The sequence below is a fragment of the Saccopteryx leptura genome, chromosome 1 (assembly GCF_036850995.1).
Source record: "Saccopteryx leptura isolate mSacLep1 chromosome 1, mSacLep1_pri_phased_curated, whole genome shotgun sequence".
Classification (NCBI taxonomy): Eukaryota; Metazoa; Chordata; class Mammalia; order Chiroptera; family Emballonuridae; genus Saccopteryx; species Saccopteryx leptura.
The window spans coordinates 238,941,732-239,085,910 of NC_089503.1; the positions used below are offsets into that span (position 1 = coordinate 238,941,732).

The following is a 144,179-nucleotide window of genomic DNA, read 5'->3' on the forward strand; positions in this document are numbered from 1 at the left end:
CTGAAGGCCCGGGGAACACAGCAGTGAGCAATATGGCTGGCTATCTCCAACACCTGGAGGGTTCTCCCAAATTCTGAAACAAAGGTAACTTGTTCAACAGACAATTTTTAGGGCTACTCTATGTCAAGTTAGGTGCCAACTTCTAGTTTTTCTATTGTGGCAAAATACACATAACAAAATTTGCCTTAATCATTGTTAAGTGTAAAGTTCAGTGGCATTAAACCCCTGGAAACCCCCATTCTACTTTCGGTCTCTATGAATTTGACCACTATAAGTGGAATCCTATAGCATTTGTTCTTTTGTGTCTGACTTATTTCACTTTAGCACAACGTCCTGAAAGTTCATCCATGTTGTAGCATGTCAGAATTTTCTTTCTTTTTAAGGCTGAATAATATTCCATTGTGTGTATATACCACATTTTGTTTTTCTGTTCATTTGTTCATGGGCATTTGGGTTGTTTCCAGCTTTTGGCTGTTGTGAACAATGCTGCTATAAGCATGGGTGTACAACCAACTTTAATTTTACTTTGATGGTGTAGGCATGTGTCATTTCTAGGAGTACAAGGGGAGGGGGTGCCATCCCTGAATCACACCAGCCATGTTAGGATGCCACACGTCAAAGATCTGTCAGTTGTGTTATTCTTTGGCTGCGGCTTTATTCCAGTGGATCAGAGAAACAGGAAATAGGTGAGAAACTCTAAGGCAGATCCTGAACTCATTTGTAGCAGAGTGTGCAAGTTCAGAGGAGGGCTGACCTAAGAAAAGGAACGTAAAGGGCAGACTTCACAGTGGAAGGTGTCAGCTGGTACTGAGTGCTTCTCTGTGCTCAGGCACTGTGCTGGGCACTACACAATCCAAAGGTCACCACCATTCCAGGATAACTGGAGAGGAGGTATTATCCTCCATTTGCAGAAGAGGAGACCAATGTTCATAGTGGTCCTGTGGAATCCAAAGAAGTATACAGGGTGATGCCAGGAGTAAGTAACCCAGAGGGAAGCATTTTGGGAAAGAAGGCCTCAGAGCACATCCCTTAACCACCATATGCACCAGGTGCCTTGGGCACATGTGTGGGTGCTGGGTTCCTGGACTGGGCCCTCCTATGCTGGGACGCTGCATTTCTCAGCCAGGGCCTTCTGCTCCCCAGGCCTGTGGCTCCTGGCAGAGGGAGAGGTGCTTCCTGGCTCATCCTGCAGATGCTGTCGTGTCCATCTTGGTGTTTACACCATTGTCTTTGAGATGAGAGCCGTGAGCCGCCAATATGGCCCTCCATCAGAGGGAGCTAGGAGAGATCAAGGATGCCTGACCAGCTGCTGGCCCCAGACTGACCCCATGACCCCAGAATTATCACAGGAGACAGTACTGTGGTGGGCCCAGGACCACCAACAATGCAGCAAAGACAAGGGCAGGGATAGAGCAAAGAGGAAACTAGGGGAGGATCCCTCGGGCCCCTGGACAAGCCCTGGCGCTTCACAGGTGTCTAATAGATGACTGCTGCTCGCATGACAGCAATCCAAACACTGGCTGACATCCCCGTGCACTTTACAAACATGTCCCCACTGACTCTACAATGGCCCTGAGGCAGTATCCTTATTGTCCAGATTCTGTAGCAGAAGAGACTGAGGCCCACAGAGAAGAGAGAGTAAACACCTTGCCTGGGCCGCTCCCCACCTGAGCTGTGACGGCACAAGGACTGTAATCCAGGTGCACTGGCCTCTAGAGCCGCCCAGAACCCTGGCCTTACCCTTCTGCTCTGGCCTGAACCCCAGGTAAATCACGCCAAGTGTCCGGGACTGGGCATCCTGGTGGGACGTGGGAAGTGGGAGAAAGGGAGGAGAGGGCTGAGGGTTTAGTGCTGGTGGGTGGGTCGCCCACCACCGGCTCCACCCAGCTCCACTCCCAGGGAAACACTGCCCTCAGTGTTCATGAGCATTAGGGCTCCTCCAGCGAAGAGGGAAGGAACTTGTCCAAGAACACATGTCAGCTCCCCTGGGTCCAGTGGTGGTGGTGGCAGTTTCTCGTGAGTCCAGCCGTTGCTCCAGGAAGGGATGATCACAGCTGCAGTTAGATTCCAGGGGCAGACCATAGAAGCCTTGAGCTGGACAGAGGTTATTTCTCCCAGCACCATATCTACACTCATTATTATTATTTTATTGATTTTACAGAAAGAGGAGGTGGGAGAGTAATAAGTATCAACTCAAAGTTGCTTCAGTTTAATTGTTCATTGCTTGCTTGTCGCTTGTCATATGTGCCTTGGCTGGGCAAGCCCAGGGTTTCGAATCAGCAACCTCAGTGTTCCAGGTCGATGCTTATCCACCACAGGCCAGGCTCATTATTTATTTTATTTTATTTTCTAGGTATTTCCAAATTCTATTAAAAATATGAAATGCTACCAATTCATTTTTTTTTGTTTTTAACTGCAAATTATTGCTAATATTTAACAAAGATGGCAGTTTCATATAGTTAAACCTCATACTTGAGGGCATCACACTGACCCAGTAGAATATTCTGGAAAGCCCCTGTTGGGACTCTGAAATCTTACTTCATCCGAGTCCTTTCTCACCCAGCTGACTTGTTGGCCCAGTGTCCAGAGCCAGTCGGGTTGTGAGTAGCTGTCTCCAGTCTTGTGAATCTCTCCCTACTGTGGAATAGTTGAAATGGACGTCTATAGCCACGTGACTTTAAGCAATTCACCCGATTTTCCTGGGCCTCAGTTTCTCTTTCTGTGCCTTCTGACGGGGTTTTTATATCACTAAACACAGTGACACGGGTGAAGTGTTTTACTCCGTACCAGGGAGCATTCATCAGGGCTCACTAGCTGGGTGTTGGTGAATCTAAGTCACGAAGAACCATGCTCAGCTAGAAAGCGTCCCCAGAAAGATATAAGTCCAGAGCAGACACCTGGGCATGCGCCTCCCCCCCCCCCAGCTCTGCTGCGGGAGGACACTCTGCAGGTGCCTAGAGCGATGCTTGGCCACCACCTGTGTCCACTTCAGCCTCACTCCCTCCATCCCCTTTGCTGGCTTCATCCTTTCTACCAGCTCACCTGGGTGCTGTTTTGTCAGAAGCCACACAAACACACTCGAGGCTGCTGGAGGGGGGTCTGCTTGAGGAGACTGCTGCCCTGTGCTCAAGTCATCCTCCTGTAGAACACCCCTTGACCCAGCCACCCCTCCCTCAAACCCACCCCTTATGACATGCCCACACCATAACCCACCAACCCCCACCACACCCCTCCCCTTCCCTGACATACCCACACCCACGGAGCACGCACCCACAACACACCCATCCCTCCGTGACACCCCACACTCCCAGAGCCCACTCTTCCCCATGACATACCCACCACTCTGGTTTTTTCCTGGATCCCTAGGAGGGGTCCTAGGAAACTTCACCTTGGCTAGTCAGGAGTAACGATAAAGTTGGAAGGACCATGAAAGATCATCTAACCTTTCCACTAGATTTTACAGATGAAGAAACTGAAGCCCAGAGATCGGCACAGGTGATGATAGCATAGTCCCTGACACTCAGTTACTTGATACCCAAGGGTGTGATGTACATCAACACCACCTTCGCTTTCACAGGAAACTTTATTATACCTATTTTACAGATGAGAAAAGTGAGGCTGGGAAGTGGCATGGCTGAGGTTCAGGGAAACCTGCCAGGTTAATGATCCTGTGAAGTGCTCTTTCCACCCTACCTACTCCTGGAAAAAGCCAGGAGACACAATTAGTGGAGTTCAAGTTTAATGACATTTGTATGAGCCACTCCAATGTAGAGAGTCCCTCACCCCCTGCCAAGAATAAGGGTCTCCCCTAGAGTGAGGGGCACTTGGGGGAGACCCAGGTCTAGAGCTGACAGGGTCCGCTGGGACCCCCTGCTTTTGGGGCAGAAGTTCTCGCTAACTTCTGGGTCTAAGTCCACGGTTTTGCTGGTGACCTTGGTCACTCAGTATCTTTGAGTTCTCCAAGACATGGCTTGCCCTCAAGTCCAGCCCGGCTGTTTCTTATTTTGACTATGGACGGATATTTCAGGACAATAAGCCAAATGCAGAAACATGGTTCTGGAGAGTTCAAGGAGAATATTTTTTTTAATGTCATGATACCTCAAAGCAAACCACTCAGGAGGGGGCTGGGCTGACAGGAGAATATGATTCATGGAGTAGGACCCGCTGTGTCTGCCAGCTTAGATATGTCTCGTTTGATCCTTAGCAGAACCTGTAAAGTAGGTATTATGATCACCACGTCACAGGCTGAGAACTGGGGTCCCCACAGTTCTTTGTGGGGAGAAGAGGATGGAAAAGAGAATGCCTTTTAGTCACTGGGTGCCAAGTGCAGCACTCAGGCTCCTTAATACAAGGTCTCCCTCACCTTGGGGGCCAGCGATTTTATCCTCACGTACAGGTGAAAAAAATAAACCAAGATTAAATAAATTTTTCAAATGACATTTCTACTCTCTCTCCCAATGAGGTATTTGTACAGCACTGTTACTGGGCTTGTAATATTCCAGGGTTGGATTTGCCCGCTGCTTGCCTCTGAGATGCTGAAGGCACTTTGCCTCCAGCCTGTCTTTGTCTGTGTTTAACCAGCATCTGAACACATTAGTTTTCCTGCCGGTTGCATAACACCATGACCACTGTGTGCCATAGTGAGGTTCTTGAGATGGAACGTCATGTTCTCTAAGTTTCCAGAATGATTATAACGTACAGCCCGGATTGCAGCCACTGACCATGGGCAGAGACGGCGTTCAACTCCATAAACTCTGTGTTAATCTTGGTTTTAGTCTTCCGATCTATAAAATTGGTAAAATGATACCTTTGCGACAGGAAAATTTGAAGAATTTAATGTAATGGCAGATATAAAATTGCTTAGCATATTGTTTGGCATGTAGCAAATAGTGAATCAGTTGCAGGCACTGTAGTTACTTATCGTATACCTGTTATCATTACTAGTGGTCATTATTTGGTAATTGAACAGATAAATTACTTGTTAAGATATAAGAGGTTTGGGGTCATATAAAAAATTCTACTACTTGATTTTAGTACTAGTTCCACTATGAATGTGCCAGCAAATATGATGTTATTCCCAAAACTTCTCTTCCCTGGGCCCTTCACCTTGTTCCCAGATTGACTAACAGATCCAATACAAATGGCGGCCAGGACTGACTCCAAGCTACAGGCACCCCCCACACCAGTTCTCGGTTGTCCTGCAGCCCTTTCCCCAGGTGGCACCTCTTGAGAATCAAGAGGGCAGGGCCATCAATGGTGTGCCCGTAGGCGCAACAACCACAACAGACCATCTCTGGGCGCTTCCCCACTGTGAAGTGGGTGTCCCAGTACCTACCTGTTAGGATGGGGTACAGATTCAGAAGAAAAACAACACGCCCACTGCCTAGCACAGTGGCTGGCATGTAGTAGGCATACATTCGCTTCTAGCTGCCATTCCTGTTATTACAGGAAAGTGGGTCACCTGAAGAATGTCACAGGGATACAGGGATGTCACAGTGGTGGAGGGAGGAGATGCTGGTGGTCAGAAGTTATCCCCCCACCTCCACCTCATTACCATGCTGGCCTGGGCTGAAGGGAGGGGCTTGGTCTCTTTCAACCAGCACCCTCCACTGCTTGTGATCTGAGGTCTCAGACCTCCCACCGGCCTCCCTCAGTGCAGGAATGATAAGCCGTGATGGCACATTAAAGGCGTGGTGCAGGGCCCTGCCTCCCTGTGCTCGGGGACCACTGATAACCTGATGGGGGGCGCTATCGGGAGAGGAAATGGGCTGGTACTGGGGGGGGGGCGTAAGTGAGGTCCAGAGTCAGGAGGCTGCTTAGAGCCCCAGAGCGGGACCCAACCCTGGGGGTCATGTCATCCATTCTCTGCCACCAGGCACAATTGCACCAAGCAATCCATCACTGACCACTGTCTGGCTTTCTTCCCCCTCCAAATGCATTAATGCATTCTCATTCTAAAAGACTTGAGCAATGAAAAAGGATGGAATAGAACGTGAGTGCCTCCCTTATCCGTCTTTGTCCCATTAACACCCGCCACCCATAAGAGGTCACTCAAAGCTCTCTTGGGTGGGTATCATTCAGTTCCCTTTGCTTTACATTTACATACAGATAAATGTGTTTGCATGATAAATATAAAATTGTGTGCATGTATGTAAAATCATGCCATATGTGTTTTTCTGCACCTACGCCCCCAATTGATATGTCTTGGGCATGTTTCCATATCTGTACCCATAGAAGTGCCCCATTCATTTTAATGACAGAAAAGGAGTTCATAAAATAAATGGACCATGATTTACTTATATCTTTCTTATTGTTGCACCTGGAAGTTCCCAATGCTTGCGGTTTGCTATGACAAGCATGTTGCTGTGAAGGGTATTGATCATTTTATCTTTGAGAACAAAGGCATGCTTTAGTGTAGATAACCTTCTAGGGGTGCAATAGCTTCGTGCTGAACCTATGCATCCCAGTCCTGAATGATCCTGCCAGAAATGTTCCCCCCAAAAGTCTTTTTCAAATGACACTCCTACCAATACTTGGTCACAGTGACATTCTCCTGCGTCACCAATATTATTTTATATCAGCAGTCTTGCCATTTCACCATTCTGATGGCGAAAAGTATTGCATTATGATTTAATTTGCATTTTTTCCCCTTGACTGCTGTGGTTGGGCATTTTTCCTGTGTTTATCAGCCTGTTGTAGTTCTCTTTCTGTGTGGTGCCCGCACCTCATCATTAGTCCGTTTGACTTTGGGTTGTTTAGAAACAGGAAAGACTCAAGTTTTCTTTGCAGTATTCCTATGTTCCACAGAGATTGCAGGTGCTTTCTCCGTGTCTGACATTTACTTTTAATTTATTCACGTGTCCTTTTGTGCAAGAACAGCAGCTTTCCCATCCTAAGCTTCTGGATATTTTCCCACTGAAGTCCTGTAAAAATACGAACAATTACTCTTTTGCCGAATGCCAGGCCTTCTTCAGGGGACCAGAGCGGCACCGTCTTGCCCACTGCAGGCCGGGCCTCTGGCTCACCGATGCCCTTGAGAGCGAGGACTCGGGCTCAGGAAGTTGGCTGACTTGCAGAAGGCCACTCCGCTGAGCAGGACTGGAGCCCCCAGAACCTCAATCACGGTGATCTTTTCTTCCCGGTCTCCGCCCCTATTTCTGATGTGATTCAAACTGTCCTCACCTAAGCCCTGACAGAGCACGTGTCGTAGTCTGGCTGACTCTATTACCACGTACGGGATGAAGGCAGAGAGCAAACTGGCAAGTTGTCCCCATTTATTCATGTATTTGACAAATATCCATGGAGCACATCCTATGGTCCGTGCCCTGTGCCAGGGGCTGGAGACCCAGAGGGAAAAAGACACAGCCCAGCTCCACAGAAGGGACAGTCTGGCTAAACCATTCCTCATTTCACTTTATCACTTGCTCATTGTCTTCATAAACACCTGTGCCTCACCTGGGGTTCAGGAGTCACGGCACATTTTACTTAAATCTCAGATGTGCAAGGGGGATGGGGCGGGCTTCTTGTTTCACGTTAGAGGCTAAAATGCGTAAGATGATGTCACCAGACATCACACGGGAGCCTCAGAAGGAAGAAAGAAACAGCACAATCAAGGAATAATGCCAACAACAAAAGCTTGCCCAGTTCTGTGATTGCCTCCTCCCAGTGTCCTGGTCTGGTTAGCTATGTGTGCAGGCATGTTTGCCCATGCACGCCCATGTGCACACTCTCGTGCATGTGCCCCACCCCTCTTGTCCAGCCTCCAGAACAGGGTGTGTTCTACTCGCTCTCCATAGAGCAGAGGGCACTCAGCCCAGCCCCTGCCTGTGCGAGGCCAGGTCCTGGTGGTTCATGGGAAAAGGCCATTCAGTCCAGAGCAATGAGCAGGAGGCTAATTTTAACCAAGAGCTGCAGGATGACCTTGGCACAGAAGGAAAGGCTCCAAAGGAGACACCCACAGATGGTGCCCTCGCCTTTCCAGAGACATAAGGACGAGATTAGGGAACCTTCTTGCCCTCCTCTTCCTCCCAGGCGATGCTGTCAGCTCCCGGACAGCAGTCCCTCTTCACCTCATCAGTTCTCAGTAATCTGCCTTCAGCCCCCTGGGACTGGCTCCCATCAGCTCCTGTCAGCCTCTGCTGCCCAGGGAGCTGGAGGCCCAGGGGCCAGGCTGCTGACTGGAAATGGAGGCCGACGGGATGTGGGATGGGGTGGGCAGGTCGGGTTCCCACCCTCACTCCGAGGTGACCCAGGGCAGATGCTGTCTGGCCTGGGCCTTGAGAATGGGAGGGAACGTGTGTATGGACATCCTACGGCAAGCATGACCCTACACCCAAAGCGTTATGTATACATCATCTTGGTTCATCTCTGGAGTCCCTTTGAGAAAGATGTGCTGCGTCCATTTTGAAGATGATAAAACTGAGGCTCAGAAAGGTTCAATAATTCGCCAGGGACTTATTCCACAGCCAGTAAGAGGCAAAGCCAAGAGATGAAGTGAATGCTGCCTGATCCCTCCAAAGGGATCCTCCAAGGCCTGACCCACACCTGGCAAGAAAGGGCTAAAGGGGCATGGCAGAGCCTCCCTGCTGGCTTCTGGGCCAGCTCCAGCTCTGCCTCCAGCTCCCACAAAGCCTAAGCTCCCACTCCCAGGACTCCTGGTGGAGGAGGCTCTGCACAGAGGCCAATCTGGGCTCGCGGCCCAGCTGCGTGCACATGGCAGATGACCTCACCTCCAAAAGCCTCAGTTTTCTCATCTACAAAAGGGGACGAGAAACAGAATCCACTTCTGAGTTGTCACGCAGGCTACTTGAGGTCATGGCCATGAAGCACAAAATAAGGCAGGTGGCCTTGCTGCCAGCACCCTCAGTTCTGAGCACAGGAGATGGACATCACGCTCCCATGAGGAGGGCACACCGAAGGGCTCTTTGGGAGTAACTTCTTCTCTTACTCATCGCTGTATCCCTTCAAGGCCAAGCGAGGAACTGGAAGGCCACAGAGCCCCCACAGGTGCCAGTTGGACATTTTCCATGTGTGCCCACCATTCTGCACACAGATTTTAACATTTCTCCACTATCTCCAAGTATACCCTGATGGCTATTTTCAGGCCTTCAGCTGACGTCAGGCAGAGTGCTTACTCTGTGACTCATCAGCAGAGTTCGCGGCCTCACTCACGGGAGCGCTGGCCACTGGGTCTGTCCAGGGACTGCAGTTTCTGTCTGAAGGGTGAGCGTCCACTAAGTCTAGTGACCCTATCGAAACTATATGCTTCTCCTCTTTGCTTCTTTGCCACAGGCATGACAAACCTACCTGCCATCCTCTCGGCATGGTTTGTCCAAGCTTATTAACAGGATCGCCCCACAAGGGCCATTCACCAGGCCGTGAGTGGGTGTGTCTGGCCTGCTCCTCACTTCTCTAGAGCACTTTTAACCTCAGGACCATTTTCTGGGTCCCTTAAGTGTTGGTCGTGGAGCCAGGAGCCCAGGATTTGTGTCCTGGCTCCTCCACTCTCTAGGGATGTGATGCTGAGTGACACTGTTTACAGAAGGCAGAGACGTGAAGGCTGCAGCACAGCTGAGGCGCTGCTGTGTGGAGCAACCCAGATGACACAAAACAAGGGACACCCCTTGGTAAACTGCTGAGTGCTGTGGGCACAGGGCACACAAAGCTCTATCCTCTGATCCATTCAGTGCGGAGTGGTTCTGGCATGGTTAAAGAATGGTGTGTGTGTGTGGGGGGGGAGTTTCCAGGGAACTGATTTATCTGATCTGAAGAGTTCTCGAGTATAAGGGTTTCTCTTTTTAGAAAATCCTGGAGTGAATTAACACCTGCCCACCAGGAAACTACGGTGCGCTGGGGTGGACAGAGAACTTGGCCAGGTGCCTGGAGGGCTGGGCCCTGGTGTGCGGCCCCTGGTGTGTGGGTGTGGGTTCTTATCTAGGTCTCAGTCTCCCATTCGTGAGATGGAAAGGGGAGCGAGAACGTTGGACTAGGTGACTGATTTCCAAAACAATTTTAAAGCCACACTCTGTTCAAACAGCCCTCGTAAGGCAGCTGAATATGTGAAACAGATGCAAAAAAGTCTGCTGAAGGAGGGCAGGTGGGGCCTTTCCCTTCCCGCCCCCACCTTACTGTGAGCTTCTTGCTCCTGAGACCCCACCACAGACCACCAAGGAGCACAGTTTGAAACATCTAGACCAGAATCTTCCTGGAAGAATGGTTAAGAGTGGTGAGTCCTCACACCACCCTTTACCAGCTGTGTGGCCTTGGCTAGTTACTTAACCTGTGCCCCAGTTTCCTCATCTGCAAGGATAAGGATCATGGTACCTACCTCTCTGGGTTGTCATTGGCCTTTATACTCAGTAAATTCTGGCTGATCATGAAAGTCCTGTTCAACTTTCTAAGATTCTATACACAGTGTCAAGGTTGGCATTTTCTTTAATCCAGAAGACTGTATGAGCTCGGCTTGGCCATGAGATGAGCCGACAAGCCTGTGTCAGCAGCCCAGGGGTCTGTTGCTTTCCCTGATCTGCCCATGCATCATGGTGGCTACTGCCTTCTGCTCTCTCCTCGTCACCTTTGCACCCGAGTGTCCAGAACTGAACATAGTCTTTCCCGTGATAACTGGAAGGCCACAGGTCAAGCAAATCTTGGTGACCACTTTGAAGTAGAGGTTCAAGCACATGCTCACCAGGACACAGACCTGCCTGGAGATGTCTGGGGAGAGCCTTGGGCAAGTTCCCAGGTACCAGGGGGCAGCAGGGACAGACTCACCCAGCATGGGGACTGAAAGTCACTTTCCCCAGAACAGAGTCCTGTCCCTCTGTCCCCAGTCAGCTGGGGCCTCTCAGCCAGGCCCATGAAGCCCTCCTGGCCCCCAGTGACCAGCAAGAAACAGCAGAACATCTGAGGCATGCGCGTGAAAAGGCTCATCCTGAGCACACACAGGAAAAACCCCCGAGAATTCAGAATCACCTGAAGCCATTCCAAAGAGGGCTGAATCCTGTGGAAACCAAAGTCAAAGAAATTTGGGTTCTTGCTATTAAAACGATGTTCACCTCACATCCCTTAGGATGTCTACTGTAAACAAAACTAGAACAGAAGATATCAAGTGTTGGTGAGGAAGTGGAGGAATCGAAAACCTGACCACCGCTGACAGGAATGTAAAATGGAGCAGCTGCTGTGGAAGACAATATGGAGGCTCCTCAGAAAGTTAAAGCTAGAACTGCTATATGATCCAGCAGTGGGTCTCAGATATTTTTATGCCTGTGTTCATAGCAGCATTATTCACAATAGCCGAAAGGTGGAAACAACCCAAGTGTCCTTCAACAGGTGAGTGGAGAAAATAAATGTAATTATATACACTGGAATATTACTCAGCCTTAAAAAGGAAGGAAATTCTGACACGTGCTACAACATGGATAAAAACTGAAGGTGTTATGTTGAGAGAAATAAGTGAGCCACAAAAGGACAAATTCTATATGATTCCACTTATATAAGGTATCAAGAATAGTCAAATTTAGAGACAGAAAGAAGAATGGTGGTTGGCAGGGACTGGGGTAGGGGAGAATGGGAGTTGTTTACTGAGGACAGAGTTTCAGTTTGGGAGAAGTTCTGGAGATGGGTGGTGGACAGGGTTGCACAATAATGTGAATGTCCTTAACATGACTAAACAGTATACTTAAAAAATGCCTAGGATGGTAAATTTTATGCTACGTGTATTTTAATTTTTAAAAATGACAACATAAAGGCTGCGGAAATTTGGGTATTGCTTTTGAAGTACCCAAAGGAATATGTGGTGGAACTTTTTCTACAAAAATCATTAAAGACTTTTTTACCTTTCATGTAAATCTGGGTTTTCATTTGTGAGTTTGCTTAAAGCTGGTCCACTGGTATTTTGGCTTAGCTTTGGATCATCCTGATCTGTAGATGAGAAGTTTATTCACACCAAATATTCTTGTTTTTGACACTAGTCAGTTAGTCACAAGAATACACTGACACCTATAATATGCCTAACACTGGACAGGTAGTGGAAGCTATGAAGGAAGATATATGGATAAGAAACACACTGCTCACAAAAATTAGGGGATATTTTATCGCTTCATAGTCATTTTGAAATATCCCCTAATTTTTGTGAGCAGTATAATATGAAAATATAATAGATATAAAAATAGAAAATACAAAAGAAGAAATAATTATTAACTTTATTTCTATTTGTTGTGGGCTGAATTGTGCCCCCCCCCCAATGCTTTCATTAAAGTCCTACCTCCCAGTACCTCAGGATGTGACTGGGGATAAAGTCTAAGGTGTGATTACATTAAGTGAGGTCATTGGATGGGTCCTAATCCAATATGATTGGTGTGCTTATAAGAAGACGGGATTCCGGCAAAGACACACACAGAGGGACGCCCATGGAGAACACAGTGGGAGAAGTGGGCCTCTGAAAGGCAAGGAGGGAAGAAGACCCTGCCGACATCTCGGTTTCGAACTTCCAGCCTCCAGAACTATGAGGAAATGCATGTCTCTTGTGGAAGCCCCTAGTCTGTGGCATTTGTTATGGCGTCCTAATTACCATTCCATTTTCAAAGTACTCTTTAAATCCTTAAAACAACCTTGTAAAGGAGTCGATGTTCTCCCTGTTTATAGTTGAGACAATGGAGGCTCAGAGGACTTGAGTTGCTTATCCAAGGTCACACAGCCAAACAGTGCCAGGCAAACCCAGGTCTTTGATTTCAAACCCCACGCATTTATTTCCCAGTCTGCCCTAAGGGTGCAAGGAATGTAAGAGTGAATAAAGAAAATTCACAGCAACAGGTAGAGAATATGTCACAGAGGAGGGGGGAACCAGTGAAGGGTGTTGAAGGTTGTGGATGAAGGTCTTGGAAGGGCTTTCTTTAGGGAGCTGTATATATTATAGTGAAATAATAAGAGGTGATTTTTCTGAGTGTCTACCATAAGACAGACACTGTGATAAATGCCTCACACATACTATTTCATCTAAACCTCAGAATGAGCCTACAATATATGTCATTAGTATGTCCATTTTACAGATGAAGAAAATGAGACCCAGAGAAGTCAAGCAAAGTGCCCACGGTCATACATCCTGGAAGAGAAAGTGCTTGAATTGGAAGCCAGGTCCATCTGACCCTGAAGAGTTTGCTGTTCTTCATTTTACAATAAATGGGAGTGGGTAAGTGTGCGGTGACTCTGGGAGAAAACACAATCTCCATCACAGGCCAGAAGGCATCTGGGGCCCAAGGCTGCGGCCCATGTCTCAGAAGAGCTCTGGGTGAGTTGGCAGTAATCGAATGCTCCATGTGTCTCAGGCCTTCGGGCCCTTTTCAGTATCTTCACACGTGCTGGTTATGGTTGGGAGAATACAGTCTCCACAGCCATGAATAGCTTCCCCTCCTCCTACTTGTAAGACAAGTTGTCAGAGCAGGAAATGGTGCCTTTTTTTTTTCCCATTCATGTTCTCTCTGTGTCTCTGTTTCTTTCTGTTTTCTCTCCATCTCTGTCTCTTTCTTTGTCTTTATCTCTGTCTTTCTGTCCTTGTCTCACTTTGTCATACTGTCTCTATATTTCCACACTTTCTTTTTTTCTCTGGCTGAAAATCAGAAGGTTTCTTGTCTTTCATAAAATCACTTGTACATCTAACAAAAACCACCAGGATATCGGCTCTGTTCTGACCACCGCTAAGGCAAGGGCGCCTCTTAGTGGAAAAAAGTCTCACTGGTTCTGCATGCTCCAACATCACCTTCCCTAGGAAACCACCTGGGGAGCAGCAGGAGATGGAGAAGATGTGTCTGCCTTATTGGACAACTTGTCACTGAGAACGTGACAGATTTCTTTTGTGGTTTCTGCAGGTTGTCACTTGTATATTAGAACTGGAAAAGCCACAAGCATGAGCTGGTTTTGCAATCCCAGGAGTCAGACTGGCCCCTGGTCACTGGCAGCCGGCTCCACTAGGAAGGGTACTTCCAAACCCCACACAACTAACCCAATGGTTCCCAATCCTGAATGAACATTATTAGCCAGCAGGGTCATTTAAAATGTGCTGATGGCCGGACAGGGAGAGCAACTATTTCTGAGGTGAGAGCGCCACCTGCTGGCCCTGCTCAAAGGCAATGACAGTTGGCTCCGCGCAGTTGTCCTGGGGCTGGGAAACCCACTGTCATCCGCGAGTCCCTAGCCGCGCCACTCATGCATCCATACGTCATGGTTACAATGACAAGGCTTGTCACCAGTAACGACACGAAAAAGGCCAGATCTCGTGACTTTATTACGGAAACGTCCCGAAGCGCTGGAGTCTACGTCAGGGCTTCCCTTACAGAGCCGACGCTGGTGGACGCTTTTTCCGAGCGGATGTCTGGGAGAACCCAGTTCCGCCTCTGGGTTGGGCACAGGGAGCCTCAGGTAGGAGGGGGTCCTCAGGTGGGAGCACGACCCTCCCGGTCACCTGCGCCAGCACAGGGGAGACTTACATGATTACAAGCACTTAAGAGTGTACCAAACATGTACTATCCGCCAGACACTATCCTTACACCTTACCGCGGCTAACTAGTGTAGTCCTCATGAGGAATATACGAGGTAGGTACTATAACAGAGGAGGAAGCGGAGACACCGAGAGGCTTAGTAACTTGCCCAACGACACACAGAGAAGGATGGGGCTGTGGTTGGATCCAGCTTGGAGGCATGCTGTGGACCACCCTCCAAGCCACCTCTAGTTTCCTCTGAGAACGGGGCGTATAGCCCCTCCCTGCCGCTGCAGCCTGCGTGGGGCTGGAGTAAGAGCCGCGAGGCGAACACGCCGGGTCGGTGCTGCGGTCAGGCCACAGGGGGGCGCCATCCCGGCGGCGTGATGCAGGGATTGCGGAGCCGGGCTATGGCTGCAGCTCGTACTGCCGCTCGGTGGCCGTGTTGAAGTCCTCGAGCACCGACTGCAGGAACTCGAAGGTGGGCCTCTCTTCGGGCCGGCTCCGCCAGCACTGGGCGATGACGCCGCGGTACAGCTCCGGCGGGCACGAGTCCGGGCGCGGCATGCGGTAGCCGCGCTCCAGGCTGCGGATGACCTCCGGGTTGCTCATTCCTGGAGGCAGAAGGGACGCAGAGCGCGGCTGGAGGGCGGCAGGGGCCGGGGAGGCACAGACCACTGCCTCCTCCCCCTCAGGTCACCTGGCTGCCCCTCTGGGGCCACCTTTAAACATCCCTTTATTTACTGTTCATTGCCTGGAGAACCTCTGGAAAAGAGGCTGTAGATTTTCGCCTCAGTGCGGGCAGTGCCCCCGTGGAAGGGACCCTATCTGGCTTGTCTGTGATTACCTGGCACACAGTCAAAATCCATCACTCGCTGGACAGGTGCTCCATGAAAACGGCCCACCCGCTAACTAAGGAGAGAGTGCTCAGCTGCCCAAGCCCTTCTGACACGGGGCTGGGGTTTTACAAGCAGGACTGGATATGCTCAAGGCGGAAAGTCAAGGAAGGGACCCTCTATCCTCAACCGAGAACAAACCAATTGGGAGTAAATCAGTTCAGACCCTGACTTTTACTTAATATCAAGTTTGGTGGCTGATTGATCCCACACTGGAAGAAGGGGTCACTGCTCTGTTGACAAGAGCACTATGGATGAAGGGGGCAGTACCCCTGCCTTCAGACTGGTGTGCTGGGTTTCTGTCCCACCATGGGGACTCCATTCTGACACATACTTGGGCAGCCCCAGGCACAAGGGTGAGACATCTGCCATCACAGCCATCCCAGGACAGCCCGGAACCCACAGGTCACTGCAGGACGACCAAGCCTACCTGGGTAGGGTACCCGCCCGTAAGTGACGATTTCCATCAGGAGGATGCCAAATGACCACACGTCTGCTTTGATGGTGAACACTCCGAAGTGGATGGCCTCTGGGGCAGTCCACTTGATGGGGAACTTGGCCCCTGTGGGAAGAGCCGTGAGCAGCTTTGCGAGGCCATGACCGGCTGGCCCTGTGTCCGCTGCCACGCCCCGCTCTTCCTGCTCCCTTCGCCCCACAACCCTTCACGAGGCTTGGCTTGGCCTACATGACAGACTCAACCAGGGAGCCTCTGAGACCCACTAGGACACATGACCAGGCATGTGCAGACACGGGGCCACAGCACAAAAGGACAGTATGGACACAAATATCATCCCCCTCGCCCTCTGGGTCCTTGCCTAGTGGGCTTCACCGGGCAGCCACCATGTGTTCCCATCTGGACAGTGGTGGCCCTTTCCACCCGTTTCCCATTTTTTTTTTTCTGAAGCTGGAAACGGGGAGAGACAGTCAGACAGACTCCCGCATGCGCCCCACCGGGATCCACCCGGCACGCCCACCAGGGGGCGACGCTCTGCCCCTCTGGCGTCGCTCTGTTGCGACCAGAGCCACTCTAGCGCCTGGGGCAGAGGCCAAGGAGCCATCCCCAGCACCCGGGCCATCCCTGCTCCAATGGAGCCTCTCTGCGGGAGGGGAAGAGAGAGATAGAGAGGAAGGAGAGGGGGAGGGGTGGAGAAGCAGATGGGTGCCTCTCCTGTGTGCCCTGGCCGGGAATCGAACCCGGGACTTCTGCACGCCAGGCCGACGCTCTACCACTGAGCCAACCAGCCAGGGCCCCTTTCCACCTGTTAATAACAGGAACTCATGACTTGGGCAAGTTACTTTAACTTGTCCCTGCCTCAGTTAGTCCTTTGCTGCAAAAGGGGAATGATGACACGTGACTTCCGTACCCCTGAGGGTCACAGTGAGGAGGGAGTTCAAATCCCACTGCCGCACAGAGCCCTGCGGAGGGCCGCGGTCTGGGCATTCACAGCGGACTGTGCCTGCCTTTCTCGGGCTCCCCGCCAGCCTGCAGGTCCCTCAGAGAAGGAGCCATATTGATCTTTCTCCTGCATCCACTGATTAATATGCTCAGCTAATACAGCTTGCTAGCTTGCTTAATAAATGTATGTGACCACTTCAATTCTTTGTGTAAAGAGGATTTTTACTTGAGTTACACTAACAGAGCAAAACCAGAGGGCTCTGTGGAAACCTAATTCAGGTGTGTTTTGCTGCTCATGCTTCAGAGCAGTGTTTCCTAAATTGTGCCCTTTGAAACCCTAGTTCTGTGGGAAGTTAATAGACAATAAGTGGGCTCAAATTAGGTTGGGGGACACCAGGTGAAGCAAACGACACTGTTTCTTTGCTACAGGCCTTCTCAGTGCCTATAATATGCTGCTGTGCATTGGAAATCACCAAGAGGGCTCTGGACGGACTTTGCAGCATCCCCAACCCCTCATCACACAGCCATTCCTCAGAAGGCTACGGGAATGCCGATCTATCTGGGGTAAGGCCAGAATTGTGGGAACCACACATTCTCTGATCTCTTCACACAGGGCTCTGCCACATAGTGATGAGAAGTCCAAGGGGTTTGGGGAGTTGGGGAAGGTAAGGCCCAAGGTCTCCCTTCAGTTGGCAGCCTCTGCTCACCTTCTTGGGCAGTGTATTCATTGTCAATAATCCGGGCCAAGCCAAAGTCGCCGATTTTGCAGCCCAAGGTCTCAGACACCAGGATGTTGGCTGCTCTGAGGTCGCGGTGAATTGAATTCATTTTCTCGATATATGCCATTCCTTCGGCAATCTGAGGGAACATGCCACACAGGGGAGGGCTGCTGGGACCTCCATGCAAGGGCCGAGCCCATCCAGCATCCCCTACACAGCCCCTATTGCGGGGGAAGGAAGACCCTGCCCACCCTCACCACCGGCCTCCTGTAGAAGCATTCTCCATCCTCCACCCTCTCACAGCCTGGAAAGGGAAGGAGTGCTTGGGTGTTTGTTTGTTTGTTTGTTTGTGGGTGTTTCTGGAGAAGGAGCAGGTTCTTAGATGGCTTCAACAACTCCTCGGCTGAATAAGCTAGAAACCTCCGTCCCCTAAAAGCCCAGAAAGGCAGAGATGCTGTCACCAGAGCTCGGGACTCCCTGTACCCGTCACCCACCTCTCCTCTCCTTCCGAGTGTCTGCACGGGAGGAAGGCAGCAGAACGAAGGCAGGAGAAGGGGGGGCGGAGGAAGAAGGGGCAGGAGTGGGAGGAGAGGGTGGGGGAAGGAAGGGATTTCATTTTCTTGGCCAGTTGGAAGCACTGTTTTTGGAGCCGGGTACCCTGGCTTGGAACCGTTGAGCCCTGGCATATTGTTTAAGCACCCTAAAATGTCACTGAACTGGATGGAACATGAGGAAAGGGGTCTCCAAGGCAAGGCACAGAATCACGGTGGGCATTAAATGAGACACGTGGCCAAAACCTAACCCAGCACTACTCCACGGTGGGCCCTCAGGGACGAGGGGCAGAGTCCCAATGGAACCGAGGCAGGATAAGAGGAGGAGACCCCATGTCTGCCCCTATCACCAGTGCTGGGTCGGGAATAGCTGTCTGTGCTACTCATGTGTTCTTTAGCCAAGGAAACTCCCTCAGGTGTCATTCTCTGCAACCCCGCTGATATGTGAAGAAACTGAGGCAGAGAGCAGAAAGCCAGTTTACCTTCTCAGAACTGTGACGGCAAGAAGCCAACGCTGAGATTGATCCCACCTGTCATTCTGCTTTTTATTTGTATGGGTTTACCCATGAATCAATTCCTCCCTCCCTCCCTCCCTCCCTCCCTCCCTCCCTCCCTCCCTCCCTTCCTTCCTTCCTTCCTTCCTTCCTTCCTTCCTTCCTTCCTTCCTTCCTTCCTTCCTTCCTTCCTTCCTTCCTTCCTTCCCTAAATTATTTCATCAACACACATTTACTGGTATGGTACTATGGGATGCTTACTATAAAGCTAAGTACCAAATATCTTACAGATGAACAGCATGTAGCAGTACTCATCCCATTAAAAAATATGTCTTGAGCAGTGCTAGAAATACAAAAAAAAAAAAAAGTTGAGTAGGACCCAGATCTGCTTTTAAGGAGAAGGATTTACTTACTGTGCACGATGCTAATGAGAACCTACGAGCTAAAGGGTCCCTAGCACTTTTCTATCCAGGAAAAATTTACTAGAAACAACATTTGACTTGAATCATGAACACTGAATAGGATTCTTCCAAGTGAGAAGAGAGTCAAGGGCATTCTGGGAAAAGAGGACAGCCGGGCAAAGGCTCATGGGACATTGGGGAGCTGCTGTGTGGCTGCAGGGTAGGACACCTGGGGCCGTGGTTGGAGGGGAGCTCTGCATTTTATCTATAGAGCAGGAAAAGGACCGCCCAGAATGACGTTGTGTGGGAGTGGGAGTGTGTGTGTGCATGTGCATATGCACGCGTGGCGAGGCACTGACCTGACCAGAACATGGTCCAGAAGCTGATCACCTGGGAGGTTCTGAATTTGGGTTTCTTAAGCCTGAGCATCTTGACCACACCTAGGTATAAACTGAGGTGGCTTTGCACATTCTTTGCCCCTGAGTGACCCAAGATTCACTGAGAGGTTAAATACGAGATGGGAGATTGAGAGAAGGAAAGGGAGGTAAGGGGTTCACAGGTTTATCACTCTTCTGTGGTTTCAAACCAGTGACCAGTGCTCACTTTCCGAGACTGTCTCAGCAGCAGCATCCAACCAGTCTGTGGCAAAGGGTGCGCTGACATCAGTTCCTGCATCGATACTAACAGCAGATAAGGCCAGCAGAGGTGGGAGGGGTGGAGGGGGTGAGGGCAGATTTCCTTTCTGTAGCGGATGTGTGTGTGTTTACACATCTCACTGATTGACCACAGAGATTTTCTGCTGAGAGTTCCAGTTTTAACAGACACACACACTTGGGGCCACCAGGTGAGTTTTCCTGCCAGTGAAAGCCCTCAGCTAAAATCTCCAGGGAGGAAAGATCCCTCCTGTCCATATCCCCACCTGCTACAGAAAGCATGTGTGGGCACCATCTGAGGAAGAGATGAGGTCACCACAAAACACTTTCCTACCATGATACATAGAATTCATGCCAACTCTCTGAGTTTTCCACTTCGCCTTCCTTATTGATAGAACCCACCGCATCACCTCATGGCTGTCCAGAATAAAAACTACATTTCCCAAGGTCCCTTGAAGCTAGGTGTGGCCAGGGCACTCTGGCCAGGACCATGCAAGTAGTGGATGACTGCAGGGACATGTCCCTAGAGCAAGGACGGTGGGCTTTCACCCTCCCCCCACTTTACTTCTTCCTGCTGACTGAGAAAAGAACAAGATGGGAAAGCGTGAGCATCCATTCAAGATGACAGGCTAAGACACCCAGTGGGTGAAGAAACCTGGGTCCTTGTGACTTTCACCTACTACTCCACACCGCCCACCTTTAGATGTTTACACATTTAAACCATTATTCCTTTGGGTTTTCTGTCCTTCTCAGCCCAGCCTAAATCAGAGAGATACAACCTCTATAAGTGCCCCCCCCCCCCCCCGCCCCGTAGCTCACAAACCTGGGCTGACATGTCAATCAGTCTTGGGAGGGACAGTCTGCTACCTTCATCTGTCTTCAAGAAATCCAGCAAGCATCCTAACGAAAGAGAAGTGGCAGCTGCACTTCTGTGAATGACCCCTCCCTGGCTCTGCCAGCCTCCTCCAGGTGTGGGCTGCTCACCACCGGGGTGGGAAGTAGGTGGCACTCTGTGAGATGTCGTGCCCACAGAGAAAAAATCCACCCGCAGCATCAGAGTGCCTTCTGCTTTACAGAATTTCAGCCTCAGTCCTCAGAGGACCCCAGGAGGCAGCTAACATGCTCCCAGCTACCCACAGGACATTAGGTTTCAGCCAGGTTCAGGGTCACAAGCCAGGGAGCTGGGAGCAGAATTTGCTGTTCCAATTCTAAGTTTAGTGCTCATTCCTGGCATGACATTTTTGCCCCCACACCCTTTGTTGTAGAGATTGTGTCTCTGAGCACAAGAATGGAGAGACCTGTCTGTCTCCTGGGGTTTGGTGCAGGGGACAAATGCAGCTCCTCCATGGCACCTAAAAGCTGGCAGGGACACTCACCTGAGGTGTGGCTAGGAGGTGAACGGGGGAGCCGTTGGGCCCCCAGGTCAGTGTAGTGCCACCTTCATGGCAACATTTAAGAAAGTGGATTAGCATGGCAGTGTGTGGTTGGTCAGCGTCACAGGACGGGTGAGAAGGTGATCAAAGATTGAGGCCCAAACCCAGGCCAGCTGTCTCATCAGAGCACGGCCACACTGTGGGCCTCTGAGGCCACCTCACCCAACCTCTATTTTCACTGTGGTAAATGTTCATCTGGATATAAAAGTTCCCATGGCTGGGAAGTGGTAGACCTGGGACTGGAACCCTCTCCGGATGCCCAGCCTACTGCTCTTTTGACTTTGCCATGCTCTGTCTTTCTGAGCAGGTGTCAAGCAGTGCTGGGTACAGAAGACATACTCTAAGTGCTCTTGAACTGAGGACACGGCTCTCCTGTCTTTTTCTCACCTTCCTCCCCTTCCCGCCCTCATGCATGTGGGACAACTTAGATAAATAGGACGTTGGCTAATCAATCTAGCCCATGGCTCAGTGATCCCAGCACAGTCCCCTGGCCAGACAAACCCACAGCAGCAGATGGGCCTCTGCCTTCTCAGCCCCTGAGTCTGTACCCTCCCAGCCTCTCCCTGCCTCTGTCTGAGGGACGCAGGCCCCCACAGGGCACCACCTCTGGCCATGAACTCCGTCACGATGTAAATGGGCTCCTTGGTGACTACAGCATAGAGACGAACCAGCCTTTCATGCTGGAGGGTTTTCATCAGGTTGGCCTCATCCAGGAAGGCCTCCGGAGACATGGTTCCCTCCTTCAAGGTCTTAACGGCCACCTTCACGTTGTTTTTGTAATAACCTGAGCCAGGAGAGAGGGGTTGGTAGGGGAGAGAATGAAGAAGCCATTCAGAAGACCCAGAGGTTGTGGGAGGTGATCCCTTAGCCCAAACCTACATAAGCTTCCAGGAGCCATCCCTATGCTGGGGTGGGCAATGGGGGAGTGAGGCTCGAGCCACCCCCTTAGGGAAAGGTCCTGGGTTCGAATGCACAGCTCCTGAGGGTGATGGATAGGCCAGCTTATTGCTCGATGCCAGACTGTCTCAGCCTGCCTCAGGCAGTTGAGGAACAGTGTTCTATGGGTATCATAGCCTCTGTCCCTTTTCCCTCACAAGACTTTCTGGGGAAGAAGGGTGCACCAGGCAAGTCCTGAACAGTCTGTTCTTTAGGTCACAAGGCAGGGGAGAAGCTCCCGCCACACCACACACTCACCCATCCAGACTTCGCCAAACTGCCCAGACCCGAGTTTCCTGACCAGCTTGAGAGACTGCCGGGGGATTTCCCATTCGTCCTGGGCCCAGGGGTTCTGAGGAGCCAGGCTCAAACAGGGTTGGGTCAACTTCCGGCATAAGCCATCCCCTTTCTCTGCAGTAGGGAAGAAGGGATGGGGTTACCAGAGCAGCCAGACTCACATCTCTCCCCGGAGAGCCGTAACTTTCCCAGCTGTGCCCCCACCTTCTTCACTAGCCCCACCCCACCCCAAGTGCACGTACGCTCATGTGCACACCACACACACACACACACACACACACACACACACAGTTCGCTCTTTGCAATTGTTTTGCATAAAGCAAGGTATGCTATCATTGACCTCTCTCTAAGACTGAAAACACTTGTTACTCTCCAAGTTGTTGAATGTGGATCCAGTAAAAGGGGTCAGGTACATAGACTTTGAATCACTATGTTGCCTGTTGTCAACTCTAAGAGAGTACCGATGATTCCCAGGCTCAAGATCTTAGCAACAGAGAGGTTCAGGGCTGCTCTGGCACAAGCCCCCCCCTTCCCCACCAGACACCCCTCTTACTGGAGTAGTGCTGCACCAAAGCCTGGAGAGTGGGGAAGGTGATTCGGGGGGAGATGTAATAGCCCCCTTCATCCAGGGAGCGGATCTTGTAATGTTTGACCACCTCCCCCTGGGGGGTCGCGTCCTTCACAGACAGGGAAAAGGCACCTGGGGAGTTGATAGAGACACACGTGTAAGAAGTAAGGTACAGAGAGGGAAGAATGGATTGGGATTTGGGCTTTATTTCAATGTCTTGGGGAAAAGTTTCCTGAATTCTGCTCTCCATTCTGACCACTTCCATCTAACTACCTTCTCCTCCTCTCAAACGCAACCCCCTGGAAGCCTTCCTGATCCGCTTCACCTGGCGCTGGTCTTGGTGTTCCTCCTCCCAGGGTCTCCCAAGCTCAGCCGGGGGACCACAGAGCCCTGCAGCAGGCAGGACATTTTCAGGAATCACGATGGCATTCAGAGGCTCTTTGCCATGGAATATTGGAGAAATGCAAAGCTGTTGGAGGGACTAAAAAGCTCACTTATTCATTCATTTCGGCAGAAAAGGCTGACTCTACTCCTGCCTGCAACACCAGACCTTGTCCTCAAGCACCCCTGTCCAGGGAGAAGAGCACACCAGCTATTTCCCAGGGGTTCTGCTCACAATGTTCACATGTCTGTGTGTTTTGTCTTTACGTTAATGTTTGCCTGCAGGTACGGGCTAGGGGATGCCAGAGATTAGGAGCAAGTTAAGGAGGCAAGAGCTTCCAGTTGAAAATTCCTTCCCATACACTTGATGTTTTCATAAAAGGCCACTGTCCAGATCTCTAGGTCCATGCACCCCTCTTACTTGGGAGATGAGAAAGCTGGGCCCCAAAGAGGAATGACACTTGCCCCAGGTCACTCTGCTAGTTAAACAGCAGGCTCGGGGGCCTGTGGGCCCTGCCCGAGGGCGCGCCTGCCGCAAGCAGTACCACCCGACCCCACCAGGTGTCAGGCTCAGACACCTCTTTTTCTGGGTGTGGACCCTAGATTTTTGCTCTACTGTTTGTCTTCAGGCATCTTTCCTTGCCTCTCAGACCATCACTCTATCGCAACCCCCTTCTCGACTCCCATCTCCCTTAACCATTGTGCCTCCCTTATCACCTATTTGGCAAAAAGATGCCGAGAGGCCATGCGCCCCCCCCCCCCCCCCCCCGGGGACTTGCCCTGGCCACAGCCCACACCACGGCAACAATCCCAGCTGCAGCCCGCTGCAGCCCGATGTTGCAAATCGTCTCCCCCACCTCGCGCTGGGTAGGTGCAACTCTGTCCCAGTATTTAAGGGACCGGAGAGTGGCTCTAGTGAGTTCATTCGTCCTTTCACCCCTGGAGTGAGGAAAAAGGAGTTTTTCTCCTCATTTCCTCTGCTGCATCTTGCATGCAGGGACTTGCGATAAACCAAGGAGACCTGCTGTCTTTCACACAGAGTCATTGCCCAAGCTCTTGATTTAAGGTCCCTCACTTACCCAGGCTCATCCAAGGGCCTGTCTCTGATATCTTTTTACAATTTGGTATTCTTCTTAAAGGGGACCTCAAAATCCTGTGAGGCCCAGGTTCAAAAAATCAGAACTCCCTGCTTCAAAATCTGGACACCCTCCCTGCCTTGCCTCTGGGCTGTGCTGGTCACGCAGGCTGCACTCCCAGAAACTGAGATTTCTTAACCCTGGAAGGACCATATGATTTTGGACTGGGAAATTAATTTATCCACACACGGATATCACTAAAATGAGGCATGAGAAGCTAAGGGATGTTCTGGAGGCCACAGGGGGCTAGAACCCACTCCCCCTGCTCCTGAGTTCCTTCCCTGCCTTGCAGCCACTGGTGTGGCTTCAGATGCAAGCAGAGGGGTCTTGCTTTGGAGTTCTGAGGAGCATGTGTGCATGTTTGTATAGGTGTGTCTCGGTGTATGTGTGGGGGCTGATGATGCCTGGGCAGTCCCACAGCCCCAGCTCTGTCTGGCCAGTGCCCGTCTTGGGCTGGCTTCTCACGGTAGGCAAGGACAAGAGGAGGTACCCCAGCCTTAGAGAACTCCTCCTTCCTCTAGGCTGAGGTCAGGAGTCCCTTTCCCTCCAGAGAGCACCTTAGCCATAGGCAATGATAAAAACATCATTTCCAGGGTGACATGACCTGATATCTGGGACTTGTTTCAAAGTAATGGGGATATACATGAAACAAGATTGGCTGAGTTGATCATGGTAGAAGCCAGGTGTTAGGTACAAGGGGTTCCATTTGTACTAGTCTCTCTACTTCTCTGTGTGTTTAAAATATTCCACACAAGAATATAACATAAATGTTTTACTCTTGGGCATAGCTGCTCTGCCATTAAGATGGAGTAGTGGCAGGAGTAGGTTTACAGTTGTGAGTATGTGAAACACAGTTTATTCTTGTATTATTATTTATTAATTGTTGTATTATTTTTATACGAATAATTGTACCCTACTTTTGCCCCACTCTGTGTGTGTGTGTGCGCGCACGCGCGTGTGCGCATGTGTGTACATGTGTAAAATTGAATGCATCCATTGGTGCGTTTCAGGAAATTCTGCACAGAGCACTCCAACTTATCAATGCAGCCCCCTCCTCAACCCTGGTCTTGACTTTTTGAGGGACAGTGAGGCGGAGAGCTTCCCTGAGCCTCACCATGTGTCAGAGCAGCTCTCTTTGTCCAGCTTTTGCTGCTCTGGTGTTTCCACTCACTGCAGATCTCAAGCCATGAATGGAGCTGAAGGACAAGCCAAGCCTCTGTCCGTTCCCACTGTGCCAGCCATAGGGAACCAAACCGCAGTCCAGCCACCCTCCTCCCCTCCCCTGAGGCTGCTGTCATCCCCTCTTCTCCAGTTAAAATTTGGCTCTAACACGTCCCTACATGCAGGGCCCTGATACACAAAGGCTTTCTACACACTGCTGGGGCTGCTGCCCTCCATATCCCAGGCAAAGTCAGCTGACACATCTTAGATCTGGTGAAGCTATTTGGGGCTCCTTTGATAGTTTGGGCTCTGACACTTGTTCACTGTTAGCCTTGAGTGAATCACTTTCTCCCTCAGAGACTCGTTTTCCTCATCTTTCAAATGGGGGTTTTGACTCAGTATCTCAAAAATAAACCACTAGCGTCAAACATGTACCAGGAATCATATAATAATAAGGTTCATAGCAGCATGTTCATAATAGTCCCAAACTAGAAACAATCCCGAGTCTACCAACATCAGAATAGCAAAATAACTTATGGAATATTCATATAATGAATTCTGTATAGCAATGAAAGTGAACAGACTATTGCCATACTCAACGACATGGTTGAATCTGTTATAGGCTGAACTGTGTGCCCCCCAATTCCTATGTCTAAGTCTTAACCCTCAGTATATCAGAATGTGATTATATTTGGACATGAGGCCTTCAAAGTGCTGATTACATTAAAGTGAGATCATTAGAGTGGACCTTAATCAAATATGACCGGTGTCCTTATAAATAGAAGAGATTAGGATATGGACACGCCCAGAGGGAAGACCATATGAAGACACAGGGAGAAGACGGCCATCTACCAGCCAAAGAGGGAGCCCTCAGCAGAAACCAGCCCTGCAGACACCTTCATCTCAAACCTTCAGCTTCCAAAACTGAGAGAAAATACATCTCTGATGTCACAGCCCTGTTTCTGATGCTTTGTTACAGCAGACATAGCAAATTCATATATAGACCAAGCTGTTCTAATGCCAGTGGACTTGGAGTTGTTTCTAGTTTGGGGCTATTATAAACATGCTGCCATGAACCTTATTATTATTGCTTCCCCATACACGTTTGACACTAGTCATCCATCCTTGAGATACTGAGTAAATATTCCCATTTGAAATATGAGGAAACTGAGTCTCTGAGGGAGGAAGTGACTCACTCAAGGTTAACAGTTAACAAACTCACGATGTTGAGTGAAAGAAACAAGAGACACAAAAATAAAAATGGTGTGATTCCATGTGCTTAAAGCTGAAACCCAGACAAAACGTCAGTGCAGTACTAAAACCATACAGCAGAGCAAGGAAGGATTTTCTTGAAAGTCAGGATAGCCATCACCTCTCTGGGGTGTAAGAAAGTTGAATCAGAAAGGGGCATAAGTGGAGGAGTGAGAGGGGCTCAGGACTTCTGGAAAGTTCTCTCCAGTACACATGTTTTTATTGACTCTCTGTAATTATGCATTTATTTATAACTTATGCAATTTTTATGTGTTCTATATTTTATAACAAAAAAGAACTTTAAGAAGGAAAGGGGAGGAAACTATGAAAGGATGAGAGACGGCCCCGTGGCCAGAGGGTGAACTCAGAAAGGTTTTGCTTAGTGAGTTCGGATCCCTAAGTCCCCTGGTTCTCCACAATCACCACCCCCTTCTTTTCTTTGCAGCCGCAGGTCATTCCACAAATGAATGCTACCTCCCAGGCTCCTGTAAGTGCCTGAGGTCACAGTCTCCAACTGAGATGATTTTTAAGGGCTCTTTCTGCTCCCAGGATTCCAGAATGTGTTCCTGGATTACCTGCCCGCTTCTGACCCCTCCAGCCTCAGTGCTCTTGCTGACCTGGAGACAACACAGACCAGCCTGGGGTGGGACCAGATCTTCTAATGCCCATCCTACCAGAGTCTGGGTGCGTTTCTAGCCTGGGTGATGAGAAAACTGTTTGTGGCTGCAGCCTCAACTTCCACTGCTGGGCTCTCGCTGGGCTGCCCAGGCAGGGTCTGAACTGGGACGGAGACCCGGGTTTGGAGGCTGCCAGGTTCTTCTGGTGGGCATCTCCCCTACCCGCTGCCCAGTGCACTGTGGCAGCCAGGCTTCAGGTGGGGGATGCCCGGAGCGGCACAGGGAGGGAAGGGCTGCCGTCCACACTCACCTTTGTTGGTTTCGCTCTCTCTGATAAGAAAGGAGCCCGCCTTATTGATTGGAGCCAGAAGCTGCCTCTCAGCATCTCTCCGGCTAATCGATCTACAGAACCACCTGGAAAAGGACAAAAGCAGGCAAGCCTCAGACAGTAAGTAGCCTTGCTCCTTGGAACAGTCTTATCCGAACCTCTCTCCTCAGCTGTGCCTCCCCCCCCCCCACCCGTCCCCCAGGAAATACAGTACGCATTCCTGTTCCCGAGTTAACCCTGAGCCCACACTCCTCCCAGCTTGCTCTACGAAACATCTCTCCGTGTCTGTACCCCTTTTCTTCCCACTTCTGGACTTACTGCTTTCTTGAAACAAAAACATTATACGGGCACCCTTTGTTAATTTTGCTCTAGGAAAAGGCTCCCGACCTGCTACTCCCGAGCACACTCTCCCCAGGGCAGGTCTCTGAAATAGACTCCCAGGGCACGCTCCCCTGAGCATGGACTGGTCAGTGCGGAAGTGCCCAGGAGTCCCAATGTGCTGGTCCAGGGAAGGGCACAGGACTGGGAGCGCGGGACAAGGAACCTTCCAAGGGCCACCATTGCTGCACGGGGACAAGTGAGGTCACTAACCCGGTCCCCGCACTTTGCTCATGAGTTTGACAGACTCCAAGCTCCTCCAAGGGCAGAACCACATCTTACTCATTTTCATATATATATATATATATATATATATATATATATATATATATATATATATTTTTTTTTTTTTTTTTTTTTTTTTGCATTTTTCTGAAGCTGGAAACAGGGAGAGACAGTCAGACAGACTCCCGCATGCGCCCGACAGGGATCCACCCGGCACGCCCACCATGGGGCGGCGCTCTGCCCACCAGGGGGCGATGCTCTGCCCATCCTGGGCTTCGCCATGTTGCGACCAGAGCCACTCTAGCGCCTGGGGCAGAGGCCACAGAGCCATCCCCAGCACCCGGGCCATCTTTGCTCCAATGGAGCCTTGGCTGCGGGAGGGGAAGAGAGAGACAGAGAGGAAGGCGCGGCGGAGGGGTGGAGAAGCAAATGGGCGCTTCTCCTATGTGCCCTGGCCGGGAATCAAACCCGGGTCCTCTGCACGCTAGGCCGACGCTCTACCGCTGAGCCAACCGGCCAGGGCCACATCTTACTCATTTTACAGCCTCCCTAATCTTTGGACAGAGCTGGGTCCCATTTGCTTAATGCTTATTGTCTGAGGGAATTAATGGCCAAGGCCCGTCACAGACCTTCTTGGTGCTCTTCGAAAGTGGGCTGTGAATATGCTGCTCCTCTCTAATCCGATTCTGAATGAGGCCACCATCCTGGGAGTCCCCCCCCCCCCCCATATCCAAGCCCGAGTCTTGCCCACTGGAGGCACTGGAGGAAGTGTTGCTGATCACAGCGCCTTCTTGTTAGCTTGGAAGGCCATGGGACATTGGGGACATTTCTGTCCAGGTAAGCCAGGAAAGGGACGATTCTCATATTATAGATGGGAAGAGTGAGGTGCTCACAGAGGAGCGACTCCTTCCTCATCACGCAGCAATTAAGACGTCGTCTGGGACAGGAGACAAGGCTTCCCCAAGAGTTCCAGCCCCCTAGCCCTTCCCTGCTCCCTCCGTGCCGGGTGCACACGGGCTCATTGCTCACCACTGCCGGGCTACACCCTGCTCAGCATCCCGCAGAGCAGATGCAGCAAGTGTGCCTCTGCTTTGAGGGGCCTTCCATCTGTCCACCTACTTTTCTACTTCCAGGGTTTCTACTCGGGCCACAAAGTTGCTGGGCACGTAGCCTTCTCTTCCCGTGATGAGAGACTTGGCCAACCACCAGTCTCCAGATCTAAGGGAAGAAGGAAAAATGAACATGAGATAGTGGCTCAGACGGGCTCTCTCTGGGCAGCTCATAGCCCTGTATGGCATGGTCTCATCCCTGCGAGGCCGATGATTCACAGAGGCAGACAGCCTGGCACACGACAGGGAACCAAGGCTAGTTACTCTGTGACTCGGGGACTGTCTGGGTTATTTCTAACTCACTGGTGCTCCTGGTCCAGGGGAGGCAAGGGGGGTGGTACAAGCTCCCAGGGACAGTTTGTCCAGACAGCCTGACCAACCCACCAGGACCCCGGTCTCATAGTGAGCAGCCTTCCTCTTGATTAATGGACTTCTTTACAATGCAGTGGGCGAGTTGGGACTTTACAGGAAAGACAAAAACAGGAGGATTGCTGATGAAAGGAGGAACGGGCCAGCCCATGGATGGTCAGACAGTCAGGGTTTTAGCTCAAGGTCATGGCAGAACTTCAAGAACAAAAGCGGGCCTTCAGGACTCCACAGGACAATCCAGGTGTCTGAGAGCAGACTCTGGAGGAGTTTCTGAGAGGGAACGGTGAACATAAACGGTAGCTGATTTTATAAGTACAGTCCTGTGCGAGGTCTCATCTGGCAAGGGAGACAGATATGGACACAACTGCCTCCAACACAGAGCTGTGATGGAGCAGCTGGGCAAGCACTGTGGGTGTCAGGAGGGCTGCATGGAGGGGGTGACATTAAAGGAGGGCTTTGAAGGAAGAGTAGGATTTTGACAGCAGACCAGAAGTCACCCCACCAGGAAGGCTTTGGGAAGGCAGGTGGAAGGAAGAGGGCGGGGTCAAGTTTAAGGAAGTGCTGGGTCACTGGGCTTGGGGCTGGGCAGTGGAGAAAATATCCTGGGGGCCACTGCAGGGAGTGTGGGGGGCGGAGGAGGTGGCGGGTGGACGGGAGTTCTGTGATAAGAAGCTGCAGGGACCTCTGACCACCAGACAGCATTTGGGAAACTTACTCTTTCAGGATCTGCAGCTTCTCCCCTTTCAGCAACTGCAGGTCACGGTCATTCACTGCCACATAGTCATACAGTGCCACCACGAAATGCTCTTCTAGAGGGAACAAGGAAGAGAGGGCTACGGCTCAGGCCCCCTGGGCGGATGCCAGGGACTGGTGTAAGCCTGTGCTACGAGCCATCGTCCAGTTACTAAGAGGGCCAGGAAAAGGCAAGGACAGAGGGGAGCTATGGTGAGCCTTATCACTCACTGATGCAGAAGAAATTTCTGTCTGGCAGACTGGCCTCCTGTCCTTGATGCTGGGAACAAGGACATACTGCCCCTCTGAGCCTAGCATGTCTTGCCTTCTGGACCCCACATGGAAACCCTTAGTCCGAGACAGGGCTATTGTGTAAGGGAATTGATAGCCCAGAGGTCTGGGGAGATCAGCTGCATGGAACTGATGGCCACAGACCCAGTTTGGAAACCAGTGTTGGCCGACCCCTTGTCTCCTGGAGGCATATGAGCTTTTCCTCTCTTCCGCCTCTTCACCTGTCCCTTCCAGCCTCTATTCCACAGGGAGCAGTGGTCTTGGGACATGGCAACTGTAGCTCAGATCTGTAGCCATGCCCAGGGCCTCATCATTGTGCTCCTGGCTGGCAGTTCCCCTACTGGCTGGTAGTCTCCAGGATGGAGGTGGGGCGAGGGTTCCGGAGCTTGGCATGGCCTCTTTCGAACGACACTGCTAGCAACGAGGGCTTCTCTGCACAGCTCTGGGTAGCCAAGACGCATCTGGAGAAGTTACCTGGAGACCACCTATCTTTCCTGGGAGGAGACGACTCAGCTTTGTCACTAATGCTTGGAATGACCTTGGACAAGTCACCTTCATTTGGTGGGAAGAGGGGTTGGAATAGGCGTTGGAGGCCCGTCAGGTTCTGCGATTCAAATTCTTGTACTAAAAGCAGTGAGTTTATTTCCTTCCCTTGGGCTTCTTTTCTGGAGCTGTGATGGCCCCTGATGCTAATTAATTGTGATCTCCAACAAGATAAGAGACACCAGGTGAAGTCACTAACTGGGTTTCAGGCCTTGCTCATGAGTTTGACAGGCTCTGAGCTCTTGCAGGGGGGCCACGCCTTACACAGCAACCCCAGTCCTTGGACAGAGCTGGGCTCTGGGTCCTGTTTGCTCAGTGCCTACTGTGTGAGTGATTAACCACCGAGCCCTGGCCTGTGAAGGCTGCCCCACTGCTGCTGTGTGGAAGTGACTTAGGAAGATGCTGGGTGTTCTGCTCTGTTGTCTGCTAATTCATAACGAGGCCACCATCCTGTGAGCCCCTCCTGGGATCTGAGCCCCCGACCCAGGAAGGACAAGGTCATTTGCTGTGTCACCTCCACAGTCGTGCAAGTGTGGTATGTATGGGTGGTTAGAAGGCCAGCAGGGGCCTTTGGAAAGTGGGCTGGGAAAGTGGGGAACAAGATGATCATTCTGCCCGGGCCGACCAAGGACTCAGGGGGAGAACACTGACCGTGGGTCCTCACCCTCTGAGGTTGGGAGTCAGGTCTCTAAAAGCCTGGGTTTAATGACACTGTTGTATTCACTGTAACTCGTCTTGTTGTGCTCACTTATACTTGGTAAACTTTTTAAAGAAATACTGACAGGGGCACTATAGGAACTGGCACAGGGCGCCTGGAGAGGCCCCCAAGGGCAGGTGAAGCTGGCTTTCCTCTCTGACCCTAGCGGGCCTGTGTCCCTTCCTCTCCGGGAAGCTGCTCCCAACTGGTCCCTCGTTCTGCCTGCAAGAAGCTGGGCCTGGGGAGGTGGCCTGTGGGGCCTCAGCTTGCAAAGCAGCCCCTTCTTACCTTGATCCGGGTGCGAGTGGGGAGGCACAGGGGCCAGATGCTTAAACACGACCTGAAGTGGAAATACAGGAATTAGTTCAATACCCCGGGGCGGGGTGGGGCCCGCTGGGTGGTGGCTGAGACTGCCGCGAGGAGGGCTCTGTTGGCACCAGAGTTCATGCAGGTAAATTCTACTCCCCAGGGACCAGGGCCATGTTGAACAACCCCTGGAACACTTGTTATGTGTGTCCTGACCATATACTCGTTCAGAGGAGAGGTATGCAGGGGAGCTCCAGCTTTGCAAGAGGCAGCTATGGAATGGGGGCGGGGAGGGAACACCCAATCACCTGGCTCAAAATGGTGAAGTTGCAAAAGGGTATTTGTTCTCAAGGAAAATTATTTTTTAAATGTATTTCCCTAAAACTCAATGAGTATATTCCTAGATATATACCTTCTAGAGAAACTTTTGCCTATGTGTACCAGGAAACATGTACAAGACTACTCCCAGCAGAAATACCTAACAATACATACATACTAATTACATAAAAATTATTAATGCATAGAACCCACCCTTATGACCAATGACCAAAGAATAGATAAGCTGGGGTGTGATCATGCAATGACATCCCACGGAGCTGTGGCGACCCATGAGCTGCAGCCCCTGCAGCCCCGTGGCTGAAGCTCGCGGTGAGAAGCATAGCTCTGAACCCAACTCTCAGAAGAACACATGCTGCTGGACTCATTCGATGTAAAGTTCACAATGTGCAAAATTTAAATAGCGTTTCGGAATATATGCATATGAGGTGACACAGAAAAGCAAAACTAAGGAATGCTAAGCACAGTCAGAATGGTGGGGCCTGGGGCCTGGGGCCTGGGGCCAGGGGCCAGGGGCCAGGGGGACAGACCGAGGGACAGCAGAGATCTTCAGTGGGACGAGCCGCTTTCTGCTTCTGAAGGTGAGAAGGGCTGCACTAGGTGTTCATCTTATTCTCCTTCGTTCAACCTGGCGTACGTGTTATAAATAATCTTTTTTTGTATTCCATATTTATAAATATTAAACCCAATTTTGAAGTAGCCTTTCATAAAATGGTGTGTATAGTATGGCTCTGTTGAAAATATAAACACATCACTAACACGTAGGAAAAGGGTCTGGAGGCAGGAGGTCTGCAACATTACTCCAGGTATCATTGGGTAGTGAGGTTATGAGAATTTACAGTATTTTTCCATAATTAATCTGTATTATGGGACTCTTTTAAAAGTTAAGAGCCTTCCAGGCTTTACTACTTACTAGCATATAACTTTGAAGAAATTACTTAACCTAACTTTGACTGAATAATTTATTCAATCAGAGAACTCAATAATTAATTTATAGCCCTTTGATTATTTATTCATTCAACAAACATTTTAGTGTTATGTAACAAGCCTTGCATTAAGTTGGGACACAGATGGGGTGCTGGTTTATCTAAGAAACGGGAGCAGCGCCTGACCAGGCGGTGGCGCATTGGATAGAGCATCAAACTGGGATGCAGAGGACCCGGGTTCGAGACCCTGAGGTCGCCAGCTTGAGTGCAGGCTCATCTGGTTTGAGGAAAAGCCCACCAGCTTGAACCCAAGGTCGCTGGCTCCAGCAAGGGGTTACTCGGTCTGCTGAAGGCCCGCGGTCAAGGCACATATGAGAAAGCAATCAAATGAACAACTAAGGTGTCGCAACGCACAACAAAAAACTAATGATTGATGCTTCTCATCTTTCTCCGTTCCTGTCTGTCTGTCCCTGTCTATCCCTCTCTCTGACTCACTCTCTGTCTCTGTAAAAAATAAATAAATAAATAAATAAATTAAAAAAAAAAAGAAAGAAATGGGAGCAGCAATCACCAGTCCCACTAAGACACAGTGGGAAGGGGGAGCAGGAGAGAGGAGCCCAGGTATGACTTCCAATTGCCACACACCAAACGGGGATAGGTGGCCAGGTCAGAGCAGGGGACACAAACAGTCATCTAAAAAGGCATCTTTAGAAACCTGTCATGTCAAGGGGTGCTAAGGGCTTTATAAAAAAAAAAAAAAGATTAGAATAGTGAGCTAGGCCCCATGAACACTCACTTGCATAAGGAAGCTTCTGGATAAGAGTGAAGGCAGCAGATGTTAATAAATGCCCCAGACTCCCCCTCCCCCTACTACATACACCTTTCCTCAAGCTGACCTCTTGGACTTCTCTTTCTCTTCAAGGCTGCCCTTGCCCAACAAAAACTAGCTAAGAATTACTGGGGGCTAACTATGCCCAGTCCTGTGCTGAAAGCAACCTTATAGCATTGCATATTTGTATCTACATGGTATATTGTTACATCCCTATCAGAAAAGCAATGTTAGTCTACTCATTTTACAGATGGGAAAATTGAGGCCAAGGAGAGTTCAGAAACCTGTTTTGGGCCTCGGCTGTGTGGTTCAGTGGATAAAGCTGTGTTTTGGGCCTCGGCTGTGTGGTTAGTTGTTATTTGCCTCCCCGGTACAGGGAGGTCATGGGCTCCATCCGGGTCAGGACACACACGAGAAGCGGTCAATGAGTACACAACTTAATGTAATAACTAAATGGAACAACGAGTTGATGACTCTCTCTCTCTCAAATCAATGGGGGATAAATGCTACTTTCAAGACACAGCTAACAGACTTAAACTCCAGCAATCTGGGTGTTAAACATTCTACAATACTGCCACCCTGATTTGAGCTGGGATGGCACTGGAGGGAGCCTGTTTGTGGGAGCGCTGAGTTATCACGAGAGGACTCTGGGGCTGGCTGGAGACAAGGAGCAGCCCCCAGGGAGTCACCCGCATCCTGTGCTCTTCTCCCTCCTGCCCCGCCCTCCCCAGCTGGGAACAAGGTCACTCACCAGGGGTGGCAGTGGTGGGGGCTCTCTGCTCTGGCTGCTGACCTTCGCGGGGCTCCATTGGCTCTTACCCTTCTCCTTGATTTGCTTTTTGCTGCTCACCACTCCCATCCTGCCAGAGAGCACACAGCGGATTGGCAAAGCGAGTAGGTCTTCAAAACTTTGTACGGAAGACCTCCCCCAAACTCCTTCTGGGTGGCCAATTAGAAAGGCGGGATGGAAGTGGAGGACAGTGAAGGTGAAAGTCAATCATGAGGTCAGAGGGGGTTGGGTGGGGTAAGCTTGCATCCACCTTTTTGTTCTCAGAGTAGGAAGAAGTGGCCCAGAGGGGAGAAATGACTGAATTTAGGACACAGTGGTCGTCTGGCTTGAGGAAACTTCCAGAAACTGCTGGGTGGACCCCAAACCTCTGAGGACAGAAGCCTTGACATCTCGAATGAGTCTGACCAATGGGTCTGGTAGTCTGGGTTTTAGTTGTTATTTGCCGCTGACTGCATCACCCTGGAAAGTCACATTTCCTCTTGCGACCCATGTTAAGACAGGTCTGAGGTTCTTCCTTACTCAGATATTCAGGTCAGATGTTATATATTTAGGGCACGCAGATAACACAGGCATCTGAGGCCAATTGTAGCTTCTCCAGTAATAGCAGAGGGTCTTCGTCAGAGGTGAGAGGAAGAAGGCCAAGATTTTTCTTGGGAAAAGAATCTCAGGACGATAGATATAAGAAAGACCCTAATTCGTGGCCACTATCGCCACCACCCTCATTCCAGGGGCTGCTATTGAGGGGGGCTTACTCTTGACCAGGAATGTCACAAGCTCTATCTTGTATCATCTTTTCAGCTCTCTAAAGTAAGTGTAAGTAGGTATTAATACGATCCTGGGACTGTGGGTTGAGGCATTAAAGAGCTGGTTTACAGCTCTTTACAACTAGCCAATACAGAACCAACTCTGGAGCCCTGGCTGACCCAAGAGCACCACCACACTCCACCTCACACCTGCATCCTGGGACACAAACATTTACAGAGGAAAGGACTTGAGTTCCTGCTCTCAAAGAATGACCGGCCCTGCTGTGTGGTCCTGGGTGGAGTCCTGATGCCTTTGGTTGTCTGCACAGTATTTCATCGATTCTGAGATGCACCATATTCAGTATCTCTGAAACTGGAATACTTTTTACAATTGATGATGGTTCATATTGTAATTAGGAACAAATTTTTTTCTTGTTTAGGGATACATTAAAATAAATGCTAGCTTTCCAAGTGATTGTGTCTCAGAATCAATGAAATACTGTAATGTTTCTTCTTTTTGTTTCCCAAAGAGTTGAAGGAACATGCCTCATATTATTTCTTTTCAAACTGAACTTGAAAAATGCAAAAACTATAATAATTTTGATATAGGACAGAGAGCCACAATAATGAATACTCCATAAGTATTGTTGGGTATGTTTTGCATACAGAGCATGTAATACTGCACATTTGTAAAAAAAATAATTCCTTCTGAAATAAAATACTTTCTGTATTTAAGTAGTTTCTTTGTGTGTGTTCAAATCAGCCTTAACATCAGATGAAATATAGTGCCAAAGTTACAGGTCAGCATTTTAGTGTTCAGAGATTTTTGGGTGTCAGAATTTTGGATAAAGGATTATCGATTTACATTGGGAATGGTTACTTAATTTTATTAGGTGCCTATTTAGTATCTATTCATATGAAAGTTTTTATTTAATTGTTGATGTAATAAATTATGCTGATAAATTTTCTGGTATCAAAACATCCTTGCATTTTGGAATAACAGCTGTTTGGTTACTGTACATTAGTCTTTTTGATACATGGATGGGCACTTTTTTGCAAATACTTGACTTCAAATGAGAATTTATATTTCCATGTGGGATTTGTCTATGAGGCATTAGCATAAGGTGATGCTGGCTTCATAACATTTACCAGGAAATCTTTCATCTTTTCTCCTTTTGTCTTGAATAGTTTAATAACATTGGGACTACCTGTTCTTTAAAACCTAGGTAGAATTTAGCCGATAAGTCATCTGTTCCTGGGCCCTTGAAATAATAAATCATTAAATACATTTCTAATTTCTTCTACAGAAATGTATCTGTTCAGAAACATCCCAGTTTTCTCTGTTCCCATTTTTTTCCTTTCTTGCACCATTTTAATAACTTATGTGATTTATAGGTCTTTGATTTCCTCCATATTTTTCAATGTGTTTCCATAAAGTTCTACATAGTATTGTCTTATCATTATTTTAACCTCTTTTGTTTCTTGATTATGACCTCTTTCTTGTTCCTAATATAAAGTAAATGTACTTTCAGTAAAAATTGCGGTGTTTAATTGGATAAAATTATCTGAAGATTTCTATGACTGAACAGTATTAACCAAACTTTAAAATTATGAAAAAGAAGACTGTAATCAAAACAGCATGAGATTGGAGCAGGAATAGACTGCTCACCAGTGGAGCACATATGGGAGCTGGAGAATGTGGCAGCTTAAGTCAATGGAGAACTGAAGGTTTGTTTTAATAAATGGTATTGGGGAAATGGTTATCTACTTAGAAAAAAATACAATTGGACCCCTCCTTATGCCATATTAAAAGATAAATTCCAGGAGTATTGAAGAAAAATGTAAAAAAGAAAAAAATTCAATTGGAAGAAAACTTAGGAAACAATTCATATGACCCAGAGTCTGGAGATAAGAATTGACAAAAACAGAATAGCAGAAGCTAAAAGTGGACAAAAGACACATAACAAAAAGCCAAATTCATAAATGTTAAAGGTATTACATCGTAAAAGAAACCATCATGAAGTCAGCAGATAAGCAACAGATTGGGGGAAAGATTTGCAAAGCAGACAGCCGATAAATGTCTATTTATAATATATGCAGAGCTCATGAACATTGACAAGAAATATGGGTCTAGCATACAATCCACTCAATAGAAAAATGCATGATTGTAAATAGGCAGTTCATCCAACACAAATCCAAATAGCTAAATAAACATGTAAAGAATGTTAAAATTACTTACTGGTTGGAAAATGCAGAGTAAGATAATAAAATATCACATTACATAAAAAACAATTGCTAAAACAGTGCTTGGCATGGTGCAAGAGCTTAATAAATATTTATTAAACAAACAAAATATGAAATATTACCAATCTTTTAGAAAACAATCTTTCAAGTTCTATTAAAATTAAGAATTATGCATACCTTTTGACATATAAACCTACTTTATGGGACTCTCGCAGAGGAATAAAGCACCATTACATGAGAATATATGAGATATCAAAATGTTAATTGCAGCTAAAATTGTAACAGAAAAACCGCCCCTCCCCAAAAAAAAACAAAAAAGCTTTGCAATTGCTCACTCATTGAGGAATTGTTGAATACATCTACACTCTAAAAGTCTGCGGAATATTATGCAACTATTTAAAAGGATGTGCTAGGTCTTTACCAATGAAGCTAAGAGGAGTTTTTACAACATGTTGTTACATGAGAAAGCAGGATGCAAAGAAGTCCATGCGGCCATCCCCTCGTTAGAATACTAAAGAACGAGACAAGCCCTGTAGAGCGTGCACATGGTTTTATATGACAGGAAGAGAGATCTGGGAAGAGGCACACCAGATTGTTTACTTTGGTTATTGGTGGGGGAAGCAGAGATAGAAAAGGGAGGTGGAAGCCCTCTCCTCCCCCGAAATAGGAAGTTTAAAAAATTGCATGTGGTGTGGGTGGGTTGGTGGGCATTAATGCAAAGCAGTGCTCCAGAAAGATATTTCCTAAGGTGAATATTGTTTATCTCAGGATTTCATATGACTTTTTATGACAGGACTTCATGTGACTTTTATGTTCTTTTTTATAATTTCACATATTCTTGGAATTATTTAATAGTAAGCATATATTATCAGTACAAGCAGAAATATAAAAATAGAAGGTGAATGACAGGCCCAGCAACAGAGGGGGTATAAGGCCTGGGGGCAGGGCCAGCCCCAGCCATTGACAATGGTCACTGAGCAGCCAGCCAGGGCAGCCTGAGTCTCCTGACTCAATGAAGGGTGAGTGTGCAACAGCTTCTAGAATTTTCCAACATGGACTCCTGTTTCTGGGCCTAACTAAATGAACAGCCCTCTTTGGTCAGTCATATTGCCACCAATTTTAAAATTCCTGCGCAAACATTTATGTCCACATAAACAACATAATTGAATATTTAAGTAACTTGACAGAGAGTAAAATGCCAATAATGATATCACCCACTACTTACAATTCTTTGTCTTTCAACTCCTTAGCAGTGAATACACATGTGATTTTTCCATGGGTTTTATAAATACATAGCTTCTCTACAAGTCCCTCCCCTCCAATGGTTCTGACAGGAGACTAGAGTCCCTCTGGAGGCCAGGTGACAACTAGAGCTGGGTCTGGTCTGTGCGCTGCCACCCCTCTGTGATATTTTACCCGTTTCAGGCTGGCTGGAGCCAGGAAATGTGGATGTCCAAGCAAAAGCCAAGTGCAACGCATTCAGGTGGCTTTACTGGACTGAAGACACTGGGCTCTCTTTCAGGAGTAAAGGGTGGATGGGGGAAAGGTATGAGTGTGTGTGTGCACATGTCTGTGTGTGAGAGTGCACACACGTGCACCTGTGTGTGTGTGCATGGCAGAGTAAGTATGTGCGTGTACCTATGTGTACTTATGTGTGTGTGTGTGTGTGTACATGCATGCATACGTGGTAAGGGGGTTAAAGAGATCAGGAAGATAGAGGGGACTCTTTCTGTGTTTTTGGATTGGATTAGATCTCCTATTTGGACTTTGACCAGAGCAGGGACGTCAATATTGGTCCCAGGGAAAACACTGAACACCTAAAACACAGCCTGACAGGGGATGTGGTGGAGACATGGACTAAAAATAGAGAAATTAAAAACCTTTGTTTCTAGTTGCCAACCATTTAACAGGTTGAAAAGCACTTGGCATTATTCATTTGATAGTCATTATTATTCAATGATAGCATTGATAGGTTGATTATCTCATTTTATAGCTGAAGATCCTGTCGAGGTAGCATGCTAGGACCCTCCCACCACGGTGGCAGAGCTAGGAGCTGGAGAGTGCTCTCTGCCCCAGGACTACCTTGAGCTTGTTGCCCAAAACAGGTACACGGGTAGCTTGGGCTGGGGCTCCATCCCCCTTGGCTCACAATTCAGGTTCAAGTTTACCCATGTACCTGAACTTTTCTATGGGGCTGCCACCGTCTTCCAAAGCCCTCCCCTCCAGAGGAGAAACCTTTGCTGGAGCGAGGAGATCAGAGGGTGAGTGTCACCCTGGAATTTCGTGTAAAGACTCAGACAGCCTTCTTCCTCCTCTCTAGTCTAGTGGGGGTGAGTAGCTAATCTAGGTAAACTGGACTCAAAAGCAAGCTACATACTGGCTGTGTGAACTTGGGCGAATCGCTTAATCTCTCTGAGTCTCAGTCTCCTTACCTATAAGATGGGGAGACATGGAACCATTCCTCATTTCAGACATAAAACCTTCCTGAAGAAAGCACACTCAAAGTAGAATGCTGAAGAGGCAAACAATGGACGTTCTTGTTTAGAGGGAAGAGAGCAGTTTTGTTTCTACAGAATTAAACCGTATTATGAAATTCTCAATTACACTTTCCCTGTCTGGCAAAGTTTCACAATCACTTTCAGCTTTTCACAGACATCTTTTAATTATGCATTTACCCATGATTATTGCATAATTCCAATGACTATTTGACTATTTGTGTAAAATTGGGGGAAAATGTACCAAAATATTAAAACAATTGTGCAAACCCTACTACCCAAATGAAAATGATTGTTCTGCCAAGATTGGCCATCTCCTGTAATGTTTGGGAATGTCCCCTCATCAGCTGATGTGCTCAAGTCCAAATTCAGCATGTGGAAAATGTTTTGAGATATTGACACATAACAAGCAAATATACAGGTTTTATGGAGGTCAAGGATCAACAGCCTATAATACAGAATTCATGTGGTTGTCATGCAAATCAAACATGGGGAAGTTGGGAAAGAGCAAGAGCTTAGAAAGCACTAAGTAGATACTCATGAGAGTGACCACAGGAATTTGGGTGACACTTTCCCTCTCCAGAGCTTGCTGGTGCTCTAAGGTGGCCCTGGGATTCATGGGGATTTCCTACCTTTCCTTTTGGGGTTATCTAAAATCCAATCCATAATCAAATTTCCCCAATTGTCTCAAAATAGCTTCTTACTGTTGCTTTGCCTTAGTTAGGATTCAAACAAGCTTTATACATGATATATGACTGTAAAGTCTTTATGTCTCTTTTATTGGAGTTGACCCCTCCCTACACACACACACACACACACACACACACACACACACACACACACACACACACACAGACTTTGATTTGTTTCATGGCATCGGTTTAGGAAAGCCAGGTTGGATTCTATATAATGTTCTGTATTCTATATATTTCTTCCTTGTGATAGCTTATAACGATTCCTCTATCTCCCTATTCCTAAACATACAGTTAACTTTATAAGCTCCATTAGATTTAGGTTCATCTTTTTCTTGTAGGAATGTCTTATGGCAGGACATGTGCTTCGTGTCATATATTATCAGAATGTTTCACGTGCTATCAGACAGTGATCACACTGTCTGGCTACATCACATGTTGGGCAAATAAGTTTGTAAAATATGATTTTTATGTTTGCTTGCTTATAGTTTGCATTGGTGGCTGGGTAGTGCCAGGTATATGTGGTCTGTGAAATTGCAAATTACATTCCTGCTTGAGAAGGGCCATTGTTTTGCTAATGTTTGCTGGAGGAGAGGTTTTAGAGCCAGAAAGGTGTGTAGAGAGAGAGAAGGTGTGCAGATGGAGAACCAGAGCTGAGGAGCTTTTGCAAGCTCTGCTGAGACTGGTGGGGCCTTTGATTCTAGGAGAAACCGGAGAAGATCATCCTGGTTGTGGAACTAGAGAGTGTGTGTCAGTGGCTTTGGGAGCCCTGAGTGAAAGGGAAGTGTTTTTTCCCCTGTGTGTTTGCTCGTCGGCCAGTGTGAGACTTTAATAAAGGAATGGCGTGTGAATTGTCACGACGGCTGCCACTACTGGCCCTACACCACCTTAGTGATGCTAAGATAAATCTGAGTTCAGGTGATGCCAGTCTGATCCTACTATTGGAAGCTTCTCATCCACATTTCAACTAATGGTCCCATTAGAGGTTACTAAATACTGATGCTCTAATTCGATCATTCCTTCCACATTTGTTAGTTGGGAATTGACAGAGTAAAGGATGAGAAAGAGAGAACATCAGAAAAAATGTGCATAATTCCATCAGGGTCAGGTAATATTTGGATATAGAGAAATAATACTTTCCCAAAGAAATGGAAACAGGAAACTTATTCAGAAAACAGAGTTTTTCCATTGGATGGATTGTGGAGTATATAATAGAAATATTCAAAGAAGCTACAGTTAACACCTTTTGTGATATTTTAAAATACCAATAGAATATTTGCCCAGCACTAGTGTAGGAGCTGACACAGAGTTGTAACTCCTAACTGAGCATGTAAGCACCTCTGTGCATGTGTGGCCCCCTGGCAAGGGATGAGTTAACAGAGATGATTTGTGATGTGTGTGTGCGCCATTGGTCTATGTGGCTGCCAACTTGGGCACAGAGATGAGACACATGTGTGGCTATTTCCATTTTGTCAAGTGAAAATATTTCCACAGTGGAAATTCACTCCCCATAGTGGTAAAGTTGATAGAAAAGATTTTTTAGGTGGTAAAAAGTTTGAGGGTATAACGTAAAACTACAGGAAGGAAGGCAGGATTTTTGTGAAGCTGTGTTAAGTAAATATAGACACGCATTATTGAGTCACCTACATTTGATCCTATTTGATTCTGCTGGCACTGAGAAGCTTGAAATTTGTTAGGCTACAATGTAGGGGAGTAGGAGGGATGGCAGCACTGTGTTGATATTTTATTTTATTTATTTATTTTTTTTAAATATTTTTATTTTATTTATTTATTTTTAGAGAGGAGAGAGAGAGAGGAGAGAGAGACACACACAGAAAGAAGGGGGGGGGAGCTAGAAGCATCAACTCCCATATGTGCCTTGACTAGGCAAGCCCAGGGTTTCGAACCAGCGACCTCAGCATTTCCAGGTCGATGCTTTGTGTTGATATTTTAAATACTTGTGATAATGACTAGTCTGAGAATAAAATTACTTTAATTGGAGAAAATATGTAAATTTACGTTAAAAAACCCATGATAGTGATAATTAAAACATACTGCTGATATGGCAAAATATAAATACAACTACTGTTGTATTTTATATTGATAGGACTGTGGACTCTAATCTACTTAGCAGCTTCTAAATATTTCTTGTGCTATTTTTATCATAAAAAATTAAATCATGAGTTCTCTGATCACTAATGGAGTCAATTCGACACCTTAGCACAAATGTTCTCCAAATTCAGTTTGCATTAAGACCAACCGGGAGTGTGCAGATTCCTGAGGCCCAACTCCAGCATGCCCAAGGCGGGGCTCCAGGGTCAGTCTTTTTCACAGGCACCCCCTACAGGTGCTGATGGAAACAGGTTGACCAACCCCCGCTTTACCAAGACTCTTTCTTTTAATTGGCTGAGTTTCTGAAGTATGACTTGTAAAAAAAAGGAGTAAAAGACAGTCTTGCCAACCTTGGGGATTTCCTCCCATGAGTCCCTCATACATAATGCTTGTTGTTTTTCTGCCAGTGATCCTCTTATCTTTAAATGAAATGAACTTTTTTCTGTCCTCCATACAAACAATCCTTACACATGAACATATTCCTGTATAGTTGTTTGTTTGTTTTTTGATGGGAGAAATAACTCCCCTTTCTATAATAACAATGAGCATCTGATACCTTCCGGTTCACAAAGTACTTCCATATTAGGTATCTTAGGAGCCTCAGAACGACCTTAGGAACTAAATGAATTCCCCATCCTTATTCTCAGACAGAAGACTGAAGACAGAGGTGACACACCGGAAGTGTGGAGCAGGGATTTCAGTCCCATCTCTCACTTCAGAACCTTGCTCTCTCCCACAGGGGTTCACAGAGATCCTTCCTCCCAGATACAAATACATTCAAGACTTGAATTTTTTAAAAAAGTCACTATCTCCATCATTCAATTCTTTTGAGCTGCCTCTCCAGCATTTATTAAGCACAACCCAGAGAAGAGGTTTGTGGGTAGAAGGGAAGCACCCCTACCAGGTTTCTGGGGGCCGGGGAAACACTTGGACTGAAAAAGTTGGCTCTGTTTTATGTTTTCAGACATGAATTGGAAAAGGTTAATGACAGCCTGACTGGGCAGTGGCACAGTGGATAGAGCGTCGGACTGGGATGTGGAGGACCCAAGTTCGAGACCCCGAGGTCGCCAGCTTGAGCACGGGCTCATCTGGTTTGAGCAAAGCTCACCAGCTTGGACCCAAGGTCACTGGCTCGAGCAAGGGGTCACTCGCTCTGCTGTAGCCCCCAGTCGAGGCACATATGAGAAATCAATCAATGAACAACTAAGGAACCACAACGAAGAATTGATGTTTCTCGTCTCTCTCCCTTCCTGTCTGTCTGTCGCTATCTGTCCCTCTCTCTGACTCTCTCTGTCTCTGCCACAAAAAAAAAAGTTAATGACAGAAAAAGAAAGAAAAGTCTCACGTCCCTGGCATTTTGGGGTTAATTGTGGTTATTGAGTGGAACTAGAGACACAGAGGTTTAAAATTAACTAATAACACTCTTTGTTGTAGGCTTTGTCTCTCCCATGAGAACAGGAATTCCAATAATCACTAGCACAGTGCCTAACATTCCTTCCTACTCAAGGCTAGACACTATGCTTTGTGCTTTACATATGGTGCATATCTGGCCCCAACAACAGACATACTCCTTCCCATTTTACAGATGAAGAAACCAAGGCTTAGTGAGGTTTAAGGGCTTGCTCAAGACTATACAGCAAGTCACAGACTGACACTTGAAAAGCAATATTTTTACTCTGTCACAAAGTCTACGAGGTAATAAAAAATAAAACACTTGTGATAATACCTGTGAAGAATGTGAAACTGATTAGAAAATTAAGTGATAAGCAAGTAAAAGTGGATTATGGTTGGATTTTAGGACAGAATGAGAGTCTTAGACAATTTTAAGTTATTCATCTGTTTTTAATTACCATTGTCATTCTCATTCTGGACCAGCCCTATTTTTCCAGGGCCAGACGGACCTGTCTGAGTGAACCACTTACAAGTGGTGCTAAATAAATAATAGATTCAGCTCACACTGAGCAAGGGCTGCGGTGGCATGCTGGAGAGAGTTCTACCTTCAGCCTGTCTTAGTCAATAGTTTATTAGTCATTTTTATGCTGACATAAAAATCATGCTCATTCGAATTTCAGAATATATAAAATGAGAGGAAAAACTAATAGAGCTAGACATTTCCAGTAATATCTTTCAGGAATGACTGCCTGAAACTAACAAGTTGAATTAAAATAAGCATGCAATTTAGGTTTAAGGAATCACCCAGGGAAGAGGCACCTTTGCTGAGAGGCCTAGTTCAATAGTACTGTGAAAAGGACAGCACAGTGCTTGTGACCAAGAGAACACTTCTTGCCTTTGGGAACTCAAAGGAACGTGGTGAATCTTCTTTGATGCCTGATAGCTGTTTGACCAAGATAATGTGATTCAGTCACTGCAAGCCTGTTTCTTCATCTGCATAATGAAAATAATTATTATAAGGAATAAAGAGAGTATACACAAAAGGTTGGTATATAATGAGTGTTTTATAAAAGTAGTAATTTGGGGGTGGTCTGGAAAAGATTTAGATGTATCATTAAGTAGTAAGTTCACAGATCTGGATACAAGCACCATCATGGCCACCACGGACAATAATAGCACCTAACATGGTTATTGGTACCAGGCATTACAACTAGCATTATATGTCTTGTCTCACTTTTTTGGAAAACCCATCTTGTTGCTTTCTTACCTCTTTCTTACACCTTCAGAAGAGCCCACACATCTTAGACACAATGCACAGTCTATCCTTCCATTGAAGGAAGGGGCCTGTAGGGAAATAGTTCTATTCAACAATCAGTTCAGAACAATGTAGTCCTTTATGCACAAATATAAACAGTCAACTAAGTCTCAGAAGAATTAGAAGAAAATGAACAATATTAAAGAGAAGATTCAAAATAAACAAAGAATAATTCAAGAGGAAGCAGAGATAGAGTGTAGAAAATAACTTTTAAGAAAACCTCTATTTAGTGTCCTCAGAGAAGTTTTATATATTATATAAATTTAAAAGGAATAAATTGATGTGAAAGAAGACTAGTAAAAAAAAGGAGTTCTTGAAAATTAAAACAGTGATTAAAAAGTATAAGAAGGATATGGCTGAAGTTCACATTAATGGTCTGAAATATGAAGTCAAGGTACATTCTAGCATAGAACAGACTATAAATGTTAGGATTGTGTAATATAACGAATGTATTATATATAAAATAATAATAGAACAAAAAAGGAGTATGTGAAGTTGAAAAGGAATATTGTATGGAGGGAGAGTCAATAGATACTGTTTAAAGTTGATAAACAAATACATAAATATTTAACTATATTATTTTATATCATAAAGTCAACCACTGAAAGGATAAGAAGGATAAGAGAGGACACAGGTGAAAAGAAGGTAAGGAAGAACATTCTGCATCTTTCAGGAGATATCAGTATATTTATCCCAGAGATATATTTAAAATGAAAGTGTTAGTATTCTTTAAAATTCTAAAGGTAACAGAAAGGAAACTTGGGAAACAATAAACATTAGCATTGCTTATTTGTGAGGTGATACAATGAGAGGCAAGCTTTTATTTTTTAGTCTGGGCCCTTTGGGGCTAGCCAAATTAAAAAAAAACCATTTTCATGGGTAACTAATATAATAATAAACTCTAACTCAATAAATGAATGACAAGATAAATACAAGGTGGGGCAGAAGTAAGCTTCCAGCTGTTTGCTTGGAAAATAATACAATAATTAATAAATAATAATACAAAAATGAACTGTGTGCTTTACATCCTCTGAACTATAAACTTACTTTTACCCCACCCTGTAAATTAGTAAAAGAATAAAAGAAATCTGGCTGACAAAGAAAAATGTCCAGAGTACATTATCATTAAGAGTAAATTGCAGAATGCTTTGAATAATATGACTCTGGTTGGGTAAAAGAAACAAAAAAAGAGTGTATAAATATACTTGCAAATGAAATGTCTAGAAGTCCTTGATACAAAAGGAAACTGCAAACAGAGTCTCTCCTGGAGAGTGAAATTGGCAGGCAAAGGGATGGAGGACTTTATATTTTGCTTTACAATATCTCTGTGCAGTTTGGATTAAACACAAAGCAATATCCTTAAATCTGCAATACCCTTAAGTGCCATTTTAAAAAGTGAAGTTAAATGGAAGAAACTAGGCAATCCCACCCCCGCAATTACCGGACATGTGCCCCTGAGCAACATTAGAAAGGACCAACAAAGGGACAAAACGCTTTCCTCTACCTGTTGGGGCCACGCTCACTCGGAGGACTCAGCCTCCTCTTTGAACCGCATTCAACACACTTTCTTCCTTGTGCATGTAATTTGCTTTTGTTGCAGGAAATTTAGAAAGTAGAGAAGCAGATAAAAATTACCTACAACCCCATCATCCTGATAACCGCTGTTAACACTCTGGTATGTAACTTTCCATTACCATTAAAAAAAAAAAAAAAAAGCAAAACTGGGATCATTATCTACATCCTGTTTTGTGACCTGCTTTAAAAGAGGGTACTGTGGCCCTCTTTGTCACCTCTTTTGCCTGTAGTATTGAATGAAAGGCTGTGGGCACATTATTGGAAGGCTGTACCAAACTTATTTTACCCACTGCTTTTGCTACTCACCCAAGTCGTTTCCATTTTTTTTTCTTTTTTTTTTTTTTTTTAGTATCAGAAGTAATGCAGCAAAAATATCCTTTTCTATTGCCCTTTATCTTTGTCCATGTCCCCAATTAATCTTGGTTGGGGTTAGAAATTCTAGAAGTGCAATCGCTAGGCCCAAGAGCACACCACGCTTAAGTCTTCAGACAGATTTTGTAAATTTCACTCGGCAGCACATGACTATGCATTTCCCTGCACTTTCTCTAATAGCAGTTATTATTTTGTATTTACTAAGTGAATTTACTTAAAAAGTTATGTTTTTTTTCCTAACTTAATTTTTTTACGCAGGTAATACACACATGCTGAAAATCAGAAAATCCAGGTCAATGCAAAGGGAAAAATAAAAATCACACTCAACGCCACCATGTATGGACAGCCACTGTGAACATTTCAGTGATGAATTTCTAGCATTTTTCATATATGCATATCCATCTTTTAAAAAATGGGGCCAAGCTGTTTATATAGATTAGGATGTAGTTATTTCAGCAAACAGTAGAGTGTAAACTATATATAAGTACCAAAATTTTGGAAGCAATATTACTAGCTACATGCCATTGCAAAGACTTAACATTACTTTATTTAACCACTATTGGTCAAATAAGTTATTTTCAGCCTTTGAAACCTGTAACAAACCAGTAATAAACATCTTCGTAAAATAGATATTTAGTTTTTGCTCCAATATTTTCAAAACTATTTTTCTATAAGTGGAATTAATAAGACAAAGAAGATGCACATTTTTAAGGGTCCTCATCTGTGATGTTAAATGGGTTTCCACAAATGTAATGCTGATGTGCATTCTCACAACGAAGAAAGCTCTTCTCCCTGGTTCTTTGTCAAAGGCTTTTTATCAAGTTTTAAAGAAATCTTTGTCAATCTGCTAAATAACAGGTGATAAACAACATAGTTTTAATTTCATTTGCTGTTAATATTTATTATATATTTTTCAACCACTTGTGTTTTTCATATTAAATTAGTTGTCCATGCCTTCTGCTCACTTTACATTGAGATATTTATCATGATCTTAATGACATATAGGAGCTCTTTATATGATTTCTGTATTTGATTTATACATTATTTCTCATATACATTACAAATATTTTTCTCAATTTATTTAGCTTTTCCATGTTGTTATTGTACACAAAGGTTATCATCATTATCTAGCTAATTTATTAATCTTTCTCACCAATCTTTGTCTTTGATGTTCACACTTAGAAATTTCTTCCCTACTCTAGGTTTATAGAAATATAAAACTAGTTTAAATTTTTTACTGTTAATTATTAATTTCTTACATGTATAAGAGCACAGAAACTAATGTAACAACACTAATACTAAATAGATGCTAATATTTTGTCACACTTTCTCAGTTCTCTTTTTTTTTTTCTTTCTTCTCCCTTTTTATGTCACAGATACAACTAAAACTTGAGCATTATTTTCCCGTCTTGGTCTTCAAAAGTAATCGTTATCTTGAAGTTAGTGATTTTGTGCAGTTATATGTATGAACAGCCACAAACAATATACACTTTTGCTTTGCATGTTTTGCAAAAATGGTTTCATAGTGCATGTGACCTTTTTACAGTTTGCTTTTTTTTTTTACCTGAAATTGTGTTTTTGAGAGGCTACCTGGATCCCTAGTTTTTCTAGTTTTGGTTTTATCCTATTTCGTTATGTAAATACACCTCATTTTATTTATCATTTATTCATCTGAAGTCTTATGTGTGATAACCTTTTTTTTTTTTTTATTGGAGATGGGGAGGCAAAGAGACAGACACCTGCATGTACCCTTACCAGTATCTACCTGGCAAGCCCCCTATAAGGCAATGCTCTGTCTACCTAGGGCCACTCTTCCATTGCTTGGCAAGTGACCTATTTTAGCACCTGAGGCCAGGCCATTGAGCCAACCTCAGCACCCGGGGCCAACTTGCTCCAATCAATCAAGCCATGGCTGCAGAAGGGGAAGAGAGAGAGAGAAAAGGGAGAGATGGAGGGGTGAAGAAGCAGATGGATGCTTCTTCTGTGTGCCCTGACCGGAAATTGAACCCAGAACTTCCAGACGCTGGGCCAATACTCTACCTCTGAGCCAACCAGCCAGTGCTTATTTTTTTAATAAAACTCAAAAATTTTGAATGAAAATATGTGCTCATAATAGAAAAAAATTACATATATGATATTAGAAAAAAGAAAATTTCCCATAATTTCAACACCTCTGTTGCTATTTTGGCGTATCTCTTCTTGATCTTTTCGGGAGGGGGCAGATACAAACATTTAAAAACTTTTACGAAGCTGAAGTCAGTATGGAGCATGGTCTAAAGTGGGGCCTTTAAAATGGATTTAAATCCTGACTTTGTAATTTATAAACTACATTACATTTGTCAACTTTCTTTATCTTTTGACGTCTCATTTTCCCAGTCAGTAAAATACTAAGAACTTTCTCACGGGGTTGTTGAGGGTATTAGCAAGTTCAAGTCCTCAGCATGGTGTGGGGCTCAATAGCCTCTAAATGTGTATTAGTTGTTATTACTGTACAGACTCTTATTTAAAACTACATTGTAGGCTCTTTTGTATCATTCAAACTTACAACACATTAAAAATTTTTTTCTTTTTCTATATTTAACATTTCTGTATAAATTGCTGCCTACAGGCCCTAGCCAGTTGGCTCAGCGGTAGAGCGTCGGCCTGGCGTGCGGGGGACCCGGGTTCGATTCCCGGCCAGGGCACATAGGAGCAGCACCCATTTGCTTCTTCACCCTCGCTCCCCCTTCCTCTCTGTCTCTCTCTTCCCCTCCCGCAGCCAAGGCTCCATTGGAGCAAAGATGACCCGGGCGCTGGGGATGGCTCCTTGGCCTCTGCCCCAGGCGCTAGAGTGGCTCTGGTAGGTCGCGGCAGAGCGACGCCCCGGAGGGGCAGAGCATCGCCCCCTGGTGGGCAGAACGACGCCCCCTGGTGGGCGTGCCGGGTGGATCCCGGTCGGGCGCATGCGGGAGTCTGTCTGACTGTCTCTCCCCATTTCCAGCTTCAGAAAAAAATAAAAATAAAATAAATAAGTAAATTGCTGCCTACATTTCAGATCCCCCTTTTACTGAAGCTTTATACCAATACTATGAAACTGTTTCAGGATTCCTCATCCAAACTGTCACATTGCTTTCCAGAAGGACTATGACAACGGGAGATGCCAGCAGCACTGTGTGAGCCCGCCTGCGGTCCCCAAGCACCCAGGCTAGGCCAGAACAGTATCTATCCTTCCTCCCTGTGAGGAACTACTTCTCCCTAGGACAACTGGATTCAACCAGGCGGTGGACCCTGCGTATTTTCTTACCCTCTCCAAGCCTCAGTTTCCCTGTCTGTAAAGTGAGCTCTGGAGCGGCTGGCATGCATGGCCCTCACTGACAGCCAGCCAGCCGAGAATACCCTCCTCCCACTTCTGTTTGATGACTCCTCTGGGAAGTCCCCTCATCTCTACAGGCACAGGGCTGGGCTGCCCTGGTTGCTGCTGCAGATGTGGGTAAAACGTACTCCTCTGGCCTTTTAGAAGTCCTTCTCAGCTCTGCAAGGGGCCCTGTACTCGGTCCCGTTGTTGGGCCTAGGGGAGCAGGACTCCACAGTGTAACAGGGCCAAGAGCTCTGCCGTCAGCACAGGCAGGCGCTGGCTCTCACATAAATGATACATCAGGATGAACTCCCAGCCTCATTTTAGTCATCACCTTTCCCCTCATGGCCCAGATGTAGTCATCACTTTTCCCAGGATCACAGGAAGAGTAGGGATTGTTAAATCACAACGAATGCATTTAAGTCAGTGCTCTGCTTCTTCCTGGTTGAGCTCACTCTCCTTATCAGGGAGCCGCTGTGAGGGACGCAGGCATCTTATGTGCAGCACTTTATAAAAGTTACCAGGTGCTAATGGTAGCTGCTTCATTAAACCCCACACTTTCTCTTTCATTAGGTTTCTTTCTACAGTCATCAGAGAAAGAACATCTGCCTGCTGGGCATGGCTGCAGGGCAGTTTCCAGCCCCGCTCTGCAGGAGGACAGCTATGTGCACTCCAGAAGGCCCAGCAGCCCGTGGGGTTTTTCTCTGTCGCTTCTACTGAACAAACTAGAGGTTTCCAGACTCCTGTTCAAGCCCTTGGAAGGCTTCCAAAGGAGGCTCTTAGCTTTCTGAGGTCACAGAGGATTTGCATAAAATCAGTACGTCTGAGGAATCGAAACCACCTCTATCTTTATTCCCACCTGCTTCCCTCCTTCCTCCTTCCTCCTCCCCTCCCTCCCTCTTTCCTTCCTTACCTCCTTCCACAGTTATTGAGTATGCTAAATAGTCATTATTTCCTTCTCTCCCACATCCATTGAGTTTTCTTGGGAAAATGGGAGAAGATAAAGAGTGTACAAAGCCCTCCTAGATTCTCTTTCTCTCAATAGACATTTGCAAGTGTTTCTTGAGTAGATCAAGAAGAAGGTCCCTTGGCCCTGGCTGATTGCCTCAGTGGTAGAGCGTCAGCTCGGCATGTGAAAGTCCGGGGTTCGATTCCCAGTCAGGACACACAGGAGAAGCAACCATCTGCTTCTCCATCGCTACCCCTTTCCCTTCTCTCTCTATCCCTCTCTTCCCCTTCCACAGCCATGGCTCAGTTGGCCCTGGACACTGAAGATGGCCCCATGGCCTCAGTTGCCAAGCAATGGAGCAATAGCTTCAAATGGGCAGAGCGTAGCCCCATAGGGGGCTTGCTGGGTGGATCCCAGTCGGGGCACATGTGGGAGTCTGTCTCTCTGTCTCTCTACTTCTCACTTAAGAAAAATTTTTAAATTAAAATAAAAGAATAATAATAAGAAGGTCCCTTGGGAAGTGACAACAACAGAGCAATAGCAGCTGCGTTTCTGAGCTGCTGTCTGCTGTGCCACAGGCCAGGGGAGGTCTCACTGCGCTGCATGCTCTCAGGTGGTCCAACGCAGGCTTTGCCAAAATTTCTTTCTTCTTTCTTTTTATTATGACCATCATTAAGAAGTACACTGCACATTGCAAGGTAGAGCATACCTAGGTGCACACGCATGCACCCGCACCAGAGACAAAGGTCTACAAAACATCTCTTAGCCTACCTCAAGCAACGCCCAGAAATACCTTCTATTCAGTTCTATTTCTCCTTCTTCCTCTTCTTCCTCCTCCTCCTCCTTTTCTTCTTCTTCTTCCTCCTCCTCCTCTTTCTTTTTCTTCTCCTCCTCCTCCTTCTTCTTCTCCTTCTCCTCCTCCCCTTCTTCTTCTTCTTCTTCTTCTTCTCCTTCCTCCTCCTCCTCCTCCTCTTCTTCTTTTTTTTTTTAAATTTACATTGTGGTAAAATACACTTAACATAAAATCTATTATATTCACTTTTAAATTTCAATTCAGTAATACTAAGTATCTTCAGACTGTGTGCAGCCAATCTTGAGAAACTTTTTGGCTTGCAAAATTGGAACTCCGTGCTCATTAAAGAAAAACTCATTTTCCACTTCGTCACCTTCTGGCAACCACCATTCTACTTTCTGTCCCTATGAATTTGACTATTACAGATACTTCATGTAAGTGGAAACATTCCAAATTTGTCCTTTAGTTTCTGGCTTATTTCATTTAGCATAATGTCCTCAAGTTTCATCCATGTCACAGCGTGGGTTCAAATTTGAATATATTCATTCAACCGTGGCTATTGTGAATAATGTTACAATGAACATGGGTATACAAATATCTGAGACCCTGCTTTCATTTTTTTATATTTATTATAGCTTTTATGAGGTTCAGTATATTAAAATACTAGAGCCACTATGACCTATAAAAAAATTCCAACGATTTCTCTCACAAAAGACAGGCCAATGAGTTAAACATTCTCCAAGGCACAGACTTCTCCAAGTTACGGTAAACTCTGAAACCCAACTGGGACGGGTAGTGATCTGTCTGGCTTCCCACATCTTGTTTATCCAGAGCCTTTTTATGCAATATTGGATGACTAGTCTGCCAGCTCACCACGTTTAAATCCCATGGAACTTAATCAATGTCCCCACCTGTTTGAGCACAGCTACCTCTTTCTGGCTGTTTAGAGGGCATTGTAGCATCTTGTAATGTCTGAGGGGCATCATTGGATTATTCATGATGCAATCTTGAGTGAGCCACTTCATCTCATTGCTTCTGTCCCCTTGTCTGTAAGACGTGGGCTTTAGGTGGATAATCCCCATGTGGCCCCTAGCTCTCCAAGATTCCACTGTAGATTTATGGGGAACACAGGTGCAGCAGGGTCTAGGTGGTAACCTGGGCTCTGCTCAGAGCTGCAGAGAACGAGGATGAGACATGAAGGTGGAGCCCCTGCATTCTCATTACCTAGAGGAACCCAAGGCGCTGACCTGGAGATCCTATTAGAGTGATGCTCTGGTTTCTCTTCCCCTCTCAGCTCCCTCTCTGCCTGCTTCATGGTCCACGAATCACCAGTCTTCGTTTCTGCCACCCTCAGCTTCATTCCCCTGCTTTTGCCATCTCCACCTCTCAGCCCAGGGGCACTCACTGTAAGATCTGAGGGTCCGGGTTCCTGAGCCGACACACAGTGTTATTAGTAGCCTCAGCCAGGCCCAGAGTGTGGACTGACCCTGGGACAATCGCGCCCTGCTGGGGTTCCACACCAGAGGCTCATCCAGGGATAAAGGGGGGATCAGGTCAAATGTGATAAAGCATGAAAATAAATATTCTATCCAGAACAAAAAAAAACTTTTGAGAGAATCTTGCTTCAGCCTTTCTTGAATACATAATTAGTTTTTTAGAAAACAATCATATTATGTTGCCCAGAAAGACCTGAAAGTGAATAATCTGGGCTTTTCTATAAGATGAGGCAAAGGCAAAAGAGACAAAAATCTAGGAAGTTTCTGAATGATTTTATATTGAATAAAATGACATATATGAAGTACTTAGAATGGTACCTTAACACATAGTAAGCACTCAGTAAATGTCAGTTATTATTATTTTAGCATGACACAGTAACATATTATACTAGTAACCCCCAAAATCATCAAGAAACAATTATGTGTATTTATTTAGAAACCTATGTGGTTTGGGCAAGATTTTAAAATCTCTCTGAGTTGCTTTATCTATAAAATGGAGCTGGGAATATGTTTTCTGCTTGTCTGGAAGAATCATATGATATCATTTATGTAACATAAATTATAGAGTATCATATAAAAATCTCTGTTGAGACCAGAATTATCAAGCTTAAAAGTTTAGAACCATCAGTCTTTCGGATTATCCACACATCCCTGTGGGATAACTGGGACATCCATTGTACGTTGATTTCAATGCAGTGTTTAAAATGAAGATTTATATACGCTAATGATGATAGTAATTAGATCACATTAAGAAATTATAAAAAGTTCAGGAAAAAAAGCTAAAGGAACAGTTAATGTAATTTCTTTGGATGTTGTGGGGTCTGATGGAAGAACTAGTCTTCATTCAAGACGTAGTCCAGCCATCACCAACTCTGGGGAGACTTTCCTGGTACCTGTGTCCATGAAGTCACCCACTCCTCTGGCCACAGCACTTCCTATAACACCTGTCACAGTCTACTGGGCCTCTTGTTTAATGTCTGCCTTCTAAATTAGACTCCTTGTGGGTGCCTCAAGGGAAGAGGCTACTTATTTCTTTTCATCTTTGTATCTTCAGGGCCCATCTCAGCATTCGGAACATGAGATATGCAGTAATTCCTTCTCTTCTTTTAAATGAACGAATGAATCAAACAATCAATTTATTTAGGAAAACCTAAGTATAAGTAAATGCCTACTTATCTGCCTCCTCTCAATAATCCACTGTCATGAAGAGTAAGCAGATTAATTTACCAAGAACAATATTAGAAAGATAGCATTTATACCAAATCCAGTGTTCTTCTATACCCTGATTATTGATCGCTAACCAGAACTTTAGGGCCCCTAAGGCACATCATTGATCTAATGTTTAATGTATTATATCTAAGATGCCCAAGATAAAATTTAATCTTTTATTGCGTGTTTATTTCCTATATGGCAGAAAGTCTTTCTCCTTTAAACCTACCAGTTTTTGGTAGTAATAATTGGTTAATTTAGCAGAGAATCATGAAGGAAGCAAGGAGATATGAAATTGAATTATGCCCCATCTTCTTTGCCTCCTGGTATGCATACTTGAGTTTAAGGAGATTTGGAAGAGGATTACTAAGAGAGAAGGAAATCAAACACATTTGGGAAGCCAAAAATCACTTGCTGGTGCCAAACAGTTTGTTGTTAATAAAAACATATATTTGAAAAGACCCAACGGTGTTTAGGAAGTTGTGCGCCGAAGTCTCCCACCCATTGGTTTGAACTGTTGAATTCGGTCTCTTGAATTTCAAAGTTATTTTGGCTCCTTAAACCTTGAGTGATAACATTTCAGTTTGATAAACACAGTTCACCTCCTATGGTTAATGCTTGTAGCAGGAAAGAACAGTTAACCAACCACAAATATTTCTGTGTCAGCCTGACTCTTTGGAGAGAAATGCAAAGCTTTAAAAAATGCCCAAACATTTCCTTTAGTTAAGAACCATGGGTGGCCTTGATCATGATAGAATCTCTTTAACACATTGGCAATTACCTTTGGTTGAAGAAGTATTAATAAAAATAGAAGTGACTCTCTTAACTCAAAGGTACTTAAGCATAACAGGTATGCACACACAGACTTGTCAGGGAAGGTTCAAATCCAAGGTTTCTTACGTGCCAGCTGTGTGCCCTTGGAAGTCCTTCAGAGCCTCAGTTTCCTTATCCATAAATTGTGTATAGTATATTTCCCAACCCACGGCTGGAGCTCTGGATGTAGACTCCTATCTTTAGAATTCTTTCATTTTAATCCCAGCTTCCCAAAAGGAAGCAGGGAATGGGTAGAGAGAGATCAGTTGTTTTTCAAAACAGTTTTGGGGTCACAGCTACTTTGAGAATCTGGCGAGCCTACCGATACTCTCCCCAGTAAATACAGTTATGCACATACATGTCAAATTTTGTGTCCAGTTTTAGGATCCCTCCCCACCCACAACGATTCATGGACCTCTGATTAAGAACCTTGGTTTAGACTATGGGCCAAACACTTGGGTTTTGTTTCCTTATGAATCATTTCATTTCACAGAAAGGAAAGTTGGTTCTCTGGCCAAAGACCACATCAGTAATCCTAACCAGCAAATATAGTTGCTGACAACAGGGAACTAGATGAGAGAAGATGAAAAATTCAGGCCACTATCATCATCAATTTAAAGTCCACCCACTCCCCCCTAATATGAGCATTCATCTCGCTATATCATTGTCCTTCCTTGAAGGGATTAGGAAACAACAGTATCCAGCAACGTGGCGATGTTCAGAACGGCTTTGCAAACTACACGTTATTTTGCTTTTAATCATAGTTCTCTCCAGTGTTCAAAAAAAGGGGAAGTGACTAAATGTCTAGTTGAAATGATGAAATAGAGTTAACACAATGAAATATTATTGCAGCCTCAAAATTACCATTGTGAAGACACATAGCCATGGGAACGATGCCTAAGTTGTGATGAAAAAAAAAAAAGAAAGAAAGAAAACAAAGCAGAATCCAAAGCCATAAATCTTTCATCACTCCGGCAATGAAGAAGTGCATCATATGAACCAAGACAAGCAGCTCTTGGGTAAAAACGTGAGCTTGGTGGAATTATTGATGGGTTGTATGTTTTCAAAACAACTTTTTGGTATTATATAATTTAAAGTAAGGAGATAAATGATAAATCCGTACAAAACAGCCTGTTCTTCCAAATGGCTGCGGCTGATCTTCTAACTCTTGGCAGCTCAGAAATTGGCTTCCCTCCTGAGCAGGATGAGAAGGCAGACTAAGCCCCACAAGACCCGATCAGAGCCCCGCAGGCCTGGACAAGCACAAACCTCAAACCTGCAGTGAGCGCGCCTTCACTGTTCCCAGCGTCCGCCCATGTTCCCAGCAGACCCTGCACGGTTGAGGTCCTCAGCTTCTGAGTCTGGGCTGGTGGGGCAACTGGCTCTTGCAAACAGCACGAGGAATTTCTGGTCTAAATCTATGTGAGCCTCTGAGGTTCAGATTCACACCGTCCACAAGTAGGCTGATGCACAGAGACAGAAGAAGTAAATGACTTGCCCAGGGCCACAAACCCCGTCCTGGTGGGATGGCTTTAGTGTCCCTCCCAAACTATGTCTGGGGCCTGACTGCCATTTGTTGGTGCTGGAAACAGACAGGGGAGCCCCATGGGGAAACCATGGGTGCTGGGAGGTTAGCTACTCTCATAACAGCCAACCAGAAAAAAATAATGAACAGCTTTCTGAAGAATAACCTACAGAAGAGGCAGCAGCTTCACCCATCAGGACGCTTGGCCTTCCTAAGTGTCAGGTCAGCACACTGGTCCTGAGTAAGCAGCGCGGGCTGCAGTGCAGCTCGACCTCACGGCCTGCCTTACCCCCTCATGCCGTGCCCCTGACTGCCTCTCTCACATCTGGGTTCTGGCACCTGCAGCCAGTGGGACACACACAGTAAGAACAGTGGTCGTCCACATCCTGCAGTCATGACATTTCCTTCCCAAAGTGCTGCTTCCTGTGAACCCCTCCTTCTGCAGCTCCTCCATGAGGCTCTTCCGGCCCTCAGCGAGTGGCTCCCTTTACTAATGGCTCCAAAGAGCATGGCAGGATCTGTGTGACAGCCTTGTCACAGACCGATCAAAGTAAGAAGGATGGGTGAGCACGTCTGACTTCACAGCGACTCTGGCTTCTGCACCTGCAGGGCTTCATGCGAGTCTGGCTTCTGCGTGTTGTGATAAGTAATGACAATGGCTGATAATTTCAGAGCCAGGAGACCATGAGGCAGGGAGAATTCAGGACAGGACTGATCCCAAAGGCTGGATGGATATGGGAGCAATGGAGAAGTGAAAGGTGACAGCAAGGAGGTTGGGTAGTGGGTACACAGGGGTGAGACCCACCAAGAAAGGCTAAGGAAGTTGGCTTGTACTGACCCAGCCCAGGACAAGACAGGCCGTCTCTAGAGGGTTGATTCTTCAGGGAAGACTGTGCCAGAGGCCTTCTAGAGAAATAGAAGCTTCCTCGGGCAGAGGTTTCTGGATGCCATGTGAACATGTCTCGAGCCTCTCTGTCCCTGGCTTTCCATTTCTGCCCAGTCACTGTGCTCCTGTCTGCAAGCCAGGGCAGATTGCACAGCACGTGTGCAGTGTTCACCTTGGCAGCATGTGAGAGAAGCTTCCAGTGCTTTTCTGTACCACCCTGATCCGTGCTCCGCACATGATGAACGATCAATAGACTGTCTAGTGGAGAGGTAAAAGCACTGGATTGAAGTCACGTGACCTAAGTCAACATCTGGGCTCTGGCTTTCCAGCCTGGAGCCCTGGGCAGGTTCCTGATGACATCACAGGGTTGTTGTGAGGATCACATGAATGCATGTGCACAAAGCACCTGGCACATTACTTGGCACTCAAGTACTGGCAGCTATTCGAGTTTTGCCCAGTGTGTCTTACATGGCAAGTGGACCCATCACAGGGTTGACTGGAAAGAATGCTCAGAGGTTAGTTAGTCTGCACCCTTGTTTGTCAGGGTTGGAACCTGAGCCAAGAGAGAGGAAGTCACCTGCCAAGATGGTGAGGCCAGTGCCCAGTTGTAGAAATGCTGTCTTGGGGACAAAACTAGCTTGGCATGGACTAGCATCCTGGGCTCTCTGTTCCCAGTGGTCCTGGTTTCTCCCCCACCCCCACCCCACCTTGTTCCAGGCTCCTGCTCCTCTGCTCCTTTCCTAATGTAAGGACTGTTCTGTCTTGCGATAGCCCTCTGTACCCCGGGCCTGGTTGATCTTAGACACCCTCTCGGCTTTATCTCCACATGGGTTCTGTATACCCCTAAACCCTCAATTCTACCCACTGGAATTTTCTGATTACCCACTCCTAAATTCTAAGCACTTGCCAGCCTCTTGAGCTTGATGTTGTAACTCCACTGGGGTCACCGGGCTCCTGACCCTTTAAAGTTTCTCTTTGGAGCATTGTTCCAGGCTCACCTCTGGCCTTTGCTAAGATGCCTGCTTACCCCACACTTCAAGTTTCTTCTGCAGTAAGAACCTTTCTCCTGGAGACACCGGGGGGTCAGTCACTCTCAGCAGGGCTGAAAGGCAGGCTTCTGAGCAGTTCAGACCTGGCCTCCTCTGTGTGTAGTCAGGTAAAGGAATGCCAGCCCCAGGGACAGAGTAGACCTAGAGCCTTCTTCACCTCTTTTGTCCACTACACTGTGGCCTCTCCCCTGGCTCCAGCCACCCCCGTGGAGCTGCTGGCCACACACCTGTCAGGCTCGGCTCTGGGCTGGAGGGTGTAGGAGGTGGGTGTTCTCTGCCTCCTCCAGGCCCCCTCAGAGTAGAAGACAGTAATGTCTTGCCATTTGACAACAGAAATCTTGTGCGATAGAAGAAGTGAAGAATGAGAAGGACTTTGAAGAGGATGGTGCTCCACCGACTGGATTTCTACCAAATGGATGAGGCGTGGGAATTTCTGTATGGGAATTTATTCATTCACCTTTGTTACAATGACATTTGTTGTGGTGGGTGGTTTGTTGTTTTTGATAGGTGCGTGTGTCTGTGTGTGTGCCTGTCTGTATCTGTATGTGCTATGTGTCTTTATGTGAGTGTGTGTGTGTGTGTCCATGTGTATATATGCCTATGTGTGTCTATATGTGTCCATGTCTGGGTATGTGCATGCCCCACATCAATAACCCTTTTTCCTGGGGAGATTTTATTTTTTCCTTGTTATAAAATCTTTAAAACAGGGTCCACAATAGACCCCTTGCCCTTCCCCACCTGCCAAAAAGCATCAGGATACCCAAGGCCTAAACTGCCAGCGCCCCCTCCTCAGGACAAGTCGTATGGGGTGGTAGGTGGAGGCACGCTTCTCGCTACCTTAGCTGAAGTCACAGAGCAAGTCACTGCCCTGGAAACCTTGCTGAGCAGGTGCTCAGTGCAGACCGGCTCTCAGCCCTGCCCAGCACAACGAACTATAAAGTAGTTAACCATGAAGATTCATCAAAGACCTTAGATATAAAACTATGACAACCTCATATATGTGGACAAAGCCAGCTCCTAAAAGGCCCATATCTGTCCCCCATTCTTCTTTATGCCTTTTTCTCCACTCAAGTTTCTACAAGTTTTCCAAACGACAGGAAAAGGAAGACCGAATGGGGAGATGTCCTTTTTCTTACATATAGCACAGAATTGAGTAGGAGGAGAGGGAGAGGGAGGGGGAGAGAGAGGGGGAAAGGGAGGGGTACATATCAGAAGAGAGTGGCCTTTTGTGCAGGCAGCAGTTAGAGGAGCCTGATTTTTCAAAAGAAGTCTCCAAGCCCCTGAGATGAGCGTCACGGCACCATTCGTCATGGGTGCAATGAATGTTACAGTCATTGTCTGCGCTCACCTTCATCAAGGGGCCTTTCCTGTGCCACAGAGGAGTGTGACCTTCTGTAAGGAAACTATTGCACAGGCAAATGAGATCTCCCCAAGGGCCCAAACTCCAAGGGACATGTCAGTCAAAGAGCCTGTCCTCTTACCTCTGAGCCTCCGGGGGTGTTACTTTCATTTCCTACTAGTTGTGTTGGTGACAATGTAAAACGAAGGGGCCTGAAAAGATGTATTTAACAGGAGGGACTGTGGGCACTGAACCCTTTCCCTGGCAGCCCAGGAAGCAAGCAGCTTCGACTGAGGTGAGGCCCCGGCGGCAGGATGGGCGCAGTGACCCCTCCCTTCCTCGGCACCTGTGATAGGGCCGCCAGGCCTAATTGTCAAGAGAGACATGAGCAGGTGTCTCCCTGCCGACCTCAGCCTCAGACAGTTACTGACAAGGAGAACTCTGTATTTCACTGAGTCCTGGTCCACTCTAGAAACATCTCTGCCTCGTACTTATAGCCGACCCTGGTGACAAATGACTCCCAGGAATGGAACTTGGAGCAGGAAGAGAATCCCACATTGACCAAGGGACATACCGAACAGCTGCCTTCTCCCCTTGGGAGTTAACCAGAAGCCAAGCTTTCCCATGCTTGCAGCCTCAAACCTTCCGAATTTGATAAAATCCAATAAAAGCCATAAACACTCTTTGCAGAAGGGTTGCTCCTGTCCTTTGAAGCATGCTTACAAGTCAGGAAGCTCATAGGCTTTATGGAACTTATGCGGGGACCATGCTCTCCTTCAGTTAGGTCACCAACTGCAGCAACTGGAAAGGGACATGATGGCTATCAGGAGAGTGTCTCTATCTAGGGCAGTGTACACTCCATCTTTCTCTGCCACCAAGTACGCAGCAGGACATCTGGGATGCCTGGACCAGCTCTGCCAGGCTCAGAACCCAAGAAAGCCTAGGAGGTAGGTTATTTTCTACTTGTCTCTGCCCAGCAAAGCCAGATGCAGACAGGACGCTGAGCTGTAGTTTGGCACTGAGATATTCCGACCCCCAGTTAGCAGTGTGCTGAGGAGAGCTCGTGCGGGTCCATAAAAGCCGATTGTTAAAGTTGGGGGAATTTTGTGAGCTATCTGTTAAGCATGTCATTATTCAAAATTAAACTGTATAAAATTAAAATTAAATTATATAAAATATAACTAAGTGAATATATTAAAAACAAAAGTAGGAAACAAATTTCCTCACTTACTAGTTATTTTACTATATCATACTATTATCTCTGCTCTTATATTTACGTCAATTGTATTTGGATGGTGGAAATACTGTGTAATGGTGCGGCACTACTGCATGTCTGCTTCTAACTTCTTGTTCAGGTAAGTCATGTTGGTTGCTTGAAATTGGCAATGGTGGGAATGTTTACACCACAGGAATAGGCAAGTGCTACAAATCATGGATTCATTTGTTTGGTTGATTTTCCAAACTTAGGTGCAAACTGGGCTCAAGGTGTTCTGAAATCCAAAACGGAGTCAGTGTTCGTAAGACATTCGTTGCTCCAAGAGATTCTGGTGTCTGGATCCTAAGAGTAATTCGCCCAAGGGTCCTCTTAGAGCGGTTGCAAGTACAACAGTGGTGGCAATCTTAATGGCATGGCTGCAAGAACGCCACATTGAGTGTTCCGCCTCGTCTATTATAGCAGCTTTCAGCACGAGCCTAGGATGGCACGTACTCTCCAAGACGGGGCAACCCAGTCTGATTCTGGAACGTGGTTTCCTAAACAGCTCAAGTGTTGAGATCCAGATATACGTCTCTCAGACTGACTAGCTCTGTACAGGGGCAACACCCAACATATCTGGATTCAGGTCTTTCAATCTTATTAAATTCATGTCCTCTTTTGAAAAACAGAAAAATCATGCTCTTGTTATTTGATATTTCAAAATAAATATTGTGTATAAAAATGTCTTAGAAGTTACAATGTGACATGTGCCTTATTAAATTACAAGGACTCTTCTGGTCAATTCTTACATAGAGAATTGAATAGAATCTAGATTGTGAACTTTTCAGTTTCAATTCACCAAAGAATTAGGGCTTTGAGGTTTGAGCCTTATAACCCTGCGATGTGCTATTATCAACAAATAAAGAAATAAGACTCCAAGTATAAGTCACCCACCTGAAGTACGCAAGGCTGCCAGTATATAGTGAGGCCAAGCGATTGTTATTTCATGAAGACATTTGGTGATTTGCTCAAGGTAACACCGCCAAAAAGTGGCAGAACTGAACCTTGAGCTCAGGCCCTCTGGTCAGCAGGCCAAAGGTCCTTCCTCTATGCTACAGGACCTCTCAGGCATGGCTTCTTGTTTTTTCACTTTCTTGTATCCATAACACACTGAGAGATAAAATTAAATTATCCTTAGTAAATATTGAACTTGGTGATTCCAAATACTTTGGGGCTGGCAAATTTTGGGGACAATCTGATGAATGCTTTGCAGAAAAGTGTGCATGTCCACAAAAGTTTGCATACAAGTACAGGGAGTACATGGGACCCACGCAACTCACCAGGGATCCATGGTCACAGAGGTCACAACTCTTGACTTCATTCATTAAGTGCAAAGCATCTCATACCCTTGTAGATACCACATGAACATACACAAACATTCCCTACACTTAAGTAACATGAAGGGTCAGAACTTTCTTAAATTTTGTCCTCTGGTGCCTCTGGTGCCTTGCTTGCCTCAACCTGGTCCTGGTCAGCAGCCCAGGTATCAAAATATGCGAGGGCCAGAGATGACAAGGCTCCCAAGGGAACCTTCATGGTTTTGGAACTATCAGCCCTTTATGAGGAAGCATGAACCACACAGTGGCCAGTGGGGAGTGCAGGCCACGCAGGGGCAACAATGCCCATGGCAGAGCATCTTCTGTGCTTCAGGATCTGTGCTATGATCATCTCGTTCAATTTAGTTCTCACATCTGGGCTTGGAGCTGGATGCAACTGTTCCCATTTCATAGAGAGCTAGGCCATTTGCTCACACTCACTCCTGTGACACGTGGCAGAGCCAGGCTCTGGTATAAAATTGGCTGGCCCAAAGGCCATCACCTTTCTCTGGCACTCATGGCCTTGAAAGGAGCAGAACATGCCAGAGACCTAGTGACCCATCTCCTTCTGCAAGGGCCCTTATTATAAGCCCATGTGTGGATGGCACTGGAGCTCACTATGGCTAAGAGGCTAAGAGTGATCATTGCATCCTACATGCTTTTCCTCCTTCAAGGTTTCTTCCTCATGTCTTAATCTTCAAGTGCATTAAAAAATTTGTCCTTGTTTCTTTCACTCATGAACCATTCCACAGGGTACCCCTCCCCCACCCGATGTCAGGCACTGTCATGGGTGCTGGGACCTAGAGGAGGATGGAGGGAAGACCTAGTCCCTGTCTGATCAGGGGGACAGACCTGGTCCTTGTCCTTTGGACCTGAGGGGCAACAGATCCTCAAACAAATAGCCGTACGCATGTGCTGGAGGTTCTTGGGGACACGGGAATAGATTTGGGCACTGGTGACAGAAAAGAGAACATTGGTGCTGGTCCTGAGAACCAGAACAAGTGGGACTTGCCTAGATGAGAAAATGGGTCAGCGATGCCAGTCAGAGAGGCCCACAGGGGCATGAGCCGGTGCATTGCAGCAGCGCGTGGCTGGTGTAGTCAGAGCATGTGGGTTGGCAGTGTGGGCAGCAGGAGATGTGACAGGAAAGGCAGTTTGGCCCAGTGGTAATCACCACTCTTCAGTTTTGATCTTCATCTAAGTGTCGTGATTTTCATCTAAGCACTATCTTCCTGTGGCTTCATGATTCTCTTTCTTTCCTTCCTCCTTCTGAGCACCTGTGTAATCTGGTTGAGACATCACCTCTGAACAAGTGCACACCTGCAGTTCTGTGTCTGTGGAGTGTGTGTGTGGGGGGGGAGGGGGCGTAGGGTGTCAAACTTCTCTGTCCCCTGTCCCCTCTCCACACACCTGAAGCTCACAAGTAAGGATGCTGGCCCCTGGTGGCCTCATCTGGCTGCTGCAGATTCTAGGGCAGCAGAGTGAGCTCCCAAGGCCAGGTTGTCACTCAAACAGAAACTGGCTGTGGAGTAGTCTCACTCTAGGTCCCCAAGGCCACAGCTTACTCAAAGAAGAGTGTTTTCCAGCACAGCTCACAGTTGCTTGGATGACCACAGATTCCGTGGGGATGAGTGAGCCCAGAGGACAGCAAATTTCATCCAGGTGTTTTAGGCAGGGTCCGGACCCCCACTTGCCTTCACTCTTGGCCTTCTGTTTCCTAACCAGGGCGGAGTCAGGTTTGGGTAGCTGGGTATGCACTTGGAGGCTCAAGAGCCTATTCCAGCCCAGTGTGCTCAACTGGGCCAATAAAAGGTGGGGTTCCTGGCTCTACAACCCCTGGCACAGAGTGAGGGCTCAAAAAATGCATGCTGAATGAGAAAATAAGTGAGCGGTGAGAAATACCATCAAGAGAGGGAAATAAAGAGCTTCCCTGGAATAAGGTGGGGGTGGGAGAGAGAATGGAAAATATGCAAAAGGTCTGCTACGTTCCAGAATGCCAAAGAGAGAGTGGGACCGCTGGGCCGGGATGTCCATTTTCCCAAACATGCTTAGATTTTGACCACTTCTGTTTTAAAGCAGGACAAGTATACATTTTTTTATTGCTTTAATTTCAAATATACTGCTCACAAAAATTAGGGGATTTTTTATAGCTTCATATTCATTTTGAAATATTCCCTAATTTTTGTGAGCAGTATAATTTTAGGTTTATGAAAAAATTACAAAGATAGTATAGAGGCTTCTCATCTACCCTTCACTCAGCTTCCCCTAATGTTGACATCTTACCTCACCATGGTCTGTTTGCCAGAACTAAGAAATTTCCATTGGTGCAATGATATCAATTCATATATTAGACCTTATTCAGATTTTACCTAATTTTCACTAATGACTTTTCTGTTGTTCCAGGACTCAGTCCAATCCAGGATGTGAACTCAGGGTTAGGTTGTCACATCTCTTACTCTCCTCTGATGTGAGACAATTTCCCCATCTTTCCTCATTTTTCAGAACCTTGACAAATTTGAAGTCAGATATTCTGTAGGATGTCCCTCGATTGAAGTTTGACATTTTTTCATGACTAGACTGTGGTTACCCATTGGAGAAACAAGAACACAGAGGTGCAGTATTTTCTCCTTGTATCACAGCAGAAGTTATACAATATAGGATTTACCCCTCAGACGTTAACCTTGACCACCTGCCTAAGTGATGTTGGCCAAGATTCTCCACTGTAGAATTTCCATTTCTCCCTTTTCATCTTCATGTCCAGCCTCACTCAGGGTGAGGGGAACCCAGCTCCCTTCTAGGAAAGAGGAGTATCTATACATGTATTGTGCGGAATTCTTCTCTAGAACTATGGAAGCACAATGATAGTGATTTTTTAGTTCCTTGGCAATGTGGATAGTTGAGGGTGAAAGCAGTGGCCAATTAGGAAATGACTGAAGAAGTTGTCAAAGCCTTAGAAATTTTAGACATTCTCTCAAATTATGTTATCAACTGCTCTTTTCACAGTTGGCCAAATAGATCTCTGAGCTAAAAAGGTCATTATTAAACCTATTCCATCACCCTAGTCCAATGTCTGGAAAATGGAAAACCTTTTTTTAAAACAAAATAAATAAAAGCAACAACCAACCAATCACTTCCCTTGAGCCAGACCCTCCGCATGCGCCACCGCGAGCCTCCCTCCGCTCTGCCCTGCAGCTATCATTTCCTTCTGCTACAGGGAGGCTGACTGACCTTCCGGGAGCCCACACAGCTGGCGCGTGTGTGCCCAACCATATCCCCAGCCTTGTCTCTTTTTCCTCTGTGGCATATTTGTGCCTTCTCTAGCTTCAAAAGTCCAAGAAGCAGAATCTACCCTGGCTGGATGAACTCTTATAAATAAAAAAAAACTCTCTAAAATTAAAACAAACCATTGAAGGAGCAATCTATTCATAGCTGTGGCTCAGGTCATAGTAATGTTGTCTCTCTCCTATAATATCCATAGCGATGTTCCTGCCTGCTTTCCCCTGCTACAGGCCTCAGAGTGCTATTTGCACAGTTGAAGGAAATGAGATGGTCTAAAAGGCAGAAGATGCATAGACTTACCTTGGCAACGCTCAGTGGCTTTTCACCATAGTTCTTCACTCAGCATCCTTGTGGGGCAGCAGTCTTCTAACTATAACCAGGAATTCATGATATAATCCTAAAGGAAAAGGCCATCACAGCTATCTCAATCAGTACACACAGCTCATGGCTTCCTGACTAAGCAAAGACCAGGCAGAGATGATAGGCTCTCCGGTCTGTAGTCAGAGCTGCACAAACCTCCCCTAAGGGGCCCCGCCCCTCCTGAGCGCTTCGAAAGCTTCCATGGGCTTGCTGGGTCCAGTGGTCTAAAACAGCCCAGCAGGAAGGACCATGAGCAGCTGGTCTTCCTCCGGCCCTGTGCTACCATAAAGTATTCTCATGGGGTTTTGGTTTACCAGCATGAGTGGTGTTTCTCCTACAAGAGTCTGGCAGAGTTAGTAAACCTTCAAGCTAACTCTACCAGGTATTTTGCTCTGTCCGGCAGCACTTGTCAGCAAGACAAGAAGGAGCTTGGGATCTGCTGCCTGGTGCGTCTGTGCTAGCCAGGACCACCATTTTCTCAGCCTTGTTGGTTTGGTGTGGTTTTCCAAACAGTGCTGGTAACACCTGGCCCATGAGATACTATGAGCACAAATGACAGAATGGGGGTGAGAAAGGGCACAGAATTGGCTCTCAATAAATGTTACTTCCTTATTTTTTTGTTTGTTTGTTTTTTATACCATCTAGCCAGTCATCGATTCTGGCCTCAGGGTCTCTTCAATGTGCTACTTCACTTGGCTGTGGAACCTTGGAGGAGCAGAGAGTGATGAAGGCAATGGGAAAGGACCTGAACATCTAGTGTGGTTAGGGGCCGTCCTGGGCTCCACCAGCGGAGGGGCCAACAGGACCAAGACGGTTGCTGAGATGGCCTCTGGAGACTTGCTGGTCCAGCCAGACAGGTGAGCCACTGGTCACCTGCTTTCTTTCTTTCTTTTATTTTTATTTATTTTTTACAGAGACAGAGAGAGTCAGAGAGAGGGATAGACAGGGACAGACAGACAGGAATGGAGAGATGAGAAGCATCAATTATTAGTTTTTCATTGCGCATTGAGACACCTTAGTTGTTTATTGATTGCTTTCTCATATGTGCCTTTACTGTGGGCCTTCAGCAGACCGAGTAACCCCTTGCTTGAGCCAGCTACCTTGAGTCCAAGCTGGTGAGGCTTTTGCTCAAACCAGATGAGCCTACGCTCAAGCTGGTGACCTCGAGGTCTCGAACCTGGATTGTCAGCATCCCAGTCCAATGCTCTATCCACTGCGCCACCACCTGGTCAGGCTCTTTTTAATTTTTTTAATTTAATTTAAAAAAATTGGCGGGGGGGGGGGATCACCCGCTTCATGACCCATGCACCAAAGGGACCCAGTGAGTGGGTTCCTCTCCTATCTCTCTGTCTGGGAACCTTAGGAAATAGAATTCAGATAGACCTGCTTCTACCCCTGGCCTGGGTCCACAGTGCACAGTCTGTTTTCTCATGAAGTGTCTTTCCTTGAATTTTAGAACTAAGACAATACTTTGCTGTGAGTTCCTGGTGGAAAAGAGTGTTTTGACAGATGTTCATTGCAACATAGAGTTCTCGGGTTCTAAGGCTCCTTGGAAACAATCTGCTTAATTTCCTCAAAAGGTTTTTGTGAGACTAAATAGATTAATACATAAAAGGGTCTATTTCAATATTTAGAATTTAGTAAACTCCAAAGAACTGGTAGCTGTTGTGACTATGCCTAATCAATGTTCCATATCCAGTCTTTAAGAATGTTTTGTCTTTTTCTATTCCTGGTAGCAAAGGCACCAGAACAGTGTCCAGATCTGGCTGTGCTCAGTCAATTGTAGCTATTATAAATTTATTATTATGTTCACCTCCTGACACCTGAGAGTTGGACCTAAGCATTAAATACAAGTTGAGAGAATCTCAAACTGCTTAAACTTATCATTTGAGAGGAGATTATTCAGTCCTGTGATTTCAATTCAATTAACACAAAAGAATTTGTGAATGTCTGCTGTGTGGTAAGCACCCACTAGAGCTAGGGGTAGAGATAGAAATAGGCGTGACCAGGGACTCAGCCTATAGAGCCTGGGAAGGGCGTCCGGTAGACCATTATAATAGGGCAGGGTAAGTGCAGCCACAGAAGTCCCCACAAAGCACAGTATTGGAACAGAGGCAGGGCCAATACCTCCATCAGGGATTATTGGGGAAGTTATCAAGGAAACAGACGGCTTTGAATATGATTTGTGACTAAGAATCCTGCAAATGCTTAGAGGCAGACACCTAAGTTGAATCTTTTACTGAACAAGAAACCAGTTTTGTTGCCTAATTATGTCTAATATCTTTATCAGTGGGGACAAATTAAGTAACTTTAGGACAACTTTTATGTACTTGGACCTGAGGACACAGAGAATATAGTGGGTGGCAGGAAATCTGCCTTACTAAGGGAAAAAAATCCATTTTCCTCTGATGCTGGCTCATCTATTTAATTAAGGTTGGAGTGAGAGGAATATGAGAGTTTTCAGGGAAGGGAGGTTCAAGGTAAGCCAGCCTTTGTATTGTGTGGAAAAAAACTTCATCTTTCTGTCCACCTCCAACAGGGGTCGGAAAAAAAAAACCAAAAAAAAACCCCCGAAAACAATTCCCTCAGCAACTCAGAAAAGAACAAGGAAATGACCTTGCTGGCGGGTTTCAGATGTCTGAGCAGAAGTGAAAGTTGCTTTCAGCTATTTTCACTCTCACACGGTAGGTCAGTAGGTCGTTAGGTCGTGGAATCCATGAGAACAGCAGAGGGGAGGCGGGAAGGACCCAGGGGAGAAGATGGGAAGCACTGAGATGTGTTAGGTAAGGCTGGGGAGTCCTTTTCAGACACTTCTGTTCCAGGCCCTCAGAGAGTGCTCTCAGGCCTGCACTGACACTAGACCTGGGCCCTGAAACCACTCAGTGTTCAGCTACACTGGCTTCCTCATTTATTTTTGCACATTTGCAGTGACTTATGCAAAATCTGGAGCTCTTTCCATGTGTCTTCACCGGTCTCCTGACCCCAGTACATTTCTGGTCCAAATCAAAAGCTGCGGACACTAGACTATTCGAGTGGAAGAAACATTAAATTAATCCAGTTCAACATTCACTTCAGGAATGGAGGTGTAAGAAGTTGGGTGATTTCCTTCTGAAGAAAACAAGCATGAAACTAGGCAGGGTGGTCAAGACCAACCATTTCAAGACACTAGAAAATGACCACAGACACATAACAAATTGAGAAGTGTTTAATCTTGCAAAACTGCTACTGTATCTTAATGCTATGAGTCTGTGGTCATCTTGCTGAGGGCTTCAATGGCTCCCCTTCCCTGCCCAAGCCCTTAGCTTGAGTGATGAGAACCGCAGCTTTACCTGTGGGAATGGTGAGATTGTTTTGAGGGCTGTTAGTGAAAACTAGCAGTTTATCTGTTGGAGGTGATAGATCTGGTCTAAGATGGGGAAATGAAAACATGCAGTTTTATAAGGTAGAGGTCAAGGAATCAGTTCTAGAGAGGAAGTGAAAAACTACAGCTTTATCGACCTAACCTCTTAACAGTTATAAACTCCATTTAGTGTGGGTAGAAGATCACCCAGAAATGTAATGAAGGAAATCTTGGAAGTTAGATAGCCATGAAAGGGCTGAGCTAATAAACTTTTCATACATCCCTGAGTCACTGCTAAAATAATATACGTGAGTCAGGGAGACCCATGGGTGCAGCCAAAATGTATGACAAGGGAGACCTGAGGACTTACTGTAGATTTCAATTTGTTCCTCCAACTACACACAGCTTGGGCAACAGAAAATACAAGGTTCAAGGTGTCTGAGCCTAACCTATGTCTAAATAATTGTCTGACCATTAAACAATGCAGAAACAAGGGTCACCCTTAGAAAGCCAGACTAAAAAACAGAAGTTAAATATTAAAAATAAAAACTGCACCATGATTTCAGTGGCTACACACTATGAAGTAGACCAATTTTGCAGTTCAAATGCAAATAAGTTAGTAAAATAACCAATCAACCACTTTCAAGAAAATAAATTAGAATTTTAGAGTCATTACAATGTCCAATTTTCAGTTGGAAGTTATTAAACACACACACACACACACACACACACACACAAAACAAGAAACTGTGACCAAAAAAAAGTCAATAGATTATGACTCCAAGCTGTTATAGTTCTGTTCAAGGAATAAAAGAAAAATATATGTATAGAATTAAAACATTTTTTGTTACCAGTGAGTCAACAGAAAAGGAATCTCAACAGAGAAATGGAAATTATAAAATAAATCAAATAGGACCTGGCTGAATAGCTCAGTTGGTTAGAGCATTGATCCAAAGTGCAGAGGTTGCCGGTTCAATTCCTGGTCAGGGCACGTTCAGGAACAGATCAGTGTCCCCCCTTCATCTCTCTCCCTCTCTCTTTCTCTCTCTCTATAACCAATAAAATAAACATAAAATTTTTTTAATTCAATAAATCAAATGAAATTTCTAGAGCTGAAAATAAAAAACACTAACATTAAAAATTGACTAGATAGGTTCAACAGTAGATCTGAGATAGCAGAAGAAAGAAGCTGTGAATTTGAAGATACAGCAGTAAAAGTTATCAAATCCAAATAAAGAAAGCAAAAAGACTTAAGAAAAATGAACAGAGGTCATGGCTGGGTAGCTCAGTTGGTTAGAGCATCGTCCTGATACACCAAGGTTGTGGGTTCAATCCTTAGTCAGGGTATGTACAAGAATCAACCATTGAATGCACAAATAAAAGGAAAAACAAATCAATGTTTCTCTCTCTTTCTGTCTCTTTCCCTCTCTCTCTAAAATCAATCAATCAATAATGATAAATACATTTAAAAAAGAAAAATGAACAGAGCCTTAAAGACCTGCCAATGTAAAGTGTTCAAATATAAATGTAATAGGAGTCTCAAAAGAAAGAGAAAAAGGCACAGAAAGATTATTTGGAAAAGAAAACTAGTTGAAAATTTTCCAGTGTAGTGAGTAACTTAGACTTAAAGGGTCAATGCCACAGTCTGAATGTTTGTGTTTTCCCAAAACTCATATGTTGAAACCTAATGCACAATGTGATGATATTAGGAGGCAGAGCCTTTGGGAAAGGATTAGGCCATTGCAAATGGAGCTTCATGTAACTTGGATAGAAATAAGATCTCTCAGGGTTTTTTTAATCTAGAAGATTATTAGAATTAGTGTCTTTATAAAACATGCCTGAGAGAGCTTCCTCCTCCCTTCCAGCATGTGGGATTATAGCAAAAAGATAGCAGTTGATTAAACAAATCCCCACCAGACAATAAACCTGCTGGTACCTTGATCTTGGGCTTCCTAGTCTTCAGAACAATGGGAAATTCATTTCTGTTGTTTGTAAGCCACCCAGTCAATACTATTTTGGTATAGCTGCCCAAACCAATTAGGACAGTCAGGAAACTGAATGAACCCAACATAACATAAGTACCAAGAGAACCACACCTTGATGTCATGGTCCAAATACTGAAAGACATAATCTTGCAAGCAGCAAGAGAAAAAAATGACACATCATATTTAGGGCAACAATACAATTAATAGTTGACTTCTTATCAGAAACAATGGTGGTGAAAGGCAATAGAATGATATATTCAAAGTGCTAAAATAATAAAAAAATAACTGTCACCTAAAAATTCACTAACCAATAAAACTATCCTTGAAAAATGGAGTTAATAATAAATAAGTTTCCAGATAAACAAAACTGGGGAGACTTTGTCTCTATCTGACTTACAGTACAGGGAAAGCTAAAGGAAGTCCTTCTGGCTGGAAGAAAATGGTACCAGATGGTAACCAGGTCACAGGAGGAATGCAATCACTGCGAATAGCAGGCATGTAAGTAAATAAAACTGTATATAATAATACAAATATATATTATCTTGTCTTCTCTTAACTTTTTAAAAACACACATGATTGCTCAAAGCAGAAATGATAGCATCATACTGTAAGTTTATAACACATATAAATACATTTGACAGTAATAACATAGAGAATAGAGCATGAGAAATGGAACAAAATTTCTTTTTTCACCAAAGTCAGTATTTATTTAAAGTAGTTGTGATAAATTAAAGATGTATATTGTAGGCCCTGGCCGGTTGGCTCAGCGGTGGAGCGTCGGCCTGGCGTGCAGAAGTCCCGGGTTCGATTCCCGGCCAGGGCACACAGGAGAAGCACCCATTTGCTTCTCCACCCCCCCCCTTCCTCTCTGTCTCTCTCTTCCCCTCCCACAGCCGAGGCTCCATTGGAGCAAAGATGGCCTGGGCGCTGGGGATGGCTCCTTGGCCTCTGCCCCAGGCGCTAGAGTGGCTCTGGTCGCAACAGAGCAACGCCCCGGAGGGGCAGAGCATCGCCCCCTGGTGGGCAGAGCGTCGCCCCTGGTGGGCGTGCCGGGTGGATCCCAGTCGGGCGCATGTGGGAGTCTGTCTGACTGTCTCTCCCCGTTTCCAGCTTCAGAAAAATACAAAAAAAAAAAAAAAAAAAAGTAAAGATGTATATTGTAATCCATAGAGTAGCTCCTAAGGAAAAAAGATTCTAAGAAACTTCATTAAAAAGTAAAGAGGAGCCTGACCAGGCAGTGGCACAGTGGATAGAGCATCAACCTGGGACTCTGAGGACCCAGGTTCAAAACCCCAAGATTGCCAGTTTGAGCATGGGCTCACCAGCTTGAGCATAGACACAACCCCATGGTTGCTGGCTTGAAGCCCAAGGTCGCTGGCTTGAGCAAGAGGTCACTGGCTCAGCTGGAGCCCCTCCCCCCCCAGGCACATATGAGAAAGCAATCAATGAGCAACTAAGTGCTGAGTTCATGCTTCTCATCTCTTTCCTTTCCTGTCTGTACTCGTCTCTCTCTCCAAAAAAAAGAAAAGAAAAGAAAAAGGTAAATAGGAGAAGCATCTCAGCAAGTTAGCACACTAGGAAGTCCCAATGCTTGACCACCACCCCCCACAAAAACAACAACAAAAGTAACAGAAAGAACAACAAACAGATGAAAATAGCTCTGGGAGGGCTCTGGAATGCAAGGAAGAACTTGCAGCAGCCCCGTGGAGCGCACAGACCCGGGATGGCTGTGCAGAAAAGCCGAGGCAGCGTCTTACCTGCACCACTCCACCCCCCAGGCCCCACGGCTCAGTGCCAAGAGGGACACCTTCATATGACCGTCCCGCGCGAGGGAAAGGAGATCAGAAGGACCTCAGCAGCTTGCATCTCGGTTGGACACCCAAAAGTTATCACCACTGAACACTCCCACAGCGTTCGTGGATACTGAGCCCAACTGACTGCACTGCCTGGAGTTCGTGCTGCTGTGCCCTGCCTCCCCTCCGTCTGCCCACCACCGGAGAAGAAGCCACTGCTAAGCCTTCCCCACACCCTAGGGAACCACTCTGTGCTCCCTATAATACATTGACAAGGAGCCACCACTGCATCCTCAGGGCCAGAGCTTCTGTGGCCTACCCCTTTCCCCACCTCCACGATTGCTGTTGGGTGGAAAGTTCTGTATATACTGAGCCAAACAGATAGATACCTAGAGTCTGGCTCTAGCATCCCCACACTCTGCTGAGGACACTAGGCTGGAGCCGCTGGCGGGTGCTCTCCCCACCACCCAGAGGAGGCCTGTCTGTAGTCAGAGATAAAGGGGCGGGGTCATTCAGGGAGATAGTACCCGGAGAACAAGGCAGCAGCACCGGATTTGAAAGCACCCAACATGGGACGACACCGGCATCCTCTGCTCCCCAGAGGCCTACTTTAGTAGCACTGAGATGAGGCTGGCCTTGGGGTTCCATCTAAGTCCCTGAGCATGAGTTTAAATGTCCCTTGCAAAGATCCCATGCTCTGTAAAGATCCCAATGTGGTCGATAGATCCAGGCACCCCCCTAACAGGCTATCCTGCCCCTCAATTTCAGATAGAGATAGTGCTATCTACTGGACAGAGTGACTGGTGTTTAACGGTGAACTGATGTGGAAACGGGTCTCTATCAGGAAAGGAGCAGGCGCTCCTTAGGGGACCCAGTCACTTTACAACCGGGAGACAGTGGAGCTGAGATGTTTCTGTATCCCAGAGTTCACTGTCCCTGGCTGTATCACCAGAACAAACCCATAATTTCCACACCTGATGTGAGGGTGAAAAGGACCAAAGGGGGGTTTCTGGGGCAGTCCCTTCCCAGAAGCCAGCATCCTCTTTGTCTTTGAAAGCTCCCTGAGGAAGAGGGTCTGCCCTGCTCCAGACTGCTAAGGGTCTCCACACTGAGCTCCAGGCCTCAGAAGGTTCTGAGCTGCTCAAAGCCAGACTCCAATCTAAAAAGCCCTAACATCTCCATCAATAACGCTTTGGATTAGGGCACTGCTCCCTTGTCTGTACATACTCCCCCCCCCACACACACACAGAAAGGGGAAACACTTCCCCAGGAAATAAAACGCACAGCGTCACTGGTACCTCAGGGAGAGGTGGTCTGCGACCGCTTTCCGAACCGGGAGCCAGGCTCACAGACCCAGGCATCATGGGTGTCGGTGTTGTGCTGAGAAGTGGGAACAGCCCCAGAGCCACCTGCAGAGGATGTTTGAGCCAGCCCTGAAGTTCTCAAGTCACTGGGGGTGGGGGCAGTTTGAGGGCATTTGAAAGTGGGTGGGGTGGGTGGGAGATGTGTGAAGAGACCTGGGAACCTGCACCCGCACCCCTGGTAGCACTTGACCACGGGGAGCCCTTTGCATCCGCTCACAGCTCTGCACCCCACTCCCCAACAGGCTGCCCAGCTGCCTTCAGCTCACCCCCATTTGCTTGTCTCCTGGGGTCTCAGATTTAACATGTCCAAGGCCAGTCTCTTGATTTTCCCTTCCAGACCTACTTCCTCCCTGATTCAATGAATCAACACCATCACTGACTATAGTGTTGAAGCCAAAAGGCCCCATAACCATCCTCTCAACCCCTTTTCCCCATCAGTAGGTCCTATGGGCTCCACCTCCAATGTGATCTAGAACCTTCCGACTTACATTCACTCCCAGTGCTATTACCTCAGTACAAGGCAGCATGGGCCCAGACAATAGCCTTCTCCCTGGCATCTCCCTCGTGTCAACCAACTTTATTTTCCTGATGGTGCTTATCAGTAACTGAAGTTACCTTGTTGATTGGTTTGATTGTTACTGTCTGTCTTTGCTCACTAGACTATAGAAGTCCCCCCAAAGAGGTCTCTTTGTTCTTGTCCATCGCTGTACCCCCAGCCCCTCAAACAGTTCTTAGCACATAGAAAGTGCCCAGTCATAGTTACTTGAATGATTGAAAATGCTTTCATCTGGATCATACTGTCCCCATTTTACAGGGTTGGGAAAAGGATTTGCTCAAGGCTGAAAGCTGGCCAGCAGTAACACCAAAACTAGCTGCCGGGTCTCCTGACCTACAGTCCAGTCCTCTTTGCCTTCTGTCACTTGGCTTCTTAGAAAACTCTTCCCAGACTTCCATTCTACAATCCCTGAGAGCAGATGTTCTGGAAGCTTCAAACCCTGAAGCCACAAATCAGACTTTCTCAGTCACTTAAAGAGAGGTCATCAACATCTGTAGCCTGGCAACTCTAGGCCTTCCCCAGACCTTTGAGGGGTCCCCCTGGCCTGCTGGGGTCAACTGCTGGTAAGTCGTGGCTGAGTTGGCGGTGGCTCTTTCAAAGCTGAGTGTCCAGGAGGGTGCTGGACTAACGAAGGGCAGTAGCAGAAACTGAGACCAAACTGGTTCCTCAGTGGAACACAGACCAAGCCCCACGCCCATGAAGAAACAGGCCAGGGCGGGGGCTGGGCTGGGGAACACAGTGGCTACCAGGGCTGGGATCTGGAGAATTAGAATTCTCCCCAGGGAAGTAGAGGGGACCCCAGAAGAACTTGAGGCCTCCTAACTCACTGGAATCAGGCCTGAAATAGCCCCTACCACTACTTGAAATACTTTCATTTATATCTGTAAGTGCCTTGCTACCTTGTTCCAAAAAGGACTGTCATTAAAGTAAAAAAATTCACATCTACAATACAGGCAGTTCTCAGGTTACAAAAGGGATGGGTTATGTAGATTTGTTCTTAAATTGAATTTGTATGTAAGTTGGAACAGGTACATTTACCTATTAAATGCAACTTGTGACAGATGTTTATCCTAATATAGTATTTATTTTTACCTTTCTGTGCATATAAATATTTAAACATTTTTAAACCTACAGAACCTATCTTGTTTGTAACCGAGGGACTTGCCTATTCATTAAAATAAAACCTTTTTATGTACGTAGGGAGAAATGAGTCAAAGGGAAGAATAAGAGTAGAAAAGTAAGACAGAGCCAGGAGTGAGCATAGGAGACCCCAAGCCTGCCTTGGAGTCCTCTCCACTTGGCTTGGTTAGTGGGTCAACAGGTCTGACTGGGTGGAATGTAAATGGTTACATCACTCTAGGAAGGGAAATCTGTCAGTATCTAGCAAAAAAGAAAAGGCCTAGTCACCCACAATGTCACCTCCAGGAACCCACATTGGAGAAGCATAGGTAGAAAAGGATGGCTCCATACCACTGTGATTGGAACAAAGAAAATGCCTATCAAGAAAAGAGTGGGTCATGAAGTGGCCCAGACCCATGCAGATCAACATCATGCACCTACTGGGGAGGAAAAGGCAAACTGCAAAGTAATATCTATGGTTTATACCATTAGGGAAAAATAGAAACAAAATGAAACCATGCGTGCATGCGCGCACGTGTGTGCTTTATATACTCATGTGTATAAAAAGCAAAACCACGGATAAAGAAAATGCACTCCAAACTCATATAGCAGTGATTATTTCTGGGGAGAGGCAAGTGGCAGGGGCTAATCTAATCTTTCAAAAGAAGAATCAATTTCCTTACAATTGTACTTTTTAAGACAATACACAGTATGGAAAAACCTAGAAGCAAATAAACATAAATAGGAATTATGGGTGATGGGACTATGAATGATTGCTCTTTTCTTTTTGAACATTTTAATTTTTTTAATTTTTCAAATGTACCATATCTGCAAAGAAATGAGACCACTACAAAAACCAAAGGCACCAAAACCTTAGTCCCTGGACAACCCCACAGACTGGGATTTGTATCGAGCAAACAGGCCAGGGCTGGTGGAGCGGGTCCAGGGTCAGCAGTGAGAAGGCTCAGGCTGCCTTGGCCTTACGACCACAGTTCTGCACTTCTCAGGCCTCCCAAGAGGCAGGGCGATACTGCTTGGCCCTCACAGAAGGCTCCCTCTTAGCCCAGGTATTTCCCCCAGACTAGCCTTGCCTCAGCCCTGGCCCCCACACTCCAGCCCAAACAGTTTCCAGCTTATAAGGGGCCTAAATTCTTCCTGCCTTGTTCAAACCATTAGGAGGGCCCGCCTGCCACAGAAAGAATTCAGGGCCCAGAAATGCACTGAGACCCACTTCCCCTGCTCTGCCCCCTGCTCACTAGGTACACACACATTCCAGACATCCAGGTGCAAACACCTCATCAGCCTGGGCCTTGGGGGAAGGTGGGGCAAGTCGTGGAATTTCCCCAAGTGGTATCTAACAAATGGAAAACATTTTAATGCTCCTTACTCCCAAACTCAGGGCCTTCAGGGAATAGGAAGTCTCGACTGGCAGCCAGCTGTGGAGGCACTTGGGGAAGTGACCTTTCTCTTGCCTCAGCCTCTCCATCTGCAGAAAGGACATTGAAAAGTTTGTCCCTTGCTGAAAAAGAAGATGGAGTAATCTACTACCCTTTTTAATGCCATATAAAAGAAGAATGATCACACAGATCAATTAATAATGGGGAGAGATTCCCTCCTGTCCTTCTGTATGTCAGTGTGGGGGGACCAGTGGGGTCCAGGTAACATCCAAGGTGAGCTAAGGGAGCCCCATCCAGCTCCTTCCTAGGATGGGAGAGAACAAATGACCCAGCCTGCAAATCACCCACCCTATTGCCAGATGCCCATCCAGAACATTCCTAGGATCCCTGGTTCAGCCTGTGTCCCTCCCATTCATTCTTTTTTTTTTGTATTTTTCTGAAGTGAGAAGCAGGGAGGCAGTCAGACAGACTCCCACTGCACCCAACTGGGATCCACCTGGCATGCCCATCAGGGGGCGATACTCTGCCCATCTGGGCTGTTGCTCTGTTGCAATGGGAACCATTCTAACACCTGAGGCGGAGGCCGTAGAGCCATCTTCAGCACCCGGGACAACTTTGCTCCAATGGAGCCTTGGCTGCGGGAGGGGAAGAGAGAGATAGAGAGAAAGGTGAGGGGGAAGGGTGGAGAAGCAGATGGGCACTTCTCCTGTGTGCCTTGGCTGGGAATCGAACCTGGGACTTCCACATGCCTGGCCGACACTCTACCGCTGAGCCAACCAGCCAGGGCCTCTTCCATTCATTCTTGAGCAGAAGACACTAAGCACAGGGCTTATAAGAGTGTGTGCTCATTCATTCCTTCATTTGTTCACTTGTACACACATAATCGACTTAAGTGCCTACCATGTCCCAGCCCTGTGTGGGGTACTGGGAACATTTCCAGTGAGATACCATCTTAACCTTACAGGGCTTGGAATCTATTAGGAGGACAGACATTGACCTCAGAGTGGAGTGTTAGAGTAGCGGATTGTCCCTGGTGACAGGGAAGCATAAATGAGGGGCATTGCTTCCGTTAGAGAAGTAGATATTGTAGGGAGGGGAGTAGGAAACAGGATCAATCCATTTTTGGGAATGATAAGATGATCTATGTATTTTAGGACCTGCAAATAGGTATATCTGAAATTAAACATTTTTCTACTTTCTTCTAACACTTATGGCAGATCACACAAGAACAGTTATCTGGCCCAGAACCTAGTATTCTGCAGGTACAGGACGCATTTGTGTGGCCATGTTTGAATGTGAATGGGTTCAAAAATCTAATGGTTCTTCTTATGACAAGAAGTCTTTTGTAAAGACATAGTTCAGAAACAGTATGATGTTTGGATCTTAACATGTTTGGATGTATTTTAAACTTAGCCTCTGCCTGGTTTCTTTTTGCTTTCATCTGATTTCTTTTAGACTCTGAGTTCCCATAGGCCTGAGTGCCTGCACAGCTGGACTTCAGGGTAAGAAGGGTCAATTGGGGATGGGTAGGCATTGAGAAGATTATATACACTCTAAGATGTTGTTATCTTCCAACTGCCAACAGGACATTCTTCCCAACTGGAAAACGTCAAAGATAACCCAACGCCTTCAGCACCATAAGCTCGGACTTGCAAGGATGCAGAAATGCCCGTGGCTCAGAGAACTGAGGTCAAGGTCAGGGAGAAGAGAGTGGATCCTGTAGAGAGGAGGCATTCTGGGGCTGTCCTGAGGTGGGGCTTTGCACAGATGAGGCTTGGCTGCAGAATTCTTAGCCTCTGGCTGACCTGGCCCTCCCTGCAACTGCTAGACTGCCCAGGCCTGCAGGACCAAGGCCTTTGTGAGGGGCCAGGAGGAAGAGTCGAGCTATTAGTGTATCCTGGTCACTTCACAGACTCTGGGCTGCGGGACAGTAGGCCACTGGAGAAGAATGTCTTAGTCCCACTGTCTTAGTCCACCAGATTTTGTGTCTGATTAGAGCCCACTTCCTGGTTCATAGCTGGTGTCCTCTCCTTTTGTCCTCACATGGTGGAAGGGGAGAGAGAGCTCTCTGGGGTCACTTTATAAGGGCACTAATTCCATTCACAAGGGTTTACCCTCAAGATCTAATCACCTTCCAAAGCCCCCCCCCCCCCAATAGCATCACCTTTGGGGATTAGGATATCAACATACGAATTTTGAGGGGACACATTCGACCATAGCACCCATTCTGACCAGTTTCCTTCCCTTCTCTTTTCTTCCTCTCCTCCTCCTCCTTATTCCCCCCCTCACTTTCTCCCTCTCTCCTCTCTCTTTCCCCCTCACTCTCCCTTTATTTCACATAAGTCTATGGCATATTTCCTAATAACCATTTTTAATGAGTGTTGATGTTGCTCATTAAAATAGCATTGTGATCCAATCAAGAAACTTTAACTTGAAAGCAAATCATTGGAGGTCCTGCAGACGTGATTTTGTTGTGCAGTCATCGGTCCGTTATCTGCACCTTGTTTCTCTCATCCCAGAGTGCATTAAATAAGTCCATTTCTGCGTGCCTGCATTTATTTTTCTCTTCCTGTCTGCTGCCAGTTCTCTCTGGGAAGCAGAAACAGTCATAGTCATAAGCTGTTAGTCAGTGGGATGGCAGCCGACCACGCAGAGGTGGCTGCAGCACCCCGCGGGGAGCTCTAAGTCTGTGCCTGAATCCCGTGGCCCAACCGCGGGCATGTTTGTCTGCTCCGTGCTCCGGCCTGTTTTCCTGGTGTCGGATTCCAAACAGAGCTACCTCGTGCTCAAAGAAGATAAATAAGGCAGCTAAGATATTTTGAAATCCTGCTAGCTTGATTGTTTAATATTTGCTCACGCTGTGCATTAGACTAGAATGAGGCATAGGCATGCCCTGTTTTGGGCAGTGCACAATTGAAGACTTGTTGGCTCCCAAGGCATGATAAGAAACATCATTTATCAGGTGCCAGCTGCACACCAAACATTATGTCAGGCATTGTGTAGGCGTTAATTCTAATCCTCACAGCAACCCACAGTGGTAGGTATTGCTCCACACAACGTGTGGGTGAGGAAACTGAGGCTCAGAAGGGTTAGATATTTGCCAGAAAAAGTGACAAGGCTAGGAACAGACCCACACTCTCTGAAGCCTGAACTGTGTGGCATAATAATACAGTTGACCCTTGAACAACATGGTTTTGAACTGCATGGATCCACTTATAGGCAGACTTTTTCAATTAATATTGTAAATGTATTTTATCCTTTTTATGATTTTCTTAATAACGTTTTCTATTCTCTAGCTTACTTTTTTGTAAGAATACAGTGTATAATACATAAACATACAAAACATGCATTAATCAACTGTTTGTTATTGGTGAGGCTTCCGGTCAACAGCAGGCTTTTAGTAGTTAAGTTGTGGGAAATAAAAAGTTATACTCGGATATTTGACTGTGCAGGGGCTGACTCTCCTGACCTCTGTGTTGTTCAAGTCAGCTGTACTTTCTCCCCACCTCAATCACTGGTCAAGATGGGGAGTAGGGGTGGAGTGTATATCCCATTTATTTTAACATCTACGGGGGAAGATGTTTTGAGCTGATTTTAGGAGAATAGCTGAGTATAAGAAAGATCTGTGGCCCTGGCCGGTTGGCTCAGTGGTAGAGCGTTGGCCTGACATGCAGGAACCAGGGCACACAGGAGAAGCACCCATCTACTTCTCCACCCCTCCCTCTCTCCTTCCTCTCTGTCTTTCTCTTCCCCTCCCGCCGCCAAGGCTCCATTGGAGCAAAGTTGGCCCGGGCGCTGAGGATGGCTTCATGGCCTCTGCCTCAGGCGTTAGAATGGCTCTGGTTTCAACAGAGCATCGCCCCCTGGTGGGCATGCCAGTGGATCCCAGTCTGTCTGACTGCCTCCCAATTTCCAGCTTCAGAAAAATACAAAAAAAAAAAAAAAAGGAAAGATCTGCTTCCAGTTAGGGAGTTGCATATTTGGGGTAGAGGTGCTAGAAAAGAATTGAGTATGAAGATCGGCAGACCCACCTCCCTAGTATCTATCCCTCCTCAGTGCTCTGTGTGATGGATGACCTGGTCTCCATCCTGCTTCTAAAGCCCATGATTATGGTCTACTCTAGATTTTCTTTTTGTTTTTTGTTTTGTTTTGTTTTGTTTTAACAGAGACAAAGAGAGGGACAGATAGGGACATACAGACAGGGAGAGAGATGAGAAGCATTAATTCTTCATTGAGGCACCTTAGTTGTTCATCGATTGCTTTCTCATATGTGCCTTGATGGGGGTAGAGGGGTTATAGAAGAGTGAGTGACCCCTTGCTCAAGCCAGCAACCTTGGGCTCAAGTCAGCGACCATGAGGTCATGTCTATGATCCCATGCTCAAGCCAGATGAGCCCGTGCTCAAGCTGGCAACCTCTGGGTTTCGAACCTGGGTCCTCCACTTCCAGTCCAATGTGCCTGTTTCTGACTATTTCTCCTCCTGACACTCATTCCTAGCCTAAATTATCATCAGAGATTGGCTGGTGGAAATGAAAAGAATAAGCTCATTAGCTTCAGCTGTTGGCTCAACCATTCGGAGCGTTGTGGAGTTCATGAAGCAATTGAGCATCTCTGTGTTTGCTTCCCTAAGGGCGGAGTTCTGCTGGAGGCCCTAGACTTCCTCATCCTACTTTCAGGTCTAAGACCACCTCCCCTTCCCACCCTCACCCTATCTACCAAATTTAAAGCAGTGCATAGAACAAGCAGTCTTTCTCCTCTGATATGGGAGTGCAGCCTTGTTCATGAGTGTCTCATCTGTAAACTCTCACCCCAGCCTCGGGACAAGCCAACCAGACTCATTCTGTCCAGCTGGCCTTGACTTTTGGTATCTTCCAGACCCAACCACTTTGCAGTTTCTGATCCTGTCTCCTGCCACTGCCCAGCATGACAGATTCTAATTATTTGGGGAGAGTATCATGGAATCATAGGTCAGAAGATGCCAGAGCTTTGACTTTCTTGTGCCAGTGATGAGGAAACAGTCCAACAGGGAAAGTGATTTGACAAAGGTCTAATTCGTAACAGAGCCTTGTCTGGAACCTGGATCTCCTGTTTCTATCTAGAGATCTTTCCATTGTTCAAAGGGGCCTGGCTCCTGGGTAAAATGATCTTACAATCTAGAAGGCTCTCCCACACCCTTCGGGGCTGCTTCACTGCAGTCATTAGTGGCATCATTTCTGATTTCCTTCAAATGTTGCCCATGCTTGAGGAGGCCTCCTTCCAGATGTCACCAGGATGTGCTGGGCCCAGGCCTTCCAGTTGTCACCAGGATGTGCCAGGCCTGGGCCTGGAAATGCTCTCTGCAGCCTCTTCTAGATGCCGATCCCTACAAGTGTTCACCAGATAAAAGAGCAAACTCTGCAGGAGATGTCACAATGCCACCACGGAGAGGAGAGTGATTCAAGTGGCAGTAGCTCATGTTTGTGTGCAGTGGGTAGTGGGCAGTATCTTCTTAAACAAACCAGAAAGCCAGGCTCATATTCAGGCCCACCCCTAACATTAGAGAGGTCCAAAGCAAATGCATAAACAGAGGCCCACATGGCATGTGTCTAAATATTTGAGAGTTATAAACTAAGCTAACAAACTGTTAGGCAATGTTTGTTCTTTCCTCTTGCCTTGACAAGTATACCTTTATTAGAACCTCAAAAGCAGGTTATAATTCTGCATCCTTGGACCCTGGAGTGTGTAGGATCAGGGGGAGTGAGGCCTCAGCCCTGTCTGCCCATGGTCCTCCTTCTCTCATTTTCCACCTGAAGACCCTCGTGCTCAGGCAGGGGCACTGCACACTGAAAGTCCAACCTTTACCCACACTCCACAGAGCAGGAAAGAGGCCTGCCCAAGCCTGAATGTGGGCTATTTGGCCAGATAATTTCTGGGTCCTGATACTTGGAGCATGGAGTAGAAAAAAAAAGAATGGACTGTGAGTAGACATGTCCTCTGGCCCCATGGTCACCTTACCTTAAGGAAGCCCAGAGGTGGGTTTTCTAAAGCATAGTATCCAAGGCAGGCCCCCTTACCTATGTATATAAACAGTATTATTGAAATTATTTCCACTGCATAAATAAAGTAGTTGCAGCTCAGAAAACTTGAGTGACTTCTTACAGGCATACACCAGTAACCAGAAGAGTCAGGACTCAAACCTGGGTCTGCCTGCCTCCAGATCTCTTGCTGTTCCTCTTCCCAATGTTACTTCCCCTGTCGTTCCCCATGACCTAGGAAATGAGCCATGCCTTGCTCATGGTTCTTGACTTCTATCACCTCTCACCACTGGGAAATGTATATATTCTCTTTAATGGTCTCTTTGCTTCCTGACTTGTTCCCTTATCCATCCAGCTTCCCTGAAATATGGAAGCTATGACATACTCCCTTTTTAACCACTCACTTTCAGGGTCATGTCCACATACCTAACCTTGGTCCATCACACCCTCTTGTACTCTTCTCAGCCACACTGAACCCCTTTTGTCTTCAACATGCGCTTGCAAATGCTGTGTCCTCTCCTGCCACGCTCTGCTTCAGGCCTCCCCATCACCAGCTCCCACTCATCCCCCTCATCTGGGCTCAGAGGGCAGTTGTCACCTCCCCAACTGCAGCTCTAAGGTGCCTGCTTTTTAAAGTATCTTCCTACACTAAGCTGCAGGCATCATCTCCCCATGCCTGGCACCAGGGAGCACAGAGTGAGCTGCCCATACTCCTTGTTGAACTAAATTTCCCTGCAAGATGAGAACCTTCTGTGATTACGCCTGATTCAACCCCTCCTGAGAGATAAGGGCACAGAAAAGCCATTCCTGATGCCAGCATCATTGCCAAATGACAAATGTTTCCTGGATCCTCTTGAAACGCTGGGTCCCCGAATGGAAAAGTCCCTCTCAAAAGCAGATGGTAAAAGCTAGAAGACTTTGGCCCAAGACTGTGAGTTCTAATTGCTCCCTGGAGCAGAGGAGGATGTTACATCCTCCATGTCCTCCATACATCAGAGACAAACAGAAATTTATTGCTTCCTTCTCTCATTCAGTCAATAGGAAACGTATTTTAATACCATGAAGGATATACAAGAGCCTTAGACAGTGGAGTGTGCCCTTAAGTAGCTTAAAACTCCAGTGGAAATAGGTAAGACGAACTCAGAGAGTGCTTTGTGCTATAGGAGTGCCAAAAAGGCAGAGACCCAACCCAGCCATTCATTCTCTGTATGCCTTGGAGGGAAAGACAAGTCTTTACCATTGTCTACTAAGTCCATGGGATCTGCCCCAGCATGCCTGCCCTGTCACCTCCTTGGCATCATCTCCCAAGGCTTTTATCATTCCCTTGCTCACTGCGCTCCAGCGTGAGGCCCCCTTGCTCTTCCTTGATTGCAGCAGGCATGCTCTGCACTGGCTGTTCTCTCTGCCTGGAACACCCTTGCTCCAGATACCTCATGACCAACTCCCACAGTATCTTCAAATCTTTGCTCAAACTTCACCTTATTAAGCAGGTCACCCCTGCCCACTGTGCATGGATCAAGCACACCTGTGGTCATTGAAGCTGCTCTGCCCACTGCTTGGAGGAACTGCAGGGGGTGCGCTATCACATGGCCTAGACTCAGTCAGTCCAAGGAGCCTTGCCACTACCAGCCATGTGACTTTGCATAAGCCCCCGAACCTGTCCCAGCTAGATATCCTTGTAGGTGAGATAAGGAAAATATTTCTTGACTCCCTTATTTCACAGGATTTTTGAAGGCTCAAAAGAGACCATCTCTCACTCGTCTTGGGACCGCTGGAAAGGAAACCTATTAAGTGCTGTGCTAATATCAGTGAGGCTGTCGGCCAATATATCCACCCACTAAGGTGGTCCAGACACCCGGGCTGGTCATTTTACGCAACATTACATCTTACATCCTGAAAGTCAAATTAGATCAATAAAGCTGATCCAAACAGCAGCTCTAGAATCAGTGTGTTGTCATCAAGTCTAGACTCACGGGCTTGGCTCTGTATTCCCAGGATTAAGGGTCAACTAGAGGAGAAGAACCCCCAAGTAGCCCTGCTGATCTGGGCCACAGGGAGCCCTCCACCCATCACTGAGCTCCTGCCCAACCTCACATATAAAAGGCAGCTCCATACAGAGCAGGAGGCATCAGGCACCCAAACATAGGGCCTTATTTTCTTTGTAGAAATATTCCTTGAAGTTGTTAATTACATAAATCATTCATCGTAGAGAACATAGAAAATTAATGCAAATCTATAAAAGAAATTTCAAATCCTCTGTTATCCTGCCACCCAGAGATAACCACAGTTAATATTTACATATACCATCCTAATTCTTTTTCTACTTGTTTAAAGGAATTAGATACTAGAATTAAAGTTTCCATAATGTCTTGTTTATTTGACATTTGGTTTTCCAGTCTTATTTACTTAGCATGAAATCATTAGCATTTTCCTATGTCATCAAGTATTTTTTTGAAAACATTATTTGTCATGGAAACAACCAAACTGTCCCTCGATAGAGGAATGGATAAAGAAGATGTGGTACATATATACAATGGAATACTACTCAGCCATAAGAAATGATGACATCGGATCATTTACAACAACATGGATAGACCTTGAGAGCCTTATACTAAGTGAAATAAATAGATCAGAAAAAGCTAAGAACCACTGGTATCTGATTTTACACATAGGTGAGATAAAAAACTGAGACTCATGGACATAGATAGAAGTGAAGTAGTTGCCTGGGAGAGGGGGTAGAAGGAGGAGAGTAAAGAGGGACAAATATATGGAGATGGAAAATGATTTGACTTTGGGTGATAGGCACACAACACAATCAACAGTTCAAATATTACGGAAATGTTTACCTGAAACCTATGTACTCTTATTGATCAATGTACCCCCATTAAATTTAATTTCTCAATGAAGCCTGACCAGGCGGTGCTGCGGTGGATAGAGCGTCGAACTAGGATACAGAGGACTCAGGTTCAAACCTCCGAAGTCACCAGCTTGAACATGGGCTCATCTGGCTTGAGCGTGGGCTCACCAGCTTGAGCGTGGGGTCACTGGCTTGAGCGTGGGATCATAGACATGACTCCATGGTCTCTGGCTTGAGGCCAAAGATTGCTGGCTTGAAGCCCAAGATTGCTGGCTTGAGCAAGGGGTCTCTCACTCTGCCATAGCGCCCCCTCCCCCATCAAGGCACATATGAGAAAGCAATCAATGAACAACTAAGGTGCTGCAACAAGGAATTGATGCTTCTCATTTCTCTCCCTTTCTGCCTGTCTGTCTCTGTTCCTCTCTCTGTTTTTGTCTCTCTTGCTAAAATATATATATATATATATATATATATATATTAAATTTCTATGGCTACATAGTATCTTATGCTAGAGCTTTACCAAGAATTCATTCAACCACTGCATCTGGTTAGGTGTTAGAATTGAGACTACTATATTCCAACAGAGATATGGCTCTTGCTCCTCTTCCTCTTCCCTTCCTCACTGATTCTCCTGATCCTCATCACTGACCACCCCCCTGTCTAGGCATATGCCAGGCAGAATGACCCATCCCTGCCCTGGACAGTTATTTGTCTATGTGAAGAAGGAAGGCAATACATCCATGAGAAAGCATCACCAGGAACCTCATGCCAAATGAGGGGCAAGGAGGTCAAAGATGGGAGAATGCATTTCCAGATGGAGAAGAATGGCTCCACCAAGACGACACTGGAGCACTGCTGGGACCAGAACACACTGGCAAGCAGTATGCAGCACAGGGCAGTGTGGCAAGGGACAGCCAGCCCAGGAGGATGCCAAGTCCCCAAGTCTGGGCCCAGCCTTCAACCTGCAACATGGTTCTTGCCACCCAGAGCCTACATCCTTGGAAGGAGACAGGTAGTAATCAAATAACATCACAAATAGAGATAAAATGACAGTTTGTCTATGAAGGAGAGGTAGGGAGGTAGGTGAGGCTATAATGGCATGTAACCTGGGGTTCACAGGAGGCAGAATCAGCCAGCCCTATGTGGGAGGGGCAGGTGTGGAAAGGACCTGGAGAGCAGAGCGTCAACACAAGGCAAGGCCCATGAGGGGGGCAGAGCTGGACAACACAGGCCCAGTCGGCCATGCTGGGTTTTAAACCTGGAAGGAATGGAAACTGTGAGAGGGCTTTAGGCAGGGAAAAGCCAGGATCAGATTTCCATTTTGAAGAGTTTGCTCTGGCTGTGGAGGAATAATTGGCTATGGGGGAGGCGGTTGGGGAGTCAAGACTGGATGTAGGGCCTCAATAAGAAGCTGTTGCTGAAGATGGGCAAGCTGACAGTGACTTGGGCTGGGGCCCAGGTAGCCGGGATGGAAGTGAAGGATTGGATCAATATTTAGGAGCTAGAATGAAGAGGTTGGGTCGATGCTATGCCTTTCCAAAAGACCCCTGTTCAAGTACACTTGCTAGTTTAAAAGCACTAATCTACTAGCATGAAGATGTGCTCACATTAGCAGGATGTCTCCTTAGACAAAGTCCATTAGTGGATGTGCTAGTGAACTGGGAAAGGAAGGAAGTGGGTCGAGGTCCCAGATGAGGAGAGGCAGTGAAGAACATAGGCACCAGGGGGCAGTACAAGGGCCTTGGGCATCTGGGGGTCCCTATAGAAAACAAGTAACTTTATAGCTCCATGCCCCGGTGTGTATATCTGTCCACGGAGAGAAGGGCACCTGTCCTGCTTCCCCAGTGCTACTGTGAGCATGGAAGATCAGATAACTTTGAAGGGCCTGCCAACCCCAAGCATGTACATGTAGGAAAGGAACTTGGCTGTGTCTCAAGCTGCCCTGAAAATGAGGCCAGCTTCCAGTAATTTACCCTGGGGCCTGGGGGTGGGGGGTGTCCCAGGAGGAGGCGGAGCCCAGGGATCTGGACTGGAACCCTCTGTCTGCCCTCAGGATTGGTCCCAAAGGCCAGGGTGGGGCAGTCCTGGCTGCTGTCCTGTATGTGTCTTAGGTGCCTGGAGCTCCAGGCTCTGGTGGAGGAGCAGCTAGATTTAGAATATAACCATCTTTAGTGGTTGACAGCACATAGTATTATACGCCATGAGGCACTCTGTGGTTAGTGGGGGAAACACAGACTTTGGGACAGGTCTCTGGTACTACTACTCCTGGCTGGTCTGGGAGACAGGTCTGAATGACTGTTTCCTGCTTCACTTCTGGTTTCTACTTAGCCTCTCTGAGCTTCGGTTTCCTCATCTGTAAGCTGGAGATGCCCACCTCTGCCCACCGAGTCGCTCTGACAGTGTGGCACATGTTAGTCACTGAGTAATGGGGGTTGCTGCTGGTAGTTTGAACTCAAGCCGCTTGTGGTTGGAATGTAAGCTCTGGGCTTGGCGACTCCAGGAGAGGGTTCTCCTGCCCCCTCCACCCAGGCAAATTGCTGACAGTGGCAAAGCCACGTTGTCATGCGTATGGGAAAACGGTTTGGTTTCGAGTTTTTTTAAAAAATGATGTTTGGGCTTGGGTATGGTTTCGTCTAGGCCTAGGGTTTGGCAAATGTGTATCGCTGGGCAGCCGCTCCGGTCCCGGTCTGGGCCGGGAACGTGCAACTAGTCGGGCGTTAGGACCCGGTGCGCATCTCCAGGGCCCTGCGCGTTCCGGTCCCGGAGCCGCGGGTGGAGAGGCATGAATGAGAAGCTGGAGGGGATCGCGGCTAAAAGGACTGGCGGCAGAATAGCTCCGCCGTCGCCAGGCAACCGTCCTGACGCAACGCAAAAAAAAAAAAAAAAAAAAAAAAAAAAAAAAAATCCCTTAAAAAAAGAATAGTGCTGAGAATTCACAGGAGCACGAGAGAAAGGGAGGCAAGAGCCGGCTTAGCCCCCAGCGCCGGGGCCAGAGGCGGCGGAGCCGGGAACCCGCGTCGGGAGGAGGAGGCGGGGACCTCGGTGACACCCCTAGAAGGGGTCTGTGAGCGCCCCGAAGGTGGGTTTGCGGCAGGGGCGGGGATGTTCCCTGGGCTGGGAATCGAGCTGGGGGATGTGGCTGTGGCGGGAGGTGCTGCCAGGGGAGGGGACTCGGGGCGCCGCAGGTCGCCAGCGCAGGCAGTGGCGGGGAGCAGGCTGCCTGGGTCTGCGGGACCACCGGATCCCAGAGCACTCTGGTGTGGACACCCCGCTTCACTGGCTGTTGGGGCTCTTCCCTCAGGGGGCGTGGGACACCGTGGCTGGACTCCCTCTCTCATCTTCCAGCTGGCCTCTTCCAGGGTTAAGATCTGGGTGGAGATTTAGGGTGCCAGGTCTGAGACAGAGGAGGCCCACTCAGTCTCTCCAGGTCTACTCCCAGCCTGCTGGTCATCTCCAAGCTCAACCTGGCCCTTCTGTCGACTTTAGACTCAGTGATATGGAAGTTCGTGCCCTAAGGCACTTGCAACTCAGAAGTGACTGAGGGCACTTGGGCCTAAGTGCTCTGTAGGGCTGAGGCCAGCATGATGGGGGAAATGCACAGCCCAGAGGGCCCTCAGGAATGAGCCGGTCAGCCCTGAGGTTGGGTCATGTCACTAGGAGATGGCAAGATCTGTGGTCCCCAGCAAGTGGGCAGGTGTCTCCTTCCACCAAGACAGGTTGGATGTTCTGCTTTAAAAACAAACAAAAAACAAACAAAAAAACAAGTGCCTGTATCTGGTTTTCATTCCCCTTAGTATGTGGCTCTTCCTGAGAAGGTCCAGAAGACAGGTTGGTTTCCACCAGCTCCCAGTCATCCCTGGTGAGTCCCAGGTGGGATGAGCCAGGTCCCTATCAACAGGGCCATCCCTGAGGTGCCCAAGGGAGACAAGGCTCTAAAGCAGCTTCCCCTCCGAGAGAGACAGTCCTGCTGCTGGCCAGGCACAGCTGGAGAGGAGAGAGTGCTCGTCCTGGGAGAGCAGAGATGGCCGTGGCACCTCTAGCTTGACCACATCCACAGGGTGGGAGCTGCTGCCAGAATGTTTTTAAGGGGCTTGGCAAAGCAGCCACGAGCTGTATTTAGAGTGAATAAAGATGACAGTTTCTTTCTCTAGAGTGCATTTACCAATCAGGCAATGCGAGAGAAGCCTGTGCACCTGTTGGTCATTTTGTCCCCCCAATTGCCCTTCCAGGGGCCATAATATCCCCATTTTTCCAACTGGGCTGCAAGAGATTTTAGAATTTGGTGTAACTCACGTGGCTGGTGAAAGAGCAGAGAGATTCAGTCTCATGTACCTGACTCCTAAGACAGTGCTCTCAAAGGATGGCTGCTTTAGAAGATCCAAGGAGAGAGACCCAGAGATGGGGAAGTCACCCAGAGCTGTGTGACAGCTCACTCTGTGACCTGGGAATTGCCTTGCTATCTCAAGAGACCCTGTGGAGCCAGGAAAGCTATTTCTTGTATCAGGAGTGTGAATGGCTCCATAATCAGGCCTGGCTCGCTTCAACTCTGCTGGCCTGAAGCAGCAAGAAGGGTCCTTTTTCCTCCCCTTTTCCCCTTTCCCACTTGAAGAACCCCCCAACTTCTCAGGTACTAGTTCTATCTCCTCTTGCCCTCTCAATTACATGCATGGATTCCCACTAAATTATCAATCCCAATTCCATATTCACCAGCTTGGTCTCCCTCCAAGAAGAACTCTGGCTGGGAAGTAAATTAAGGCAGTGCTTAAGTATTACCTGACGTAGAGTCCCAGGCCAATGAGGAAAAAACTGCTTGTTAGGTTGCTCACGCACTGGGTAGTTTTTTCTAGGTAAATTTTGCTAGCAGAAAACTCCTTTGGCCCTACAACAGCATCTGGAATTCCCAGAACCCCCTGGGGCTGTGCTTTCCCAGCTGGCTCTTTGCTTGACTGGGGTGTTGAGCTACTTGCAAAGGTGGAAGATGAATGTCAATCTGAGTAGTCTGCTTCCTGGTTTGCAGACTAGGGGTGGTGGAGAGTTCTCGCTCAAGAATTGGAAATCTGCCTGACCGGGCGGTGGCGCAGTGGATAGAGCATTGCACTGGGATGCGGAAGACCCAGGCTCCAGACCCCGAGGTCGCCAGCTTGAGCCCAAGGTCACTGGCTCGAGCAAAGGGTTACTCGGTCTGCTGAAGGCCCATGGTCAAGGCATGTATGAGAAGGCAATCAATGAACAATTAAGGTGTTGCAATGCGCAACGAAAAACTAATGATTGATGCTTTTCATCTCTCCGTTCCTGTCTGTCTATCCCTCTCTCTGACTCTCTCTCTGTCTCTATTAAAAAAAAAAAAAGAATTAGAAATTCTTTAGGACTAACCAGGATGGCTCTTAAAATGCAAATGCTGAAGCAAACCTTGAAGGGGTGAGGATGCTCTGAATGAAGGCATGGGTACATGGGAGCAGGGGAAGACTGGAGGTGGGAGAGGGGTTTAGAAGGGGGTGACATGTGGGCCTGGCTAACTTTTCAATCATCCTGCAGAATTGGAGCTGCTACAGAAGGTCAGGCTGCCAACATGAGTTGGGAAGGCTACAAATATCAGCTTCTCTATGGTTAGGACAGTTGCCCTGGTTAATGAAAGCCCAGCTCTTTCCTCCCCCCACCTGTAATGCCCCCCCCCCCCACTTCTCTCTGGAGAGGAAAGGGAAAAAGGGAGGAAAACGGTGGACAAGAGGAGAACTTAGAGGCTTGCACGGGCCTGTGCCCGTCTTCTTTCCTCCTGAATGGTACTTGACCTACCCTTCCCCACCCTGCAACAATGCTCGCCCATGAAAAGCTCCTCGGAGAAGGAAGCACAGAGAGCAGCAACCCATCCCCCAGCAGGCACTGCCCATCACAGAAGGGCTCTCTCTCGTCTCCAGAGGTAGAGGGGTATTGGGCTCTCCAGCATCAAGGGGCCTCTTCACACCTGAATCCTTGCCCAGCAGCCTTTGCAGAGCCCCGAGGAGCCATGGAAGTTCACCTTCTCCCAGGGTGCAGACTGAGCCCCCATTTCTTCAAGGCAATTTCTCTAGTATGGCCTGAAATTCTCCTTGGAAATTCTGATCCAAATGTGAAGCTGGTAACGAGTCCCCAAAGACTTCATCATAGGGTTTGTCCTGTGGGACCTCAAAGGGCAGAGCTGATTTTTCAGGTATGTTCTGGGCCCAGAGAGTGACCTCTGCCATGGCCACAGTTTCATGGTTTCTTGAAGACTGAGCAGCATTTCCTCATTCCAGAAAATCAACAGAGCCTGTGGGTGTGACCTGGGCACTTCAGCCCTGAAGGCTAGCTGGGGAACTCTCGCGAGGATGAGTACCCAGGAAGGTTCTGGATCAGTATCCTAGCCTGGCAACCACTGAGGGCCCTGGTGCTCCTGACCAGCATCAAGTTAAAAGTGACACTGGCTCCCTCTTCTGTGAGCATTTACATGTGCTTTGCCCCAAATACATCACCAGACTGAACTGACTGTGTCCATTTGGTCATAACTCTCAGGTTTTGTTGTGTTTGATTTATTTGTTTAACAACAACCACTGAAAACTTTGAGGCAGACCTCATTATCAGGTCAAATAAAAGCAAGCCTCCAACCCAATCCTGCCACACATGTAGATACTTTTTAAAGCAACTATTTATTTGCAAGTGGGTCCAGCAACATTCACATCACTTGTTCTGTGGGCTGGTCACAGCCATCTGTGTCTGTAGATGCCCTGACCGCACCTGCCTTGAGGTCTCACTGCATTCTTTAACCTGCTCTTACCAGAGTCAAGTGTGTCTCAGAATTCATTTGACCAACCCACATATCTTGAATACCTCTCCTTTCACCAAGGAGAATGCATTTCTAATGTTTACTCTGCTAATTATCAAATGCCTGACGTGGAGAAAACAGAAAGATAGCCAAAGCGCTTGCCACAGCCCCCTCTGGAGTGGGGGCCCTGCCTGGGACTGCCAACCAGGCGCTGAGTCCCAATGTGAATGCACCCTTCGGGAATGCAGTTGATAAACTAGCCAAACGATACCACCGAGAATGTCTCACCATGTCTGTGAAGGTTTGAAGATCAATAATAGACACTCTACCAAGGAAAAGTAAGACAACAGCCCTGCCCTCCAGCAACGTGGAGTCTGGCAGGGTGGCCGATGAGGAAAGACAGTTTCTCAGAGTGCAGCCCAGAGTACCAGGCTGAGAGTAAGTTGATGTCCCGCACTTCCTGAGCACGCAGACACACTTGAGCTAATTTTAATGGATCAGTAGTCATTCCTTCTCCTGATAGGCCCAGGAAAGGTCCAGCCATGTGCTGCCATGGTGAGAGGTGACAGTTTTATTAGAGGCCAAACTAAAAATTTTCATACACTCTATTCACTGGATCCTTCCGAGGCTTTGAGGTAGGTTCCTTTGTGATCCTATTTCATGGATGAGGAACCTGAGGACTATGGGGTTAAGTCTATGACCCGAGGTCATAGAATTAATAAGCATCAGAGCTGGGCTGTCACCGCAGCCAGCCCTGCCCCATCCCTAACTTGCTCCGTTTCTTTTTCCACCTCCTGATTCTTCTTTTCCTCTGCTCAGTGTGAACTCAGGTAGCTCAGAAGCCCAGTAGTTCTGCTCAAGTTGACACAATTGTGGAACAAGGTCACACGTCCTGTTTTCTGTTCTGCCTGTTCAGTGCCTGAGCCAAATGTCCCCTCCAAGTGCCAGGGTGGGGGCAGTACTAGACCCTGGGTTAGTTCCAGGCAGCACTGAACGTTGCTTGCCAGGCTGAGACCCTGCTGGAACCATCCTCAACTCCCCATCCCAGAGCCATTAGGACGGGGCTCCGCCTTTACACAAGGAAACGCTAAGGGCCCTTGAGCTGCCGGGGAGGTCAGCACATCCAGACAAAGTATGAAAGCGAAGAGACTTGCATCAGCATGGAGCACACCACGAAACTTCTTAGGAAATCCTTGCGAAACCATTGTGTTTTGGAACTTGCAGGGCAGAGTAAGTTAGAAAGCCAGTCTTCAGAACAAATCCCACTTGTGCTGGCATTTGTTGATTCTTCTCATTTGAAGTTGGAGCCAGATATCCCGTGGATTTGGATAGCACTATAGCTGCCCTGCGTGGGGGGTTGAGACAAATGCCAGTAGATACTTTGGTGGGCCGCACCCCACGGGGGAGGGGATACACATCCTCAGTGTCCTTAGCTGTGTATTGCCACCCTTTCAGCCAGCTGGGACATGTCCCCTGTTCTTATAGCCAGAACACCGGCTCAAACTGCATTCTACTTTGATCTCTGCAAATTGCTTTAAAGGCCGTTCTGTGTCTACTTTCTGCCCCCTTAATCCCTGCCGCCATGGCCTTTGGCCAGATTTCTGTGGTCACATGCAGCAGTTGGCTGGGTGGCCACAAGCTGCCACAGCCCTTCCTGGGCATCTCTGCCTCATCAGGCGTGTTCGTGGGGGAAACCTCTGCTTCAGACTCTGCCCTTTCCATGGCTGATGCCACTCCTCCCTGCTGGACTCTCAAATGCCCAGGCACCTTCTCCCTGCCTGTCAGAGCAGAGCAGCCCTTTCCCAGGGCCTCGCAGCCTTGCGAGGGACATGGTGGCAGCTGCTCCGGGTGGCCCAGCATCCCCCTCCCTGCAGCAGCCCTGCACTGTCGCCTGGCCTTTCAGTGAGGCAATAAATTAGATCTATGGCTCCCAGAAGCCAGGATCTCCCCCCCAAAAAAGGGAAGCACAACTCTTTCTTGGTGATTTTCTTGGTAAATTCTTTCACTGGGCAGAATGATAAGAAAGGTCTCCACATTCCCAGCCTACGGCCTGCGAATCTGCCCTAAGCAGCCAGAGCAGAGCCCATCAATTATTCAGCAGACTCACTCTGAATGTGTGAAGGTCTTAACAAGTGTTTTTATAGATTCTTGCCTCACAATGTCTCAGTGAGGCAAAGCAAGGTTTCCCTGTATTCTAGACAACAGAAACTCAACCTGGAATCAAGATCAATTCAAGCCATTGGCGCTCTGTGACCCGGGCAAGCTGGCGATGTATCTGGCTTGCAGTTATTCTGTGGTGTAATTCTCAGGAAGGTCTCTCCAGCCCAGGACATTGTGTGTGGGTGAAAAAAATTGTAAACTGCAGTGTGATTTCAAAATGTTTGTGATTGTTCTTGTTATTCCAGATGTGGACACAGAAACTTTGAACCAGGGGCCATTAGCACAGGACATTGTAAACCTACCGGCACTGAGAGACACACCCAGGAATTCACAGGTAAGTCAATTCCTTTGCATCTGCTCTCCGCGGGTGTGGCTCTGTGACGTGGTGACAGCCCACCCGGTGCTGTGGTTTAGACTCCGTACGCATTGGGGTACAAGGAAGCATAAAGGCTATTTCTCCAAAATGTGTTTCCAAGAGCCTGAGAGGGATAGTGAGCTGCTGTAGTTGCTCAGAGTGGGACGGGCCCTGGGGCTGACTCCCAGGCCAGGGGCTCTTTTCTCTTCCACCCAGTCTGGGTGTCCAAAATGGTTGTCTCGTTCCCATCTCCCCGCAGCAGCTGGAAGGGAGGTGGCCCAGGGCTGCCTGGAGCAGAAGAGTCCAGGGGAGAGAGGTGTGTGGGTCTCCAGGGCTCCCTGCCCGCTTCTGGGCCTTGGCCGGGCCTCGCAGCCATCTGCTCATCCTCCCACACTGGCAGCCTCAGATCCAGGCGTCACCACTGTCCCCAGGACTGACTGGCCCAGGAGCCACGTGCTTCCCAACAGAAACACAGCGGACGAAAGAAATGAGTTCTGACCCATGTGGGGCACTCTGCTAGAGTCCTAAGAAGTCACATAACTTGTCCAGAAGGGTTTCACACTCAAGAATGGCAGAGCTTTCCTTAGGCTCAGGTCTCCTCGCTGCCTTCGCAGGAGGGCTCTAGCCCAGGAGACAGACACTCAGGATCCAGCAGTTCCGCTCACCGTATCAGCAGAGAGGGAGTCGGTCTGGGTGTTTGAATCTTTTCTGCCTTGCCTGCCCAGATCAAGCTCACAGGAAAAGAAAACTGCCATCAGAATAATTAACTGTTTTTATTCTCTCCCAGGATTCCTATAGACACTGGGCCTTAAAACATTGAAACCCTATGAAGCATGTGTCCTGTTACTTTATTATATATGAAGCCATTTGGGGACATGGTCACAACGATAGAGGTGGGCTGAAGTGGTGGTTCCTTCACTTACCTGTGCATGACCTGTAAAATAGAGATAATACTGGTCTTATCTAGCATAGGGTTCAATTAGACATTTGCACAGAGCCTCAGTAATGATTTTCTCGTCCTCTGCCTCTTGATTCTAAGAATCTCCTAAGACACAATGACCATGTATGTATTTATTGATTTTCTTTATGTAGAAAATATACATTAAAGTTGAACTGGTTAGATCAAGCCAGTAGCTATGAGTAGTATGGGAAAGAATTGGAGACAGACTGTGCCCCCTTAAGATCTCACAGTCTAGCACAGTTGGGTTACTTAGGTCACTTATGATGGCAAGGGACAGGAGTCCAGCCTAAATTAACTCAAGCAAAGGAAAAAATGTTTTAGTGCATAGAATTCAAAACTTAGGTCTTCTGGCATTGCTGTGTCTGATGAATTGAAATATGTCAGCGCCCTCTCTCTCTCTCTCTCTTTCTCTCTCTCTCTCTCTCTCTCTCTCTCTCTCTCTCTCTCTCTCTCTCTCTCTCTCTCTCTCTCTCTCTCGCTTTTTCTCTCTCCCCCTCTTTTCTTCCCAAAGGGTTATTCCTTCTTACTGCACATGGGCTTTCTCCATGGGGGTGAGAAAGATGGACCTTGGAAACTTCAGGTTTATACCCTCCTAGCCAAGCTATCCCAGCTAAAAAGACACCCTGTTTCTTTAAGTATCTGTATTTAAATCCCATGAAAATATTCAGATTGGCCTTGCTTGGCCAGGTGCAATTCCAATGGACCACTCTTATCAGAGTAGGACCTAGAAGAAGTGTCTAAGTCTGGGTCACATGAGTGTTCCTAGGGGTTGGGGTGATGAGCAGAAAGCTGTAATTCACAGTCTCTTCAGACCACCTGAAATGATACAGGGGTTGTGCCCACAGAAGGGATACTACACAAAGGTATATCTGACCACATAACAGGTACATCAGAAATGTAGCTAAGTCATACAGTTCAAGAAGATGCTTGTTCAGTACATAAAACTTGTATAGAAAAGTGCTAAATACTTTTGTTAGAGGAGGAAGTAATCAGTTCCATTCAGAAAGAGCAAAGAATATTGAATGAGGTAGTGAACTAGGTTCAAAGACTTAGTCGAATTTAAACATGAGATTATAGAGAAAGGATAAAACATCGAGTTGAGAATAGCCTGTCAAACAACCCCCATCCTAAGTCAGACTCACTACAAATATCTTAACCTTGAAAATCTTACCCATGAACTTGCAGAAGGTCTACTGGGCAGGAAACCATCTGGAAATGTGAACTAGTTGGGCTAGAATTTGTTCACTGATTCACAGCATTGCCATCTTCAGCATCTATTGAACATATGCTGCTTGTAGAGCTCTGTGTTCAGGACACAAAAGAGAAAGTAATCTTCTTCCCAATGAGGAATGAGATATCTGATCAAGAAGACAGGACACTCTCATAGGTCAAGGTTATACAGGCCAGGGTGCCATGAGCATGACCGAAGACAGTGCCAGAATTCAAAGAATGGCCTGGAAGGTGGGGTGTTCTTGAGGGCTTAGGAGAGGAGACAAGCCCTCAGCTGAGCCCTAAAGGAGAACTTTAGAATCAGTGAAAAGCAGGGAGTTTCCAGATGGGCCAACAACAAACAAAGGGATGAAAGATTCTGCCCAGAAAGTTCTCATCCATTCAGTCAGGCACTCACTCACTCATTCAACTAGTTGGCTGAGCACCCCCTATGTGGCAGGCACTGTTCTGAGTGCTAGGGTCACAGCAGTAAAGAAGAGAAAGTCACTGCGCTCAAGGATCTTTCAAGAAAAATGAAGCAGGGGCATCTGAATAGGATGGTCAGAGCTGGCCTCTCTGTGGTCGGAGGTGACATCTGAGCAGCCCTGAGTGCAGTGGGCATGTGAAATCAGGGAGAAGTCAGGTGATAGAACCAAGGCTTGAGGGCAGGGAACATAGCCTCAGGCTTTTAGAAGCAGTGGCTGGATTCTCACAATGGTCTGCTGCCAGGAGCACTGGAGGAATAATCCAGGCAGCAGATGGATGGCTTCCAGGAAGTGGAAAGTTGAGGGTCCCCCTGTGTGGGCAGCATGCAGGCATGCTCTCCCCTGAGGTGTAGACAAGGGTGCATTTGAGAAGGACCCCACTGTCACATAGAGCCTTGATACCACCCCATTTCCCTTACTAGCATCCTTACCACATATCAGAACCCACACTCAACACTGTAACCCACCCCTCCCCCCACCTATGCACATGCTCACACAATTTCCCAACGCAGTGCTCTTCCACCATGAGCACGTAATTAGTGCCGAGGGTCCGGCCTCTGCACGGTGTCCTTCCCCATCTCAGGCGCTCCCAATTTCAGCTCTGACCAAGACTTGGAATAAAGATGAGCTGGGATAGATGATCTGTGTAGAGCCAGACCAGCGGGTGTCCCCTCCTGCCTCGGTCACCATGGCAACCTCTGACGAGGAGAGAAAACACAATTTCTGGCAGCTCCCTGGCTCCTGTGGGCAGCTCTGTGGGGCACAGGCCTGTGACCCCAGCCTTAGCCCCAATCATTAGCACTCCTGAAGTCCACAGAACACAGACCGGGACTTCACAGCCTCCATCATTCGCCGCCGGAGGTCAGTCCTGAGTCCGGGCCCTGAGCTCCCTCTTTTAAATGAACATCAGGCTTTGTGAGTAAACCCAGGCCTTGTCGCCGCTCTGTGTTCAAGTCCCAGACCTATTGACCTCACACCCACCTGGCAAGAAAGAGATTATCTGCTTTAGAAAAGGAAAGAAAAAGATTCAGGTGTGCATGTGGCCTGAGCCACCTGAATTTCTTTCCGTTTATACAATAGAATGCGTTATCGCCACCAAGCCCTTCCCCTCTACCTCACTGGCTGTGCAGGGTAACAGCTGCATTAGCCTCATTTTCAAAAGAGGAGCAGGGAGCCAGGCAGGTGAAGCTAGGTGACTCCCCAGCTCTCACAGCTCCCACTGGAGGTGCTGGGAAGCTGGGGTCCCCCTTTGATCTCAGCCCCATCAGCCTCTGATCTGCCCTCAGGCACAGCCATGGGCTCTGCTGTGGCCTCAGGTAGGAGCTGGGAACGGGCAGTTCTGCTGAGAGGTGGGAGGAGGGCCTGGCCTGGCTAAGACCAGAAGTCAGAGTGGCTGCAGCCCTCTGACCCCACTATGGCCCACCAGGTGTTGGCTAAGGATGGGGAAGATGCTACCTGTCCTTAGGCCGCTCCTGAGCTCAGGGAATGACTCTCTAATGAGAGTTTTAGGCTGCATGACACATCCTACATGCTCAGCAGAGGTGCTGGTTTTCTGGAGTGACCCCTCTGACCTGTCTCAGGAGCATGACGGCCCACAGAGGGAGCAGGTGAATGAGCAGAGGCAGGAGATGGCTCAGCAGTAGATACAGAGCCAGAGACACTGTCCCCCAGGAGCGGGCTCCGCTGCTGTGGTCTGTCTCCTGTGGGAACATTTCTGCAATGAAAAATTGGCTATATTGTGGTTAAGGATCCTGCAGGATCTAAATTTCCTCAGCAAGGCAGGTCTGAGGTTGGGATGTCTCAAGGGCCCCTTCCTGACTTCATGCCCCCAGCATCGCCTGTTACCCAGTGCTCTGGTGCTGGCGCCAGGGCTGGCCTGGACTGCAGGCAGGGCCTCACACACGTGTGCAAAGCAGTCTGTGGCTCCTCTGGTGAGCACGCTGAGGGTGTCTCCGAGCCTAAGATCAGACTGTCAGCTATGCTCAAGGACCCATGGTGGCACTTCTGCTAGAAGAAAGCGTGCAAGTGTAAATTTACACATGTGGAAATTGTTATTACATCCTCATCAAGAGTTGCCTGTAATAAATTACAAATTAGGAAACATAGCTATGAATGCAGATGGACTCTTGCTATAAGATTCTTCAGGAGGACAGTGGTCATCCAGCCCGTGGTTCTCACTGGCACCAGCGCCTCTAAGGGACACACGGAAATGTGAGGAGGGGAGGCACACTGTTTTATGCCCTCAGTTATACACTTTGCCTCCCCAAATGAATTGTATGTTGCCTCTCATTTCAGCCAGGGCTCTGGGTTGTAAGCGGTAAAAAGCGTTAACATAAGTCCTTCACAGAATGGACGGAAGGGAGAAAACAGGCAGAACCAGGGCAGCTTGGAAAACAGAGGTGAGAGGCCTCAGTAAATTAGATGATCTGTCTGACACCAACTCGGAGGGGTGCTAGGTTTTTACCCACACAACACCCCAGAACACTTCTGACACCAGACGTGTGAGTTTTCCACACCAAACAATTCTCCAATTCTCTGCAGCCACCAACTGGGTGTCCTACAAGTTAACTCAATTTGACACGGTCTACCTAAAGCTAGCATCAGATTCCACCAGTTGAGAGCTTAGTCCCACAAAACTGTCACCCAATTCACATGCCAAGTGCAAGTCCCAGGTTGTCACCTGTATTTCTGAATGACTGGCTGTAAGTCAGGAATTGCCCATAACCCCTTCCTCAGATTCTATAGTTTGTGAGAATGGCTCATAAAACTCAGGGAAACGTTTACTTGTATTCACTTGCCCGCTGAACAGGCACGTAGGATAAGGTGCGGGGAGGGTGCGGAGCCCCGGGCCTCCTCCAGGCATGCTGCCCTCCAGCACTCCCATGTTTTCAACAACCTGGACTCTCTGAACCCCTTCAGTTAGGGTTTTTTTGGAGGCCTCATAACCATAATTCCTCATGTATAAGAATCACCTTTTTCTGAAAAATTTGGGGTCTAAAAACTGGGTGGGTTCATCTTATACAATGGTTGTGGTGTTTCAAATGCCATAGATGGAACTGAGGACCAGGCAAGATATAAAGACAGTGAGTGATTCATCATCAGACACAGATGAGGACAAGCTAATGGATGGGAGTTTTAACAGTGATGAGTTGTATGAATTTTATGTTGAATAAAACTTGAGTTCAATAACTTTATGTAATACTTTTTTTTTCAAATTTTGGGCCCCAAAATTAAGCTGTGCCTTATACATGGGAGTGTTTTATACATGAGGAAATTCAGTCTATAGGCATGATTGATTAAATCACTGGTCATTGGTGGTTAACTCAATCAACCCCTTCCCAGATGTGAAGAATGGGTTTGAAAGTTCCAACTCTCTCATCACAAGGTTATTTCCCCTGGTTATTGTCCCCGGTCCTGAGGGGCTTTTGTAAAGTCAGCTCATTAACATAAACCCAGGGGGGATTAAAAGGGCCTTGCTATGAGTAACAGAGGATAGCTCTTTCATTTTTTCCAGTGTAGAGCTGTTGTCTCAGGAGTGGGGGACAAAAAGCAGATGTTATAACAAGAAGTATTCCTGCCTGACCAGGCGGTAGGGCAGTGGACAGAGCGTAGGACTGGGATGCGGAGGACCCAGATTCGAGACTCCGAGGTCGCTAGCTTGAGCGCAGGCTCATCTGGTTTGAGCAAAGCTCACCAGCTTGGACCCAAGATCACTGGCTTGAGCAAGAGGTTACTCGGTCTGCTGTAGCCCCACGGTCAAGGCACATATAAGAAAGCAATCAATGAACAACTAAGGTGTCACAACGAAAAACTGATGATTGATGCTTCTCATCTCTCTCTGTTCCTGTCTGTCTGTCCTATCTATCCCTCTCTCTGACTCTTTCTCTGTCTCTGTAAAAAAAAAAAAAAAAAAAGAAGCGATTCCTATCGCTTTCATTTCAAGATTAAAAGGGTTTTAGGAACTCTGTTGCAGGAACCAGGGATAGAGACCAAATATATATTTCTTATTCTATCATAATATCAGACCCTTCAACAGCCCTTACCAGAGACAGCTTAGCTAATTCCACCTCCCCTCCTGCAGGTCACATCTGCCTTCAAGGCTGGACATGGCCACAAATGGACCCTACCTGCCCTTCCATTCTGGCCTCACACACCAGACTCAGAGTCCTGGGCTGGCAGGACAAGCTCAAGTCACATGTTTGTACCTGGTTGCCAGGACACCTGGTGGCGGGGAAGGAGAGAGGATATGATCCTCTGGTTTCAGAGGAGAGGTGCCCAGCCTGTCTGCTGTCCCACACAAAATGAGGAACTGCCTGAACACAAAAAATGGCAAACAAACAAAAACAGTGTCCCTGGGACACTGTTAAAAAAAAACAAATAACAAATACCCACTGCGTTATTCTATAGTCTTTGTCCTACACATGCTTATGTTGGTTGCAAATGTCAGAAACCCATTTCAAAGAAGTATAAGCAACAGAGAATATGTAAGCTATAAAATCAAGGTCAGAAGGGACGGCTTCCAGCAGGGCCCACCTGACAGTCTCTAACTATCTCATCTGCTTGGCTTTGTTCATCAGGTAGACCCTCTGCCTGTGGTGAGCAAGATAGTTAGTCAGCCAGCCACCCCAGGCCAGCATGGAACTGCAGGCTTCTATAAGGTCTGGCACAGAAACCCAGGGGAGCTCTGATTGGCTCAGCTTGAGTCATGTGACCACCCTGAGGCAAGAGAGGGACCATCAGTGCTCTGGAAGCACACAGAGGGGCTCTCCACAGGGAAAAAAAAATGCTCTTTCTAGAAGGAGGGACAGGGAGCCGGTCCTCGAGCTGTACCTGTGACACTGAACTGCCCTCTCTGTGTGCCAACCCCCTGTGACGGCCTGTGGTGCAGGGTGAGGCCGTTCCTGTCCTCCTAGGGCCTGACAGCCTGTGTCCAGGACTCTGAGGTCAAGGGAGGTCTTAAGAGGACACGTGGTTAGGTGCCATCACAGGAAGTCCACACTCCACTTTGAGCCTGTCCAGACTGGCTCAGACTTGAGCAAGGACAGGCCACAGTGGGTGAGTGTGTGTGTGTGTGTGGGGGGGAGGGGTCTGTTCTATTCACTCATTTAGCCCATGAACATTTGAGGAGAGTAGCATGGTGCTAAGTGCTGGATACAAAGCCTAGTTCTCACCCTCATGAAGCTCAGTCTGGGTAGAGGACACCATCAAGAAGGTCCCTGGTGCCCTGGCCAGGTAGCTCAGCCGGTTAGAGCATCCTCCTGATACGCCAAGGTTGTGGATTTGATTCCTGGTCAGGGCAGACAAGAATCAACCAAGAAATAACATAAGAAAGTAGAACAACAAATCAATGTTGCTTTCTCTCCTCTCTGTCTCTCAAAATCAATCAATAAACAAAATTTAAATAATAATAAAAAAATCCCTGGTAGAAGTGCTATAGCTTGAAAGGGCCAATAAGCCTGCCTAGTGGTTACAAACCAGACTGCAGGGATTCAAATCCAAGCTTCACCACTTGGTTCTGTGACTTTGGGCAAACTACCCAATCACTCTGTGCCTCAGTCCCCTCATCGGTGCAATGGAGATGATGATAATCCTTGCTTCAATCCTTAGGGTTGTTGTAGGGATTAAATGTAAAGCTTAGAACAATGCCTGGCGCGGTAAGCTCTGAGTAAGCATTAGCTAATACTGCTGTGATGACATAATTGTTTCTCCGATGTGCTTCTGTTGGTTGCATCCCAGGCACACACAGCTAGGACAAGTTCAAGGAAACTTCCTAAAGGAGAAAATTTCCAAGAGCTGAGGAGTAGAAGGGAGGGAAGGGCACTGCAGGCTGAGGGAACAGCTTGTGCGAAGTCACAGGTCATGAGAAAGCATGGAATTCAATGGGACAGGAGTGTTGGGAAGATTGTGTATTATGGAGAAAAAATGAAATGGTTCCAGAGACAGGGTGGCTTTCGAGTTTCTCAGGAGGATATAGGGCAGTGGGGTCTGAGTGAGTGCTGCCAGGGAACAGGCTCACATCACCTTTACCAGAGAGACAGGCAGAGACAGAGACAGAAAATGTGTCAGCAGCCCCTGCACCCTTCCCTGCCCTCGGAGCCCATCTAGGAAGTGGTTTGAGAGTTGTCCAAGTGAGCAGATTAGGTCATCGTGAGGCGAGGTGTTGGCTAAATGACTAGCTGCACCCACATGGCTCCTCCAGCAGCCAGAGGCATTACCTCACGGCTGGCACAGCCTCCTTCCCTCCCAGCAGCCGCCAAGGTCCACAGCGAGCCAGGAAGTGTGCTTGAACAGCAGTCCCTGTGTGCAGAGTAGGCCCCAGCACTGGCATGTCCCTGCTGCAGAGAGGCTGACATGTCCCGGGCTGATCCCTTGCAGGGGATGGGTGGAGGGCTATCTGGCGGGGCTCACCTGGGCCTGGTGGGATTGTGGTCTGACCTTGGTTTTCCGGATGCCCCAGGTCCCAGGTCCGCCTTTGCGAAGCACAGAGTGTGAGAAAATGTGCTCCCTGGAGTAGGAAGGGCTTGGTTTAGACGTGAAGAAAGCTGTCTGCCCAGGATTCAGGGGGCTCCCCCTCACAGAGCCTGCACCCTGGAAGTTCCTGGTGTGTCCAGACGGAGGGAAAGCCCCACTGGGCTTCAGGCCTAGGAAGGAAGCTAGCTGTCCAGGGCCGGCCTCTACCCCCTGCACCTGGCTGGCACCTCTCCACCAGCTCAGACTGGGTCCAACGCAGTCCTCCCGGGACTGGCCTGCATGGGTGGCGTTCTAGCTGGAGGGGAGGGAAGAAACCCCACTGGGCTCATAGGCGCTGAGACGTCCGAAGAGGCATTGTTCCCTGGGACACTGTCCAATGACCGGGAGAAAAGATTCTGTGTCAGCAAATCCTGGTCACCTGGGAGAGCTGGGGCCCTAGAAGGCAATCTAGGACTCGGTCCCTACCTGCTACATGTGACCATACCTCCCCAAGTGGTGACTCCCTGACTCCACCACACCTGCCTTGAGGATGATAATAATCCTCAGATGGGTACTTCTCTTTATACTTTACAGAGAGCTTCCACATGTAAGAGCCCAGCTGATGCTCACAGCATCCTTATGGGGCAGATGGGGTAGGGGGTGGGGGCACCAGTGCACAAATTAAGAAACTGAGGCCAAGAGGAGAGGGCTGATTTCAGGTACTCGACTTATTGGTTGCAGATCTGGAGCCAGAACTGAAGCTCCAGCCCTTGCTCTGGCCGCGGGGATAGCACAGTCAAACCTGGGTCACCTGGGGCCCCAAGCCATGAGCAGTGGGGTTTCAGATGTGAGCAGGAAGGGAGGGATTGGGGCATTTTTGGTGTTTTGTAAGCTGGGTTTTTTTCTCCTTCCTATGGCAGACCTTCTAGGCTGGCATGATGAAAATGCAACTGAGACCTAAAAATCTGGGGGGAGTTGGGGACACCACTTCATCCCAGTTGGCTTTTATTTCTGCACACCTGGAAGGGTGCAGAGATGGTTCAGGCCACCCAGCAGGTCAGGGACCAATGGCATGGAAGTTCAGGCCATCTGGTGATATGACTGATGTGGTGCTGATACATCTTACTATCTTAAGAATAATATTTTTTAAATGAAATTTATTGGGGTGGCATTGATCAATAAAATTATATGTTAAGAATAATATGGTTTAAAGTGTGACTTTAAAGAAGTTTAAAGGTACATATTCTAAAAATGTACCAAGTACCACATTAAAGGCTCACTACTTGTTACTGTAATCCTCACAATGACCTATGGAAGTTCATAGTATTACTCCCATGGTCAGCTTCATGAGCAAGGGACCCAGGCTGCCCCACAGAGCCCTGCACTTGGGGTAAATCTGCTGTTTCCATCATAAAATTCTTAGTTCTTTTAAACAGGGAGCCCTGTGTTCTCATTTTACATCGAGCCTGGCAAATGACATAACCAGTCCTGGTGACCCCCACTTCTCAGAAGAAGATGCAGAAGCAGAGTGGTCATAATGTGACATGCCCACGATCAGAGAACTGGGTGCCCCGGGGGTCTAACCCAAAAGCCTGCACCCTTTGGAGTAGAAAGAGGTTGACCAGAGGCTGAAGACTCTATGCCTAAGTCCTGCTCCTGGCACCTGCTTGTGGCCATGGACAAGTCCCTTCACACCTCCAAGCCTTGATTTTCTCATCTGTGGAATGGGTTGATCCCTCCTGCTGCTCAGAGCTCCTGGGCTGAGCAGTGATGTGCATCGGGGCCCTTTTACACATCGAAAGCCCAGCGCATGGAAGGACATCATTAGCTGACTCACACGGCACTGGTGTTCCTGTTAATGCCTCCAGGTCCCCCTGACACTGTCTTCTCAGGCCTTCTCCCAGTTGACTTAGAAACCACTAATTAAAATAACCTTCCCCTTCCCAAGGAGGCAGCCATATCAAGTCATGCAGTCGTAACTGTCACCCACCCCAAAGGGAAGACCCTTCCCTCACAGGTTCTCCCTCCAGCTGTAGATGGCCCTGCCCGCTTTGGTGGGTGTGTCGCTGAGGGAGGCGGAAGGGACAGGAGACTGCCCAGCAGTTTCATATGCTCCTGGTTGTCTGCAGTTAGATCCTCTTCAGAAAGCTCCCCTGGAAATAATCAGAGCTCTCCTGTCCATGAGAAGCAGCCCTAAAGGGGTAAAGCTGCCCTAAGGCACACTCAAAACAAACTCTGGTACCGCAGCAAAGAGGTAGACGAGCCTGGGAGGGGCCCCAAAAGCCGCTAGTAGGTCTGAGATTAGGAGAGATTCTGAAGATGCCAGTGTGGCTACACAGAAGGACACACTGAGAGCACCCACCTTTGTGGAGCACGCTCAGCCCGCAGAGTGCATGGTCCAACCTTAGCTCTGCAATTGCCCCAGACCGAGGAGGTTGGTATTATGACCCCACTTTACAGGCAAGGACACTGAGGCTCAGCTTGCCTGACAACACCTATAGCTAAGGCGGTCTGATTCCACATCTACTGTTTCTGTCTCCAGACCAGTGGTTCTCAACCCTGGCTGCTCACTCAGACCTTGGGGGAGCTTAAAAAATATGTTCCACCCCAGATTAACTGAATTACAGCTCCAGGGGTGCGGCCAGGCAATCCATGTTTGTGGCAGTTCCTCAGGGGATCCTCACTTGCGTGGCTGGAGGTGAGATGGAAGTTTCTGTGCCATTGGTTGGGGCGGACTATTCCTCCTCATTCCTCAGGGCTGCCCTGAAGCAGGGGCGTCAGAGCAGGGGACGGGCAGCCAGTCTCTGGTCAGGTTGCTCGGCAGGCAGGAGGCATAGAAACATCTGGAACAGAGAGCAAACACTGCTCTTCTGGAGCATCTCCACCTCGGAGTTGGAGAGAACCACAGAGCCTCCCTGGGTGGCCCAGCCTGGGTCTGGTTATGCGCCCCCTGCTGCTCCAGATTCTGCCTCCTCCCGTGCCCGCCCACCATCACCCAACGCCCAGTCCCCGTCACCCCAGACAAGCTTAGTTGCAGTTTTCTCTCCTGGCAGAGATCTTCTCAGGCACACACAAGGCAATAAAAATCTCCCTTCATTCCCCTCCTTTTCCACACCAAGGGTGGTATCCTCTCCAGGCTGTGAATGTCTCATTTTTTTGTGTGTATACTTTAATCCTGGACATTGTTCCATATCACTTCATTCTTTCCATAGCTGGCCCACAACACAGAGTTTTTTTAGATTTTACTTGTTGATTTTATAGAGAGAGGAGGAGGAGGGAAGCAAGAAGCATCAACTCATAGTTGCTTTACTTTTGTTGTTCATTGGTTGCTTGTCCTACGTGCCTTGACCAGGCAAGCCTAGGGTTTCGAACCAGCAACCTCAGCATTTCAGGTCAACCCCTTATCCACTGTGCCACCACAGGTCAGGCAACACAGATTTTTTAAAATACCCTGAAATCCAGGGACTTCTCTGCATAATCCAAGTCAAATGTTCCTACTCTGATGTAACCTTAATGCAGGAACATGGAGGCTGGGGGCCCAGGGCCAAATTCTAATTTCAAGTTACTTCTCTGCTTGTTCCCTACCATGGGGCAAGCACCCTGGCTCCACTTGCTCTCTAGAGGTGGGGAGGCCAAATCAGATGAGAGAGCTGCAGCCCTTGCCCAGGCAGCACTGCTGCTGTGGGCATGAATGTGATAACCATCTTTCCAGAATGGTGAGTCACTTGGTTTAACAATCAACTTTGAGTGCAGTCAGCTCTTCCTTGAATGGCTGCAGGTTTATTTGCTTCCTCCTCTGAAGAGGTGAGGTGAGGTGTTGTTCTTGGAGGAAGAAGCCCAGAGTTCACTGTAAGACTGGCCTTGAAGAGCTGGTCCCTGCCAGGTACCGCGGTGGGCAGGGTGGAGGTGGGATCAGTGGTGACTGGGCCCAGCCACACACCTGCATTTGCATGGGGACCTGCAGACAGCTGGTGCTCAGAGAGACCTGGCCTCAGAATCAAACGACCTGGCCTTGTCCCTGCTAATTGCTGGGAGCTCTCGGGTGAGTCATTTAACCTCACAGAGACTCATGTGTCTCACTTGTAAAATGGGAACAAAATCAAGTTGTTATATACTTGTAGTGAGGGGTATGAGATGATGGAGGTGGAATCCTTTCCTAAATCGTGAAACACTGTACGAAGTGCTGATTTATTGTTAACTTTCCTGCATCAAGTTAAGGCATTAAAATCACCTCACTTCTAGTCCTGAATTGGCAAGGACAGCCTGTCACTGAACCTCTGAGCTTCAGTGTCCCCTCCTGGGAAGCTCAGGAGCACGCAGGCCTTGTTCTCGCCCTTTACTGACATTGTTCGAATCCTTCCTGCAGGGCCTGTACTGGACGGCAGCTTCTAGTCGCCTGCCCTTCCCCACGAGGAGCTTCCCCGCCCATCTCTGATCTGCCTGCATCTCCAGGACGGATATATCTTCTTGGCAAAGCTGCCCCCAAAGATTCCTGCTAACGCTTGTCTGTTCCTGCCTGCTGTGAAGCATGGCGCCTACAGGACTCGGCAAAGGATCTTAAACCTGAAGCTCGGCAGCTGCTCCGAGGGCGCTCTGTGCGGCTCGCCCGTGGTCCCTCTCGGCTCCGGGAGCTGCTCACATCCCAGCGATGCCCTCGGGAGCCTTGGCCCCAGCTGGGTGAGGCCACCCAGAGCAGGCCCCACTTACCACCTGCCAGGACTCCCTCATCGCCTCCACCACCTCCCATGCCCGACCGCCCCAGCAGACTCTAGGATGTCTGTGCCCCAGATCCAAGTAGAAGAAGTAGAGGTGGGGGAAGAGGGGCAGGCAGGGGCAGCCCCGCCTCCTGACGACCACCTCCGGAGCCTGAAGGCCCTCACTGAGAAACTGAGGCTGGAGACCCGCAGGCCCTCCTACCTGGAATGGCAGGCTAGGCTGGAGGAACAGGCGTGGCCCTTCTCGAGGCCGGTGGCTGCGCAGGGGGAGTGTGGGCAGGAGGAGCCCTCCCCTCCTAGAGAGCCCAGGCAGCATCCCCCACCTGATGAAAGTGCCAGCCAGGATGATGGGACCCGGGCCGCTGGCAAGCTGGAAGGCTTTGAGAATATCGATGAAGCTATAGCCTGGCTCAGGAAGGAACTGGTAAGTGGTTGCCCCTCTACGGACCCCCAGAAAAGATGACACTCTGTGTGCGTGTATCTCTGTGTCTGTCTCTCTCTAGCTCTGTCTCTCTCTGTCTCTGTCTGTCTCTCTCTCTCTCTCTGTTTCTGCCCCCATCTCTACCTTTCCCAATTGTACACTTGTCATCTTCCTATTAAATCAAGGGTAGACTCCATTGCTGTGTGTTTATATGACATGCACATGACAGTAAGCCCCTAATTGCAGGTACTTAGGAAGCAAGGCTCGCCCATGAGAACCTGAGCCCATGAAGGTGGGTCCCAGCCTTCCCCAGTGCCACTTCCGACATCAGACTCTGATACTCTCGTCCCTGGCCTGCGCAGGGGGCTCCCGGACTATGATGATACTCCTGCTGTCTGAGCCCGCTCCCCTCGCCACCCACGCAAGCTTCCTCCCAGCTTCCTGTGACTGATCAGCGAGCAGAGTGGTTCCTCTCCCCACGGCGCTATGCTGGGCAGCAGGGTGAGCTCGGGGCAGAGCTGTCGGGGCACAGAGCAGTGGGGGGACTGTTGTCAGCAGTTCAGGCCCGGCCCAGCATACTCTGCTGTCACTAAGCTGTGTGCAAGGAGCTGCCCAGAGGGCGGCGTGGCTGATCCGGCCTGCGGCGAAGGCTTTGCTGAGCCTCAGAGGCCGGGTAGGAATCTGCCCAGACATCGGGGCTGGGAGCGCATCCAGGTGGGATGAGTGTGAGCAACAGGTATGGGTTTGGGAGCTGGGGCCAGCAGCTCAACCTTTCTGCTGCCCGTCCCATCAGTGAGATCTGTCAACGTGAGAGAAAGGGGATGGGCATGCAGAGTTATGTGCCCTTCGCCCAGGGGAGAATCTCTGATCCCAGGTCTGATGGCCTCTCAAAACCAGACATGATGCTCCCTGTGCTCTCAACTCCTGCCCACCACCCCATCACGTGTGGCCCAGGACGTCCTGCCCAGTCAGGCCACTCTAGTCACAGGTGAGCCAGTAATCAAGGGCCAACTGCCTTCCAGAGCCACTAGTAACTTCTGAGTCAACCAGGTAGGCAGAGGCCTGTTTGGCTTGTTTTGCACAATCCTAAAAAACACATCCCGTTGGGGTCTGGAATTTCCCATGGGTTACTGCTCACACAAATTAGGAGATATTTCAAAATGAATATGGAGCAATAAAATATCCCCTAATTTTTGTGAGCAGTATAAATAATTGGGGCTAGAGCCAGGAATGTACAGGGACTCTGATTCATTGGAAATCTTTTTTTTTTTTTTTGGTTTTAATCTTTGATGTTAAGACTATGTCTTCAAATGTGCCATTCCACTAAGTCTGTCTTTAGTAACTGGGTTTGCACAGAAGACAGGGCACCTGTGGATGTTCACTTTGTCACTGGATGCTCCGTCACCACCGGGTGCTCATGACGGTGTAAGAGGGGAGAAGAGATAGACTTGTAGGGGCCAGGACAGACCCTGGAAGGTGCCCTTTAAATTCCTGACGCTGGACTGCTTTCTTTTCTTTTTTTTTTTTTTTTTTTTAATAATTTTATTTTTTTAATGGGGCGACATCAATAAATCAGAATACATATATTCAAAGATAACATGTCCAGGTTATCTTGTCGTTCAATTATGTTGCATACCCATCACCCAAAGTCAGATTGTCCTCTGTCACCTTCTATCTAGTTTTCTTTGTGCCCCTCCCCCTCCCCCTTTCCCTCTCCCTCTCTCCCCTCCCCCCGTAACCACCACACTCTTATCAATGTCTCTTAGTCTCACTTTTATGGCTGGACTGCTTTCATTTGTTTTCATAAAGAGGAACAAAAAATGTTGCCATGAATCAAGGGTTCAGTTTGTTGGTTTAGGGTTCATTTGAGGTTGTATTGCTTTGGGGAGCGGAGGCTTTTACTTTCTAAGTGAGCATTCCTTGTAGACCTCCCTTTGGGGTAGAGATCAGAGTAGGAATTCCCTGTGTGTGAACCAGTAGGGAGTTCTCTAGATCTTGTCCTCCTCATCCTGTAGATGTGAGAGGTGCCTCTCAACCCAAGCTGCCTATTAGAATCACCACAGAAACCCTGGTACCTCCCAAGTCCTAGACCAATCTGATAACAATCTGGGGGGGTTGAGTATCCAGGTATCAGTAGTTGTTAAAGCTCCCCAATGCTACGAAAGTACAACCTAGGTGGTGAACCACTGCCACAGACCTACAGGCTATGCTCATTGTTTTTTTGCCAAGCAGAACAAGGTGCGTTGAGGAGGAAGGTGAGCCAGGTCAAGGACATCGTGGGTAATAGACAGAGTAATTCCCCATAAGTAGAGAGAGGAGCGATAATTGTCAGGACTAATTGGCTGCCAAAGGCTGTCTTAAACAAGTACAGGGAATATCAGCGTTATTGCTAATATACTATATTTTGCATGATATTTTCCACCCTCCCTCTCTTCTCTGGGATACCAGGGGTGGGTAAGAATAGTAAGATTAAGATTTGTCACAAATTGAGTGTTCACTATGTGCTAGGTACATCACAAGCATTACTTAACCTCTTCTGACTTGTCACATCACCTCCCAGTTACCCCCATATTATTGAAGAGGAAACTGAGGCTCAGAGAGGAATGTAGCAGTAAGTGAGAGAGTAGAAAGTCAAACAGTGGCCCATCTGGTTAGATCGTCTATGCTTTTCTTAGCCACCATACTATATAGTATCTTTCAAGGGCATTTGACTTTACTGTGTAATTCCTAAAAAAAATGTAAATTCACAATGATGTCAGCAGTCAACAGCATGTGTGGGAGTGGGGGTAAAGGAAGAAACAGGATTGAATGAGAGAGTACCAGCCCTCACCTCATTATCTCTTTTGATTCTTACAACAGACCTGTGTGATTTTAGTTATTATTGCCATTTTACAGATGAGTAAACCAAGGCTCATAGAAGTCAGAGGACCTGCCTAGAATTATATGACTAGTATGTCTTCACTACTGGGAGTAGAGAGCTTGGGAGAGAGAGGCAGGAGGTAGGCTGGAGAGGTAGCCCTCTTGCAGTGGAGGCTACTGCTTTGGCTGCAGCGTAGAGCATCTCTTAGAGCAGTGACCATCAAACTCTAACGTGCATACAGACCATGGGGGTCTCTTGTTAGAATAAAGATTCTGATCCTAAAGATCTGGGATGGGGCCCATGATTCTGAATTTCCACCAAGTTCAAAGGTAATGCTGCACTGCTGGTCCACGGACCACACTATGAGAATCAGGACTCACAGGCAGGCAAGTCTGGGACCAGGTCTTTGAGACCAAGAAGGGACCTCAAAGGGAAGCCCCAATGATCTCCAAGCCTGCACTCTGAGCCCTGTCCCTGCCATAACTGTCTTTTAGGCTGGGGGCTCAGCCAGTGAATGGGCTTCTGGGAACCACTCACACATTCAGTATCCAGAATCCAAGAACCAGATTCATTTAGAAGAGGGTATGTCTGAGGTCAAGAGCAGCCCAAACACAGACTGGGAGGCAGGCTAGATCAAATGTGTGCAGTTCTGCCCTCTGACGAGGTTAAATATTAACAAGGCAACTTGTAAAATCCTTTGATTGAATTAGAAACAACTGTTCAACATTTGAATAATAAACCCATTCTTCTGTTTTTAAGATTTAGTCAAAACATTAAACTTTGTGTCATTGTTTTTCTAATTTATCATATGTTAACTCATTCAAGGTATTTAAAATGAACCAATTTTTTAAACCCAATCAAAGTGATTTTATATAACTTCTGTTTCTTTTTTTTTCTTTTTATTCATTGGTTGACTCTTGTATGTGCCCTGACTAGGGATCAAACCCACAACCTTGGCATATCAGGATGACATTCTAATCAACTGAGCTACCCAGCTAGGGCACTTTTATTTTATTATAAGCCCAAAATAACATTTTCTCTCCACCCGGGAAGGCTCTCTTGCCGATTGCTTAGGTTCAGGTGCAAAGTTGTCTTTTCTCATGAAATAGCTGAGAAAATAGATTAGAAATCAGTAATTCAGTCATTTATATGGTTGTTTTCTCTACACAAAGCCAAACACTCAATATGACTGAAGTTTTGGCTCAGCAAGTGGGTTTGTATCCAGTGATCCTCTGACCATAGTAAGCTGCTCCCAGGAGTAGTTACTGCAACCAGCAAGGCTTGTTGTTAATGTTGACCCTTTTAAATAGTATGTATGTATGTATGTATGTATGTATGTATGTATTTTAGAGAGAGAGGAAGAAAGAAACATTGATTTGTTGTTCCACTATTTATGCGTACAGTGGTTGATTTTTATATGTGCCCTAACCAGGAATTGAACCCGCAACCTTGGCTTATTGGGATGATGCTCTAACCAGCTGAGCCACCCAGCCAGGGCCTCAATGTTGACCCTTTTAAAGGTAGGCAGTGTTGGATCTGGAAAGATCAGCTTGTCCACCCCTGCCTCCTACAAGTCCAGCTCAAACACACACAATCACTGCCAGAATCTTGACTTATTTCCAAGATATTAAAGGATCTCAATTGCCCTGGCTGGGAAGTCAGTTGGTTGGAACATTGTCCAATATGGCCAGGTTATGGGTTCAATCCCCTGTGAGGGCACATACCGGAACAGACCAATGTTTCTGTCTCTCTCCCTCCCTCTCTTTCTAAAATCAATAAATATATTTAGAAAAAGAAAAAGGATCCCAACAGCTCCCATCCATTCTCCCTCTCACCTTCCACTGCAGAAAATGCCGTTACTCTTGACTGCCCCCAGGAACTTGCAAGTAGAGTGAGCTTTTTTCAGGTTCATGTGTTGGGAGAAACCAGAAAGGTGTTGCCCTTTCAGCTAAGATGGCCTGATTTTAGCTCTCAGAGTATTCATTCAGGGCTGCGGCCTTGACCTGAGGTGGCTTTGGGCCCCTGGCTCTTGCAGGCTGACATCCGGCTTTGCTGTTCGAGGGAGAAGGACTCAGAACCCAGGTAAGGGGCCACTGTGCACTCTGATATTTCCAGACTGCTCGCCTTGCCATAAGGTCACAGCCTCCAGCTTCCCAGCTTTGCGGCAGCCTGGCTGGGTGGTCAGGTGGCCTGGGCTGGGGCTGGGGGCAGTGTTTCAGACAAGGGTGAGCCAGCGAGGGCCATGACCCTGAAGCTGTGGGACTCGGCCCTCAGGCTGAGTCTGGAATTCAGAACAGGTCATAGACACCTCTGCCTGCATTGGGTCCCAGAGCCCGAGGGGAAAAGGAATGCTCCATTTGTCTTCTCTTGTAATCCTGCTACACGTTCCCCTTGCAACTTGAAAGGCAAAGAAAAGGGAGAAATCTTCTGCTTGGCCCACGTGATGCCAAAACTAAAAACAAAACATTCCCGCTTCCTAAGGGGTTGTCTTTATAGTGAGTAACCCTGGGCATGGGAAGATATTTTTCTTTTAGCTTCACGTCAGTGTTGGATCCCTGCAGACAGAGCCCCTGCAACAGCCCCCCCCCCCTCCGTGTTTATGGCTGTGAGAGAAAGAGAAGAAACCTGACAAGTGTCAATGTGCTGGGGCCTGCTGTGGCAGGAGGCTGTAGATCTGGGCTCAACTGGCCCCTCTGTGGCAGCAGCTTGAGTTCATCCTCTCCCGGTTAACCCTCTCCTGCCTGTGCTTGGTAAGCAGATGACCAGGGTGTCCAAGCCCGGCCCTCTGAGGCCAGTCTTATCCATTTCAGTTGACAATATGGTTGAATCAAACTCACCGAGCATCTTTTGATGAGGATAGAGGTGAGAGTTGTGAAGGTGGTGATCACATTCCTATCTTCTATCTAGGGAGCATTTTATGGTTCCAGAGGCACATCCATTTTCCTGTGAGTGGCTTGGAGGTGTTTGTTATTCCCATTTTATGGATAAGAAGGCTGAGGTTCAGAAAGAATGAGCCTGAGGGTCACCAGGTTGACTTGCCCAAGGTCATATGCAAGGATATGGCTAAACCAAGATGTTGACCTGCCTGTCTCGGCTCTGGATCCAGACATTTTTCTTTCCTACAAGGTGTAGGTACCCACAGCAAATGTTCAAGTCAGCGGGACCATGATTGGTAAAAAAACAAACCCTGCAGTTTCGGGATGGGACACGTGTAAAGGCTTGCCAAGGGTTATTAGCAATATCTCATAACAGCCTTTGAGCAGGGAGGGATAGGACACCCGTGCCCATTCCGTGATGAGGATAATAACTTGGTCTGAGCCACCCAGGAAGGTGCTGGGTGAGCTGGGTTTGATCCACAATAAAGTGTCTCGTCCAGGCGTCCCTTTGCTCCAGACCAAGCCTTCTCAGTCCGGGCTGGGGCCTCCAGCCTGTCCACACCAGCAAGCTGCAGGAGGAAAACTCTGTTCTATCAGTCTGGCCCAAGACTGGCCCTTTAGTGGTTACTGAAGAACATTTTTACAAAGGTGCCCGCAGAGGAAATAGGCCACAACAGCTGTGATCTTTAATTTCCAGGCGCTCACATCATTCTTCGGCCTTTCCTGTAGTTTATGAAATTTCTCATATGGACATATATTATACATAATTAGGGAGGGAAAAAAGATAAAAAGAAAGACAAAAGAAAGGTAAGAACCAAACTTCTCTGTCTTGACAATGTTGTTGGTACACGCTCCTCACCGTGTAGTCTGCTGATTAAAAAAGAAAAAAGACATCATAGCCGGGTAGCTCAGCTGGTTAGAGAGCATCGTCCTGATATGCCAAGATTGCAAGTTTGATCCCCGGTCAGGGCATATACAGGAACAGATCAATATTTCTGTCTCTTTCTCTCTCTCTCAAATTAATAATTTTTTTAAAGGCATAGAATCTCCTAGAATAAGATAATAAAAAACGAGGCCTCCATTTCCAGAAACTTCCTCCTGAGTGTGAGAGCTGATGCAGTGAGGACTGTGGACCAGTGAGGGGAAGCGGACTGGGCCTCAGGAGGCCTGGCCCTTCCCGTCTCCTGGCTGTCTGGCAGAGTGAAGGAGAGGGGAGAGGGAAGAAGAGGCCTGATGGTTGTGTCCAGCCAGAAAAACAGCATGAAGCAGTTATACATGTTATACGTGCCACCTCGTGAAGGGTCTATTCAATACAACCCTTGTTCACGGGCTTAGGCGCTGGTGCGGGTGGAGGCCCAGGAGAATGAGACGGGGTTCCTGTCTTTAAAGGGTTTCCCCCTTTGTGGAAGAGATGGACAGGTAAACACAATGACAGAGTGTGACAAGAGCTATACGAGAGGTACAATAAATATAGTTCCAAAATGCCTGGGGGAGCTAAGGTCCATGCTGAGCAGTGGCAGTGTGCCAGCCACAGTGGACCGTGAAATTAACCCAAGGGAAAGGCACAAACCCCCAACCTCTCCAGCAGCCAGAACCACACCGTTAAGCATAATTGACATTCAGCTTCTCCTTATTTCTCCTATAATGACTAAACCCCTAATTCCTCTGATGGCCACCCTCCTGGTTTAATAACTCTACAACATGCTAGTGTCTAGTACCTGACATGGATGAAGCACTGGGACTTTTGCTAGAAACACAGCTCTCTCCCTGACTTTTCATGGAAATTCAAATTCTGTACCTCTGCAGTGGCGTCTGGAGCTTAACAAGTGCCTGAGGGTGATTCTCCGGCCATTGGTTCATTAACTGGTCACAGGCAGAGTAGGAAAAGCATAACATTTCTAACTAGGTTAGACTTCCAATCAGGTTCTACCACATCCTAGTGGTGTAACTTTAGGAAAACCATGAGCCTAGCCCTGGGTTTTGCCATTGCAAAATGGGGATAACAAACACCGACCTGGCTGGTTGTTATATAGGGACAACGAGGAGGGCAGGAGCAGGTCACTGAGCGCCTGCTGAGTTCCTAGAACTCTCAGGCACTAGGTTCTCTTCACTTATACACATCACATCATTTTTTTTTTTTTTTTTCATTTTTCTGAAGCTGGAAACAGGGAGAGACAGTCAGACAGACTCCCGCATGCGCCCGACCGGGATCCACCCGGCATGCCCACCATGGGGCGGCGCTCTGCCCACCAGGGGGCGATGCTCTGCCCATCCTGGGCGCCGCCATATTGCGACCAGAGCCACTCTAGCGCCTGGGGCAGAGGCCGAGGAGCCATCCCCAGCGCCCGGGCCATCTTTGCTCCAATGGAGCCTTGGCTGCAGGAGGGGAAGAGAGAGACAGAGAGGAAAGCGCGGCGGAGGGGTGGAGAAGCAAATGGGCGCTTCTCCTGTGTGCCCTGGCCAGGAATCGAACCCGGGTCCTCTGCACGCTAGGCCGACGCTCTACCGCTGAGCCAACCGGCCAGGTCTACACATCACATCATTTAATAGGCACTATCATTGTCCCCATTGTACAGAAGAGAAAACTGAGGTAGAGTAACTTGCCAAGATCAACCAGCAGAACAGGGATTGGAACCCAAGTCTGCCTGACCTCAGAACCCCTGCTTTGAACGGCTGCTACACAGCCCATTGCTCCTGAGATCAAATGAGTGGGAATGCACTTGGTATTTCACGGTGTTTTATGTTCATTGAACACATTCTCTCAATTCCTGGAAATTTGGGCTGTTAATGTGCAAAGTTGACTCTATTTTTCCCTCTTTCTAAGAACTCCCCTCTCTCTCTGAGAAGGGTGCTCATTGTTATAACACAAAGGCTAGGTTTGGCAGCCGGTTCAAAAAGAACTGTCCAAGCCTAAGGCGTGCCCCTTGGCTGGACACTTCCTTTCTGGGGGATATATTATTTTATAAGCTTCTGGACCCATGTCCTCCCCCCCAGGCTGCTGCTGGGGTCTAGAAAACCGCACCCTGCCCAGTGGCTGTTGGTTGTGTCCCCTGAGTGCAGGCCTAGGCCAGACGCAGCCAGTGAGCAGACAAAAGCCAGGCAAGGGTCACAGAGAGGCTCACTCAAGGTGGCTAAGCCCTCCGCAGCGTAGAGATGGTTTCCGATCTGTGCCAAGGGCCTGGCGCTCGGGGGCCTGAGCTCTCACCCACAGAGCCAGGTGGTAGCCAGAAGGCTGCCCAGAACCACTCATCTCATCTCACCATCCGGGCTGAGCTCGGATGGTGTCTTCATCCCTTCAGGCTACTCCAACAGAATACCACAGACCGGGTGGCTTTTGAACAACAGACACATTCTCACAGTAGTCTGGACCAGGGTACCAGCATGGGCAAGAGAGGGTCCTTGAGCAGGTCACAGACTTCTCATCATGTCTTCGTGTGGTGGAAGGAGCAAGGGAACTTTCTGGGATCTCTTTCCAAGAACCCAGAGCCAACCTGGCGTCTGCCTGGGCCCCAAGGCCAGCAGCTGCAGAGCGTGTGGCCACCCAGAGCATGACCTCTGCTTGCTGGGAGCAGTGATCTGCTCCCTCCAAAGTGGAGGCCTTTGGGAATAGGTTCCAGCCTTCCCCCAAGCTGACAGCTTTCCCTGGAAATAAATTCACAAACTCTGTTTGGTTTCTAGTGATGCTGGGGGTGGGGGGGGGGGATGTGTTAAATTTTCCCCAGAATCTAAAGTTGTCACCTAGCAGCACCCTTCATTGATTGACTCCACTTGCCTTCACTCTTAATAGCGTTTTTCTGCCTCCTTCTCAGAAGCCAAACCCAAGATCAAATAATGAATAATATTGTATCCAGGCTTCTAAATGTATTCCACACCACACTGATCAAAACAATAAACTAGAAGTTTCTGGACAGGTTACACAAAGAATGTTCAAAGTTCAAGAGTTAAATGTCATAAGAGCACAGAGCATGTTCTGTCCCCTTATGTGTGGCTGAGAAAATAGCCTGGTTTTTACTCCCAGTCTCTCCTCAACATCCATCAGGGATTCATTGCAGCTCGTGGGCTGAGACAGCTTAGATCTGAGCCTCAGAAATAGGGATTAAACAAAATGCCCTTGATCACCTAGGGATTTTTTTTTTCTGTCTGCCCAGATCTGGGCTAATTACGATGCTCTTGAACCCAGCTCACTCGTTCACTTCTGGTTGGTCCCCGGGCTCTGGGCTTTCTCCGGAACAAGCATTCAAGATGCATTCGGAAATCTCTGCCCCAAATGTGCTTTCACATTTGCACAGGGCCATGTATCAAGCCACTGTCACTGTCTTTTTATTTCTCCAAACTAAGAGAATGGAAGCTTTCACAGGATTCTCCAGAAAACAAGGGACCGGAGAACAAAGCAGATCGTGAATAGAGCCTACCTGGTAATCCACACACTGCCCCCGGCTTAGGAAGCAGAAGCCACAGAGGGCTGAAGGTGGCACTTGCAGAAGGAACTGCTTCTGCTCCTGACAGCCTGATATTCATATGCCCTTTGTTTTTTGTTTGTTTGCGTTTTTTGTTGTTGTTTTTCACTGCTAAAATCTTCAGGACACTTTAGACCTGTAGCTATCAGCCCCAAGAAAGCATTCGAGCAGACCCCATTGGCAACTAGAAACAAAGGCATTTGCCTCCCTGGGACGCCAAGAGATGAGCTAGTGTTTTAGACAGAGCGAGTAAACACAAATTCTCCAGATTTCCACGGAAGTGCTGGTTCCCCCACATGCTGCCGGGGACATTGGCAAAGCGTGAAATACTCTCTCCCTCCTGCTGGGTCATCGCTCCTCTAACCCATCTGTCAACCCCTCGACCTCAGTCAGGATCTGATCAGTTCCCATTGCTGCTCAAGGTAAAGACTGCCCCGCACAGATGGTGCCTCTGACTTGCCAGGGTGGGTCCTTAGTTGCCGCCACCTGCAGCCACACTTGCTGTAGGTAGGGTGACCAGCCATTCCTGTTTGCTGGGGTCAGGATGTGGGACTTTGGAGACTAAAATCGGGAAGGTCCTGGGCAAACTAGGTTGAGTGGTCACCCCAAATTTTCAGTTTTTGCTATTGTTTCTTCAGTTGTGGTAAATATATACAACACACAGTTTATCATGTTAACCATTTTTCAGTGTACAATTTATTAAGTACATTCACAATGTTGTGCAAGAACGCTACCATCTACCTCCAGAACTTTTTCATCTTTCCAAACTGAAACTCTGTATCAATTCGCCCTCTCCCAAGCTCCTCGTAGCCACCCTCCTCTTCTTCTCTGTCTCTATGAATTTGAGCTGTGGGTACTCCGTATAAGTGCAATTGTATAGTATTTGTACCTTGGTGTCTGAGTTTTTTCACTTATGTAGGGTTCATCCATGTTGGAGCATAGGTCAGAATTTCCTTTCTTTTTCAGGCTAAATTATATTTATTTGTATGGAGACACCACACTTTCCATTCATCCATCAGTGGACTCCTGGGTTGCTTCCACCTGTAGGCTGTTGTGAGTGGTGCTGCTGTGAACATGGGTGTGCGGGTATCTGTTCGAGATCCTGCCTCCAGTTCTTTTGGGTGCACACCTGGAAGTGAAATTGCTGGACCGTCTGGTAATACCATGTTTCATTTATTGATATGTTATCCACCTCATTGGACTGCAGGCTCTTTCTTTATTTCACCAGTCCAGAGGCAGGAGTCAACTCCTTTTCTAACTCCCCAGGAAATCACTAGTGACCCATGAGACCTGACTAAAAAGACATCACAACAAACCCTTGCGCGCTCATATTAGATCTCTGACCTCTGAATTTCCTCGCCGGCCCTCCTCCTGGCCTCCCACCGCCCTCTCACCTCACCAGGCCAGGCTAAGGACATCTCTTGCAGAGCAGTTTAGTGACTGCCTTTAGTTACCTAATCCTGCCTTTGGGGATTCAGCTTCTACCATAAGAAACCACTCTTGTCTGACCATAAGGAGCACTCTTGTCTGACTCGAGGAAACAAACCTGTGTTGGCCACAGCCCGGCACAGACCACAAACACAGTTACTGCAAGAGGCCACTGGTCCTCCACCACCCCTTCACGTGCTTTCTCCCCTGCCCCCACTCCCGTGGGAACACGCCCTGACACCGCAAGGCGCTGTCAGAGACGTAGTGACATTTTTTCCCCCTTTCACCATATACAATACCCTAATTATAGGATTGCTGGGATTATAAACCTCACCTCTGAGGATCCAACAAGCACCTTTATCCCTGAGATGGAGAATTAGAATTCATCAACTCCTGCAGTTGAGCCTTTGCCAGGAATGCATTAAATCCACATTGATAGTTGAGTTGAGTCACTGGGGCCAGCATCTCAGTTTCTTTAATAAAGTCTTAAAACTAGAAAGCCCTGTCTGGTTTCTATATGTTGCACCTTGGTCTAGAGAGAAAAGACTTAAGCTGTAAACCACTTACCTTGATGTGACTGGCATTGTTCAGCTTACTTGGCATATTACTTACCATCTAATTTGCTTCTCACAGGCCTTGGAATAAGCATTATGCCTTTTCTGTAAATGAAGAGACAGAAATTCAAGAAGCATCAGTGACTAGCCCAAAGTCACACAGCTGATGAGCAGTAAGGTTCAGGACGAACCCAGATTCTAACCCCAGAGCAATGGGTTTCCCATTTCTGCTGCCTCTGAACCCCAGCTCCACTCTATGCAGACAGCAGTCATAGAGAGGCCACCAGCTCGGCTCTGACGAGCCCCGATGCGATCCAAGTGCCACTATGCACAATTCCTTAACGTCTCTGAGTTGGTTTTATTCTGCCATAAAACAAGTAAATATACCTACATTCTAGAGTTGCGGGGATATGCAGTAAAATAATACATGGAAACTGTATCCAGCATTGTGTGGCCAAAGACAAGGCTATGCCCCAAATATCTCCTTGGCAGAAAAGAGGAAGGAAGGAATTGCTCCATCCCCAGTCCTGCTCTCTGTAATCATCCTCGGGAACTGCCATTCCCTGATTTATGCTGCACAGGATCAGCAAAGACATATGCTTATTGAAATTTTCTGAAAATATTTAATTTATAAAAAGCCTCTTAGCTGTGGTCCTGGCCAGGTAGCTCAGTTGGTCAGGGTGTTGTTCCGATACACCAAGGCTGCATGTTTGATCCCCAGTCCGGGCACATACAAGAGTCAGCGAGTGAATGCACAAATAAGTGCAACAATAGATAACTGTTTTTCTCTCCCTTTCTCTCTCCCCTCCCTCCCCCTGCCCTAAAAGTCAATAACTTTTTTAAAAAGCCTCTTTGCTGTATGAACCTTGAGGACATTGTGCTAAGTGAAATAAACTAATCACAGAAAAGACAAATACTGTAGATTTGACTCATATGAGGTTCCTAAAGTAGTCAAATTCACGGAGACGGAGAGTCGAGTGGCGGTTGCCAGGGGCTGGGCGGAGGTGGAACGGGAAGTTGTTGTTTAATGGGGACAGAGTTCATTTCACAAGGTGAAAAGAGTTCTGGAAATGAATGATAGTGACAGCTGCACAATATAAATGTACTTAATGTCACTGAACTGTACACTTTAAAATGGTTACGATAATAAGTTGTATGTTATGTGTATTTAACCACAATTGGAAAAACAAATTCTGGGCACGAAAAGCCTCTTAGCCTTGCGCACTTTGCTTAGGTTTCTTCAGAGGCTGTGGGAACTTTTTTCTATATGGTTACAGTTGGGTTATCTCTGAAGCAGGAACTCAAGTTAAGGCATAATGTCACCACTGGAAAGCCCCTGTGGGGCTCACAGAGTAGATGAGACTAGGGCTAACACTGATGGTTGTGTTTTTTTGTAATGTTGAAACAGTTTCTTGGAGCCTCAGTTGAAATAGTTGACTTATATTCAGGGGTTGAAATAGTATATAGATTCCGAGAGACTCCTTGGGTGGGTCGCTCACACTACCAGGAGCCCTGGAACCAAGGCCTGCAGATTCCCTGCCCCGCCTCGTGTTGGGGCACAAGCAAGCAGTACGGCCGGAGTGGCCAGCCCTCTCAGAAGTGTGGTTTTGTTTCTCACCCTTCTCTCATGCAGAGTTGAGTGCATCCAAGCTGAATGGAAACATGAGGTAGCTCCACCAAAGTGGCCTTTGTCTAATCAAAGGAGACTGTCACCCCTCTGTCCAGCTGATTCTGATGGGCTTTAAAACCTAAATTGTTCCTCTGACCTTTGACCAGATCTATCAGCCATAGAAAACAGCCCCTTCCCCCTACCAGGGATACACAGGCAGGCCACAGCTCACAGATACTCCCAGACACCTGCTCAACCTAAAGGTCTCCAACTTAAAAGGATCTTTTTAGACCAAAGATCCAGTTCCTGAGGCCCAAGTTCAAGTCTAAATTACAGGATTCCTAGCTTGTCAAACATCTATCTTCGAATTATAAAATACTGTACCCAAAAAGAGTAGTGGTTTTAGTAAAACTCCCAGAAGACCTTATCAAATAGAACAATGGGTGTGAGCCAGCTCTGTCTTTAAGACCAATTTGACGAGTCTCCTTCAGAGGGTTTAGGCAGCACCTCACCCAGTTTCAGGCATGGCTAGGGCCTCCAAATAAATGAATAAATGGCCAACTGCCTTGTGGCAAGCCTGTCATCATTAGTTTGGCACTTGTCTGGAGCAATAGATTCTGACTGGTAATAAATTTAGGTTGTTATGCTTAAGGATTGAGAAGTAAGCTACTGAAGTGGAGGCTATAAACTTTGATCCTGATTTTGCCATGACATACTTTGCTATCTCCAAGCAAGACTTTCTGTCTTGATTTTTCTCAATAAAATTAGAGGAGGTCTAGGCCCTGGCTGGTTGGCTCAGCGGTAGAGTGTTGGCCCAGTGTGTGGAAGTCCCAGGTTCAATTCCCAGTCAGGGCACATAGGAGAAATGACCATCTGCTTTTCCACAACTCCTTACTTCCTCTCCCACAGTCATAGCTTGAATGATTCCAACAAGTTGGCCCCAGGGACTGAGGATGGCTCCATGGCCTCACCTCAGGAGCTAAAAAAGCTCAGTTGCCAAGCAAAAGAGCAGCAGCCCCAGATGGGCGGAGCATCGCCAAGTGGATCCCGGTCGGGGTGCATGTTGGGAGTCTGTCTCTGCCTCCCTGCCTTTCACTTGATAATAAAAAAAATTGGAAGAGATCTGTAAAAGTGCATAAAAATGAAAAGGGAGGGAGTTGAAATGTTTACTGGTAAAGTTACTTATTTTTCTACCCTGCAATGTGCTTGATTCCAAATCTGGAAAGGGGAAAAGTGAGAACATTTGGATTTAGTTTTATAACTATCAGGAGGGTCCCTTTGGGATCTTATGGCTGATTTTTCTAAATCAGTGTAGCTCCAAGCACCAGGTGAACAACATAGCTGAGAGAAAGAAAACCAAACACTAAAACAATAGCGACTTGCAAGCATAGGCAGACTAGGAGTAAAGGGTGAGAAAGAACCAGATCTTGTGTCAAGCAGGAGCAGCTGGTGACCCTAGTGACAGAGTGTCACTAATGGAAAACCCTCTGCACTAGGAGCCTGAGGAGATCCTGTGAGCTCCAACCCCATCTCTGCCACCACACAGCTGTGAAACTGAGCGACTCATTGACTCTCCCCGCACTTGTGAAATGCTCAGTGTCCTGCTGGTGCCTCAGGACTTGTTGTGTGGTTCTAATATGTTTAACACGTAGGTGAGTGTTAGAAAATGCATGTGTCAGACCAGGTGAGGAGTTATTATCATAACCCTTCCTAATATAAAACACTGAGGCACTAGAAATATTATAAACCTCCTGCTAGGTCCCTGAACACAGTGCTCACTTCGTACCCCCCACTCCAGCTCTACCCACAGAGACAGAAGAACTTAGTTGCCAGTAGTCGTAGTTTGGGTTCCTCAGTGAGACTGCCTAAGTTCCTGATCCCAACTCAGTCACTGAGTTTTGTGACTTGACACAGTGACTTACTTTACTGAGCCTCTGGCTCTTGTATATATAAACCGCAGAGGTTATTGTAAAATTACTTGACAGAATTGTAGAAGATTGACTCTTCCATATTAATAAACCCTATAAAGGACTGAATGTCTGTGTCACCACTAAAACTTACATGTTGCCTAGTGTGCGGAGGACCCGGGTTCGATTCCCGGCCAGGGCACACAGGAGAAGCGCCCATTTGCTTCTCCACCCCTCCGCCGCGCTTTCCTCTCTGTCTCTCTCTTCCCCTCCCGCAGCCAAGGCTCCATTGGAGCAAAGATGGCCCGGGCACTGGGGATGGCTCTGTGGCCTCTGCCCCAGGCGCTAGAGTGGCTCTGGTCGCAACATGGCGACGCCCAGGATGGGCAGAGCATCGCCCCCTGGTGGGCAAGACCGTCGCCCCATGGTGGGCGTGCCGGGTGGATCCCGGTCGGGCGCATGCGGGAGTCTGTCTGACTGTCTCTCCCTGTTTCCAGCTTCAGAAAAATGAAAAAAAAAACAAAAAAAAAAACTTACATGTTGACACCCTCACCCCCGACGTGATGTTATTTTGGAGATGGGGCCTTTGGAAGGTGATTAGATTTCAAGGTCATCCAGGTAGGCACCATGATAGGATTAGTGGCCTTACAGAAAGAGAAAGAGAGATCTCTCTCCCTCCATCATGTGAGGACATGATAAGAAAGTGGCCATTGACAAGCCACTTTCAAGAGGGTTCTCACTAGGACCTAAATCAGCCTGCAACTTGATCTTCAACTTTCTCACCTCTGGAACTGCGGGAAATAAATGTCTGTTGTGTGAGCCTCCCAGTCTATAGTATTTTGTATAGCAACCTGAGCTGACTAATACATACCCAAAGAGTTTAGAACAGTGTCTGGTGTACAGTAAAACATTCAATAAATATTAGCATATATTTATGTGTGGCTCTTTTGAAACTTTATTAAGAAATATTGCAGGCATTCCAAAATGTTTCAAGAATAATATAACAGCATACCCACCACCCAACATAACATATGAGACATTACCAATACAAATTGAAGCCCCTGGATACCTTCTCCAATCACATCCCCTCCTTCTTGACCAGAAGTAGCCATGCTCCTGAATTTGGTATTTGTCATTCCCATGCATTTCTTTATAATCTTACTCCATCTGTACATATCTGTAAGCAATGAGACTGGGCTGGAAACACCCTTAAGCCAGAACTACTTGAGCTTCTTTCAGAAGGGCTTAGACATAGGATCTAGCTTAGCATAAAATATTGTTTGGCAAGCACAACCTCATTGGTCACCTCGCTATCTGTGCCTTTTAACTTCCCTGAGCTGGGAAAGCGCTAATATCTCCAAATGGACCAATTGATGATGCAAGGCATTAGTTAGGTCTGTGCCTTTCAGGGACTGTAGAACTGCAGCCCCCGCCTCCGCCTCCACCCCCAATTCAACGCTAATGTCCCCTCCTCCCTTCCAGACAGAGATGCGGCTGCAGGACCAGCAGCTGGCCAGACAGCTTATGCGCCTGCGCAGTGACATCAACAAGCTGAAAATAGAGCAGACCTGCGACCTCCACAGGCGGATGCTCAACGATGCCACCTATGAGCTGGAGGAGCGGGATGAGCTGTCAGACCTCTTCTGTGACTCCCCACTGGCCTCCTCCTTCAGTCTCTCCACACCACTTAAGCTCATCGGAGTCACCAAGATGAACATCAACTCCCGGAGGTTCTCCCTCTGCTGAAATGCCCTGGAACGGAGCCAGAGCCGAGGAGCCAGAGGAGGGTTTGGGAGGCGGGGAGCCAGTGTAAGAAAGAAGTTGAAGCCAAATCACCCAAATGGGTCTCCCCAGAGGCAAGGCTTTCCTGAAACTGGTGAACTGTGGACCCCCAGGACCTGTCGGCAGGTGATCTGCCCGGGGTTCCAGATTTGGAGCCCAACATCCCTATGACTGGCTCTCACTTAATACCCAAAGAGTCCTGCAGAAGTGCCACTCATTCAGATGTTCAGTAAGACCTGGGTTCCCAGCATGACACATCTCAGTACTTCCCATATTCCTGTTTTCTAAAATCTGGTGCTATGAGAACTGGGATCCCAAAGGGGGGAGGGCAAAAGCTGTGGTTCTTGCAGAGGGCTTCTCCATGGGCACTGAGCTCCCAGGGAGGGTAATAGATTTATCAGATGTGCCCATGTCACTGTGGCTGCCCTCAAAGTACTAGTTCAAATTCACCCTAAATAGGTGACCCAACAGCCTTGACAGGGACCCACCAGAAAAGGAAACCAAAAGGATACAATGTAAATTGTATCAAGTTTGCGCTAGGACACAGCAGTGTAGCCTGGGTGGAGCAAACATAGACACCCTCTGTCACCTGCCCGGTCACATGTACCAGTCCCAATTTCCAAAGAGTCCCTTTGCCATCACCCCACCACCCTGGGGAAGTGCCTAGGAGAACACTGGTGACTGAACAGGCAGGTCAGTCAGTGGATTTCTCGTAACTGAATTCTCCCCAGGGCCAGCAAAGCCTCCTGGTGGATTCTAACAGTGTTACCTACGTCACCTACTTGCCCTCCCCAGAAAAACTTAACTGAGCCCAGACACTCGCCCTGAGCTCCTCTGAGATTCTGTGCCTGACTTAAATGACTGATTTTCATTGAATCAGACTGTTACTCATCTGTCTCTAACCTGTTAATAACTGATTTTTGTCCAAATGGTGAAGCCAGTTGGGTGGGCCAAGTACAGAGGTTCAGGATTTTATTTTAAAAGGTTCTTCCTAAAAAAAAAAAAAAAAAAGCATGAGGATCAAGAAGGTGAGAACTGAAACCTGAACAGGTTAGGAAAGTTAACCTGGTGAAGTGCCACAGGCCAGGTGTTCCCGCCAGCTGGGAATTTTTGACCTTTGATGTCATCTAGTCAAGGCTGCTAATTCACAAAGGAGTGAAGGGAAGCCAGAGAAGGACAGAATGACTTCCTTCAGGTTTCACAGCTCACTAGTGGCCATAGATATTGATTTGTTAAATCATTATTGATAATGCCTAAACAGATCATATATCAATGAATGTGAACTCCAAAGATGGTCCTTAATGCTTTGCCAAACCTACAAACTGTCAACCTCTCTACTCCATCTCATCCAGTCCCCACGTGCACCTCCCACTTTGCAAGTCAGACAGAATATTTGGGTCAAACTCACAGCAATGTCTAGACAGCAGATGCACAGACACATATCACCAATCATGAATCCATAGAGTAAGGTGTCCTACTGCTCTGCCTTTCATGTTTTGTCTTCCTGTAAATCTCATTCAAACGCGCACACGCGCGCGCGCACACACACACACACACACACCCCGGGACCCGTATTGGGAAAAGGTTGCTTTTTCTTTTACGGACCATGAAGATGAAAATGAATAGTTCCTAGTCAGACAGAAAAGAAGTTAGTCCCTTCCTTGTGATTTCCAAGAGCTGTAAGGTTTCTGCTTCCTTCAAAGGAGTTTTAACCATGTCGCCAAATTTGTTCTGGCCCAACTGTGAGTGGCGACAAAAATCTGAGGCCCAGAAAACTCATCTACAGAGACATTGGAGGAAGACCAGCCCGCCTCAGGCAGGGAAAGGGAGATTTTCTCTATTCAGTGATCTCTTGCCTCAAGAATACGTGCAAGCACTGCCAAGTTCAAGAGTCATTCCTGCCAGGCTCCTTCCCGATGAGTCCTGAAGCCACTCCATTGGGAGTGCCCACACACACGCACCACGCATGTGCACATACACGGGAAGGCTCAACCCATATTCTGAAAATAAAACCAAACTGATTCTTTTTTCTTTCTAGAAAGTAATTGTCCCAGTAATTGGAATCAACTAAAGTTGAGTGATTTAGTTGAATTTTGTTAATCCAGTTGAATTGGAGTGAACTAGACCATTCAGTTGCTCAGTTAGCCTAATCCTTTTTTTTTTTTTCTGTTTTGTGAGAGAAAACTGAATTCAAGGCACAGTTTTTTGGGTAGGTTAGCTATCTCAGCTATTTTGCTTAGTTCATCTTAAGAGAACTTTATTTTGGGGTGAGGAAGGAGGTGGATGAGGAGGGGGTCAGAGAGAGAGGGAAAGACAGGTGTGTTTGCTGACTTCCGTCCAGTGTCATGTCCGCAGTGAACACAAATAACTAACCAGTCAATTCAGCTTTGTAAAGTCCCTGCCTTGTGTGAGTCGAGGGATGCCAGCTCCCCAGAGCAGCCTTCTGGCTTGCAACATGTATACAATACAGTTGGCAGTTTTCTCATTATCTAACCCACCTCCCTGCCACCACCAAGGAGCCCTGGGAATGAGACTCGAAGTCTCCAAGGACACTTTCGTGTGCGTTAATACCTGTTGCCTTCACAGGCTCAGCAATGGTCACAGAGGCCAGGAGAGCTTGGGCAGGCTTGAGATGGCCTGACTCAGCCCCGGGCCTCCTCCTTGTAGCAATACCAAGTGCTATTACATAACTGATGGACAATTTATAATTTTTATTTTTTACAATTATTTGTTTCTATATTGTTGTTAGAAAAAGTGAAATAAAGATATTTCAAAAGACGATATCTATATAAAGAGGATAAATTTACTTCCTTTTATATTGTTCCTGTTACAGCACAAGGCCACACACTTAACTGGAAGAAAGAGAGCGAGAAAGAGAGAGTGAGAGAAAGAAAGTGAGAAAAAGAAAGGAAAGAAAGATTCAAGCAATCCACCACTGAATGGAGAAGAAGATTCTCCTGTATCTGTTTTCCCGGTATGGTGCCTTCCCCCAGGGGCTACTTGGTGGCTGTCCCCATCAGGGGCTTCCCAGTGTGGGCTAAGGGAGCTCAAGGTGTGGAAGTAAGAATGTGGTCATCATCCCGAACTTCACCAAGGCCAGCACCGTTCTCTCCTGCAGAGGTCCCTTCCAAAGGTGACTCTGATGGAATTCAGAGTGTTTGAGTCAAACTCATAGCAATGCCTAGACAGTGGCACCACAAGACATACATTTAAAATCACAATTCCATCATTGAAATATAGTGCTTAGCATTACCATGCTCTGAGAACATGTGCCTTAATCCTTTTCAACCTCTTAAAGTAGCAATCCTCAAAATTAAGCATGCATGAGGATCACCTGGGGTGCCTGTTGCAAATGCCTATTCCCAGGAAAATCCCTGGGCTCTACCCCAGGGATGCAGCTGCACAGCTTGGGCATGGGACCTAGGAACCTGTTTTTAACAAACACCCCAGGAGATTGACACAAGTGGTCCACAAACCTTTAAGAAACCTTCAAATGGACAGAATGGGCCAAAGAAGGTGTTGTTTGAATCGCTCCTGTCTCAGTGGTCTCGTGGGAGGCCCACATCAGAGGATTCAAACAGGTGCTAGTAATACCATTGTGTGGAAAGAACAGCCAAAAAGAAGTTTTCTGTGGTACCCTGAGATTATCACACCTGCCTTCAAGGCCATAAGTGACTAGATCTATTTCCCACAAAAAACACACAGTATGGGTTATGAAGTGAGGGGCACATTGGGCACTTGGAAACCCACCATCACCATTAGCCGTATGGTGCAAAGGGCACTCAAGAAGCCATTGGGCCTTTCCACCCTCCAGATGGGACCACACTTACAAATTTTTTACCCCAAAGGGAAATTTCTCTAAGTTGGCCTCCAAATAAATTAAGTAATTTTTAAATGCCACAGAGAAGATGAAATGTGATGACAGTGTCATTGTGGGGGAGGAAGCTGCTTGTTCCACATAGTCAGGGAAGGCTTCTCTGAGGAGGCGTTACTTCAGCTTGCAAAGACCACCATGCAAAGATGAGGAAAGAGAGGGTTCTGGATAGAAAAACAGGAAGCCAGATTCTGAGGCTGGAAGGGCGAGGTCTACGGTGTGACTGGCGTGGGGAGCTGTGGTGGGCAGTGAGCTGTGAGGACAGGCAGGCCCATCAGGTCAGCCTTGTGTTCCGAGTGAGGAGTGTGGGTTTATTTGGGTTGTACGAGAAGTGTTTTTGAGGTTTTTGAGCAGGGAAGCGCTATATGGTCTGATTTAAATGTTAGCAAGATCTCCGTAGAAAGTAAGGGAGAGCAGGTCAGAAGTGGAGTCTAGAAGAAGAGTGAGGAGGCAATACAGTGGACGTGACAGCAATGAGGAGCCAGACAGCAGCTGCGGAGGGGGAGTGGCAAATGGTCCCATCTGAGATTTACTTTGGGACATACTTTGGGAGGGAAAGCCAACAGAACACCCTGACAGCTGGATGTGGAATGTAAAGGAAACAGGGGAATTAAGGGTATCCCTCTGGCCAGCAGCTGGATGGAGAGAGGACTCCATTTAGTGAGATGGGGAAAATTTGAGGAGACTGCGATTCAGGGTAGATGGGTGGCATCCATACTTCTGTTTCAGCCACGTTATATTGAAATGTCGATTCGACATCCAAGTGGGACGTGAGCAGGTGATTGGATATATAAGAATGTCAGAGAAAAGCCAACATTAGAGACAAATTTGGACATCTGTATTTGGCTGTTTGGATACTATTAAAAATACCGTACCTGGATAAACCCTAAAAAAAGAATGTAGACATGAAAGCGGGCTGAGAACAGCATCCTGGGGCCTTTCTAGAGACCTGATTGAGGAGGAGGAGGAGCAGTCAGGAGACTTAGAAAGAACAGCTAGCCAGGTAGATGGAAACTCACAGGAAGGGGGCATCTTGTAGCCTTAAAGAAGACTATGTTTCAAGAAGGAGAGTCATCCATATCATATGCAGCTGAGAAATCGAGGAAGAAGTGGACAGAGATAAACCGTGGTTACAGGAAGGTGGAGCTATTTAGTCTCTTATTACAGTAGCAATAGGCGTTTTTGTTCAAGGGCAAGTGCTGAAGTCCAGTTGGGTGGGTTGAGGGGGAAGTGGGAGGGCAAGACATGGCGGTGCAACCAGAGTCCAGTCTTTGAAATCAGTTTGCTACGAAAGGAGCAGAGAGAGTTGCAGCTGGACAAAGACGTAAGCCCAAGGAAACGATGTCTGGTTTTCCTGCAGCCATCGATAATAGAATAAATGTACTGGAACAGTGACATTGTTTATTAACAATATGTAAAAATAAAAATATGATAAAAGGGTTGGCATCTGAAGTCCGTCAATGGGAACAATTCGTTGGTGAGGGAGAAATTGATGGTGCACAAGAGAGAAGGTAATTAAAGCAGTGAAGTTCTTTTTAAATTTTATTTTTCAATTACAGTTGACCTTCAATATTATTTTGTATTAGTTTCTGGTGTACAGCGTAGTGGTTAGACAACCATATACTTACAAAGTGTTCTCTCGCCCCGATATTTCCAGCATCCTCCTGGCACCATACATAGTTACTGCAATATCATTGACTATATTCCTTATAGTCACATCTCCATGACTATTTTGTAACTGCCAATTTGTACTTCTTTTTCAAAATATTTTTATTAAATTTATTGGGGTGATCTTGGTTTCAGGTGCACATTTCTACGATACATCATCTGTGTGTTGCATTGTGTGTTTCCGACCCCAAGGCAAGTCTCCCACCATCACCATCTGTCCCCCCTCTACCTTCTTCTACCTCCTCCAACCACCCTTCCCTCCTACAGTCCCCACTCTGCTGTCTGTGTCTGTATTTACTCATCCCCCAACACCTTCCCCTCTGGCAGCCAGCGCTGAAGTTCTTGAGGAGGAGAGAAGGCTCCGGAGATGGAGGATGAGTGGGGAGGTTGAGCCGGGAGAGGAGCAGGGACACTCCTTCCACCGCGGCACCAGGGGAGGCAGTGCCATGGGGGAAGATGCCCGGGTTAGGGAAATCTCCGGTGGGAAGAGGAGGAGAGTCCCGCTGGATCCTTCTCATTTTCTCCATGAAATAGGAGAGTGACTTGAAGCAGGTGGAATGTCAGGTTTGAGGAGAAGGAAATTTGAAATAACTACACTGTATCTCAGAAAATGAATATGTTAACACATTGTTGACCGCCAATTTTACGCAGAAGTTATCTCATGTCACCGGCTATTTTTTCCATAATCGAGTACGAAAGAGAAACAATCTAAATGAACTTCAGTATACTTTATTTATACATAATGAATTTAAATGAAACTTTGTACGTATCTGCTACATATTATATTTTATACATATTATATATTTTAGTAATTTTTTTTGGTGTGGTATGTTATATAGCAATCACCTATGTGAAATGGTATGCAACATGTTTTGCAAATATATCTGGTTTCGCTGCGCTTTCCTTTTGAAACATACACTTTACACATTCTAGCTGGATTGAACTTGACAAACAAAGATTTTACAATATCCTTGATATGTATGTTCAAACTGCGAGCACTTAGATGATAGGCCAAGTTTAGACAGCTGGACACCGTGATTGTTTTTGTTTACCATACCTTCGATTTTGCGGTCTCACGCCTGAAGGAGTGGGAAGAAAAGGAGTCCGCATGGGAATATAGAACGGTGAGTTGTTTTTCGAACTTCGACCCTTAGGGCAAAGAGTCACAAATATAATAATCCTATATTACCCTGAGTTTCAAAAATTGAAATAGCTAATGCAAGTGCAAACACAAGTTAACTCGTGAGTGGTCAACAATGTGTTACTTTCTTAGGAAGGAGTCATTGAACCACCCTCCTCCAGTGTTGGCTGCCGCACTAAGGCTTGTAGCCGTATGTGTGAAGCCCACCCAGGGAGTGCGGTTGAGTGAAGTTTCTCTCCAGCCGAGGTTAGCTGGCCCAGTGCAGACACAGACCAGGCAGGTAGCAGAGAAGGGATGTGTCAGGCAGGTATGCTGAAGGACGTGGAGGGCAAACGTTGAAGTGTTTTGCAAAGGAGCAATCATAGTGCTGGACCAAGGAATCCAAATCAAGTGAGGAAGGAGGAGGGGACAGGGGGGTGGGGGTGACAGCAGGGATATAGTGGTGGGGTCCCTGGTTGAAGGTCACAGGGCCATATGGGAATTGCTAGGGAGAGCATACTGGTGGAGAAAAAGCCACTGGCTAGAAGGTGATGATCGGAGCGTGGGGGGAATGGAGGGCACATATCCGGAAGGAGGCAGCTTCTTATTTCAGAAACACAGCCTAGTGCTGTGATGGCGAACCTTTTTTAAAAAACCGGCCACTGCCTGACCTGTGGTGGCGCAGTGGATAAAGCGTTGACCTGGAAATGCTGAGGTCGCCGGTTCAAAACCCTGGGCTTGCCTGGTCAAGGCACATATGGGAGTTGATGCTTCCAGCTCCTCCCCCCTTCTCTATCTCTCTGTCTCTCTCTTCTCTCTCTCTCTCTCTCTCTCTCTCTCCCTCTCCCTCTCTCTCCCCCCTCTAAAAATGAATAAAGTAAAAAAAAAAAAATTTAAAAAAAAAAAAAAAAAAAAAAAAAAAAAAACCGGCCACTTTTGCAGTGCTGGTCAACCTGGTCCCTCTCGCCCACTAGTGGGCGTTCCAGCTTTCATGGTGGGCCAATCCAGTGCCTTTTGGTTGCTCTGCTACCACCCACCATGAAAGCTGGAATGCAACTATTGGGCGGGAGGGACCAGGTTGACCAGCACTGCAAAAGTGGGTGGTTTTTATAAAAAGGTTCGCCATCACGGATCTAGTGTTACATTAGCTGCCCCATGGCCCCAGCAAAGTGTGTGCCTCACAGACTGGTGACATCAGTCAAAAGAGTGGCTCCCAGAGCCTCCTATAGATATTACCTATCTTATTTAAAAAGGGGATAGAAGGCCAGCAGCCGCGGCCATCACAGCGCCATCGCTGCCAGACAGGTGCAGGTTCCCATTAGATTCGGATGGTAGAGAAACAGTGGAGCCAAAAACTGGTGGGCCATACCTTTATTCTAGCCTCGCAACCGGCTGGCGAGTAGACACAAACACACAGAGGGCACCAAAACTCACTCACACATACTCTGGTTCCACAACCAGGAGAATCTTTCCTCGTTTTTCCTAGAATCAAAGGCTCCCCACCAGGCTAAGTCACTTCTGGTTCCCCATCTGCCAACATGGCTTCTTACTGTCTGCACAAGCTGGCTTCTCCTTCAGCACCCTGCCATCTTGGCTGCTGCTTCCTTCTCTCTCTGCACAACTCTGCAAAGATATGGCCTCCTTCTTCTTCCTTCTTCTAAAAACTTTTTGGTGCGAAACCCCTCCTCCAGCACACATTAGCAAAACAAAACCCCTTCCCAAGCAGGAAGGTAATTAGCAGTGTCACCTGGCAGTGCAATTCACATGGGCAGCGGCCCTTTTTACCAATAAAAGTGAGCAACTCAGAAAATACAAATTTTACAAACTCATTTGCCTAACAGGGAGTTTTGAACTCTGTTGACAACATTTCCTTGGGCGTCTCAGCAAGGGCAGAAGCATCACCCCCTTCCTGATTCTGTAGGTTAGCGCAATGCGGCCTGGAAGCCTGGGTTAGAGAGCTGTGGCCGGTGGGCTGGAGGAGAAAGACAACAGTGATAGTGTGGCCAGAAGCCCCCACCCCTTCTCCCCGCCAGAACAAACAGGCCTGTCATGACCGCAGACCCTATCTGATGGGAACCGCTCAAGGGCACAGATGCTTTCAAACTTGGCTATTTTTAAATACCCTGTTCACAGGCTCAAAGAAAACAGCGATGGAGACAGCTAGGCGGTCTCCAAAGGAAATTGATTCAGGAAAAGAAACCTCAAATGTTTGAGGGCTCTGGAAAGCGGTCACCCACTGCTCACTGCAGAGAGAGAAGTTCTCTCGGGATACTGTCCCGAGCAGCAGGGATGGCACCAGGAGCGTGTGGAAATTCCCTGGGGACTCATCCTGCCAGGTGTGGTTCTGCTTCCCAGACTGTAATGGATGTTCTATACCATTTTATCAAACAGACAGCCCCTCAAGCACTCTTCCTACCCCCTTCTCTGTGCAGGGACAACAAAAGCACTCAGAAAGGAAGACTTTGCAAAGAGCTTCCAGAGTCCAAAGGTTGAATCTACATGAGACAGGACAAGCCAGCTTTCTGTCTCCTCCAGAAGACTCACCTCTCCAAGGTAGGCCGGCCCCATCCTCTTCACTGGGGGCCTCACCTGGGAGAGGTGCCACATGTGGGGCAGCACAGGACGAACTCTCTCAACCCTGCACTGGCCGGGGTTTGGTTTGGAACCTGGGCATGGCTTTCAGCACTGCCAGAGGAGAAGGACCTGTTACAGGGGGATGAGGGGTTTACAGAACAATGGGATGAGTCAGGAAAGTGGCTGTTACAAGTGATGACTCTCAGAACTCATTCTAAAACCACCTGGATTTCAACAAACTCAGCAGGCGCCATTGGAGCTCCCTGTAGTGTCTAAGCAGGTGATTCTCGGGACATCAAGATACCCTCTGTCTGCACCTCTGCCTGCCACCACCACAGTGGGAGGGCAGCTTCACACACTGTCTTGGACCAAATTGTGTCCCTGCACTTTAGAATGTGACTTTACAGGCCAGTCCTTTAAAGCAGTAATTAAGGTAAAACGAAGTCACGCGGTGAGTCCTCATCCAATATAAGTGACTCCTAAGAAGAAGGAGATTAGGACACAAACACAGACACACAGAGGGAAGACCATGTGAAAACAAGGGGAAAAGATGCTCATTTACAAGCCAAGGAAGGAGCCCCAGGAGAAACCAACCCTGCTGACACCTTGATCTCAGACATCCAGTCTCCAGGACTCTGAGAAAGTATAACTGTTGTAGAAGCCACTAGTCCTTGGGGCTCTGTGTGGCAGCCTGAGCGACTAAGACATTTGCTTTTCATCTTTAATCCACCTCTTCCTCCACCCGACTCTTAAAGCATACACCTGGAAGTGACTCCTGTCATTCCTGCTCACATTTATTTGGCCAACACAAGTCACCCAGCCAAACTGAACCTTCAAGATTTAGGAAGAGCAAGTTGACCATGCGCCCAAGAGCAGAGGAAAATGGGAATGTTTATGGACAGGATCCTAATGACCAGCCACCATTCTTCCCCACCTCACCCAGAGCAGCCTGCAAAACCCATCGGTCTATAGCCCTAGACACACCTTGGCCAGCAGACTCTGATAGGCACCTGGGAGCGTCCAACAGGATGCAGCGGCATGTGAGAAGAAAGGAGAGCTTCTACTAATACTTTTAATTTCTTCCTTTCTACTTCTAATATGCTTTAAATGTGTATAATAATATGCTGGTGCGGTTATACATTATATGACTTGCAATTTTGGGGGGCAAGGAATACGTACAAACCTCTTTACTGACAGAGAACATCATGAAACACGTGGGGGACCCGGCCTTCACTTGCAGAGAGAGATGTGGACTGAACTTGGCCCGAGGCTGGGCCAGACCAGGAAATAGATGCTTCTTCTGAGCCACAGGCACCTCCTAAGCCATTTGTCCTGCTGCTCCTCTGTGGCCACCAGAGGTCTATCGATGCACTGCTGGCTTTCAGATAAAGACACCGTATTCCTGCAGCTGCCCTGGCTCTGCTCCCTGTACAGGGAGCAGAAAACAGAAGGTGGGAAAGGAAGGAGAGGGAGGAAGGGGGAGAGGCAGGAGGGAGAAAGCCAAAAAAGAAAGAAGGTACAAAAAAGAGCAAAAAGGGGGGAAGTTTGGTTAGTGTAGAGTTGGCACCAAATTGGAGAACATAAAATAGCCTTCCCTTCCTGCACTGCATCCCCCACCTTCTTATAATGTCCTGGTCAAGTCTTAGAACAGGACCCAGAAGTCACAGTTTGTGAGTTTGAGACTCGGGTGGCAGGAGAGGATCCAAGGCCAGGCAGCCACAGGACTGTGGGTCACCCTGCAGCCCGAGGGAAGCCAGCCCCACTGGAGCAAGACCAGTGTGTCTCAGAGCCCACTCATGCCTTCTGTCCTGCCGATGGCCAGAGCTCAGCCCATGGGGGGGGGCACATAGAAGCCCTTGGGAAGTCTGGGGGCTGGACACAGGGAGAGAGGTGGTCCTTATTTCTTGTTTCCTGTGGGAGAAAAAGTGTCATCTCCTGTATCCCCCACCCAATTTAAAGTTGCCTCTGCTCTCTCTCTCTCTCTCTCTCTTCTTTCTCTTTTTCAATCAAAGACTGAATAAACCATCATAAAAGTTTTGCAGGGTACCCCCGAAGATAGAAATGGATGTTCTAAGAGCAAGTTTTGTTAAAATTTCCCAGCCATTTCTATTTCTAGCAGAAAAGACACTGAGTCTGCCCTGGGGAAAACTACCTGAGTGATCTAAGGGAAGTTCCTTAGATAAAAGGCAAGTCAGCAACTATTTCAGGGGAGGGAGAGCCAGGACTCCTGGCCTTGACCAAGACCGCCAGCCCCCACCCCGTCTTCGATTGCAAGGCAGGGTTGGGCAAGGGGCCTGCAGGAGGAAAGAGATCTCAACTCCCTTATAGATTCAGTTATTAAAGCATCTCTGAAGAAGCACCACTAATGCCAGAACACCTGACTCTTTCACTGAGAGGATGGAGGTAATCACAGTCATGCGGGCTGCGACACTGGGAGCCCAGGCTGGCTGGCTGTGGAGGAGGTGACAGCCTCCACTTCAAGGGGCAAAGCAGAGTGCAAGTGCAGCCAGAAGGAGTGATAGACTTTGCCTTGATAATATGGGACTCAGAATCATTCTCTATAAAATAGTGAAGGAACCATGACCTTGTATTGACCCCAAGCTGCTGAGATGGGACATATCATATGCTGTCAGGGTCAGAGCACTTCAGCAATCAGGGTGTGATTTATTTCTCTATTACAAAGAAACAGGCCCAAGAACTGAAGTGGCCGGCCAGTGTCACTGTTCAGTTGGTACAGAGCTGAGAAAGTCAATGCCTTCCTTACTGCTCATCCCAACCCTTCCCAACACCCTCTCTTCCTCAGGCCTTCGGCCTCCAGGCTCTCTCCAGACCACACAGAGAAGGAGGCCTGAGAAAACAAATTTGTGAAGTTCTTCCCCCGTAAACAAATGGTTTTGTCAGACTTCTGTTAAACCCATTTTGTTTAGGCAATCCTAAAGTGCCCCCTGCTGGAGAAACAGAGACATCTCCGCACAAGTAGATTTTATTGTCAAATAGTGGAATGACACCAACAATTTACAACTTGATAGTCTTGATATTTGCATTTTCTTGGTGCTTCCAATTGTCATCATTTTTCACGTTTGTTGGAAAACTCAAAATTCAGGTGCTATTTTCACTACTCAAAAACTATCTGGTTGGAATACTCTGTCTTAACTTAATTTTATTCTACAAATACTTTTCACTATTTAGTATGTGTCAGCACTGTGCCCACTTGTTTATCCCATTTGTTTATCCTGTCTTTTATTTCACTTGCCCATGGAGATAAATCAGCAAATACATTACTGTGAGAGATGTCGGTGAGCTTACTGCCTATGTTTTCTTCTAAGATGTTTATGGTTTCACAACTTACATTTAAGTCTTTTATCCATTTTGAGTTTATTTTTGTGAATGGAGTAAGTTGGTGGTCTAGTTTCATTTTTTTGCAGGTAGCTGTCCAGTTTTCCCAACACCATTTGTTAAAGAGACTGCCTTTACTCCATTGTATGCTCTTACCTCCTTTGTCAAATATCAATTGTCCATAAAGGTGAGGGTTTATTTACGGTTCTCTGTTCTGTTCCATTGATCTATATGCCTGTTCTTATGCCAGTATCAAGCTGTTTTGTTTTGATTTTACAGAGACAGAGGGAGAGTCAGAGAGAGGGGTAGATAGGGACAGACAGACAGGAACGCAGAGAGATGAGAAGCATTAATCATCAGTTTTTCGTTGCGACACCTTAGTTGTTCATTGATTGCTTTCTCATATGTGCCTTCACCGTGGGCCTTCAGCAGACCAAGCAACCACTTGCTCAAGCCAGTAACATTGGGCTCAAAATGGTGAGCTTTTTTTTGCTCAAACCAGATGAGCCCGCACTCAAGCTGGCGACCTCACCTCAGGTTCTCGAACTTGGGTCCTACACATCCCAGTCCGACGCTCTTTCCACTGCGCCACCGCCTGGTCAGGCAGTACCAAGCTGTTTTGAATAAAATGGCCTTGTAGTATAACTTGATATCAGGAACTGTGATACCTCCCACTTTATTCTTCTTTTTCAAGATTGCTGAGGCTATTCATGCTTTTTTGGTTCCATATAAATTTTTGGAATATGTGTTCTATATCAGTGGTCCCCAACCCCCGGGCCACAAACTGGTACCAGTCTGGGGCCATTTGGTACTGGTCCGCAGAGAAAGAATAAATAACTTACATTATTTCTGTTTTATTTTTATTTAAGTCTGAACGATGTTTTATTTTTAAAAAATGACCAGATTCCCTCTGTTACATCTGTCTAAGACTCACTCTTGATGCTTGTCTCATAAGTTCGACAATTATATTTTAAAATACCACAGTCTTTATGCCGGTCGCATAATTTTATTTTGTACATTTATCCGTCCCACCCTGAAGACCAGTCCGTAAAAATATTTTCTGACATTAAACCAGTCCTTGGCCCAAAAAAGGTTGGGGACCACTGTTCTATATCTTTGAAGTATGTCATTGATATTTTAATTGGTATTGCATTGAATTTATAAATTGCTTTGGGTAATATAGACATTTTAATGATGTTTATTCTTTCTATCCATAAACACGGTATATGCTTCCACTTGTTTGTATCTTCCTTGATCTCTTTTATCAATGTTTTACAATTTTCTGGGTACAAGTCTTTAACCTCCTTGGTTTAATTTACTCCTAGGTACTTTATTTGTTTTGTTGCAATAGTGAAGGGAATTGTTTCCTTAATTTCTCTTTCTAACAGTTCATTATTGGTATATAAAAACGCCTCTGATTTCTGTGTATTAATTTTATATCCTGCTACCTTGCTGAATTCATTTATCAGGTCCAGTAGTTTTTTGACTGAGACTTTAGGGTCTTCTATATACAGTATCATATCATCTGCAAATAATGATAATTTTACTTCTTTTTTTCCAATTTGGATGCCTTTATTTCTTCTTCTTGTCTGATTGCTGTGGCTAGGACTTCCAGGACTATGTTGAATAAGAGTGGTAAAAGGGGGCACCCCTGCCTTGTTCCTGATCTTGAGGGGATTGCTTTCAATTTTTGCCCATTAATTATGATGTTGGCTGTGGGTTTGTCATAGATGGCCTTTATCATGTTGAGGTATGTTCCCTGTATTCCCACTTTGCTGAAAGTTTTTATCATAAATGGGTGCTGTATTTTATCAAATGCTTTTTCTGCATCTGTTAAAATTATCATGTGGCTTTTCTCCTTCCTTTTGTTTATGTGATGAATCACATTGATTGATTTACAAATATTGTACCATTCTTGCCTCCCCAGAATAAATCCCACTTGATCATGATGTATGATTTTTTTTCATGTATTGTTGGATCTGGTTTGCTAATATTTTATTAAGGATTTTAGCATCTAAATTCATCAAGGATATTGGCCTATAATTTTCTTTCTTTGTGTTGTCTTTGCCTGGTTTGGAATCAGAATTATGCTTGACTCATAAAAGGAGCTTGGAAGTCTTCCTTCCTCTTGAATTTTTTGAAATAGCTTGAGAAGGATAGGAGTTAGTTCTTCTTTGAATATTTGGTAGAATTCACCTGTGAAGTCATCTAGGAGTTTTCGATAACTGTTTTGATCTCATTTGTTGTAATCGGGCTAAGTTTTCTGATTCTTCTAGATTAATTTTTGAAAGATTATATGTTTCAAGGAATTTGTCCATTTCATCTAGGTTGTTTAATCTTTTGGCATACAATTCTTCATAGTATTTTCTTACAGTATTTTGTATTTCTGTTGTGTCAGTTGTTATTTCTCCAC

At 47.2% G+C, this 144,179-nt stretch overlaps 2 protein-coding genes across 2 annotated transcripts; one reads left to right on the forward strand and one right to left on the reverse strand.

The window, feature by feature from the left end:
- Nucleotides 1–14,276: 14,276 nt before the first annotated feature.
- On the reverse strand, nt 14,277–67,839 carry BLK (BLK proto-oncogene, Src family tyrosine kinase). The gene is made up of 13 exons (XM_066360947.1): nt 67,704–67,839; nt 35,182–35,290; nt 32,322–32,373; nt 30,486–30,579; nt 29,412–29,510; nt 27,672–27,775; nt 22,801–22,947; nt 22,209–22,361; nt 21,619–21,798; nt 20,405–20,481; nt 17,471–17,621; nt 15,798–15,929; nt 14,277–15,085 (listed from the first exon to the last, which is right to left on the reverse strand). The coding sequence occupies exons 2-13, from the start codon at nt 35,287–35,289 to the stop codon at nt 14,880–14,882; spliced, it is 1,503 nt and encodes a 500-aa protein (XP_066217044.1). The 5' UTR covers nt 35,290; nt 67,704–67,839; the 3' UTR covers nt 14,277–14,879.
- A 43,139-nt stretch (nt 67,840–110,978) lies between these two features.
- FAM167A (family with sequence similarity 167 member A) lies at nt 110,979–130,941 on the forward strand. The gene is made up of 2 exons (XM_066388018.1): nt 110,979–111,724; nt 128,895–130,941. The coding sequence occupies exons 1-2, from the start codon at nt 111,359–111,361 to the stop codon at nt 129,156–129,158; spliced, it is 630 nt and encodes a 209-aa protein (XP_066244115.1). The 5' UTR covers nt 110,979–111,358; the 3' UTR covers nt 129,159–130,941.
- The last annotated feature ends 13,238 nt before the right edge of the window (nt 130,942–144,179 follow it).

Bases quoted from the DNA above. Each gene is read 5' to 3' on its own strand.
- BLK (XM_066360947.1), bottom strand. From the start codon at position 35,289: ATGGGAGTGGTGAGCAGCAAAAAGCAAATCAAGGAGAAGGGTAAGAGC. The intron at 22,362-22,800 runs GTAAGAGGGGTG...TCCCTACTGCAG, and splicing joins TTTGGTGCAGCACTACTCCA to AGAAAGGGGATGGCTTATGC. The intron at 15,086-15,797 runs GTAGGCTTGGTC...TTCTGCCTCCAG, and splicing joins CGGGCGGGTACCCTACCCAG to GAATGAGCAACCCGGAGGTC.
- FAM167A (XM_066388018.1), top strand. From the start codon at position 111,359: ATGTCTGTGCCCCAGATCCAAGTAGAAGAAGTAGAGGTGGGGGAAGAG. The intron at 111,725-128,894 runs GTAAGTGGTTGC...CCTCCCTTCCAG, and splicing joins CCTGGCTCAGGAAGGAACTG to ACAGAGATGCGGCTGCAGGA.